Raw genomic sequence first — 144,179 nt, 5'->3', positions numbered from 1 at the left:
TATAGATTTTTTAAAAAAAAATATTGATTGTATTCTAGGTGCTCTCACATGAATTATCTCCTGGGACCCTCAGGTTAACCTCTTGGTTATTTTAATCCTTGTTTTTCAAGGATTAAAAAATAAGGAAATAGAGACTCAGAGAGTTAAAGCCAAACTCTACAATCAACCAGATTTTAGCATTAGGGAAAAAGTTCTAGGTCTCTGTGCCTTATTTACAAGTCTCTTCCTTTCTACCAGTTTCAAAAGCCAGAATGCTATGAGCATGTACGCTTAGCTCAGAACACCAAATATTTCTGTACCGTTTATCATGCCAAGAAAGTACATTGCAAGTTCCTCTAATTAGCCCAGCAGATAAAGCAAGGAGCTGTGTTGACTCCAAATAAACACTAACAAACAAAAAACACCTCTAACACAGGAGAAATCTCTGGATGGTGTACAAATTAAGCAACACAGGTTCTAAGAAGCAGACTCAGAACAGGTCGAATCAAAACACAGGAAGTAAGTTGTAAACGGCACAAGGCAATGGATAAAAAAACTATGTTGGAGGGTGAAAGAGAATCTGCTCTCTGGTGTTTACAGGTCCACATCCCTTTTCAAAGTGAGGAGAGAGGGGTTGGATCAAAGTGTAAATCATATCACAGTTAAGCTGTTTCAAAAAAAAAAAAAAAAGAACCAAAGAAAAAAAAGGCCAGTTTAAGTGCTGTTTTATTTTGCCAGCATTCAGCCAGTACAGATTTGGGGTGGTGTGTGTGTGTGTGTTTGAAAAATGTGGTCTGTGAGTCCAGAACATACCAGGATGTGGGAGATGCAAAGGTTACCGTTTAATATTGCATAGAAAACACGTGTGCAGAGCCCAGGAGGCGAAAACAGTTCTTTAATAAAAAGACCACGGGACAGGGGTCTCAGGAGAAGTAAAAATAGATGAAAAAGGAGGTGGACCTTTTGCTCTGTGGTGTTGCCACATCTTCCTACTAGGGTGAAGCGGTAGAGTGGAGGGCTCACCTCCCTCTTGTAACTTGCCTGTTAATTTCATTCACTTATAAGAGCAGCCTTGCTCCATCTGGAGGGATTCAGAGATTTATGGAGGCAGAGAGCAAGGGGAATTATTTCCAAAAGAAATAATCACAGGAACAGTGAGAAGGAGGGAGGAAGGGAGGGAGGGAGAGAGAGAGAGAGGGAAAATTAATTTTCAGGACAGAATTAAGTTTCTCTGTATTTTCATCAAAACATTAAAATGAACACTGCAAAAGCCGTAAACTGATGCTTCCTTAAGAAGAGCCATCTGCTGGGGTTGGACCAGTAAAAGGAACCTCAAAAGGGAAGGGGATGGGCAGGGAGGCGGCCTGCTCAGGAGCAGGTTTGCAGTTACAGCTGCGGCTGTGGTTTGCTAGCCCTGTGACCCTGAGGCAGAGTAGGTGGGGCGTGGGGTGACCCGCTGGCCAGGTGAGACGCCACTCGAGCTGCACACCAGCACCTCCCCATGGGAGGAAGGAGAATAAAAACAAAGAAGCAAACTCTAGAATTACAAACAAGGAAACAAAACAAAAACCCTTACTCGATCTAAGAGGAAAAAAGCAAGCGAGGTGTGTTTCTGCGAACGACACACACAGATGCTCCACATTTACCTCTGATCCCAGGGTTCAGGACACCGATGGAAGTTATCCCTTGCTGAAGGCCAGCGCAGCAGTTGCCCTTGGGGGGGTGCGCGATAGAAGGGGTGCAGAGGAGCTTTCCGGGGTGTCGCTCAGGAGAAATCCATCAAGCTGCATACTCCCAATTTGCACGCTATTCTGTATATACGTAATATTTGCCTATATTTTTCAAAAGTGCCGATATGTATCTCCCTGTTCCTGCTTCCTCATAAATTTCAAACTTAACATGACCCAAAGAGAACTTGGATCCTCTGTCCCCCAGGGCTGCCTGCCACGCTGCCCTCCTTAGTCCAGCAACTTCAGCGGCGTCCTCCATTCTTCTTTCTCGAAGCCCCTCACCTGTTTCCCACGGCCTGTTGTCTCTCCTTGCATCATGGGTCCCACATCTCTCTGGTTTCTCCCATCTTCCTCCACCCTTGTCAACCCTTCCCAGCCCACGTCATGCTCTGGCTGGGCCACCATCCTAGGCTCCTGGCTCATTTTCCTGCGTCCACACTCCTCTCCTGCTCAAGGTAATCTGTTCCCCAAAGTTACCTTTTGTCAAAGTAGAAATCAGGTGAGGACAATTCTCCCTCCTTAAAACCTTCAGCTGGCCTCCTACCACGGTTAAAGAAACACCTGGGGCCTGGCGTGGTGGCTCACGTACTATGAAATATAAAATATCCCGTATCAAGAATGTAAGATACCCTGTTCAGCTGAAACTGAGAGACATGTTGTCTCTAAAGGTTAACAGTTTCAGTACACCTGTATGTAAAGAAAAATATTTCCGGCCTGGTGGCGGTGGCTCACGCCTGTAATCCTAGCACTCTGGGAGGCCGAGGTGGGAGGATTGCTCAAGGTCAGGAGTTCGCAGCCAGCCTGAGCAAGAGTGAGACCCCCGTCTCTACTAAAAAATAGAAAGAAATTAATTGGCCAACTAAACATATATAGAAAAAATTAGCTGGGCATGGTGGTACATGTCTGTAGTCCCAGCTACTCGGGAGGGTGAAGCAGGAGGATCACTTGAGCCCAGGAGTTTGAGGTTGCTGTGAGCTAGGCTGACGCCACGGCACTCTAGCCTGGGCAACAGAGTGAGACCCTGTCTCAAAACAAACAAACAAACAAAAAAACACCTGGGCCATGGAGAGGGCTTCTGGTGTTGTATGGGGAGAGCTATGCCCACCTGCCTTCACCCCTGCCCTCTCCCTCTGGGTCACTCTGTCCAGCCACACTGGCCTCTTTCTGTCCCTTGAACTGGCTCAGCTCATTCCTTCCTTGGGGACTTGACTTTGCTGTCCTCTGACCTGGGTCTCCTAACGTCACCTTCTCACAAAGGTTCCCCTGGCCACCGGCGTGGTTGCCACTACTCACCATCTCACCCCCGCCAGAGCACCCCTCACTACTTGACCCGTGATCGAATCTCTCTTTTTGTTGTTGTTTACTGGATGTCTCCCTCACGAGGATACAGGTCCCCAGAGGGGCGAGGACCGGGGCCTTTCTTGTCAAGATCTCCATCGGGGTGCATAAGAACAACTTCACATGTCACGTTCTGAAGCCTACATGGCACCTCTATTCATTTAGCAGCTTGGACCCAAGATGCCGCGTCATGCGGGCACTGCTTTCCCCGCACATTCCACGCTCGCCCCATCACGCGTGGGCCGGAGACTCACCCCACGTCCTGCTCCTGCCCTGGTCCGGTTCCCTGGAGCTTCTTGTAGGAGCCTCCCAGCTGTCCTTACGTCCCAGGGCCCTCTCCCCATCTAGTCTCCAGACCAGGGGTCCTCAGACTTTTTAACCAGGGGGCCATTCCCTGTCCCTCAGACCGTGGGAGGGCCGTTGGAGAGTGCGGGGCACGTTCCACGCATGCGCACTGTGGGCCTGGGACGAGTCGGCTGCTAAGCAGGACAGGCAGCGGCGGCAAAAACACCAGGCTGGCCGGATAAATGTCCTCGGCGGGCCGCATGTGGCCCGTGGGCCGTAGTTTGAGGATGCCTGCTCCAGAGTGAGGTTGTTGGAAAATCATTTCAAAAGCCACATCCCTTTCCAGAGCTTGCCAATGACTTACTCTCCCATCTCAGAGGGCCGACCTCAGAAGGGCCACCCGAGGGCCCTGGAGTGACATCCGCCCAGCCACCCCTCTCTGACCGCCTCGCCCACCTACCGACTGCTCTCTTCCTACCCCCCTGCACTTTGGCCATGCCCTCCAAGGGCACGCCCCCTCAGGCCCTTGGAACCTGCTGCCCTCTCTTTCTGGAATGATCTCTCCCAGGTGCCCCAGGCTGCACTCCCTCACTTGCAGAGGTCTCTGCTGGGGGTGGGTGGGGGCAGGGACTTCCCCAGCATCTCCCTGTTAAACTGCCCCCCCAACACACGGCCCTTCCCATCTCTCTCCTTTACTTTTCTCCAAAGCCCTTGTGACTCCTCGACATGTGTCATTGCTGTGCTTTGTCGACGCTCTCCTTCCATGGCAGTGTCGGTGCCACGAGGGCGGGGATTCCTGTCCACTTGTGTCACTGCTGTGTCCCCATCGCTGGGGTCAGCGCCTGCCAGGTACTAAGCACTCATAGACAATTTACTGATCGAGTGAACTGATGATGGCGTTCGCTGTCTAACAGCACACGCTACAGATTTAAGTTCTCGTCGAGTGAGTGAATGGATGATAAAAGAAATCTGCCAAACTCGCTCAGTCAACAGAGACAGATAGCATTTCTGTTGTGGGTCTGGAATGGATCTACAGTAGTGAGTTAAACAGATGAGATCTCTGGCCACCTGGAACTTGTGGTCTACTTGGGGACAATCCAGTGATCAATCACAGAAACGTATCATCACCAACTTGGCACTGTTGGGAAGGGAGAGAACACTGTGGGGGTGTAGCTCCACTGGAGAACTGGGAAGGCTTCTCGGAGGAGGTGACATCTGAGCTGAGCTGAGAAGGTTGCCATGGTAAGGCAAGGGCGCGTAGTGGGGAGGACATTTCAGGCAGAAGAAACTTCCCATACGAAGGCCCCAAGCCCCCGGGTTGGGATTAATCATTTACGTTTTACTGTTTCCAAGATCCTAGTGACGCTTGATATCTGGTTTCTGATGTTTCCTGCTATTTAACTCCATTTTCCAGCTACTAAGGGAATACTGGGGAGGGTTTTGATTCTTCCTCTAATGGGGATGGGAAATACCTCCAAACTCAGGATTCTAGTTAAATCTTGGAGACCACAGAGTTTATGCAGTGTGTGGTTGGGTTTTTACATCATCCTTGTTTGTTTTCTTCTCTTTCCAGGCCTTCGACACTGGCTGGTCATTAAAATTTAGAGCTGGCCCTGGGTTAAGTGGACGATTTCCTGGAAAACAGCTGGTCAGGCTCCCCCCGTGTGTCCCTGAAATAAACATCCCCTTCGGAGAAAGGCTTCCTTTGGTCCCTTCCTGCTCAGCATCTCTTTTGCAATTTACAGTCTTGTTTTGCATGACTTCTCAGAAAAATTCTAGAAGAATAGTTAAGTAAAATAACAGCCAAGGTTTATTAAGCACTTCATTGCACTCACACGACTGTCCCGGGAGTCAGGCACTCTTATTATCCTCTATGCGCAGATGAGGCCCCGAGGAGGTTGCTGTGTCCCACATCAACCAATACCTAACAGAAAGCAGAGGCAGATTTTATATCCAGAACTGTCTGACTCAAGAACTTGTGCTCTTAACCATCGAGCCACAAGGTCTCCCTGGCCCTGAATGTGAAGTTCTCCCCTGAATCTCAGTTTCCCCAGCTGTCATTACACGAAGGCATGGCGCCCAACATCTTGATACCTACAGTCAATGTCCAGAAGTGGCGGGGTCGGTATTTTCTCTTGCAAAGGGAACCAACTCTATCTTGTGCTGCAATCAAGTTTAATGGGTGGATATTGAGTAGAGGGAGAGAGAGAAGAGGAGGAAAGAGAGGGAAAGAGAGAGACAGGCAGACTGACACAAACGAGAGCAATCCTGCGTATCTAGGGAGCAAGAAGACGTCTCGAGAATTTTCTGAGGGAATAGATGAGCTGTAATTGTGTTTTCCACTCCAGTCACTCTGGTGAAGTTTCTCTATCCCAGCGTCTAGAGTTTGAGGATTTGCCTTGGCCATGGACTCATCTGTTGGCGGGGGGAGAGCAGGGCGCCTTGGCTGACCCTCCACTGAGAGGGCTCACGGTAGTGGGGGGCGGGAGTGGGTAATGCCCCAAGGGTGCTGTAACCCAGAGACCCCAAAGTGGACGCTGGCTCCTCAAACCCAGCAGCACCCACTATTCCTTCCTGTGCTCACCTCCATTCATTCTCAATTTTGCCTTTTTCTCGCACTTTTGAGGTTTTATCCTTATTTAGAAGGTGCCTACTGCAGTGCCAGGCACATAGTAGATGCTTAGCAAGTCAATGAGGGATAAATGACCCATTGGAAAAGGAAAATCACATCCCCAGTGCTTAACAATTGCTCCCTGCTGTGTAACCAGACATCAAATCTCTCTAAAACATGCCTTCCCTGTATTGGTCTTTTTGAGGAGGTTCAATAAACAGTGCCCTCTTCCCTGCCTGAGTTCTTAACCAATAGAGAAATAAGATAGAAGAATAAGCCAAAATGTCACCTTTATTGTTGATAAGTCTAAATACGTGCGGGCCAGTCGGCTTCCCGACACTGACCCAGAACCAGGCAATCTCTCCCGGAAACTCGAACCCAGAACCGAGAACACAACTCCAAGGGCAACTCCCTCCCACCCAAGGAGACAGGAGTGGATGACGGTTCCATTTATTCTTCCCAAATCTACCAACCAGACAAATCACTCCTCCTCTCTCAGAGTGGAGCGGGGAAGGGACAGAAGGAGGCCAGGAGTTTTGGGAGCCGGGCTCCCTCCATGCGGAGGCAAACACAGGGACGGGGAGGACACCCCCCCTCCCAGTGTCCGGCTCGGGCCCCCGAGGGCCGGGGGAGAGCAGAGGGCGTGCTGGCCCCACTGCTGAGAGCGGCTCTGCCGTCCTGCTCATTCTGGTCGTGGTTATCTACAGATTGCTTTTTCACAGGCCGTGACTAGAAAAATTTCCACCACCTAAGCCACGACATCAAATCGCCTGGTTTTGAAAAGGGGGAAATTTTGTCAAAGGACTGTTTGTGAAAGTTCTCTTAAAACAGAAAAGTTAAAAGCCCCCAGAAAAGCCAGCTATCATAACTTTTAAAAGCAAGGTATAATAATGATTGTTATTAATATTACCCTCAGCTCAGCGACAGCTAATGGACAGGAATGGCACAGACTGATGGGGCCAGGAGAACGTGACCGAGCTTTGGAGTCTGGAATTCCTGAATTTGAGCTTCTGCTCTGCACCTTGTTAGCTGTGGACCTCTTTTCTACGACTATAAAATAAGGATGATAGCTGCATCTCTTCCATAGGATTGTGGTAAAGATTCGTTGAAGACTTATGCATTTCAAACACAGACCAGTGCCTGACACATAGGAGGCTGTTATTTTATTATTATTTTTTGAGACAAAGTCTCACTCTCTTGCCTGGGTTAGAGTGCTGTGGTGTCAGTCTAGCTCACAGCAACCTCAAACTCCTGGGCTCAAGCGATCCTCCTGCCTTAGCCTCCCAAGTAGCTGGAACTACAGGCACGGCGTCACTGTGCCTGGCCAATTTTTTCTATTTTTAGTTGTTTTGTTAATTTCTTTCTATTTATAGTAGAGACGGGGTCTCGCTTTTGCCCAGGCTGGTCTCAAACTCCTGAGCTCAAGCAATCCTCCTGCCTTGGCCTCTCAAAATGCTAGGATTATAGGCATGAGCCACCGAGCCTGGCCCAGGAGGCTCTTAATAGATGTTGTTAATACTATTGTTTTTCATCATGATTTTTGTCATTGGTGGTGATGGTTGAGGTCCTTGTGTCACCATGAAATATACCTTTGTTCACCTGCATTCCCCTCCTGGTGTCTCTGTGCTAAGGTCCAGTAGAAAGAGCACTGGGAGAGGAGTCTGGGGTCCAAGCCCACATGTGAGCTCTGGTGTGTCCCAGCCATGTGGTGATTGGCAATAATAATTAAAATAATTGAAATTTCTTTGAGCTCCAGTTTCCTCATCAGTTACGAATGACAAGGAATAACAGGAAAGCTCAATTTGACCTTGGATTTCCGTGCAGAAAAACATGGGTTATTTTCTGCACGGAACATTGTTTCCTCACCCTTTCCCTTCATCTAGTGAATCCGGGTTCAGCTGCTGCCTCTAGGGGAGCCCTCCCTGGCCGCCCAGACCGAGGGGACGTCCCCCACCCTTCTGTGTTGTGGGTGTGATCCACCTGCTCCAGACCTAGAATCAATCTCTCTCTCTCCCTAAACTAGGCAGCTTGTCAACTTGCTTGTTGGCTTCTAGCTGATAATACATTGAATTTCCCCAGTGAAGTTCCCCCAGCCTCAGGCCTCCTCTTCATCCCAGAGCGAGATTATTCGGTGGCGTTAACAAGGCTCTTCCTCCGAGGGCCCTTCTGCCCATTGTGGTGTCAGAGGAGCCCCAAGCCTGTGACTCAGTCTAGCAAGAGGCAGGGATCACAGAACCCCTGCCCTAGGCGGACATGTGCAGGAAAGAAACAAAACCAACCGGAAGTGGATAGGTCACTTCCCCTCTCCACTTCCTGTCCAGAATGCCCTTGGCAAGCTTTTCGGGGAAAGGAGGCGGCCAGAGGGCTGAGCTGTTAACACCCGAGTGTCCTCACACTGCCACTTAGCACCAGTGTGGCCTTGGGCAAGGAGCAGCTCTCTTTAGGCCTCAGTTGCCTCATCTGTAAAATGGGCTGATGGTGTTTACGACATAAGATCATCGCGAGTGGTAATGGGGATGGCATGAGAAGTGTTTATTATCATGCTTGGGGCACCATTGCTCAATACATATTAGCTACTGTGGCCATTAGAATGCATGCTATTGTTCTTGCACAAGAACAAGATCAAAGTGGTTTGATAAAAATGCATTACTAATAAAATATGTGGAATATATGATCCTTCTCTCTTCTCCTCCTACTGCCCCCACCCACATGGCTGACTCCTGTCAATTTTGAGCTCATGGTAGAAATGTTATCTCCTGAGAGAAGCCTGTCTTTTGAAACAGTTATTCTCAACCTTGGCTGCACACTGAAAGCACCTGGGAGCTTTTCCAAATATTGATGCTGCCGGGCGCAGTGGCTCACACCTGTGATCCCAGCACTTTGGGAGGCCGAGTTGGGAGGATTGCTTGAGGTCAGGAGTTTGAGACCTTCCTTCATTCATCCAGACTACTTGGGTTTGAATCCCAGTTCTGCAACTTACTAGCTGTGTGACTTTGGATAAGCTTTCAAAACGCTTGTTGCCTCAGTTTCCTTGTCTATAAAATGGGTATAATGATAAGAACAGATTTACTTCTGTCACTTCATAGTATTGTGAAGACTAAAGGAATTAATACACAAGACAGACTTAGAACAGTGCATGACAGACATATAGTAGGAACTTTAGTTTTAATTCCTTTTTAATTTTAATTTTGGATATATTTCTTATTATGGTAATGTCTACATACCATAAAACTTACCATTTTAACCATTATCAAGTGTACAATTCAGTGGCATTCAGTACATTCCAATGTCGTATAACCAGTGCCACTTCCCAAAACTTTTTCATCATCCCAACAGAGACTTTGTAACAACTCCCCATTCTCCCTCCCAGCCCCTGGCAATCTTTGTTACACTTTCTGTCTCTATAAACTTTTCTATTCTAGGTACCCCATGTAAGTAGAATCATAGACTATCCTTTTGTGTTTGGTTTATGTTTCTTAGCATATGTTTTCAGGTTTCTTCTATGTTGTAGCATGTATCAGAATTTCGTTCCTTTTTTATGGCTGAATAAATATTCCCTTGCATGTATAAACCTGTTTATACCTTCATCTGCTGATGGATGTTTGTGTCTTTGTGTCGTTTCCACCTTTTGGCTATTGTAAATAAATGCTGCTGCGAGCATTGGTGCAAATGTATCCGTTTGATACTTTCATTTCTTCGAGTATGGCTCTAGAAGTGGAATCACTGGATCATACGGTATTCTGCGTCTAATACTTTTTACTATTTTCCAAGTGGCTGCACCATTTTGCATTTTCACCAGCAATGGACAAAGGTTCCAATTTCTCCACATCCTCACCAGCACTCCCTCCCTCCCTCCCTTCCTTCTTTCCTTCCCTCTTTCCTTCCTTCTTTCCTTCTTCTTTCTCCTCCACCTTTCTTTATAATAGCCATCCTAATGGGTAAGAAGTGGTGTCTGCTTGTGGTTTAGTTATAATTCCTTTTGATCTCATCCAAAGTAGATTATCCGCTGCCTGTTACTCTCTTGCCCACAGAACACAGCTCTTTACTTTCATGCTGCTACATCACAGCTTGACCTTATGTTTGTTGAATGTTTGCCTTGCTGAGTAGCCCAGGAGTTGGCAAACGATGGCCTGAGGCTGCAGGTCGGATCCGGCTGCTGCTTGTTTCTGTGTAGTCCACAAGCTGAAAATGGTTTTCACATTTTTATCTGGTTAAAAGAAATCAAAAGAAGAAGAAGAAGTATATTTTGTGAAATGTAAAAATTACAAACAATTCAAATGGCATTGTTCATAAATGCTCGTGCTGGAACCCAGCCGTGCCCTTGTATTTAGGAATGTCCTTTCGCAGGAGGAAGGCAGAGTTGAGTAGGGGCAATGGGACTGTGTGACCCGTGAACCCGAAAATGGTCACCATGTGGCCCTTTACAGGAAAGGTTGGCTGAACCCTGCACTGGACCCTGAACCCAGGGACAGTGATCCTGCTGTCTCTATAGTACCTGGCCATTGGAAGGTAATTAACCAATAGTCATTGTATTTCTTGGTCCATTCTTTTATAGTAACTCCAGACATAAAAACAAATTTGAGATGAATCAGAGAACTAAATGTAAAAGCTAGAACTAGAATTTTCTAGATGAAAACACAGAAGAATATTGTTGCAAGTTTGGGTTGGGCAGACACAAGAAGCACTAACTATAAAATAAATAAGTTGATCAATATTAAAATTTTAAATTACTGATCACCCAAAGATACCAGAGTCATGCCTTAGTATACAGGGGGGACTGGTTCTAGAATCCCACACCTATACCAAAATCCACACATACTCAACTATGCCTACAGAACTAGAGTATAGGAAAAGTCAACTTTCCCTATATGTGGATATACTATATTTTTGATCTGCATTTGGTTGAAAAAAAATTGAGTATAATTGGGCCTGCATAGTTCAAATCCGTGTTGTTCAAGGGTCCAATGTATTTAGAAAGCACGTAGACAAAGCCACAGATGAGGAGAAAACATTTGCTATAGATACATGATAACTTGTATTCAAAATATACAAAGAACTACAAATCATAATAAAAATATAAACACAAATTTTAAAAATGGGCCAAAGGCTCAAAAGTGCAATTTTAAACCACCATGAGATATGATTTCATGCACATTCGAATAGCAAACAAACAAACAAACAAAAAGACAACAAATGTCAGTGGGAGTGAAGAGTAACCGCAAGGCTTGTTCATGGCTGAAGGGGTTATGACTATTTGGCAGTTTCTGGTAAATTCTACCCGGAGGTATCACCCAAGAGAAATGTAAACCTATGAGCACACAAAGACTTACACATGAATGGACACGGCAGCTTTCTTCATAATAGCCACAAACTGAAAACAACACACACATGGCTTTACTAGCAAAACAGGTTTTTTAAAATGAGGTACATCCATGCCATTGGAATACCATTCAGTAATAAAATGGAATGGACTTTCTGTGCGTCCACGTGAATGAAACTCGACACTGTGCAGAGTGAGATAAGACAGACACGAAGCAGCCCAGGCTGCGGGTTCGGTTCATGCGGAACTGTAGAAAAGTCACATCAAATGTGGAGCGACAGAAGCAGATCAGTAAATGCTGGAGGGGGGGGGAGGGGGCAGGTAGTGGTGGTCGGCATTGCCTAGAAAGGGGCCCGGGGAACTTTCTGGGCTAACGAACACATTCCACTACATGTCCGTTTTGAGTGGACGTTAATTACAAGGGAATATATAATTGTCAAAACTCAGAACCAAAAACACTTGAGATCTGTGCATTTTATTGTATGTAAATTATATTTCCTTTCAAATAATGATAAAGGAACAGCTGGGCTTGAAAGGTGAGAAAATGTCCCTTCCTAGATGGACAGTCTCCAAGTGTCGGCCCCTCATTCTGCTCCTTCTGAGCCCAGTCAGATTTGCAAAGGAAAAGGAGAAAGCCGGGTGCCCCATGTCTGTCAGCTGTGAATGGCGTTTCCTGTTTGAGCCAGAGCTCTCCTGTGAAGGAAACAACAGCAATCACTCCATGAGCCCTGCAGCTTCAAGCCTAGAAGGCCATTTCCTGGCCTTGCAAAAAAACCGGCAATGGCACCCTCTGCTCAGCTGGAAAGTCTTCTACTGTGTTTCCCTGAAAATAAGACCCACCCGTAAAATAAGCCCTAGCAGGATTGCTAAGCATTTGCACAATAGAAGCCCCACCCCGAAAATAGGACCTAGTGACAGGCGTGGCTACGCAGCGCGTCTGCACAACCCGTGCGTTTCCTCTTGGAGCGGGAAAGAACACGAGCAGCCCTTCTCATCTGCCCCGTGAGCGCTCCATGGCTCGACATGAGAGACTGGGGCCAGTGGTTCTAAAGGAAATACAGTCGCAAGACATTCAGGATGGAATTCGGGGTTTGGAGAGTGATGATGATGTTCCAGAAGAAGACGACTTAACTCTATTTGAATAAATGTAGATTATTGTACCGTACTTAAAAAAAATAACACATCCCCTGAAAATAAGCCCTAGGGTGTCTTCTTGAGGAAAAATAAATGTAAGACCCTGTCTTATTTTCGGGGAAACACGGTACCTGCTGCTTCCTGGACCTGCCGGTGGCTGGGGCCCGCGTCCCGTCTCAGCGCCATCACTCATGTGTCCCTGACGCGTGGGGAGCCCGCTCCCCGGGCAGCCCCGGGTGGACCTCCCGAGAGGGCTTGCAGGTTCCCGACACCGCAGGGCAGCTGGAGAAGCAGCAGCAGTGACGGTCCCTAGTCCCGTTTCTAGAAGGGCAGTGGAACAGAGCTGCCTCTGCGGGGCAGGTAGTCAAGACTCCTGACGTCCTCACGCGTGTGACGCCAGCCCCTCCATCTTCTCTCGCTGGCTGCTGTAACAAATCATCTCAAGGCCTAGTGGCTTCAAACAACACACATTTATTATCTCACAGTTCCAGAGGTCAGAAGCCTAACACGGGTCTCATGGGGCTAAAATCGAGGTGTCGGCAGGGCTGTGTCCCTTCTGAAGGTTCTAGAAGCCTTCTCCAGCCTCAGAGGCTGCCGCATTCCTTGGCGTGTGGCCCCTCTTCCGTTTCAAAGCCAGCAACGTGGGGCTCTCTGTGCCCTTCTTTGATAGTCACGGTTCCCCTGACGTCTCCACTACCTGCCTCTACGTTTAAGAGCCCCAAGATTCACTTGGCCCACCTGGACAATCCCGGCTGATCGAATTCTCAGGTGAGTTGATGAGCAACCTTAGTTCTGTCTACACCCTGATGCCCTCTGCCATGTAGGGTGGCATAGTCACAGGACCTGGACATCTCTGGAGAGCCATAGTTCTGCCCACTGCACTCTCGATCTTCAAGTGTCGCTCATTTTGCAACCGTGCCACTCTCTTAAAATGACCCTGGGCTGATAGTTTGGTTCTGAGGCTGTTGGGTAATGGTGGCAGCAACAGCAGCAAAGATAACAGCCACACAATGAGAGCATGATAAGAGGCAGACACAGGGGACACATGACCTCATTTGATCCCTGTAGGACCCCATCGGAGGAGGTATCATCCTTCCTGTTACAGATGGGGAAACTGAGGTGCACGCAGCATAAATAACGAGACCAAGTTTCCTCGGCATTTTTTTTTTTTTTTTTTTTTTTTGAGACAGAGTCTCGCTCTGCCTAAAGCACCGTGGCATCATCACAGCTCACAGCAACCTCACACTCCTGGGCTCAAGCAATCCTCCTGCCTCAGCCTCCCGAGTAGCTGGGACTAGAGGTGTGCGCCACTGTATCTTGCTGATTTTTCTAGTTTTAGTAGAGATGGGGTCTTGCCCTTGCTCAGGCTGGTCCTGAACTCCTGGCCTACAAGCAATCCTCCCGCCTCGGCCTCCCAGAGTGTTAGGATTATAGGCGTGAGCCACCATGTCTGGCCCTTAGCTCAGATTTTAAATGGAAGATTCACCAGCCTGAGCAACAAAAAATGAAAACATTATCTGGGCATGGTAGCATGCACCTATAGTCCCAGCTACTCGGGAGGCTGAGGCAGAAGGATCGCTTGAGCCCAGGAGTCTGAGGTTGCTGTGAGCTAGGCTGACGCCCGCTGTGCTCCAGTCCGGGTGAGACAGCGAGACCCTGTCTCCAAAAAAAAAAAAAAAAAAGCAGCCCCAAGATTGGAAATCCAGTTTGACTGACCTTAGAGACTTTGGTCTTAACAGCAAATGACTTAATAGCAAACCTCTCTATCACATCTCCAAGTCAAGCTTCCTCTGAGCAGAGATTTTAGATGAGGACCAACAATGATTTCTGTTCAATGTTTATCACGTAGAAGAACTCAAGACATGGAGCTTTTATTAGGTAACTCAAATATAGCCCCTACTGGGCTATCGTTGCCTTTAATGCCTGTTTCCTTCCTTCCTTCCTTCTTTCTTTATTTGGCATCTTTTAAAGCGGGTGCCGTGGGGTGCGATAGTTCCCATCTTGGCTCTCAGGTCAGGCTGCCTGGGCTGAACTTGTAGTATCACCAGGTTAGCTGCTTCCACTTGGGCCTGTAACACCTCTGCAAGCCACAAGTTCCTCCTCGTTTGTAAAAACTGACATGTAATTATACCAACCTTACGGGGCTGCTAGGTTGACTAGAAATAATCACGCCTGCCCAGCACACGGTCAACCATCATTAGTAAGCCAGCCCTGGGTGTCTGCTACAGAAGCCAATAGCATGAGGAAGAGGAGATTGCATGGCCTTTGTTCACAAGGATAGCTCTCTCTGTCTGTCTGTCTCTCTCTCTCTGTCTCTGTCTCTCTCTCTCACACACACCAGTTAATGACATGAAGTGAGAAACCAGGAAGGACTGGAAATTAGAGAGCAAGGCAGTTCACAAGATGGTTCTAATTTGCGGTTAGGACATCCATGCAGGAATAGGTCAGCGTGTACTCAGCGAAAGGAAGGCTTCACTTACAAGGAACGTAGGGGTGAGTCACCCAGACTGTCGTTGCCTGCAGCCCTTGAAGAGGCCCCGTGACCGTCCTGCTGGGCTGAGCGAGTCACCAGATGTGGTCTACCACAGTGTCTCTCACACGCAGCCCTTCACATGTGAACCTCATGGTTTTCGCCTTGGTGCTTCCTTGTTTAGTATTTCCTCAAAACTTTTCTTTGAATCAATCCATTACTTAGACTTGACTACGGTTATACAAAAAGGAAACTTTATGTCACTAGAGTACATGGGAGGCTGATTTGCTCACCAGGGATGTACAGCAACTATGAAAACAAATGCACGACTATTAAAAGCAATGCAAGTTTGCCCACACGCCTCTTGAAGTCCCACTGTCCCCCGCCGTGGTCGGCGTAGCATGCGCCAGGATGCACCGTTCTTGCAGAAAGAACTGAGGTTCTGCATTCTGTGGGTTCTTGAGGCTGAACTTTTTTGCTTCCCTTTCTCCCATCATTAGGACAGGGATGTTAACAAAAATAGCCACCCTCATTGAGAAATGACTGACCTGAGCGCGCTGCACCCATCAGCTCACTCAATGTTCGTGAAAGTTCTATAATGATGTGTTATTATTATTGAGGTTGTATCGACCACCGAGAGGGGAGGTGGTTCTGCACAATACATGACAGGTAGGGCTGGGATGTGACCCGGAGTCCGTCTGAACACAAAGCCTTGATATCCTGCAATACTGCCCCTCCGTGCCAGCCACTTCATGGGGGCTGAGAGCAACTGAATTAGCCACATGATTAGGAAGATGTACTCTGGTTAGTGCGGGGAGGCTCTTTCACGGGTACTTAGCAGGGGCCAGAGGCTCTCGGAAGCACTTTTTCTGTATCCACTCATCGCAGGTGTGGGGTGCAGGTCTTAGTATTGTTCCCATTCTGCGAATGAGAATGTTGAGGCGCACAACCCTTAATTAACTCGCAACCGGTAAATGCTGCACCTGGATTGAAACCCAAGGGGTCTGGCTCCCGAGCCTGTGCCCTCATGCCTGATAAAGGCATCATGCAGATGGCATTAACTGTTGATGTCACCGCCGGTGACAGTTTTGACTCTGCAACTGCGAGATTATCAGTCTGCTTCAGGCTCTTCTTCAGTCCCTGCCCAGCCCCACCTTGTCCTATTTCCTTTTTTTTTTTTTTAGCCATCTAATCTTTTTTTTTTTTTTTTTTTCAGCATATGATGGGGATACAGATTTTAAGGTTTCAATAAATGCCCTCCCCCCCCCCATTTCCTTTTTAAGATGGACATCAGATGACCCGGGCCTTCTAAGAAATTAATCTTATGCCAGGAAGGTGCTCATCCATCCATTCACCTAACCAGCGTTACGGGTGTCTACACCAGGTGTTCTGATGTTCGTCATGGAAACAGGAAAGCAGTGGTGTGCGGCTGATAGGAGAGGCGACGTCACCATCACAGCTTGAGATCCACGCAGATCACTGGCGTTCACAGGCTGTGGGACTTTCAGTTTGAACCTCTCTGAGCACCTGTTCCCTCATCCTCATTCCTGTAAAATAAGACTATTACACTTGTCCATAACGTATTCTTTCCCCCTATAATTTGCCTTTTGGAGAGAATTTTCTGGGTCAATGTTTACTTAACATACACCTCCTTAGTTTATCATCTTCTGTTGAGTAGGGGAGTATCGCTATGATTTTTACACTTTTTTTTTTTTCCAGATTGCAAAAGTAATACAGGCCCACAATCCTATATGCAAAAGCCTAAAAGCTAAGGGCATTTTGTAAGCCAGATTTTTTGAGATTTTAGATGAATTTTGTTTACACTGTCTGTCCAATAAAGTGCTAATACTTCTTCAGAGAAATGTGTGGATATTCACACCACCTGAGATCATTAAAGACCACATGTAAACTCAGAAGAGTCCATATTTCGCTGTCGAATGAGCTTTGGAGATTTTGGAATTATAGATAAGTGATTATCAATGAAATTTGCACATAGTTGTGATAGAAAAATTTAGAAAAAGATGGTGAAGTATTAAAAAGAAAATAATGACATTAACAAGAGATAACTACTGGAATTTCCATGTATCTTTTCTAATTCATTAAATTATTTATTCAACAGTATAATTGAACACCTGTTATATGTTCTAGGCCAGTGGTTCTCAACTGGGGGAGATTTTTGTCCCCCAGGGGAGATTTGGCCATATGTGGAGACATTTTGGTTGTCTTAACCTGAGCCAGGTGCTAAGGCTTGGAGTTTATTCTAGAGGTAGGGATACTAGGTCAAAGGGTGCAAGCTTTAAAATATCCTCAGTGTATACGATGAAACTGCTTTGCAGAAAGGTTGTCCCAAGTTTTGTTTAGCACAGGATTTACATTTAAAAATCAGAGATTTATGGTACCAAATAACATACATAGCTAGTTCAAGCTACGGATAACACATCTAGACAATTCTAGTGACCAGAAGAGGCTTTCAGAAAGACAACAGTACGTTGGGTTCAACTCAACTGGTCATTTGATCCTGGATCAACTGGGTCTATTTCCTCTCAATCGGTCTCACGGTACTCATTGTCTTGTAATCATCCCGGTATGCAAACAGGTTGGATACAGTTCAAAGACTGGGTGACAAAACATAATTAAGAAGAGATTAACTTATGGGGGAAAAAAAAGAAAAGCACTCAAAGTCTGAAAGCTGTGTAGCAGAAACCCCTGGGAGGAGGTGATCACCCTTTCCAAGCACTGAAATTCAATAAATAAAAGGCTAGAAGAAGACCTTCTGGGGCAATGGTTCAAAAGGTAATGGAATATATTTGAACAATGAGGATTCCAGACTGAAATCTCAAGAGGACGCTTCCTGCTTCCTTGTTGTGCTCCATGAGAATAATCCATTGAGGAAATGATAGAATTCCTTTCAAAGTGTCAGTAGGTGAAACAGCAAGGGGAATGCCGGCCAATCAGATAAGGGGAATTTGGCTTCCAGCTGCCCGAGAACTTGATAGAATAATGTTCTCGCTTCCTTAGAGGGTGTGTGGGCAGTCAGCCTCTACTATCGACTGGACCGTAGTTGAGTGGACACTGGACACCCTCCATGTAGAGGGAAGAAAATTCACATTTTCTCTTTTTCTGAAGCTGAAGGAGAACAGAAAGCTCAGCACATAGAGGAGGGGCTGGCTGCTGCTATAGCCATACGGGGACAGATGGTAAATATTTTTAGCTTTGCCAGCCTCCAGGCTCAGTGTCAACTCCGCAGCTCTGTCTTTGTGGACTGAAAGCCGCCATATTTATAGATAAATAATGGGCGTGGCCGTGTTTCAATAAAACTTTATTTACACAAATAGGCAGTACCCCGGGAGCATTGTTTGCTGAGCCGGGAGCTCAAGAAATGGGAAAGAGGTTGTGTGAGATTGAGGAGGGTCCAGGAGAAATGGGTTTAAATCCTATCTGTACACTTAATGGCTGTGTTAATGCCAGGCAAGTTAATTCACCTTTTGAACACCAGTTCTTTTAACTGTAAAAGAGGGTTGGTTCATGGAGCGTCTCTCTCATAGTTTTGTTCTCAGCATCAAATGGAACAATGCCCGAATAACGTTTATCATAGGCCTGGGGGCATAGAAGTACTAAAATGAGAGACATGTAAAGAGAATACATGCTTTATTATAGTTCTTGCCCCAGTGTCTTTGGGTTTGTGGAACTATTTTGTCCACTAGCATGAACCCCTGAGGTTCAAGGACCACGTGGGTCTTACTTAAAGTGTGTCTCCAGTACCTATCACCTTGGCACATGGTGGGTGGTATCTTGTAGGGTCCAAAGCAGGACTAGGGATGGAGATTTGGGTGCACTGCTTCAGCAAGGGAGGGTTCCCAGGGGAAGGGGACGAGAGAAGCAGGACAAGGTAGGAGAAGGAGCTAAGCAGGTGTTTTCTCCACTGGAGCCTAGCTTCGGCCGATGCCACATGCCACGGGGATATATGTTGCATATATCTGGAGCACATATTGTATCACAGCATTAGTCTCGCCTGAGGCAAAGGGGCTGGCCCTTCACACCCTGGGGCAGAAAGTTACTGGCTGTGGGCTTGCCCCATTCAGGGTGAGGAGGTAAAATAATCCCCAGGGGAACAGGCTCCAGTTCTGCTGAATGAGAGATGCCGTTAGCCATCAGCAGCCAGGAAGGTGCTCTGCCCGCAGGGAGATCCCAGGGCTGCGACAGCTTCCCTGCAGTGCCAAATTATCGCTTGTTACATAACAGCCTGTGTGTTATGAGGTTATACTCTAAATCATCCATGAAACACAGCTGGTTTATAGGAAAAGGGAGAAGGGCAGAGCCAGGGTGACTAAGTCATCACCTGTCACTCCAAAGATAAATTGTTTAGCTTAGGGGCTGAACTCAGGGATGGTGAGGACCTTAACTCAAAGATGCTGAGGTTCTCATTCTTGCAGGGACAGGAAGTGGCTTCTTTTCCTGTTGGCCTGTGGGTGTTTCCTTTGCCAGGAGGAGTGAGTGGCATCATCCAGACTGAGTGTTGCTGGGATCCCACACTGTGCTTGGCACAAGTGGCAATAATGTCACAGTAGCATCTGCCTGGGTTCTGGCATCTAGCAGGACTGAGGTTAAATTCTAGCTCTGCCACTTTAGCCATGTGACCTTGAGGCAATTACTTAGCGTTACTAAGCCTCAGTTTCTACATCTGTAAATTGGGAATAACAATGTTTTCTAATTTAGAGGATTTTTGTGAAGGTTAGGGTTAATGCTTATAAAATATTTAGTACAGTGCCTGGCACCTAATTAAGGCTCAATTTCAATACATGGTAACTTTATTTTATTTACTTTATTGTGATAGTGTGTTTTGTCCCCCTTTTTTGAGAAATGGCATTGTCTAGGCAATGATTCTTGTTTGCGTATTACTTTGGATTTTTGCCATGTCTGTTTCTACCTTTACTATTATTTATTTAACATGCACTAATTGACTTTTTAAAATAAAACTTAAATGCAATAATCTTGCAAATAAGACCAGTACAATAATGGGTTTGGGTGAGCTAGTGCTTGGGCTATGGTAAGTTTGCTACAAATGAGAGCTACCATCACTATCAATATTGACATTGAATGACAGTTTTGCATTCTACCTGGGAATTTGCATTGACTCATTTCATTTTTTTTCCTTTTAGAATCAAGTCTCTTGCATTCTTTCTTATTTACTTATTTACTTTTCTTTCTTTCTCTCTCTCATTCATTCAGTCTTTCTTTTTTTTTTTTTTTTGCTATTATCTGTTCTTTAGCAATCTTGTATTCCCTTCCCTGAATGAAGTCACATCTTTGCTCCAGCATGAGCTAATTGATGTCTTCTTCAAGTGATTTGCTTGGCTAAGAATTTCATGCATAATATCAGGGGATTTTTTCCCCCTCTGTTAAATAACTTGGGCTCCGACAGATTACAAGGAAGTTGTTACTCAGAGCTGAGCACTCAAAACTGCTTACAGGGAGCAGTGGAAATTCCCTTTCCTTGCCTAAAATAACTGGAACTGAGGCACAACAATATAAGCTTTGTCCAGGCTTGAAACAATATCCTTTCCAAGTGAATTTTTTACGGAAATGCTTACCAATATATGGTGGTAGTTCTCACTGACAGGCTAGAAAAAGGTTAGTCATTCTGTGTGCTGTAGCTAAAAGGGCCATTGTTGACAACAATGGCCCTGGAGGAGGGAAGTTTAAGCATGTGCATGTAGTAATATCGGACTTACCTGACTCCTCCCTGCCCCTTAGCCCATTTGATTTCTTTGCTATCAAAAGAATCTAATTCTGGAAACAGACATGCTCTCCATGTATTTGATTACTTTTATTGCAGGTATGTTCGTGACAACCTTCCTCCAAACACTCCCTAGCCGGCTCCGAGGAAATGAGAGAAGGAAATGCTCCAATCCTTACAGTGGTGCAGAGCGCAGAGTAGCTGACTCAGACGAACGTCTGTGAGTTCAAATTCCACAGCAGTTTTTAATCCCATCCCCTGAGCTAGGTCACAAGGTTCAAAATTAGAGCAAGGGCAGGTGTCTAGACTGTGCCGACTCAGGGTATAATGATGTGGGGATTGGTTTGGATGAATATTTTGACCCTGAAATGTTATTCTGACTATTGTAGATGATTGCCCAAATAGATTGGGCAAGATCTTGTGAAGTGCTTCACTCTCTGTTTATTTTTTTTTTTAATTTATTATTGAAAAAAAAATTAAAGATAAGAGAAGGGGGCAGGCATAAAAGTGGAAATTCATAAGTAAACTTTTTTTTTAAGCTCCAAGAAATTCTGTTAATGCTGGTCATATTAGCTGGTGTTAAAATGTTTTCAAGGCCTGAAATCTATACATGAGATTTATTAAGATCCAGCACACATACAGGGGAAATTTCCTTCTAAAGGAAGAAGGGGGTGGAGTGTCGAGGTCATTTTGATTTACGGGAGGTCTCTGTCCCATAGGAAGCTTGAGCTAGGAGGGTGAACCTGCCCTTCCCTCAGGAAAGGAGAACTCTCTTGCTCCTCATTGTATAAGTGAAGTTTACAAATTCATATTTTTTCTTATAGTACACTATGGCACCTACGACTATGGCAAGCCAACTATTGCATCTGCTATTCAAAGTAGTCAGCTCTGGGCTCCACCGTAACTCTTACATGAATGCCCAAGGAGACCTGAGAATAATCCACCTGGCAGCACGGTTGGTCATGGTAAACAACTAGAGACGCACAAAAGGGCCAACAAGGGGAGAATGGGTTCTGGGTTGGGTGTGCGCTCTGTGTATACCCAGTGAGATTCTTACCTGGGACTTTTGTGTGTGTGTGTGTGTGTTGTATGTGTGTGTTTCTTTTGGACTCACCAGCTGTGCAGATCACCTAGGCCTGAAGCTACAGATGACTGCTTTGGCATTTTCTGGGAAAGAGCCTACCTGAAAATAATGCCAACCCAGAGGAAAGGAGAGCCAAGAAATAGAAAATGACATACCCCTGGTAACCCTACTCGTCACCTGGATCAAGCTGTGCCTGAAGCAAACTCGGCAGTAAACTTGGCTGCTTCAGTGACATAAGGCGATACATTCCTTTTTATTCGTAAATCAGATTGAGTTATGTTGTTGTCACTTGCAAGTAAAGTAGTCTGGGCTGTTACACCCTCCTCCTTTTTACCCGAACTCTAATTGTATAGGTAAATATTTATTTTGGTTAATTACCAGACTGTGCAAGACAGAAAATCCACAACTCCAAGAATCCAGTGCTTAGGCTCATGTGTGCTCAAGGTTGGACTTTCATTTTAAGGAACTGGCCTGCTTCAATTCCAGATAATTCGTCTAAGCTATTCAAAATACGACCGAATAGTCATTTATGGCATTGTTTGGGATTGGCCAACCGTTTCAAATGTCAATATCTGTGATGAGTGCAAAAGATTTCTTAAACAATCAGCTTTCATAACAGAAATGCAAACTCACCCCGAATCACCCATTGGCTAATAGTTCTTCCCCCCCTTTGTGATGGCTATTCACCCATATTTTGAGTTTATGGTAAACACACACTCCCAAGTATCTCTTCTTAATGAGCCTCTATGCAATGCTCTGGCACGTGGGATGTTGTCCGTAATCCTGTGGCCCAGGTATATCCAGGTACCCATGTCCTGTAGCTGCCCACTGAGTGAGTGGTGATTTCGCCATCAGAAGCATAAGCTTTTGACTTGTTTTTCTTGTAGAGATAATACTTTATGCCAAGCCACCATGGAACAGCATGCAACCAGGAACAGGGATGAGCTGTCAGAGATGCAAAAGGAAAATTTTGTAAGCCGGTTGCATAACCATCACTCCCTCTTTGCGACTGTGCCTAAGAAGACTGTCTTCTTTTTCCACCTTTCCAGAGGCTGTGTGCCCTCAGGGAGCAAGTGCGCTGGGCATCTAATCTCCTCCAAGAATATGGACACTAAACAGGAACAGGACCCAGGACCACACAGAAGCTGGGAGAGGTTGAGGCCAGGCCGTGCCCACTCAATGAGGCTTCTTGCATTTCAAGAAAATAAAAATGAAGAAATGCCAAAACAGGGTTTACCAAAAATTATGGAATTTTTTCCATGTTTACATTAAACAAAAGAAGATCTTGAACATACCCCACACACACACACACACACACACACACAGATTACTGTTCATCGTGATGACATTGTGCTGTTTACAGACTATAGGATTTACAAAACATATCTTAGAATGAGCCTGGGGCAGCACGATCTGTGGGTGGTACATAAGTGTGAAGTTGTCCTCCTACGAATGCAGCTCTGTGAATTCATTCAATCATTTTGGAGATGACATCAGACGGTGTGAGGCCTGGGCCAAATAACCCCTGGGCCCCCCACGGCCAGCCCCACTATGTGACATTAAATTAATAAAAAATTAAGATTTAAAAACATGATTAGGGCCGGGCGCGGTGGCTCACACCTGTAATCCTAGCACTCTGAGATGCCGAGGCAGGCGGATCGCTCAAGGTCAGGAGTTCGAAACCAGCCTGACCAAGAGCGAGACCCTGTGTCTACTAAAAAATAGAAAGAAATTAATTGGCCAACTAAAAACATATAGAAAAAAATCAGCCGGGCATGGTGGCGCATGCCTGTGGTCCCAGCTACTTGGGAGGCTGAGGCAGGAGGATTGCTTGAGCCCAGGAGTTTGAGGTTGCTGTGAGCTAGGCTGACGCCAGGGCACTCACTCTAGCCTGGGCAACACAGTGAGACTATGCCTCAAAATAAATAAATAAATGAATAAATAAAAATAAAAACCATGATTAGGTTGTGTTTTCTGCTGTCTTGTGCTCTGCGATGTAATGGGAGCATCCCTTACTGGAGGACAACTCAAGGGGATTCCGTGACTGTTGCGTGGCTTTGCCACAAGCAGCTGTTGGGCTTGGGGAAGTCACCCTGCCGGGACTGCCCCACCTATAAAATACGCCGGTGTCGCACATGGCCTCGCACGTCCCTTCTAAAACTTTGTGATTACACCTGTTCTGTGTGTTCCTGGTATCAAGTACCAGGAACAGGATGGTGGGGAAAAAAACCTTACCCCACACAAGTCCGGTCCCTGCCCTCAGGGTGCGGGGTGGGGGTTGCGGAGGACAAATCGGGTGGAGACTATGTGTGGACGTTGATAATCAGCAAAAATACCAAGTATACAATGCAAGGGGAGGTAAGTGCTCCGAGGAACAAGGGAGCTAGACGGTGGTCGGGGAAGGCCTCTCTGGCCATGAATAGCCAGAAAGACGCTAAACACGGAAGTGCCATAGAGGGGGCGGAGGACCCAGCGGGCAGAGGGGCCGCTGGAGGGTCTGATGCACACAGGAAATGGCTTCCCCGTGGGTCAAGACTCACAGAGGGGAGAAAAGGGAACGGAGACAGGACTCTGGCAGCGCTTGTGAGATGCCGTGAGGCAGGTCTGGATTTGGATTCTGACTAATCAGCCTCTTCAGCTGTCGACGGGGAGTGAGAGGAGGCCCCTCCTCGCGAGCAGGACATGGAGCAACGCCTCTAAAGAGCTCGGCGCGGACTGGCGCGCGAGCCGGTGCCCGGCCTGTGATCAGCACAGCGCCTGCTGATGGTTATGGACCACGTTGAGTGTGATCATACTTCCTGTGTGTGACTTCCTCTCCCCTCCCTCGGAGGAGCCGCACAGGCAGGCATTACTATGACCCCATTTCACGGATGAGGTGAGTGACGGGGTCAAGGCACGGGTGTTAGTCATCATGATCATTCGGTCTGCTGGCAACGCCAGGAGAGGTTATAATGACCCAACTGCTTAACAGGAATGTCAAGACCGGCAACAACCGCCTGGGCTTTTCTGGAGGTGGAAAGTGAAGAAACAGCATGTTTGACAGAAATGCATTCTGTCATCCAGCATGCGTGTGTTTTATTGAGGCATGATTTACACATACACAACACAACGCACCCGTGCTAAGTCTTGTTTTAAATTTTGACGGGATACATGCAGTCATCTAACCATGACCACAGCCGTGGCAAGCTCTGATTTTATTTCTGTCGTTACAATTTTGCCTTTTCTAGAATTTCGTGTAAATGGAATCATATACTTTTTCTTTCACTGAATATAATGCTTTTTGAGAGTCACCCGCGTTCTTCGGTGTATTACCAAATTCCTTCCTTTTTACTGCAGAGCGATGTTCCGTCATAGGGATGGACCACAATTTATTTATTCACCAGTGGATGGACATTTGGGCTGTTTCTAGTTTGGGGCTATGAATAAGACTGCTATAAATGTTTGAGTACAAGCTTTTGTGTAGACATATGTTTTTATTTCTCCTAGGTAACGCCTCAGGAGTGGGACTGCTGGGTCATATGCTGAATGTATGTTTTACTTTGTAAGAGACACCAAACCGTTTGACAAAGTGGATGCAGGGTTTGCACCCCAGCAGCATTGCAGGAAAGTTCCAATTGTTCCACGTCCTTGCCAACAGCTGGTATGATCAATCTTTTAAATTTTAGCTATTCTAGTGGGTGTATGGTAATATCTCCTCGTGGGTTTTAATTTGCATTTCCCTAATGACTAATGATATTGAGCACCTGTACACACGCTTATTTGATGTTCTAATATCTTGTTTGGGTAAAAGTGTCTGTTCAAGTATCTTGCCCATTAAAAAAAATTATTTTCTTATTGAGTTGTAAGGAGTTCTTTATATATATTTTATATTAAGTCACATATATATGCTTTGCAAATATTTCCCCACAGTTTGTGGCTTGCCTTTCCATTTTCCTAAATAGTATGTTTTGAAGATTTAAAAGTTTTAATTTTTTTTCATTTATTCTTTCTTTTTCTTTAACAGACAGGGTCTTGCTCTGTCACCCAGGTTGGAGTGCAGTGGTGCAGTCATGGCTCACTGTGGCTTCAAACTCCTGGGCTTCAAGCAATCCTCCTGCTTCAGTCTCCTGAGTAGCTGGGACTACAGGTGAACAACACTATGTCCAGATAATTTTTTATAAAGAGTTTGTAGAGATGGAGTCTTGCTATGTTGCTCAGGGGGGGTCTTGAAATCCTGGCTTCAAGTGATCCTCCCGCTTCAGCCTCCCAAAGTGCTAGGATTACAGGTGTGAGTGAGCCACCAAGCCCAGTCAAAAAGTTTTAATTTTTAAGAAGACCAATTTATCCATTTTTTAATGATTGATGATTTTGTGCATTAAGAAATATTTGCCTAATCCAAGGTGACAAAGATTTTTCTTCTATGGTTTCTTCTAAGAGTTTTATGAATTATCTTTTATGTTTAAGTCTGCTAGGTCTGATCTATTTCAAATTACTATTTGATGTATGCTGTGTGGTGAAGGTCAAGTTCATTATTTTTGTATATGGATATCCAATTGTTCCAACATCATTTTTTGAAAAGACTACCATTTTTTTCCCTATGAAATTAACTCAGACCCTTATAATAAAAATCACTTGATCATATTTGTGTGGGTACATTTCTGTATGTTCCTTTCATCTATATATCTAACGTTGTAACAATAACACACTGTCTTTTTTCTTGGTTACTGTAGCTTATATTAATAGTAAGTTTTAAATTCAGTTAGTTGAAGTCTTCCAATTTTGTTCTTTTCGACATTCATTTAAGGAATGCCAACTATGTATACAGCTCGTCTCATTTGTTCAGTGATTCAGTCAAGAAATATAGAGCATCATTTATGTGCCAGGCTTGGATTTAGGTGCTGGGATACAGTGGTGATAAAAACATATAAATTCCCTGCCCTCCTAAAGTTTGTAATCTTTTAGGGCCAGGGTGTGTGTGGGGAGTGGGAACGATAATCAGAAATATGTATATGTTATGTTTGTGAGATAAAGACGGTGTGTGTGTGTTTGCAGTCAGACAGTAGTAAATGCCATGGAGAAAAATAAAGCAAGGGAAGGAGAAGGCACGTGGTCCAGGAAGGACTCTTGGAGCACGTCAGAGCTGAGCATAGTCACATGAAGTGAGGAGCTGAGCCGTGTAACATACACAGGGAATGGTGTTCTGGACAGAGGGGAAGAAAAGTGCCCAGAGCCCACGCTAAGTGGGAGATGTTCAGATGGGCTTTCTGCCCTTAGGGAACTTAAATTTGCGTGGAGGAAACAATCCAATGTTTACAAAGTTTCACTTTGTGGTCATTTCTATGAACAAAATAAATAAAGCTGGATGATAGTTGAGTTGAGACTTAAATGAGGAGACAAAGGTAAGTTACATGGAGCATTGGGTAAGAGCCTTTCAGGAGAGGGGATGGCATGTGCAAAGGCCCTGAGGTCAGAAAGGGCTTGGAGTGTTCAAAGACGAGAAGGACAGGAGATGAAGTGCGACAGGTGAACGGAGACCGGATGCCTTTAGGACTTTGTGAGCCAAGGCAAGGATCTGGATTCTGTCCTAAGTGGCAATGGACATAATTGTGTGCTTGTTACACAATCAATTCTATTCTATGACTGCTTTGATGTAAGCAGTGAGTGGCTGGCCTGTATTTTAGAAACTTCTGGAGTCCAGAGAAACCATGAGGGTGTGGCTGTGCCATCTGGCAACTTCCTGTGAGCCCTTAATCTGGGGGGATTTATGAAGATGCTCAGGGGGAAACGCACTTCACATTTTGACTGTTGAACTGTCTTCCATGCAAATAGGAGCTCTATTAGAATGACGAATGAGTTTTGGGGTATGTGTGTATGTGTTTGGAATTCTTAATCTTGATGAGTCATGAAGTGTATTTCCACATTTCAACTAAATGAACATTCTGTGTCTTGTTTATAGTCTTTCTCTGTCCCCAGCTTTTAAAACACTTTTTATTTGAAAATAAGTTCAAGCTAACCAAAAAATACAAATATAGAAGTAATAGAAAGCCTACTTGTATTGCCTTTAATCTATTAATATTTTAATATCCATTTGCTTGATCCTATAACGTGGAACATTCCCACAGCTTTTCTTTGTCTTTTATGACATTAGCATTTTTGAAGAATACAGCCAGCCCTCCTCCTGTTGTAATAGAATGTTCCTCCTTTTGTGTTTGTCTGATGTTTCTTTGGGATTAGGTAGGTATAGGTAATGCATTCTTTGCTGGAATTGGTAGGGCATAGAGCATATTGTATCCTTTTTGGGGTATCACATTTGGAGGTACACAAGATCTATCTGTCCATCACTGGTGGTGTTAAATGCCTCCAGCCCTTAGTCCAATGTTTGTGGATGAAATGAAGTAGGGGAGGGAAGGAAAAAAGTTGAAAAACAAGAAGGCATGATTCAGCATTAAATTCTTGAGTCATTTGTGCTGCTGAATTAACCACGCAAAGCGAGACATGCACACGCATGCACACACACACACACATATAACATGCACATACAAGCTCAGTTCTACTTTACATTTTTTAGTTATCACCAAAGTCCTGTTTTAGCATAGAGGACATTGGAAGAAATAATTTGGGGATAATTTTCAAATTCTGCATTAGGGCTTCACATATAATTATTAATATTACTTCCTAATTATTCTTTGTGTCTTACAGAATTTGGTGCTATAGTTAGGAAGGTCTGTGGGCTCCAGCCAAGCATATGCATTAACCTAAAGTAGTGAGTTTTGGCCCTAGCAGTCCATTAAATTCTCCTGGATGTGTTTAATACCCAGTGCTATGCAGAACCCACGCAAGATCCACTGAATCAGAAGCTGAGGGTGGGACTCAGGGATGGAAGAATTTTGAAAGCTCTGCAGGTACTTCTAATGTCCTGCCAAGGTAAAGAACCACCAACTTACAGCTACGATTTTGGAGCTACAATGATCCCCAAAGGTTCTTTACCCTCTGATCAAGTGTTCCCTTTAATAGCTAACATACATTGAGCAGTTACTGTGTACCAGGTTACGCCTTATGGACGTCCATCAGTTTTGTTTTTGCAGCATCCATTTTTCCCTTCCTTGGGTAAAAGCCTCCCGATTTTCCTTTGGTTAACCCTCACCCCCTCTTCCAGCTCCTGTGAACTTTTGTGGTGCTGACCAGGCAGCCCAACTTCAGGGACGGACATTGATTCTCAACTTGGCAAACTGATTGGTTCACGAGTGGTCTAAGTTGGTCAAATGAGATTTGAGCTCAGGACTTTCACTGAAACTATTAGCAAAGGGATGTTTAATCTCTTCTGGGGTTTAAAACCAAGAGGCTGTAACTGTGGAGTCACCAGGGGCTACTACAAAGAAGGGACCAAACCAAGAGTGAATCCAACATAGAAGAAAGCAGAAAAGGAGGTGAACTGAGTGCATACAGTTTGAGCCCCTGGATCTAGCCATGACTGAAGCTATCAGCTCCCTAGATCTGCAGGCCAGCTGGCTGAGGGACATCACAGTCATTAATATCCGTAGGCTCCAGCTCTTTCCTAGGTGGGGAGAAGGTGTGGGGATAATAGTGCTGACGTCACAGTGTGGCCCCAGGATTCAACTGCACATCCTGGTATGTCCCTTTGCAGCAGGTGGTGGCCGATGTCATTTTTAAGGAGCCTGTATAACATTTACGAAGGCAGTTAGGAAGTTGATAGAGGAGGAGCGGTGGATGTTTATAAAATGAAAAGTGTGTCTCCTTTGGCCCTTGCAGCATCATCTCTGCTTGGGGCACATCTGAGCAGGACATGAGTGGGAGGTTTGGGGCTCTTACGTGCAAGGCCACTTTCCGAGTTCTCCTGTCCTCATCTTAGGCAGGAGCTATCACGCCATCCTTTTTTGCCTCTGTCAAATGTTGTCCATTCTCTGTCCCAGCCCTCAAATGAAGTTCAAAAGAGAAATATATTCCACTCTAAGACATAATTATATTTTTGAAAATAACACAAACGTTATGTATTATGGTTGAATTATTTTCTCTGGAGGTATTCTCTTCCTTTCTTGGGGAGGAGAACCCCTTCTTGGCTCTGCCTTGACTGTGACTCGTTGCCTGTTGAGAACTCCTGTGCTGAGTGTTCAAGTACCTGCCCTTCCTTCAGCTCAACACCCTGGAGGCAGGTCCTGCTCATTGGTCCCTGTTTTCCAGATGAGGAAGCAGAGACCCGGAGACATGAGACGTTTGTCTGTGGTCACTTGGCTGCATGTGTAGCTCTGACGGCAAGATTTGATCCCAGGTGGTCTCTTAATCTCCAGGCTGTCTGTCTATCTATAGCTATCTATCTATCTATGTATCCTCTATCTACCTATCATCTATCTCTAGTTACTCATCCACACGTATGTATACATTATGTATCAGTCATCTATCTTACTACCATCTGTCTACCCCTACCTACCCATCTATCTGTCTACGTGTCTATCTGTCATCTCTCTGTTTATCTGGTCTCCTGTGCCCACCCCCTCACACTCTTTGTCTTTCACCCTGACTCTGAACTTCTTGGAGCCTGGTGCTATGTTTTCTGCAGGGCAACCTGATAACTTATCAGCCCATTGAGGACATTTAGGGGAGTGAAAGGAGGCACCGTTAATACTTAGGCGTAAGCTGGCGCTGCCCTGAGCACCCTGGCATACGTGGTGGCTGTGATGGTTAAGTGTGTGTTTCTCTCTCATTCCTTAGTGCCTCATGAGGGCCCCATGAAGGTGTGTTGAATGTGTTTTATCAACAGTCTCAGAAGGGAGGGTAAAAAAAAAATGCTGGTTTGTTTTATACAGAGAGAAACCACATTGCGAAGTGATGGCTTACAAAATCACAGAGCGGAAGTTAATGGTGAAACACATCCAAACGACTCCTGCAGAATTCCCAAGTTCAGACAGTACAAAGATCTCTCCGTCGAGCACTTGTGCGCAGAAGCTAAGCTCTGGGCCGCATGGAGGGAGCCTGAAGCCGAGAAATAATAAAATAGTAATAGCTGCCATTCGTTGAAGCTGCGCCCTGTGCCTCCGCTAAGCCCCTTTCCTGCACTTTCCCATTTATTCCTTAAGGAAGGTGCGATTGTTATAGAAAAGGAAAATGCGGGTACAGCTGTCCAGACAAACTGCCCACTGCTGCGCGGCCACTAGAGCCCAACAGATGGGGCGCGATGCTCTTTTTCATACTGAGAGGTGCCACAAGTCACCGTGCGTATTTTCCACTTAGAAGCCCCTTCAGTAAGTTTTCTGGAAATCTAAAAAGCGTAGTTAACATCCACTCAGCAGGGAGCTTTTTAATCTCATAAATACGTTCAATGCGCCAAAACAAGCAAATGAAATAAACCAGACTCACAGCTTGCCCCAGCACCTTACCACTTAGATACAGAGAAACAAATAAAGAACTAAGCTTAATAATGAATTAGCAATGTCCAGGCCGAGTCAAATCAGCTGGGACCACAGCCCCCTTCAGTAGGAGGAGCGGGAGATCACTGCAGAGAATAGAGCAAGAAGGGGGGGAGGAGGGAGAGAGAGAGGTACAGAAAGAGAGGGATGGGGGGGAAAGAGAGAGGGATAAGAATGGAGGGGGAGAGAGGGAGGGGGAGAGAGAGGCACAGAAAGAGAGGGATGGAGGGGGAGAGAGGGGGGAGGAAAGGGGGAGAGAGAGGGAGGGGAGGGGGAGGGGAGAGAGGAAGGCAGAGGGAGAGAGGGAGGGGTAGGAGGAGAGAGGGCGGAGAGGGGGAGAGAGGGAGGGAAGGAGGAGGAGGGGAGGGAGGGAGGGGAGAGGGAGGGGGAGGGGAGAGGGAGGGGGAGGGGAGGGAGGGAGGGGGAGGGGAGGGAGGGAGGGGCAGGGGAGAGAGGGAGGGGAGGGGAGAGAGGGAGGGGGAGGGGAGAGAGGGAGGGGGAGGGGAGAGAGGGAGGGAAGGGGGAAGGGAGGGGGAGGAGGGGAGAGAGAGGGAGGGGGAGGGGGACTGAAGGAGGTTCAGGTCCGCCACTGTGGAGGGTGAAGGGGACACCTGAGCAGATACAAGTCCACCCCTGGCACCTGGCACCACCCCCTCCCCGCAGCCACCACCATTCTGTGCCCGCCGGCCGGAGGAGCGTGGGGCGCAGGGCTGACGGCGAGCCCCCCAAGAGCCAGGCCATCGCGGGCCCGCTTCCCGCGCCCGCAGCCCCTGCCCGGCCGCCCCGCCCCGCGACGCGGGCGAAACGGAGCCGCCCCCGTCCCGCAGCGGGCGCGGCCTCGCGCTCTGCCCGCGTGGCCCTCGGGGACCGGTGTTATCCGGCACTCGACTGCCGCTCGCAAAAAAACTGTCACTGGAAGAAAGAAAAACAAAAGTGCCAGCGGTTGTTGCATATTGTTTCCCGAGAGGCCGGGCTGCGGTGCCCTCTGCCGGGCGCGGGCGGGGAGGGCCGCGCTGGAACAGACGCTGCGCGCGCGGAGGCCTTCCCGTCGGGTCTGCGGCCTCGGTCTGGGCAGAGGGCCCCTCTGAGCTGTTCCAGGCAAGGGAAGACACAAAGCAAAACTGAAATCACCGACAAGTGAATCATTCACTGGCAGAGAACAGATATCTTCTTCACCTGGATTTTTCTTTCTGTTCCTGAAATTGTTGTGTTTGATGCGTGGGGGAGAGTCCGGGAGGGGAAAAGGGCAGGGGGGAGATTGCTCTATCTTGCCAGGTCACCCAGAGAGAGAGGGTTCTGGGTCTCAGGGAAGACCTGGCAAAGATTGTGGCTTGTGGGGAAGACGCAGTAGCTGAATTGCCAGGACATTTTGAGAGTGAAAGACGGTGCTACCAACGATCACGCCAGGACAAGGCAGGTAAAATCCAGGAGTGCCCCGGGCCTATGAGACCTCGAGTCCAGCGCTGTTCAAAGAGAACTTTCCAGGATGATAAGGGTGTTCTGTGTCTGTCCCATCCTATACAGTAACCCCACCCACATGTGGCTATTGAACACTTGAAATGCAGCTAATGCAACTGTGAGGAGATGAATTTTTAGCTTTATTTAATTTGGGTTAATCTAAATTTACATTTAAATAGCCACATGTGCCTAGTGGCTAATGTATTTGGACAGTGTAGCTCTGATCTTATTATTCGTAGGGACGGAACAGAACCACTGTTGACAGCAGCTAAAGCCCCAGGAACCGGCTTGCTGGGAGAGGCCCTCAATAGCAATTTGCTGAATAAATAAAAATTCAATAATCAAAAGTCACTGTGCTCCTTCTCCAGAGAGGAATTCAGACCACTCCTTGGAGACTTGTAGGAACTTCGAGAAACACGACTTCTTTGCCTGGGGCTAGCCCAGAGCTCAGTGACATTTCCTAGGCAATGTCCAAGGCCAATCCCAGGGCTGATGTTGGCTGTTGCGAGTGGCAGTGTCCTGAGCAGCTAGCTGGAAAGGTTCCCCGCGACTTGCTTTCAGTGCTTTCCTGGTAACATACTGAAAGCTGGCAGAGCCTCTGCCTGGCCAGAGAGCCATTGTTCATCTGGGGTTTCACCAGCAACTTCTGAAAATTTCTTTCTCTCTCGGTGTTACAGATTTTGAAAGAGGCATTTTGTTTCCAATTATAAATTCCTGGGTGATGTCATTAAGTCCCCAAACACCCAGTGGGGCTGCACTGAATAGGGAAAGACAATATGCTAACAAGTTATCTGGAGGTGTCAGAAAGGAATGATGAAAAACAGTCCAGTTGGGGGAAATGTTTTCCAGCCCGCTTTCTGGTTTTAGCAACTGCACGGGAAGAGATAAGACACACATGGCTTTTATAAGGAGACATCAGGATCTCTAGGGGACATGAGGCAGGAGAAAAGAATTGGGCTGAAAACATCCAATCATCACATATTCGCTGAGAAGGAGATTACAGTATAGCAGAGGAAGCTCTTCAAGGGGCTCCTACAGGGGACCTTTGGGGCAAAGATTCAGTGGGCTCGGGGACAACTTGACTTCAGCTGGATGGCATTTGAATAATCTGCTAGAGAGAAAACAGATATAGCACACATTGTCACATTTAGCTTCGAAACTCTCGGTTTGACTATGAGTAATGTTCAGCCATGCCTGGAGGTCAGGCCTACACTCACTCAGAAACAAGTAGGGAATTGAAGCAATTATTCAGATAATCCATAGACACAGCTACTGGCCAATGTTGCATCCCCGATTCAGCCCGGAAACAGTAACGCTATTATCAACTGTTGGTGATTTGTGGAGCTATCTTGAATTTATTAAGGAAAGGAGATTACAGAAAAACCCAGAATGCCAATGGAGACACATTCAGGTGGAGGCACACAGAGTAAAGGGAGACACTGAGGGCCTCCCACCCTGGGAAGGAACATCTTGTTTTCAGCCACGACGAAAATAAAACTTTGGGTTTAAATTTTGCAGATGGTTCAGGTCTCCATATCACTGTTTTTATGTGTGTAGTTGATACATTTTATGTTGGATTGTATTGGGGCCGAAAGGCAGAAAATGGCATAATAATAGCACATTAAGAATTTCAAGATAAACCCCGTCTCTACCAAAAATAGAAAAGAATTAGCCGAGCGTGGTGGTGCCGCCTGTAATCCCAGCTACTTGGGAGGCTGAGGCAGGAGGATCATCGGAGCTCAGGAGTTGGAGGTTGCCGTGAACTGTAAAGATGCCACTGCACTCCAGCCTGGGTGACAGAGTAAGACCCTGTCTCAGAAAACAAACAAACAAAAAAGGCCAAACAAATAAATGAAAATTTTTATCTAATGTTGCAAAAATAATCCTAACTCAATAGTTTATACAATCAAATTTTATTCGTGATGAATTACTATGGAGTAAAACAATGACTATGTATAATAATTAAATATGTGTATCAAGGAATACAGTTTGTTAAGGGAACATGTGTGTGTGTGTGAGTTTTCTAAGAATGTGAGCAGCATTCTTACTGGATGATCTTACTACATGTCTCCCAGGGATTTTTAAATGACTTAGGTGTGCCTTTGTGCATCAGCAACTGAGTCTCCCTCTATTAGAATCTGCGCTGAGTAGTGTACTCCTGAGGTCTAAATAAAGAGCTTCAGTAGTAGTTTCTTAAACCTGAAATGCACTGTCTAGAGCAAGTTCAACTTCATTAGCCATTTGAAGAGAGATTTATTGAGCCAAAGGGAAGACCTCTCTGAATGGAGTGTGTCTTCCTTGATTTAAGTAACTGAAACAGCCATGACATTTGAGTGGTGGTTAGGTTCAGGTCTGAAACAATTTCTTCGGGAGTCAGCTATTGTTAGTGGTGAAAGATAGCACAGGGACTTAGGGGCTGGTTGCTCGGGGTGCAGTGTGCACAGTAACAGGTTGAATTTTAGCCTGTGGTTCACGGGTTGCAAACAGCTTTAGGGCCGGGCAGTAACATCAGTGCCTGAGGCTGGGTAAGGACATAGAGAGACAAGCTATAAGGAAACTGCAGGACTGCAAAGCACCTGACCCCCCGTAAGGCGATGGTCCCTCCTCAGCTCCAGAGGATGGGTTCCATGGGAGACTAAAGATTCAGTGCTGCCAGCGAGTTGGGTATTTTCGGGAAAAGCCCAATATTTGAATGTTTATATGAAATCTGACTTGGTAATGTTGAGTCAAATTTTATAATGCTGGGTCTAGTGCTGAGAAAAGGTGGCCTCTGTTGGCAACTGCTTTAAGGGCAACATGGCGCTAGGAAGGTGCTCTGAGCAGGGAGGACATAAATGCTCCCGCTTCCTGCTCTTCCTTCTCTCCGCGTCTCCTCTGACATGAGGCTGTCCGCAGCAGCCATGGCGAGAATGCTCTAGAATGGAGAGAACAGTAGCACAAGGTTGGGTGGGGGAGGCGTCACCCGATGGCAGCAAAGCCAGCTAGAATGTTCTGGCCACAGTCAGGATACAATTTGCCAAGAGTTAGGATTAAGGCAATGACAGTGAGGACAGAAGGGTGGGTTGAATTCCGGGACCACTTCTCAGGTGGAATCACAGGATTGGCGTCTGATTGGATGAGGAACAGGCACCTGTTAGAGAAAGGAGGATTTGAGGAAGGGAGTGATTTTCTTAGAGGTGGAAGTTACAGCATCTTGGCAGCTGACTCCACCCCACAGGTGTGTTTTGTTGACCACAGGGGGTTACAATTTCTTTCAATTTAATTTTCAACTCTTAAAAAATGGGAGCATTTGCATTCAAATCTAGATTTCCAGCTCCTTTTGGAGAGAAAAAAAAAAGTCTGAGGGTGTTAGGCATGGATTCCAATTAGGCAGCAGCAGCTGCAGCTGGGGATGGCGTTGCAGTTGGGAGTGAGGGAGAGGTATATGGACTCCCCAGTGTTCCCTTACCTGCCTGGCTTGTAAGATATTTGAGTCTGGGACCCCAGAGGGAACTGGTTGTGCAAGTTGTAGGAATATACGAGATCATTTGTGCAGGGCAGGAAGTTAAGAATCCCAGGCAACAGCCACATTTTAGGACAGAATGAAGGAAGATTGCAAGGGGGATTTAGAAAGGATGGGCTGGGAGGAAGGGAAAGCAACAGGAAAGAGTGGAATAAGAAACAGGAGTGTGGGGCCTGCTCGACAAGCTAGGAAGAGCCCAGCAGCACAAGGGTGGAAATGGGCTGCTCATGTAAATCTGTGCTGCCACGCTGTGGGGGGCGGTTTCGTCAGTGCCTATTAATGGTAAAAGGACAGAGTGTGCACGCGGTGGCCTGCAGGTGCAGTTTTCTGTATCTGCCGTAGAGAAATGAAATCCTCACACGAGTGCACAGAGAGACAGAGTACGATAAAAGGGTGCCTTCTGTTGCACTATTGTTTTTTTACAATGAAGAACGACAAACAACGTAAATGGCCATGAGCACAGTTGTAGGTAAATAAACCATGGCATATCTGTGCTGTGGAGACCCAAAGAACAGCTCAAAAGATAAGATGTACTGGGAAACTTCCAAACAAAACAAGCAATACGTTGTATATATTTTCTCTCTCCCTCTCTTTCTCTCCACCCCCTCTCCCAACCCAGTAGAAACAAGATCTGAAGAATACTCAAGAATACCTGTCACACACACAACACTAGCTGTTCCTTGTTGGAGGGGAACACTTCCAACATTGAGAATATATGGTTCAAAGGGGGGGGGAAAGGCATTTATTTAACTTTAACTTGCCAATTATTATTTTAACTAAGAAAATGTAGTTCCGTATCACTTAAGCAATTAAAAAAAAGTTTAAAGCATGGAACCATAGATTTGGCATTTTGCAAGGGCTGTTTTGGCACAGTGGTGGGAGTAGAAAACAGATTACAGCGTACGGAGAAGAGTAAATGGGAAGAAAGAGGAGCATAAGGCTACAGAATGGCCAGGGTGTGGGGGAAGAGAGTCGATGGAAACTTCTTCATTCATTTGCTCTTAACTAAAGTGACCCCAAAGCTCACTAAAAGGGCATTTTGGCTTCTTCTTAGAGGGTGTTTGTTGCTTCTATAGTAGAGCAATGAAATTTGCTTCTGAGCTGGGATCACTCCTATAATTTGCATTTCAACTCTTCTGATACAGAGAAGTCTAAAAGGAAGTAGGAGGGAAATCAACATTGTGTGATTGGTGGGTTCAAATCATAATTGCTGTGTGAAGGCTAAACATTCACATGGGGCAAATGGTGCCTGAAATAAGATACAAAGGAATGTCCACCAATAGAGACATTATTAAATATTACAATTGTCTGTGTGGTAGACCATTAGGTAGTTATTAAAAGTCATGTTTTCCCAGTTTGTAAAAAAATTTTGAAACATGAGAAAATGTTGGAAATACGAGGTTTAACTTTTAAAAATACACACTACAAAACTTTTTATGCGGTGTGGGGTGCTTACAAAATAGTATTTATGCATAAGGAAGAAAAAAAAAACAAGGAAAGCACTCAAAATATTAACAATGGTTCTCTCCCAGGGATGGGGAAATTGGTGATTTTATTTTTCATGCATTTCTGTTGACGCAACAATTTTCTATCAAATACATTATTGCTTTTATAATTCCCCAAAGGAACTGTTTTTAAAACTGTAGTTTGAAAATCATTTATGAGGGAAGACAGCCAGGAAAAGATTCCTGTTTGGCAAGGAGTCGAGCAGGCAGCCTGGGCTTGGACTTTTGGAGCCCTCCTCCCCCTTTCCCTCCGCCTTTGGCCCAAATATCAAGTAACAGACTTGCACACAGTTGAAAGGACCTAGAACAGCCGACTTCTCCAACCCTGGGTGACACAAGTCGACTCTTCCCCACTCCGAACTCAAGGGGCTATTTTCTGTTCTTAAGTTTAACAAGAGAAAACACAGATCTCTGGTGAGCTGCGGCCACCGCTGGCCACAAAGATGTGGCCCCGTCTCCCCGGCTGACCTGAAGGAGTGACGTGACACCCCGAGAGGGACTCTGCTGCCTTGTCGTGCTCCGCACCCGCCTTTCCCCAGCGTGGCAGGAGCCAGCGCAGCCTGATGGTGAAGCCCGTCAGCTTTGGAACTAAACACACCCCTTTGGCATCCTTGCTCTTTTGCTTGACGGCTCTGTGGCACCTGGCAAATGCTGTCACCTCTTTGTACCCCCGTTTTCTCACGTGTAGAAAGGGGACGAAGATTCTGGCCTCGCTGGGTTCTTCTGAATGTTACGTGGAGTAAAGTCCTATAGTAGAATATGTATTAATAACAATCGCGGAATCAGTGATTTCATTCTCAGGTTATTCCCCTTTGCTTTCTTCTCACCCTACCTCATGGCCATAATTCAGGGGATAAAACGAACAAGGACAGTTTGGGGGAGAAAGACACGCTTTTGAATCTGCAGACTTTCCTTTGAAAAGCAAAGCGCCCAGATTCCAGGTTGGTTATCTATTTGGAGTCCATGAGTGAATTTGTTGAACATTACTTATTACCTTCCACGTAGTGTGCGTGAGCTTTCTTTCAGGTATACGATCAGATTCCACGTGGATGGATTATATGACTGTCATGTTTTATTCACATGGATCCTAAAAGCAGCCACTGCCCACCACCTCTGCAGCGCCCACACTCATCCAAGCTGGTATCGTCTCTTCTAAGTGACAGTCTCCCGACTCTCATCTTTTCATTTCCAGTGAACTTTGCGATCAACCAAAGTAGGAGAAGAACCAGTCTGGAGAGTGTAGTGTCATGTTAACACATGGAAACCCCAAACTGCAACAGGTGATGCAAACTTAGTCCGCAGGCCCAGCCAACACTTAAACTGAGAAGGCAGTGATAAACACAGGAAATTACTTCACCCTGGGAATATTCTGGAAACCGAGTTTGAATAATTGCTTCGTGTTCAGTTGGACACAGGTTCACTCCCAGGTTGACTCACATATGCAAATACTCCTGACTACGTCTGACTGCACAGCACACACAGCCCAACCTTTCCAAAAGGCTAACGACACAGCGTGAATCAGTCACTCTCGGCTTCAGAGCCCTGAGTCCTTCTTCATCGTGGACCTCAGCGCCTTTCTTCCTCTCCCACTCACATCCAGTCCCACAGCAACTCCCGCCCGCCCCGTCTTCCAAACAGACCCAGAATCTGGTCACCCTGGGGCAGCACCTCAGCCACATTCCAGCCATCTCTGAGCTGGCTGATAGCTGTAGCCTCCCAACTCCTCTGCCAGGGGCCCCCGCTGGAAGGTTTGGAGCAGGGTCGTCCTATGATCTGATTCCTATTTTAAGAACCATTCTGGCTGCCGAATGGGGGACACCCGGGAAGTGCTCCCCTGTCTCTAGACCCTTTTCTGGCAGCTTTTTCTTTCACAATCTCTAAAGTAGATGCTCTCCAAGTAGGTGGTCCAACATTTTGCAAAGTCTATGAAGAGGATCACTAATTCATGGAGTCACTGGTTGTGTCGTGGCAAGGTGTATAGCTAGTGTTACAGCTCTTGTTACAGCGCTTGACCCGGGAAAGAACCGAGCAGCACATGAAGATTCGGAGAACCGTCTTGGGGGGAGGGGAGCATGGGCAATATACCTAATCTTAACACTTGTGCCCCCATAATACACTAACATAAAAAAAAGCTCAGAGAACCGGCTTCATTCCTCCAGCAGGCCCAGCACAGCAAATATTACAGGTCTCTCCTCCACTTCCAATCTCCTGCCCCTCCTTCCTTGGTCTCCTCTTGCTTTTATACCCTTGGTAGGGCTCAAAAAGCATCCAATCAACTACAAGCTTTAATATCCAATCAACCTCAAGCTTTAACATCCAATCAACAACAGTGGGATTCAAAAATTACCCAATCAGGATCACGCAAGCAGCGAGGCTGGAAGCAGGCTGCCGCCCGCCCGGATACCATGCCCTCCAAGGGGTGAGGCCCGCACTCGGGGGATGCTGAGCACTGGGGAGGCGGCAAGCGGCTGCGTCCCAGCGCCAGGTGTTTTCTGCGTCAGTTGCAGTAAGTTTAGGGACACTGGGCTCAACAACTTGCAACTGGTTATTTACTGCAGGCCTTCTCAGAGCCTTTAATAGGCCACTGCATTCTGTGAATCCTCAAGAGGAAGACAACACAGAGGGTTTTCCAAACTATTCTCTCAGACACCCTCGGGGCTCGCTCCCTCCTTTCATCCAGGTTCATGCTCAGATGTCGCCTCCTCGAGAAGCTGTTGCTGACTGTCCGTCACTTCTTATCTCCTTTCGTTGACCTTTTTTTTTTGTGGTACTTGTCAATATCAATAAAAGTATATCTTTTTTTTTTTTCCTATTTATGTCTGACTCTCCTCTGCTAAATTGTAAGCTCCAGGAGAGCAAGAGCTTTGTTTGTGCTGCCCTGTGCTGTATCTTCAGTTTCTAGAACATCACCTACCATGCAGTGGGTGCACTTGCTACACATTTGTTGAATGGACATGTGCATTAGTTTTCTGCCGTTTTGTGGCAAATCGCCACAGCATTAGCAGCTTAAAACAATACCTGTTTATGATCTCACAGTTTTGGGGAGTTTGGTTGTAAGTTATCTGGGTGCTTTGAGTCTCATTAGGCCAAAATCAACGTGTTGGTCAGAGCTGCGATCTCATTTGAGATTTGGGCCGTCTTTTCCCAGGTTCACTAGTGTTTGGCAGAATTCAGTTCTTTGAAGTTGTAGGACCGAGGTACTGAGTCCCTAGGGGCCACCTGCGGATGCCCGCCACGTGGCCCTCTGCGCAGCATGGCAGTGCACTTCCTCGAGGTCCCCAGGACAGCACCCGGTGCTGCTTCCCCAGTTCCCTTCAATGGCTCACCTGCTTAGGCCAGGCCCACCCAGGGCCATCTGTCTCTTGATTAACTCAAAATCAACTGACTGGGGACCTCAGTTACACAATTCTTTTGCCTTTGCCATATAACGTAACCTAATCATGAGAAAGGTATCCCATCAACTCAAAGGTCCAGCCAATATTCCAGAGAAGAGGATTGTACAAGGAATGCACGCCGGGGTGAGCCATCTTGGGGACCACTTTAGAATTCTGCCCACCACAATACGAGAAACTTTATATCCCTTAGAGTATCTTGTAGGATTGGTGTCCTCTGGGAAGCACTTTGAGAGATGTGCTTTTCCTTCCCAAACCCATCAACCTCGTGTCGCAAACAAGAGCATGAATCTGCAGATGCCTTTAGGCGCTGTGCAGGCAAGAGAGTTCTGTGGGAGTTGTGTAGGAATGAGACTGAGTCCCAGCAAAGGGGGACGGCGGTGGTCACTTGGTTTCCTGCGTTTTGCCCCTGGTCCCCAAACTTCCAATATTTCAAGAGAACATGGGAATCTGGATTTGCACATGAAGCCTTCCGGCGTTTAAATCTGGAAACGCGTTCAGAATGCTTTCCCCCTTTCCCGAAGAGACATGTTTGTAGGCTGCACTGGGGCTGTTGCATTTGAAAATTGTTGCTGGAATGATCACTGTCTTTCGAAAGCTACCACGACTGTACCTTCGACTTAAGAACTCTCGTCTGGGATGTCGTTCACATGTCTGCCTGCCTGCGGAGCAGCCCGACTTGCTCATCTGAATGTTTCTGGAGCTCAGAACAGAATGCCCAGGATCAGATATATCATATTTTCACTTCCTCCTCACAGTCACTCCTCCTTCCTGGTGTGGCCGAAGGTGTCCACATCCACCTGGTTAACCAGCCTCACACTTCAGGGATGTGTTTGAGCCTCTTTCTTTCTCTCTGTCACTTTCCCAACACCCAGTTGTCTGGGGTGAAAAAAATTGCTCTTTGAAAAGCTGCCTGGAGCCGTCTCCTGGGGAGAGGGCAGGAGGACTCATCTATGGGCAAAGTTTGCTCTTTCTTTGGAAAAATCATGCTAATGGAACTTTAATTATGGAATTAAAAGGCTGCCAGGGAGGAAAGTGACAAATTAACCTACTTGGAGGAGAAGTGGAGAGACTCATCTTGTGAATGATCAGACCCTGTTGCTACCCTGCTGAAAATACCCTAGCACTCTCCGATCTAACTCAGGCTAAAATGCAGGTCTCACCATGGCGACAAGGCTTTCTGGTCCCTCACGGCCTCTCCAGCGTCACCCAAGAGCACACACGCTCTTCCCGGTGTATCAAATATGCACTCACCGTGGGGCTTGTACATTCTCGCTCTTCCTTTTGTCTAAAATGCTTTTCTCCCCAACATTTGCATGATTTACTCCTCACTTTATGAAATTCTCTGGCCGAATGTCACCTTCCAAGAGGTTTTCCCTGATCACCCCAACTACATTTGCATGCCCTGCAGTTCTGATTGACCCTTCTGCTTTAGTTTTTATAGCACGCACATTCTACTTCCTGTCTATCACTAGTTGTTTATTGCCCGTTTCCTGCAGTAAAATACAAGCTCCTTGAAGGCAACTTTGTTTTGTTCGCTTCCCTATTCTAAGAAATTAGAACAGTGTTTGATCCGAAGCATAAATTCTCAGGAAATATTTATTGAATGAACGAATGAATGCAAGAATGGATGAACAAGGGAATGGTGATGCTGGTAGTCTAGCAACGAAAGGTGTTGTATCTCTGCAGAGAGACATTTTGTTGTGCATTTGTTTTCTTTTTCATAAGTTTCTTCTCTTTGCTTTACTATTTCCTTGTTTCTACTTTTTTAGATTTGCTTTGCTTTTATTTTTCTAATTTCCTAAAGATGTTTAGATCATTGTCATCCTCTCTTCTGATCCAATACATGTATTTAAAGATAAAAATTTCCTTCTAGGGCCTGGCATGGTAGCTCATGCCTGTAATCCTAGCACTCTGGGAGGCCAAGGCAGGGGGATCACTTGAGGTCAGGAGTTTAGGACCAGCCTGAGCAAGAGTGAGATCCTGTCTCTACTAAAAATAGAAAAAATTAGCCGGGCATGGTGGTGCACGCCTGTAGTCCCAGCTACTCAGGAAACTGAGGCAGGAAGATAGCTTGAGCCCAGGACTTTGAGGTTGCTGTGAGTTAGGCTAATGCCACGGCACTCTAGCCCAGGTGACAGAGCGAGACTCTGTCTCAAAAAAAAAAAAAAAAAAAAAAAATTTCCTTCTAAGCATGGCTTTAGCTGAATCCTACGTTTTGATGTCAAATAATCATCTAGTCAAAATATTTTCTAATTTCCACTGTGATTTCTTTTAAGCCATGAGTTATTTAAGATCACATTGCTTAATTTCTAACTACTCAGACATTGTCTTTAGTTTTTGATTTTTAGTTAACTCTACTATGGTCAGAGAACATATTGTGTGTGCTTTTAATCTTTGAAGTTTGTTGAGACCTACTTCACAGCCCAGCATGTGACAACTTTTGGCAAGAGTTACCTGTGCTCTTCAAAAATAACATGTATTGTGCAGTTATTGGTTATTTTGTTCTATAAATGTCAATTAGGTCAAGTGTGTAAATAGTGTTGGTCAAAATTTCTCCACTCTTACTGATTTATTATCTATTTGTTTAGGGGTTACCGATAGAAAGATGTTAAAGCCTACCATTATGATCATGGATTTATTTTTCTTTTTAGATCTGATAGTGTCTGGTTTGTCTATATTGAGGCTATGTTAGCAGGTACTTGTACATTTAGAGTCATTTTATTTTTCTTGTTTTCTTTTTCTATTTCTTTCTCTCTCTCTTTTTCTTTCTTTCTTGGATTTTGTCATCTGGCATTGATCAGTTCTGAAAAGTCAACTGTCAGTCTCATTGTTGCTTTCAATTGAAGTGGAGCATTGTGTCTTTGTTCTAGGTTGCCTTCAAGTTTTTTTGTTTTTCTTTTGTCTAGCTTTTAGAGCTGTGCATAGGTACAATGGCCCGCAACTAGCCACTTAGCCATTTTTTCTGGAAAGAAGTTTTACATATTACATGGCTTTGGTTTTCTCCAGGTGGTGTTGGAGACAGCAACAGGAGGTTGAGGAAATGAGGAAAGATCAGAGGAAGAGAGGTTAAGGTAGAAGGAGTAGCTTTACTTAAGAGGAGTAGATCCCAGCAGATTAGCCAACGAAAAGATGTAGGGGACAGGATGGCACTTTCTGAAAATAACTGGCCCTAGAAATTCAGAGACTGTGATATCCAATATTGAATTTGATAGTTTTCTTTATTGTGTGGTACTTCCCTGCAGTAACTGGGATCCAGAGAAGTTAATCAACCTGTCCGACCTCACACAGCTAGTTAGTGGCAGGCTGAAGTTCAAACCCATGCCGGGAGACTCCCATGCCGGGAACCACCCTTGTAGCCACTAAACTATACTAAAGACCAGGAACTTTGAAACTTCTCTTGTTACAAACCACAATAGGAAATATATCTTGAATCTATACACACATGCTTACAATCAAAACAAAACTCACATTGATCAACCTTACCCACATTACCTGTGATGCACCATGAACTATCCTATTCTATTCCATTCCATATGCTGAATCAACATTAATAGGTTGGTCTCCAGTTTCAAATGAAAACCACTGCTAAAGACAAAGACTTAACTTTAAAAATTGATAAAGCACATCGCTCTGAGTTGCTAGGGGAAAACTCAGTGAGAAGGAAGGGCAAAAGAGGCCAGTTCTTTTTGTCTTTCAGGGATTTTAATAATAAAATAGCTTTGGATCACCCACTCCAGATTCTTGTAGTAGGCAGCCTCCTTAACTTAAGGTTTCTTAACTTCCAACTGGCATTGACCAAGTGGGGGGATCCCACGTTGGCCCTCTGGACACAGTGGGGGCAGGCACTCGGTAAATGTTTGCGGCATGAATCCAATAAGGGGTCAGACTAGGGCATCTCAGGACCTTCTCCGTGCTCATACTCTCCATCAAACCAACAAACGAAGAAAGGCCACAACATTTTCCTCCTGGGTCAGTATCAACAGAAAAAGAACATTCTAGAACGGTCCTTTTTTGGACAACAAACCATTTTCCAGAGTTGCTATCTTAGGCTGCTCTGCCACTGAAGGATGAAAGGAAAACGCTCTCCCCCCCCACCCCCCAATCCAGAATTTCCTGCCCTGTTTTGTGGTTGCCTTAAAACATTTTCAACTCCCGCCTCCCCCTTTCTCACCATCTCTTCTTCGTGGTTACAGAGGTTATAAATTTGCAAAGGAAATGATTAAGCAAATCCAGAGATCTTGGCCATGGGACCTGATTTTTCAAGGGCCTGGTCTTTGAGAGCTGAAGCAATCCCTCCCCTGAAGGATTTGCACTTGAGTTTTTTAGTCTTAGTCAGGGCTGGGGCATAATTTCCTGTTTTTGTGTTCTCAAAACTGTTAAGCTACTTGTGAACAACTGGCCAGCAGAGATAGGGAGGGGGCGGGGGTGGCGAGAGAGGGCTGTGAGCCCGGAGGGGAGGAAAAGGCTGCTCCCCTTGTTCTGGCAGGACCCGGTGACAGTGGAAAGTTTTTTTTTTTTTTTTAAGGCAATGAAGCAGAAAAGTAGAGAGGCAGATTCTAGACATTGAAGTTGGGGGGGTTGAGTGGTAAAGAGGAGAAGAAACAAGTTCTAGCAGGAATCTGGGCTGCTGGACTTGACGCTCAAGAACAGCTGCTCAATCTCCACCCGTTTTCCATAAACATGAATATTTATTAGACAGTATTGCAAGTGCCAGGCACAGCGCTAACTGCTTTGCATGGGACAGGTCATTAAATACCCACAGGGAGGCTCCATTTTATGGATGTGAAAGTGAGGCCCCAAGAAATGCAGTAGCTTGCTCCAGGCCACGTGGCCAGGTGGCCAGCAGGTAGCAGAACCAAGGCTGTTTGCACCTGGAGCCTGGGTTCTTCCCCACCACTCTGGCCGAAGATAAAGAAGCTGGCACGGCTGTCACCAGGACCGTAGCGTACTGTTCATTCGTCTAGATTGAGACCCTCGCCCACCATGATCCTCATCCTTTCTTTCCTGGAACAGCAGGGCCTCCCACGGTGCCGGTGCCGGGCATTCGGCGGTTTGCTCTCGGCTCCTCTGTCCAAGCCTCTCTTCCAACTGGGCTTCCCGGGTTCTGTTCCCAACTGGCTTCTGCTGACTCTGAGATATTTTTCCTGCCCCTTCCCGGGAGTCACCTGTGATGCCAGCCACCCTGGGGCAGCCTCCCCTGTCCCCACGGGGCGCCAGTCCCCCCCCCCAGCCCCCAGCACTCCAGTGACATCGCCCCTTCCGTTTGGCTGTCTGTCTCTAGCGGCAGTTGCGTTTCTAATACAATTATTTCTACTTCTAATCTCTTTCTTCACTTCCAATCTATTTCAACTTCTAATGTCTTGGTGGCCTCCCTGCCCCATGCTCACCTTTTCAACTCTTCCAGCACCTTCAAAACTAGCGTCCACGTTCACTTTCCTCTACTGAATTACTTCACACAGGCTAGCTTTTCCCGAGAGGAGCCTAGGTGACACACAGACCTTTGTACCTAAGACACAGACCTTGAGACGAAGACTCGGGTGGGAGTTATTCATCTGGGGAAGGAGCCCGGGAAGCAGGATGAGGGAGGGAGTGTTCGTGAGCGTGTCGCTGCTGTGGGTGACGGTGGTGCAGTCTGGCTGAGGACCCTCCTGGCAACAGGTAGAAGACACCTCAAAGTTGTCCCACCGAGACATGTGTCACTGAGGTGGAGAAGCAGAGATATTCATCTGCCGCCCGTCCTCGGTTGGGGGGTGTCCCTGGGGCCGTATAAATTCAGCCCTGTCCAGAATGCCCCGCAGGGGGACGGATCAGCTCCCACAGCCCCCAGAGAAAGCCACCAAGAAGGAAAGCAAAGAACGGGGCCCTTTGCGGCGAGCAGCTGTCAGTGCTGCAGGTAAACTCAGGTGGGCTGAAGAGTGATGGGGAGGGCGCCCATCTGCTGCCATGGCAACCTGGCCACCAGGGTAAGTAGATACCGCCAAGGACAGCCAGGGCCAGACCCAAGTCCCTTCCCCAGAAATTCGGTTTTCCTTTACAATGGGATAAACACAAGGGAAAATTAACATTTTTTTCATTGTTTTCTCTCCTCGCCCCTTTCTCTTTTAACCACTTCGGTACCAGCGTCGACTATAGTCGACAGCCACAGATGAACGCGCACAGCGACTTTAGCCGACGGCTGTGACATGACTTTTCTAATTTTTCATTTATCAAAATAAAATTGTGAACATTTAAAAATAACGTAATGAAAACATATATGTATATGTTACCTATTCTGATTCACATGACAAGTGAAGCTGCCTCTAAAGCAAAACAAGCTTTCAGCGCTTTCAGGCTTTCCTCATCACACAAGAGCAAAACGGACGCGTCGTCAATGCACAGCACAGACTGTCGTGGGGACAGTGAGCGCCGCTGTGGGCGAGGTGTCGAGGCCGGTGAGCGCCTCACCGAAGTGGTTAAGGACTAGGCAGTCAGCCAACTGCTTATGCGAATGAGAAGAGGCTGGGACAAAGTTTAGGGTGTCCCCAAGACTGGGTGGCTTTTCTGCCCATGAAAGAGAAGATGTCTGCTCTCCCTGAGACCAAGGGCATCTGCATGCTCATCAATAACCTCACCGAGCACCTGGCACCTGCGGGACGCTTTCTTCACACGCTCTAAGTGCACGGCCTCATTTATTCTTTTTGGCGACTCTCTGAAATGAATGCCACTCGCATCCCCATTCTACAGAGGAATAAACTAAGGCTCCGAGAGGCGCAGGAATCTGTTCAAGATCTCACAGCCGCCGTGATCATCATCTGGGTGACGGTGGGACCCAATTCCAAATCCGTATTTATGACATTTGGAAATAAACATTTAAGTGTCCTTTTAAGGCCCAAAGCCATTTAGAAGTTTTAGCTAAGTATTTCTCATGATCTTTAAAGAAGCTTAAAAAGAAAATGATGACCTTTTATAACAAATACCTTGCAGATAGTGCAGGTCACCCAGTGACTCTTAGATGAATTGAGTTTGTATTCATCCTACCTGTGGCCAAAATACAAGTCTGACTGTGTCACCTGCCAGCTCACATCTCTTCCAGCTGTGCCGAGCTACCTGCCATTGTCTCTGTGACCCGAGGCCTGTGCACTTGCCCTGCTGCTGGTTCCCCCTCTGAGCGACCCTTATTCATTCTTTGTGCACTAGCTAAACTGTCACCCCCTCCAAGGCCAACTTCTACCCCATGTGGTCTCACAGCAGTGCCTTCCTCTTGAGTCCCACAACATCCTGCATTTGCTTCTCTTACGTTGTATTATTACTGTCCTTTTGCCTGCCTGTGTCTCCCACAGACACAAAAGCACGCCTGCAAGGGCTCAGGTTGGGTTTCAACCTTGGCTCTGCCCTGTGTGTCCTTGGGCAAAGTCGATTTTTCTCTCTGAGCCTTAGTTTCCTCATCTGTAAAATGGTCAGTAAACAAGGTGAGTCATGTGACACACAATGCCTGGCCTATGGTAAGATTCAATGTTGGCTTTCTTTTTAGACAGAGTCTTACTCTGTACCCAGGGCTAGAGTGCCATGACATCAGCCTGGCTCACAGCAACCTCAGACTCCTGGGCTCAAGCGATCCTCCTGCCTCAGCCTCCCGAGTAGCTGGGACTACAGGCATGCGCCACCATGCCCGGCTAATTTTTTCTATATATTTTTAGTTGGCCAATTAATTTCTTTCTATTTTTAGCAGAGACAGGATCTCACTCTTGCTCAGGCTGGTTTCGAACTCCTGACCTTGAGCGATCTGCCTGCCTCGGCCTCCCGAGTGCTAGGATTACAGGCGTGAGCCACCGCGCCCGGCCTCAATGTTGGCTTTTATTATCCATTGTATGCATCTTCAGGGCCAGTCTCTGGACCAAAAACTTAGTCGGTGTTTAGTCGGGATTGGGGGAGCTCTGCCTAGATCAGTGGTTTTCAAGCTTTCTCCTGGATCAGGAGCACCGGGGGGCTTCTTAGAACACAGATTACTGGGTTCCACCCCAAGAGTTTGGATCCCGAGGGTCTTCAGTGGGGCTTGGGAACTTGCACTCCCAAAACATTCTCAGGTGATGCTGCTGCCGCTGGTGCTGGGAACACACTTTGACAACCACTGGGCTGGTCACCTGGGGAGGGTGGATGTCTGATTAGGGTGATCAAACACTTGGTGCTAAACTAAGCTCACGCTAGGGGATAAGGTGACCCACTTCCAGTGGATGTGGCCACAGAATATCTCTCCATCAATTTATCTGCGCAACCACCATGCACTGATTTCTGCTGTGTCCAGGCACTCTGCTAGACACGGACGATGGAACAACGCGGGAGACAGACGGGAAGGCCCCAGATCTTGATAAGCCCAGTCTAGCGCCTGCTGTGGAAGGCAGCTGCCATCACTGCTCAAGTCCCATCACTCTGAACTGAAGGGACGCGTTTGATTTGGGGAATGGCTAACCTTAAAGACACTAATATTAACAATTGCTTTAGTGTTCTTCGCATCCTTGTATTGCCTTCTCACTACCGATTTCACCAGAATGATCCATCCAAACTGATGACAATAATCCCATAACCCCCCTGCCTGGAACTGCACCCACCACTTAGCTCCAGGTTGGGGGCTGAAGTCAACCCACGCAACACGGAACACGGCAGAACAGAGTGTCGGAGAATCACAGTCAGGTTGTGACTTAACACCTGTCCTAGGAAGCGACACATTTCCTTATAGTTACTGTCAGCCAGAACAGAGTTTCAGAGAACGAAAGCCAAAGCGGTTACCTAACACCTATTCCACAAAATGATAAATATCCTTATTGTTACTATTACCAGCCAAGCAGAGCAGGGGTTTTCTGTTACTTGGTACTAAAAGTTCCCTGTGGCAGAACAGCTCTCGCCTCCTAAGTGCCAGCTGCCACTGCAATAAGTGGTTGGTAGGAGCCACTTCACTGCAGGCTCCCAGCACCTCCCCGGGTGGCTGTCATTAATCCCATTGTTGAGGGGGAACACCGAGGCTAAGTCACCTGCTCTCCAGTCCGGAGTGGAGCACAGGGGCCAGTAAGAAACGTTTAAATGCTTTGCAATGACACCAACTCAGTATTTTGCAATCACATAGTCTCCCTCGAGCTTCTTCCAAGATGGAGCACTTAAGAATGGAAAAAAAAAACCCAACCAGCCAACCTCATGCTTGTTTGGCATGCAGGGAATCATCGAAGGCAATTGACCCGCACAGGTTGGCCTTGTTCTACCTCTCCTCATTAAACCTGATTGCTTTCTAGAAGGTAATCCACAAACACTGTTCCGCCGCTTTGGCCCATTCCCCTCCCCCCACCCCCATGCAGTCAGGGAAAAAGGCCTGACTGCAGCGTGTAGAACCCCAGGTCCTGGAGCACCCCCGTGTGGCTGCATTTAGCCGGAAACGTGCATCCTTGATTGTAAATCACACACAGAGGAGCCCCTTCCAGAGCAATCCTTTCCAGAAATGCAGGTGGGGGCTATTTTACCAAGAAGTGCACATTTGAAAGAAATAGAAAATGACAACAAAAAATCCATACAGGTACATACCCGTTCCTCTCTGCCACCTGCCCACACCCCCGATGGAATGTAACAAAGGAAGCAATGACATTCAGTTAGGGACATACAGCTTTAAATTTACACACTGTGTGCAGAAAGCATTTTATAAACTGAAACGTACGCTTAACCTTAGGCGTTATTATTGTTTTTCTTACTTCTGTGAAATTAGGGATGGCCACTTCTGCCCTGGCAAGTTAAAGGGCCAGCAGGGGAGAGGTGGCACAAGTGGTTTTCCAGAAAAGGGCAACAGAGCCTAAAGAGTTAAACTCCCAGAAAACCAATTTATGCAAAGGGCTGGATCCTGACCAGCACTCAGGCCTGCGCTAAAGATCTGAATTACAAATTTACAGAATTTGCTGCTCAGTAAGTAATTTCTTTTCTTCCTAATGGAGCCTGTAATTTCCAGTGGGGCAGTGCCACTTTATTTTCACCGATAGAGTGAACAAAATCTTGACCACGGAGAAGACTCATTCTACTCACCGTGCAAAATCGCCTTTTTGAAAGGCTTAAAGAGGGGCATTCAGGGGATGGTTAAAACCAATCCCTGTTGCAAAGCTCATTGCCTACTTTCCCTCTGTTTGCACCTTGGGTAAGTGAATAATTGGAATCATTTCCCTTTCCTTCCTTTTAAGGTAGGTAGTGTAGCTGATTTTATTTTTTGAAGGCATAAGATCTGCTTGGGACTATTGGACATAAGAAATGACATTGTCAGATCCAGGTGGTAGAAATCTGCTCCCTTCTAGGCACTTTGAGAAGGAGCCAGCGGGACACACATCCTCATGTCTTGGAGCCTAATGTAATGGGACTCCAGGGCTTCTGGGCTGTTTGCAAACACACAGGGCAATCCAGCCAGTATGTATGTATGTACGTGTGTGTGTGTGTGTGTGAGAGAGAGAGAGAGAGAGAGAGAGAGAGGAGAGAGAGAGAGAGAGAGAGAGGAGAGAGAATGTGTTTAAATCCCCAATAATTTGTTCAAAGAGCAAGTGGCAAGGAGGTATAACGAAAACACAAGAATTTTACTTTCTTTCCTTTTCCCTTTCCTTTCTGGCATCTGTTTTGGTACGTGCCTCCCTCCGGCTGCTGGGAACAACTGCTATTTTGAATGGATTCATTTATGGATCTCAGTCAAAAAGTCACCGTCAGCTGGACTGGAAAGCAGTGTTGTGTGTGTGCGTGTGTGTGTGCGTGTGTGCATGTGTGCGTGTGTGTCTGTGCACGGTGGCGGCCATTTCAGCTCAAAACCTCCATTCTTGGAAAGGCCACTTCTTCTTGACATGGGAGAAGACACACTTCCCTGGGCACCTAAAAATAAATAAGTAAATGAGTAAGTAAATAAATTAATAATAACAATAAAAAGGCACCTTGCCTCTTCCCCCCAGGTCTTAATTTCTCTGTGGGGGCATTTTGTAATGTTTCTCTGTGTGCAAGTTTTGCTTTGCCTTTTCCCCCATTGTTTGCTGCTCTGTCTGAGTGGCATTTCTGGGAATCCATGTCCTTAGGGTTTTCGTGGGCTCTCTCCCTGAGTTTCTGCTCTTTTCCTCACTAGTTCAGCATCAGGCATGGAAATTAGTTATTTACTGTTAAATGCATCAGGAATGGGATCTCAAAACAACAACAGACACACACAAAACACAAAAGTGGGGTTTTAACCTACTTTTCTTAAGCTACCAAATGGATTTAGAGTTCCCCTAATAAGTCAATTTTTTAGTTTGCTCTGGCTTTTCTTGCCTTAAAAAAAAAAAAAAACTAAGCAATTTCATTAAAAGATTGTTCTCTTTCTTTGGCCCAGGGGCATAGGAAATCAGTTGTGAAAACTGTTGGCATGCTTTGCAAAGAGATTCTCCGCAAAGAACCTTTTTGTTTTGTTGGGGGTGGGGGCTTCGGGAGGCTGCATCTGCAGCAGTGACTTTGGCCCGAGCTGCTCGGTCCCTTGGCCTGTTTCTCCCCCTCCTGCCTGGGGCCACTTCTCTTCTGGGCAAAAAGCCCTGTGCCCAGTGAGGTGAAACTTGCAAATGATACTGTCACCTTCCTCAATGGACTGCAGCCCTGGAGTTCACCAAAGGTCGCAGCAGGCAACCCCCCATGGTGTTGGGGACAAAGAAGTAGGAGCTGCCTGGTTTCTTGGAATCCTCCCAGTGGAGGCAAAGTCACCCGCCAGGAAGGCCTTCCCCAAAGGGATTTTTCCTGCAGAATGTTCCAGGTTAGACATTCTGATGCGGAAAGGGCAGGAGATAGTTCCCAACTGGTGAGGCACAGACTCTAGGCATCTCCAGGCGTGGTCAGGAGGTCTGAAGGAGGTAACCCACTGCTGTGAGGAAAAGACCTTTGGTCTTTTTATGTGAAAACGTGGAATTCAGCCAGTCCAAGCAGGGAGCCAGCAGGCCCCAGCACCAAAGGACCCTCTCTCCACTTCAGTCTGGATTTTTAGAGACACCACTTGTTTCTGAACACACTTTCCAATGCCTATTTGCCAAAGCCCATGGTGTAATTTGCATAAGAGGCAAACTTGTCCCTATACTCTAGGTCCATGTCAGGACCTAGAGTTTATTTTCAATCAATGTGTGATGGATTGCGCATGTGATAGATCTGTGTGAGCCTATACGTGGATCTGCAGTAGTTATATGTATGTGTTTATTTGTATGGGCGTGAATATGAGTGTGTGCATGCTTTTATCTATTCCTGTATGTGACGTATAGTATGCATGTGTGCATGTGTATGTGAATGTGGGTATCAGTACGTGTCTGAACACATATGTGTTTCTCTGTAGTGGATACTGCCAATGCACACACCCCCCAGCTGCTTAGGGATCTCGGCTTCTCAGCTCAATGGAAGCAGTTTGCCCATCCCACCAGCTCCCATGACTCACCTAGAGGGGTTCAAAGGCCGGCCCCCTTGCCTCAAGAATGACCAATTGAGTGGTGCAATTCCTGCTCCAGCTGAGACCAATCCTTGCCCAACTCCTTCCTTTCCCTCTTCTTTTCTCTTACTGCCTCTCCCCGGGAGCCCACTCTCAGTACAGCCTGTGCATCTGAGTCCCTGCCCCGGGCTCTGCTCCAGGCAACCTGGCCTAAGACAGCATTTTTATATATTTGCATGCGTGTGTATGCAGATATACATGTCACACATTTGTGTGTGTGCGTGTGCCCACATACAAGGATATCAAGGAGGATTTGGGAGAAAATTATCCTTCAAAGAAGGAAACAGGAGAAGAGTATGGATTTTATATTCTGAAACATAAACTTGTCTAGACATACAGTAGGAGAGAGCTGCTTTAAAAATTGAAAATTAAAAGATACTTTAGATGTAAATGTATTTTTTTTTATTGAATCAGAAAAAAGAAAGATACAGTATACATGACTATCAGCCAATCATATGCTACTTTGAATTACATTTTAATAGACTCAGGGTCCTATGTATTCCTCTGTACAAGTATTAAAAAAAACTCAGGTATTTGCATAATCTTCTGTAAATTTTTATTAACTGAGGTTATGGGGAGGGTTTTATCAGAGCACATCCTGAGAACATTAGGAAATTACAGACACATTTGAAGCAAGTGTCAGACGGAACAGATGAAGCAAGCCCCTCAGCCATCTGAGAAACATTAATAATGTAAGATTGCAGAGACCAAATCTTTGTTAGGGATACAGGATGTGGGATAAAAATGGGGGCCATAGCGCCCCCTTGTGTTGTAAAATAAACTTGCAACTTCATTTATTTGCATTATTATTATTATTATTTTTTGGAGTTGCACTTGTCACTGAGCCTCAAAAGCCATTGTTTTTCCAAATCATTTTAAGCCCTCTTCAGTCAATCTTTTCCCTCTCATTAATACATTTCAAGGACTTTATTTGAAAAACAACTCCTATTCATTCCTTTTTTCATACCCCACACATTCCATTCCAGGAAATTGGCAACCACCCAACGCAGCCGCCCGGGTTCTCCCTACTTGAAATGAGAACTTAAACAAACAGATTTCCCTCTCCCTCTTCCAAGCTTACAGGATGAGCACTTAACTTACTGCAAAGCTTAATTCCTTCTAGCAGGCATTTTCCTTCGGCAACTGACCTGTCACTGACATTTCTCCTAACGTGACCCGAACGCAACCCTCCACACTTTCCCCTCCCTGCTTGGCAGTCGTCCACTCTTCTGACCTAACTAGTTAACCTGCTTAACCGCCTTTACAATTAGTTACCCCAAAAAGACTGGACCAGAGACATAAATAATACACCTCAGTATATAACAGCTCGGGCTTAATTTGCACGCAGAATCTCACGTCATGGCTATGGAAGGGTATATACATGGAGTGTGTTTGGGGGACAAGCTGGGGTAAGGAGAAAGCATCCTGGTGGCAGGAGAACCTGGGTGGGAACTGTGGTGATTGTTTACTTGGATTTGCCCACTGGTCCGATGGCCACTGGGTCTGTTTGCACTTGAGCGTCCAACATCCGCTTTGGTCCCTGGAGAAAAACAGAGAGAAGTCGTAGCCCGTTGAAGGTCTGCAGTATCAACAGCAGCAGTGGCCGATTACGTGGCATTTACTCTGTGCTAGGTGTTGCAGTAAATATGCATACAGATGTCTTAGCTATGAGTGGTGGATAAGAGGATGGTCTCCAATCGGACGCCCAGTTATATTACTTTCTAGCCTTGTGAAATCTTGGATAAATCAGTTAATGCTCTGTGGTTTTTTTTGTTTTTTTTTGCAATCACACAAGAGGAGGTTTATTTTCTGGCTAGCCAGGGTCCAATCCCCAGAGCATCAATGCAGTGGCCACTCTCGCAGGCAAGGACCCCGACCGGAACAACGGCATGCCTTTTATCCCCACGGTGCACAAGCTGCGCACAAGCTGACTACGCATGGATCATGCGTTGACCTTTAAAATGATTGGTTGCCCACTATTGCCTTTTTTTTTTTTTTTTTTTTGAGACAGAGTCTCGCTTTGTTGCCCAGGCTAGAGTGAGTGCCGTGGCGTCAGCCTAGCTCACAGCAACCTCAAACTCCTGGGCTCAAGCAATCCTCCTGCCTCAGCCTCCCGAGTAGCTGGGACTACAGGCATGTGCCACCATGCCCGGCTAACGCTCTGTGTTTTGATTTCTTCATCTTTAAAATGGGAATGATAAGACCTATCTCAGAGGGTTGCTCCCGAGATGAAGTGAGTTCATACTTGTCGTGCACTTGGGGTGCAGCAGAACCTGGGGGGTAGAAGCCCCCCACCATTCTACCTCCCTTTAGCTCCCCTCCGCAGCCACCCTCTAGCTACGTCACCCTGCTTCATAGTCTCACAAAACATATCTCTCTCTGGAAGGACTGTGGCACCTGTTTTACTTGTCTAGCATCTGTCTCCTCCGCCAGAACGTGAGCCCCGTGAGTCCTGTCCCGGTGCCTGGCGTATAGCGGGCACCCCTTCATATTGGCTGAATGCGGGGAAGGAATGCGGTGACATAGGTGTTATGATTATTGTTCCACTTTTTCTCCCAAATGATACTTATAAAGTAAAATTAACCCTATCTGCATATAGTTCTATGAGGTTAAACCGACACATGTAACCACCACCAAAACCGATATATCAAATGCTTCTATCACCTCCCAACCCCTCCTCGTGCCCCTCTGTCGTCAAACCCTCCCCACCCGGGACCCTGGCAACTGCTGATCTGGCCTCCATCCCTAGAGTGTTGCCTTTTCCAGGATGTCCTATCAGTGTCATGTGGAATCATAGAGCACGTAGCCTTTCAGCCTAGCTTCTTTCACGTGGCAGAGTCGGGTGGAGATTCGTCCACGTTGCTGTGTGGGTCAGAGGTCCTATTAGTTTGGGTCCTTTTTACAGTAGAAGGTAGTAATATAAGATTGCATCTAGTGCACTAAAGTATATACATATAGATAGTATAGAGTAGTATAACAGAGTGTATATAGTATAGTATATGACAGTATATGATTATACATATTTTATAGTATACATGGTATATATATAATATAGTCAAGTATAGTAAATATGTCATAGTATAGTTTAGTACAGCACAGAACATAGTATCTTAAATATATTATCATATAGTATAGCACAATATGTACTATAGTATAGTGTGGTATATATAGTATAGTACAGGGTAGGATACTACAATATACTATTGAAAAGTATATATAGTATAGTGTATGTACATAGAGTTGTGTAGTATAATGTGCTACAGTATACATTATAATATATAATACAATATTTATAGTGTATTATAGTCTAATAAATATAGTATAGTGTAGCATAGTATAAATAATGTATACAGGGTGTATATGTAGTGTACGTATATGGTACATATGTAGTGTAGTGCCCTATGGTATACACAGACTAGCACAATGTAGGGTAGCATGGCACATAGCATATATTATAGAGTGTCATGTAATAGGGTGTAATTTACCATGGAATCAGATCGCTGGGCTTTGCACCCCAGATCTACCCCTTCGGTCAAGTTGCTTAGCCCTCTGCGCCTTAATGTTACCATGGGTAAAACGGGAGTTCACAGGGCAGTTGTGAAGATGAAATGTTAATATGTATAAAGTGCTTTGAATAGTATTTGTCACATAGTAAGTGCTATAAAAGAGTTACAGTTGCTATTTTTAGTGGCAGAGGTCACCAATAGCTGCAGGTATCTACGGAATGGAACAGTCATGAGTGATCAAAGGGTTTAGGCCAGCTTGCTCCTCTTAACTACCCCTCCCCCCCACTGCAGCACGAAGGCTAAGCCCAAGTCACTGGCCCACTGCTGGTGTCAGTGTTACTCCTTGTCTTGATCCCTGGCTCAACCCATATTCCCTTGGGTCCTGGGTATGACTTTGCTTATTTCTCTTCTGAGTTTATGCTTGACCACCTTGCTTATAATTTGAGTAATGACCTTCAGACCCTCTGTGTTTTCCAGGATTTAAATTATCCTAAATATATTTAACATTTACTAGTGTTATATTTCACTCCGTCTACCTACCCATCCATCCATCGAATCGTCCATCCAACAAATACTTAATTGAGCACCTACTACATTCCACTCACTATCCTGGGGAGGGCAGCATTGTCAGTCCATGCACGGACAAGGTCACTGTTCTCCCAAAGCTAGCAGTCTAGGGAAGGAAAAAAACTCTGCCTCCAGCCCTCCCCTTGCTTCCCTGCAGGCTACGTCGAGGTGCCACCTTGGATGTGATCGCCTCCGAGAAGCCCTCCCTGACACTCTCCCCTCAAACCCAAAGCCAGGCCAGGTCCTCACCTTCAGCCTCCCTCTGTGTGCCTTCTCCTCCCCTCCCGACTCGCCCCACACTCAGCCACAGCCGTGGGCCACAGAGTGGCCAGGGATGTCCACCTTGCTCCTCTTTGTGCCCAGTGTAGTGCCTGGCACACAGCAGGGCTTCAATAAATATCTGTCTGCTGAATGTTCAGCCAGCCCCTGTCCAATCTGTCCCCTTTGGAGGTGGGAACCACACCTCTTACCGGAGAGCCCAGAAGGAAGAGCCAAAAAAAAAAAAATCTACCTACCAGGCCCTTAAAAAAGCCCCCGAGGGACTGCTGCCGCTTCTCGGGTCTCTTCTGGGACTTGTCGCCATTCTGCAGTGAGTTGGCATCCCCCGTGGCCTGCCCCGGGCACGGCGCTGGGTCTTTGGCTTCCTGCTTGCTGCTCTTGTGCTTGCTTCCCTCGGCTGCCGGCTTCTTGTCCTTGGAGGAGCCCTCTTTGCCCTTCTGGGCCGCTCCTGCGGGCTCTGGCTCCGGCGGCGTGGTAGCCTTCTCTGCAGAGTCCGCCGTCTACAAACATCGCAGACAAAGCGCATTTTTAGTGGCTGCAAGACAGGTCTCAGTAGCAGGGGAATAAATATGTTACTGCAAAATAGAGATGTTCTAATGTTGGGTGGTATCTACATTTTCATGAATCCCTGGTGAAATGAAAAATAGAAAAAGTGCAAACACTTATCATGGTACGAGGTCATGGTAGGAGACATTTATTTATTTATCTAATAATCTACTAATTAATTTTATGCTTTTCCAGCAAGCATTTTGTTCCCCCTTCTTCTGGTCCCAGAACTTGGATTTTCCTTGGGGAACCACCTTTCTCCCCTTTTCCCCCACTGGTCTAGGCAAACTAACTCTACCCCGGACACGGCACGTGACTCGGGCCTGGCCGATCAGAGCATTGCGTGTGATTGGGCTGCTGTGATGGGTCAGCATGGGCAAACATGGATAAAGCCCGAACTAATTGCAGAGCTTTGCTAAAATAATCACGAGAGGCCTGCCCCCTTTCTATTGGATTTGAAGCCGAGAAGAGGTAAGATTGGAGCTTCCAGAGCTGCCACTATTTCTGGGGAGAATCTGCCTGAAAAGGAAGCCAACAAAGAGAAGAGCAGAGCTGAGAGATGAGGTGAGAGAGAGAGAAAAAAAGAAAGACCAGGCACAGATCATATTGCATGTGCTCCTGGATCTAGCCGTTCCTGAAGCTCTTTTATGTGTAAGCCAGCTTTAAGAGCATCACTCCCACGTGCAACCACATGTGACTTTTTTCTTGGGGATACGCATTCTTTCCCTCATGATTATGTCCACCTTAATTTTTGGTGTGAAACTGTCCTTTTGCTTCATGAAATGGTGGTAAGAGAAGATGATAGTTTTGAATGTACATCTTTCTATGCCAAAATGAAAGATATTATACAATCCTGCATGGTTTCTACAATCTGGAAGAATGAAGCTGTAAAATCTGAAATTCTAGAAAATTCTGGGTAAATTACAGATAACAACAACAACAAAAAATCCATTATGAAGCAGAAACCCTTTTCTCATCATTGACTTGACCTGAAATGTCTATGGGGTCCAGACAGCTCATGTAAAAATAAAAAAGAAGCTAGGGGAAAGAATAAAATCCCAGGGAGATCTTATTTCCCCTGCTGTAAAAGCAACATGGGTCCAAAGAAATATTTCTCCAGTGTAACAATAGCACCAGTTCAAGCAATGCAGGCTCTGGTGTTGGGGGGACAATTTGGAGCAGTGAGGCTTGTGGCGAGTTGACTATCAATGCCTCGAGTGAAGGGGGCACAGCTGCTCGGACCCAGCTGGGAGACAGCTGGCAGCCCCAGTGCAGTCAGATCGTCTGTTTTTATCAAAAGAACCTTGGAACTGAATGTTCTAAATGCAAAATATGTCAACTAGTAAATACCGACTTCAAAAATTTTAAACCAGTGATCGTGGCAAACAACCGGACCACAAGTCTCCCTGCGGGCCACGTGTGACCCACCGGATAGGTGTTGAGAAGCCTGATTCGTAAAGTTCTGTACTGTCCTCAGATAGAAGGTTCTATGAGAGGGTTCATGCAATCAAAGGAGAAATGCCATTTCTCGCCAGTGAGTTAAGCACACCCCTTAGAAACAAGTGCAGGAACAAGCAGGTGAGACTCCCCAGCCCCGAAGGCTCGCCAGGTGCTGTCCAGAGGGCAGAAGCCCCTGGAGAAAAAGGCATCCGACACCCGGTGTGCCCCGCCCGAGAAGCAGTTGTGCCACCGCACGTCCTGGACACCCCTGTCCCAGCCCAGCTGCCACGGCTGCCGCAGATGCTGGGCTGCAGGTGTCCAGGTGCAGCGGGCGGCCCAGAGCAGGTGCCCCTTACACTGAGACAGAAACTCGCACCACAGTGCTCTGCAGAAAGCCCAGAACCCGAGACCCTGGTTGGAACTGCTGTTCGTTGTTTTTGCCCTGCGGATTTTAAAATACGGTAAGTGGCTAAGAGCTCAGTGTCTGGAGTCAGAGGGACCTGGTTGGACTCTACCTCCCTCACGCCCTTGCTGTGTGGCCTGAAATACACTGACCTCTCGGTTTCCTCGTCTGTATGGGAAGTCACAAAAGAACCGGCGGCGTCTCGTGGTGGTGTGAGGATCTGATTAGCTAAGAGTGGAGAGCTGCCTGGGCGCAGCGCCTGGCCCGTGTGAAAGCTAGCTGTAGAGGGACCGGTCTTCCTGGTTTGCCTGCAAGCGGGGGGCTTCCAGGACCATGGAACTTCACAGTTTTCAAACCAGGAAAGTTCCAGGCAGACTGGGATGTGTCGGTCACCCTGGCCTAACACTGCCACTGTCCTTATTCTTTTTAAGGCCAACTGTGTGGGTCTGGCCCAGCAGCTGCACCTAGGAAATAATGCTGAATGTGACATGTAGGGTCCCCTTGTGCCTCTCCAGCCCTGCCTCCTGTCCCTCTCCCCTCTATCTCATTCTGCTCCAGCCACACGCCTCCTTTCGTTCCTTGAAGAAGCTTATTCTCGAAGCAGGACTTCACCCTGCTGCCGCCCCACTGCTGCACCACCAGGGCTTCGTACGACTGCTGCTGCTTGTCCAGCAAGTCTCAGTCTGTCCCCACCCCCAAATCAGCTCCCAAATCAGACTAAGCATTTGCTGTCGCCCAGTGAGGACACGCCAGTGCTCTCGAGTCTGGATCCCCGGCCCCGGACAACAGGAGTCTCAAAGCACTCCGTGCTGAGTATAAACAGAACAAGGTTTCCAGCTCATTCAAATTTTCACGGATGTTATTCCAATTTTAGAACCACCAAAAATGTTGGCATAACTGTTTCGCTGTGACGTTCCAGACAAAATGTACAATCATATGTAAGTTTTTCCTTTTCAGTAGTGTGACTATGGTGTTCCCAAGGTAATAACCTTTGGGAAATTTGAGTTCCAAAGTGGTCTAGAGAATGAGTTTGGGGGCCAGGCATAGTAACAAGTAAAAAAAGAAAAAGAAATTGAATGTGGTAAAAAGCCTGTTTAAAGATGTAGGATAAACCGATCATTATGGAAATATAAATACTATTAATATACGCCATGGCAGTCATTGCAGTCCATTTGGGTGAGTGTGGTGTGAGCAACATTGCAGGATAATTCCCTGTGAGCAGCCTAAGAGTAACAGTAATGAATAGAAACTGCTGTGGACTGAACTGTGTCCCCCAACCCCAAATTCGTGTGTTGAAGCTCTAACCCACAATGTGATTATATTTGCAGTAGAAAGTGATTAAGGTTAAGTGAAGGCATAAGGGTGAGGCCCTGATCCAATAGGATTAGTGTCCTTATAAGAAGTGACTCTCTCTCTGCAGGTGAGGACACTCAGCAGGGTGGTGGCTGTCTAAAAGCCAGGAGGAGAGCCCTCCTCAAGAACTAAACCCTGCTGGCACCTTGAATTGTCTTTTCCAGCCGCCAGAACTGTGAGAACACAAATTTCTGTTGCTTAAGCCACTGTCTGCAGCATTTTGTTTCGGCTGACTAATACACCAGCTAACGTTTACCAGCCCACACTACAGAAATGTCCTACGTGTTTAACATGTATGAATTCATCTGACAACCCTTTAAGGCAGTACTTTTCTTTCTCCATTCTATAGGTGAGGAAGCTGAGGCACTGAGACACTGGTAATTTCCCTCAGTCACACAGCTAAACATTGGCTGAGCCAGGATTTGAACCCAGACAGTTTGAGTCTACAACTTTTTTTTTTTTTTTGAGACACAGTCTCGCTTTGTTGCCCAGGCTAGAGTGAGTGCCGTGGCGTCAGCCTAGCTCACAGCAACCTCAAACTCCTGGGCTCAAGCGATCCTTCTGCCTCAGCCTCCTGAGTAGCTGGGACTACAGGCATGTGCCACCATGCCCGGCTAATTTTTTCTATATATATTATTTGGCCAATTAATTTCTTTCTATTTTATAGTAGAGACGGGGTCTCCCTCTTGCTCAGGGTGGTTTCGAACTCCTGACCTCAAGCAATCCACCCGCCTCGGCCTCCCAGAGTGCTAGGATTACAGGCGTGAGCCACCGCGCCCGGCCTACAACTTTTGTTCTTAGCCACTTCTCTCTATTTACAAAACTAGGAGAAGAACATTTAATGTCATTTTTGTGGAGGTATATTTTTAAGGTTAAAAAAATGAGTGTAAGCTGGGCATGGTGGTGTGTGCCCGTAGTCCCAGCTACTTGGGAAGCTGAGGTAGGAGAATTGCTTGAGCCCAGGAGTTTAAGTCCAGCCTGGGCAACATAGCAAGACTCTGTCTCTAAAATAAAATAAAATATAAAAATTTTAAAAATGAAAAAAATTTTAAAAATAAAAATAAATTTAAATTACTGTACAGGCCTCTAGTAGCGCAGTAGCATGAGAAAGAAAAAAGTATTAAAAATTACAAAAATTCAAAAAGAAAAATATGTAATATATATTAAAAAAATTTAAAAAGTATAGGTTAGAAAACAGGGTGTTGCGTATAATTCCATTTTTTAAAAATAACCCATATCGTTATAAACATGTCATAGCCATGTTTCTTTAGAAGAGAGAGAATAATGTAAGTGAACTATGTGACCCCATGTTTTTAACTAATCTATTCAAGAAACAGCTCCCACTACATGCCAGGCACCATGCAATGTGATGTAAAAATAGCAAAGACTCTTTGCTACACAGATGTTCCAGGCAGAGGTGGCAAGGTGTAGGGGAGACAAATGAATTATTACAATTTGCAACAAGCGCCATGAAATAAAACAAGATGGTCTTTTTGAGGAGGTGACATTTATGCCAAGAAGTGCAGGGGAGAAGGAATTTTCCACGTGGAAAAGAGGAAAGAGCGTATGTGAAAACCTTTTATAGGAAGTATTAACAGCTGAGGAAGTCTAGCTTGTTTGTGCTCGTGTCTGCAGGGCCCAACATGGTGCTTGGTATACAGTAGGTGCTTAATTTAGAGATGTTAAATGAGTCGGCTGTGGCTGAGAATGGCATAGAAAACAAGGCTGGAAAGAAGAAAGAATACCACCACCACATTGAGTTCAAGGTCACTTACTTGGTAGCTGGAGTCTTTCCCATTTATTTCTTCTGAGTGGGTGATCCCTCCATCCCCTTTCACTGACTAAAATAACAAACAGACAACGGCCTTTCAGCGACCACAAGCGCACAGACAGGGCAAACACGAGGAGCAAGACAAAGGGCAGACCAGCTAAAAACATATTGCTCATGAGAGGTATGGGTGCGATTTTTAACCAGAGCTGGATTACGTTCAAGTGTTGCACTCCCCAAATAACAACAAGAAAAGTTCTAAAACCCTGGGATTATGTCATTCTGGGGTAAATACATGATAATGAAAATACTAACACTGGAACCAGGAGGTGGTTGAACATACTAAACGAACACGTAACTGAACGAACAACTGACCCATCAGTAGCCTCCACTGGTAACATTCAGGTGGCTGGTGTGGGTTTTGCTGTATGTCCCCAGTAGAGATGTGGATTCTCCAGCAGAGGTGAGCACCCTAGTTCCCATCCCCCTATAGCCAGCAGCATCAGCGACGGGGCTGGGCGGGGTTGTCTTTGCCTCTGTACGCCCCCCCATGCTCTGAGCTAATGTTTCTAGGAGTACGATCCCAGGACGAGCAGCTTCAACATCCACTGGGAACCTGTTAGAAATGCAAATCCTGGAGGCCCGCTTCAGATGTACTGAATCAAAAGCTTTGGGGAGGGGGCCGAGGCTCACCAACCTGCTTTAACAAACCCTCCAGGTGGCTCTGGGGCAAGTTTGAGCATCATTGCTCTGAGCTAACCAGCCCTAGACTCGTTCAGACCAATCTGGGGTCTGTGTTTTTAACTGTGCATTTAGTATTGCCCTACGCTTGATAAAATACCTATGAAATCTGGTGATGAATTGCTCAGTTCTCAGCCTCAGTACTGACTCGGGTCTAATCCCTGCATTTTGGTTATTGCGTACTGTCTCCTCTTTCCAACTACACCCCACTGGAGGGTGGGCAGTGGGGGCTAAGCAACGTGCATCAAAGAGGAATACTCCGGAGTCCACTGTTATCAACTTGGCTCTCCCCTTAGCAGACAGCAAGAATCCAGAACACATGGACTAAAAAGAGCAAAAACGCTGAAGGCGCTCAAATACTTTCTGACTGACAGATGTCATGTGTGTTTGTTATCTGAGATACGGTGCTCATAGTAGTAGGGGTAATAAAAATGATTGTTTATGAAGGCTAACTTTTAGGGGGGTGCTTACAAAATGCCAGGCATTGTGCTAAATGAGATAACAACTTGTGTTATTTCGTTTATTCATTACATCAGAACCTCACGATAGAGGAATAATTATTTTCTTTATTTCACAGTTAAGAAAACAGAAGCTCAGAGACACCAGCATGTGTCAGGAAACTAGCAGGTCTGAGGGCCAGGACTTGACGGCAGGCAGTGACTCCTTTTCCATCCTCTAAACCACCCCCATGCACCCCTAGAAGGCGGGAGGTACCACTCAACCTGCAAATGTTTACTGAACACTCACCATGAAGTTACTCGATGTTAGATTAGGCAAAATGAGAAGAGCCTGCACAAGATAGAGGCTGCTGAACCACAAATACGGAGGTTTGTGGGACATGCCCGTCATCAGGGGGCCCACTGGGCTCATCTTTAGATATTGCTTGGTGCTGCTCTCAGTTCAGAAGACTGACTTGGACCTCCAGTGGCTTAACACAGTGTGTGGATTGCTATGTCTTTTTTTACCCCAAAGCAACATTTACAGAGCTTGGCAGGGGGCAGAACCTTGATACATGCTTCTCGATTGGGTAGGAAGAAAAGAAGTGGTGCCTGAAAGACACGTACTTTTTCCACGTACTTTTCTTAGGGACATCATTGTGGATTTCGCTAAGGTTTTCAACCCAAAGGCAAAGAAAGATCAGGCTGTACTCTGCATAAAGTTTAGATCCTTTTACGCGGAAAGCGGGCTTTCCTTCCTCTGTTAATTGTTCTATAAATACAAAGGCCAGTCTTGCTTGAGAAGGTTTAGAGAAAGCATTTCACAGTCTTGGTTACTGCTCCCCTCCCCACGACCAGCTCTGTCGGCCTGCCCATCACACCCAAAGGTGTGAACACCTGGGGATTTCATTTAGCTTCCAGAATTCAGGCTGTATGGTTAAGAGCCCTTCCTACTCAAACACATTCCCAAGCAGCCCTTAGAATGTGGCTTCCTGCTCAAGTTAGTTGGCCTTTGGGGAATGTAGGGCAGTGAAAACCAAATGAACAATAATGGCTTTTTCAGCAAAAACTGAATGGACGTTAGGAGTCATGCACGGCCCTTCCACCACCTTCCAAAGAATAAAGTTCTCTTTTTCTGCCCCATAAGAGAGAGGGACTTTTAACTTCCCTTTAGTAGCCTCAACTTGGCATCTGTTTGGTACTCTGCCAGTGTAAGGTTTCGGTTTGATTTCTTCCCCTGCCTTTTCTCTGATCGTCCTCAGAGGAGAATGCGGTGGAATCAGAATGCCATGCCACAGCATCGGATCTCAGCCTCGTGAGGACAGGCCTCAGGCTGTCAGGGAGGCTGTTGCAAAGAGGTTCGACCTCTTAAAAAATAAAAAGGAGAGAGAGAGAGAGAGAGGATGCCAAGCTTCTCAGTGATTTTCCTCTGTTGGTTTATTCTGAAGCATATAAAGCTGTGTGTATGTCAAGGTTTAGACTAAGGACCTTATTAAGCCTACCTGAGTTCACTTCTATAAACGTAGTTATTATTAATAATCATTCCCTCCCTCTCTCCCTCCCTTCTTCCTTGCTTCCTTCCCTCCCTCCCTCCCTCTCTTTTGCTCTCTTTTTCTGTTTCTATTTCTTTTCTCTTCGCACTGCCCTCTTTCAACAAGTCAGAGTAATCCATTCTGGGCTTTGTATTCCAAGGACCAAAACCAGAAGCCTATTTTTTTCCTGCTGTCAAAAATAGCAAAGTTACTGTTTAAATTAGAGACTAAAATTCTTCCAGAAACGACTTAATGCTTTGAAGAACAGTTTAAAGACTATGAAATAATTTCAGAGATTTTTCCAGTTTGATAGTGAGCAACTTTCTTCATGGAGTTTATTTTTATTCATGTGAGTCAAAGGCGAAGTGTCTCAGGGCATTCCGCCTGCAGTTTTGAGATGGAATCTAGTGGTGGCATCCAAGCCCGGCATATTAATGAAGTCATTTTTTATTTCTTTCATTGTGTCATGCATTCCTATAGCTTGATACTCCGAGGAACGTTTGAACCATCTCCAGTACATATCACTTAGATATTCAAAATTCTAACAGAAATGTTTGGTGGTCAGTTCGCATTTCTTTGAAAGGAATATAAATGTATTTTCATGGCAATATAACTCAACCGAAGTTGAGATTTAAAAGAAAAATAACTGGGATGAAAATTTAATATGGGGTGAGTATATCAGCAATATTGTTTACTAGATCAGCCTCATTCCAACAAATTCAAGGAATGGGTTCTACCAGAAATTTCCAGGATCAATAAAGGTTGAGTCTGAACTTTGTGTTTTACCACGATGCTCACTTGAAATGGAATTGGACCAGTCAGACAAAATTACTCAGAGGAGTAATTCAATTTTATTTTAATGACAAATATACTCAGAAAACTCCTGTCCATGCTCTAAGTGAGCCATGCATTCGTTTTCTTCTCTTTTGCCTTGCTGGCATTTTAGGTAAATATAACAGCTCCATACATAAAAACAATGTTTCCAAAGAAAACATTACTAAGGGAATTATATAAATGGAGCTTATGGTTGTTCTACCTTCCTGTGTTCCTTCAAAGAAAACCAGCTGCAGAAGCACAAAACCCAGCAAGAGCACATGGGTGAGCTTTAGAATCAACAAAAATGACAATTAAACAAACACCTGAGCTTGAGTTCTGGCTCCACCGTTTACCAGCCCTGGGACTGTGGGAAAATCACTGAGACAATCTTGAGGTGTCCTGGTCCTCACAGGGAGGCAGGGAGAGCATCTGTCCCACAGGCTTCCATGTGAACAAATGAGATAGTGCCTGCGACGTCATAAGCACATGATAAATAATTGGAAGCCGCTATTGTTATTACTATTAATACTAATAGCTGAAAAGTGCCAAATGACCACAGAGCCCCTTTAAGGGCAGGAAGGAAAGCAAGTCACTGGTGGAGGAACTGCCCAGATAAATGGTTCTGAAAAGCAAGAGCAAATCAGTATTAATAATATTTCAATACTCGGGAGAATTTGAGATCAAGAACTTTGGCTAGGAGACTCTTGTTTTCTCCTGCTTTTTGTTTTATAATAATCATCATAAACCACCCTCTTTTCTGTCCCAGAGAGCAAATTTCAACAGGTTTTATTAGACTTATTCCATCTAATGTAATCAACAAAAATAACTCTGATTTCATGACTGTCACCTTATCTGGGCCGTTAATTTACCCAGTATTAAAGCTCACGGTATTTCTCTAAGCCTCAGGACATTATTCCAACAAAGATTTTCTTATAAAACTAATGGTCCAAGGAAAGAGATGTGAGGAGGATTGAAGGATATAATATATGTGCAAATAGTTTGGAGGAGCAAAACACTTTTCAAGTGCAGGGTGTTATTGATATTGACGAATTATAAATCCGTGCCTATATATTTCTTTCTACCACCTTTATGGTTTCATCTGCCTACCTGGTGTGTAGATTCATGAATGCTGTACTCTACCCACTCACTTGATAAAAATACACTAGCACTTCAAACATTCAGTTTCTTGACATACAGCTGAATTAATATGTATAAGAATCTTTTCCTATTTAGGGCATGACAGATGTCTTAGATATTCCTTGCAATTATTTTGAAATCCTGTAGGAGCCCATAGGATTTTTGTGAAGTGATACATCTACATGTGTTGAATGCAACGTTAGGACTTACATGACTATCGTGGGTTTTTTTGCCCTGAAATACAGTTATTTGAAAAATGATATTCTTTCTAGTCTTATTTTTATAAGAGGTTAATTTCTGAAAAGAAAAATCTCTTTTAGAAATTAATTAGGCACACACTTATTTTGAAAGAAATACTTAACAGAGAGCTACTTTACCTTGGGATACTAAAATAAGTTACCTGAGAGAAACTTAGGGAGGCAAAGGCTAGAAAGTAGAAAATTAATAATCTGATGAATCGAGAAACTGAATACAAAAGAGGGGTTTTGCAATTGAGTTTTCTCTTCTATTAAATCAAGTGTTTAAACAAACCCATATTTTTCTAACAATATCTGAAATTCATTTGAAATATTTATTTATTTGGCTCAACTCCTGCCCCCAAACCCTTGGAGATGGGCCAGATGCTTCTCTTATTTCCTAGAACTTAGAAGAGGTGTCTTTTTTTTCCTGCATAAATCCAAAGACTCAAAATCAGTTTGGAAGCCACAAATGTATTATCAAAAAATGTTTCCTAAAAATAATTGCTAGAGCCAACTTCCAGGAACCTACCCAGTGGGGATGTTAACACATGCATAAAAGCAGGTGTACAAGGATCTTTATGCAGGTTAGTGAAGCAACTGAAATAATCTGTGTGAGACATTCGGTGTATGCTCACTAAATATGGGGATAGAGTTAAAAATAAATGTTTTCTTCACTAGCTTTTATTCTCCATGAAGAAAGAGAGGGCATCTGTTTATGCTTATGGTTGCATCCCATGTGCCTGGAATGTAGTGGGCAACTCAATAATTATTTGTTGAATAAATAAATGAATGAATGAAATGCAAAAAGTTGGAAGCAAGCCAAATATCCATCAAGAGGGCAGTGGGTAAGCTGAGTATGATAAATCCAGACAACGTAATTCAAAGACGGTGTTCTAAAGAATGAGATAGTCCCCTATTAGGGGTTGCAAATTCAAATACACGGAGGGAAAGGGCTAGTAACACAAATAAGTGGCTGGGCTGGGTGGGACAATAGGGAGTGGTGGGGAAGTTTGGCAAGCTGGAAAATCCACCTTTTTTATGTGTCTCGATTAATCATAATGTAAATATAATGTTCTAATGAAAACAAAACAGAAAAAAAGAAAGACAATAATTAGGGTATCTGTAATTTTAGGGGAAATCCAGAAACCCTGGAAGTAGTGTTTAAACTTTAAAAGGAAAGACTAATGTCCCCACTCCAGGCATAACTCTTTTCGTGTGCTGTAGGTAGGTAATAAGAACAATGGACAGGGAAGTCCTGACACTCCAGAGTGTCTGCTGGGGATGGCATGGAAAAAATGTGTCCTTGCCTACCTCTAGCCCCATCCTATAAAGAATGAATTCCAATGAATTTATTTCCAATTCATTCCCCTAGCCATTTAGACTTACCTAGTTCTACTACCAAAAAATTCCCCCAAATAACATCTAACAGATAGCTCTGGAGGTAAGTTTAACATGGGACTTCATTCAAATTTAAGAATTTCTTTTGGATGGATGCAGTGAGTGGTTTAGAGGTTTTTTTCATGCTTTATTTGGACTTTTTTTTTTTTTTTTGTATTTTTCCCTCTTTTAGATGAAGAAGCTTTGTGTCGGTTATTTGGAAAAGACTGTCATTCTATTTGCTATTTTTTTTTTTTTTCTGTATCTCTCAATTCCATCCAGAAATGAGAAAGCTGATCACCATCAATATTGTGATGATCTATTTGGGGATCCCATTTGTAAGTTAGATGAGTTGCCAGAAACAGGCCAAATGTTCTTTTCTTCCCTGGTAGCCTATAAACATTGGTTTTTAAAAAAATCTCAAATCTTAATCTCCATTTTCAGCACCAAATTGCACATCAAATGGCCAGCAGTATAGATGGGGTTTTGGCCATATGGCAGGCCTACTACTTATTCTAAACTTTTTCCTTCATGAGAGTCTAACAAGAAAAGAAAACGATTCCAGCCAACAATTTCTAGCATAATTATTTCTAATATGCCTCAACTCCCACTGGCAAGGGTTTGTTTTGTTTTGTGGACTAGAAAGAATTCCTTAACAGGTTGAGCCTGTGAAATTAGAGAGTTGCCTTCTCAAAGGATTAAACTCTTAAATACTCCTGAAAATAAAGGCGCACTATAATGAAATTCTTGTTTTTCATCAAAAGAGAATTAAACCAATGACCCTTTGCATGGACTTTTGGTTTTTGTCCTCCAACTGATTTAGGTTTTGTTGTAGTATATTACTTAAGTTCCTGGCTGTTTGGATATTTAACGTACATGACTATAGACACCAAAAGATGTCTGTCCACATGCTTTCTATTCTATACAAATTAAAAACCTGGCAAATTCACTAAGTTATATGTATTTACCAGTAGAATATTATGCTGTCATTTCCTCATTTGAATTATCTATAGATCAGCTTTGTCCAAATTTGTGTTATTCTCATGTTACCTTCAGAATTTTTGCCACTTCAATATTTAACTTGGACTATTTCTTTTGTTTTTTTTTATTTTATTTTATTAGAGACAAGATCTCACTCTGTCATCCAGACTGGAGTGCAGTGGTGCGATCATTGCAACGTTGAAATCCTGGATACAAGTGATTTCGGCCTCCCGAGTAGCTGGAACTACAGGCTCACACCACTGCACCCAGCTAATTTTTTTTTTTCTATTTTTTTGTAGAGATGAAATCTTGCCATGTGCCCAGGCTAGTCTCAAATTCTTGGCCTCAAGCAATCCTCCCACCTTGGCCTCCCAAAGAACTGGGATTAGAGGTGTGAGCCGCCACACCTAGCCAAAAATGCCTTATGTTCTTTATGTAAATAAATATATTTTCAAAGGAAATTTCATACCATTACCATAATGAGAAAAGTGGTATCATTGGGTATCATTGGCCACCCACAGAAGGAAACTTTGAAAATAAAAAAAAAAAATTAGAAGCAAACAATAATATTAACTTCTAGGTGGACACTGTTGTCTGCCAAAGCTCGAGACCCAAGGCCAACACTTTCTATGTTACAAAGGGAGTTAGCAGGCTGGGCGCGGTGGCTCACGCCTGTAATCCTAGCACTCTGCGAGGCCGAGGCAAGCAGATTGCTCAATGTCAGGAGTTCAAAGGTCAGGAGTTCTGAGCAAGAGCAAGACCCCATCTCTACTATAAATAGAAAGAAATTAATTGGCCAACTAATATATATACAAAAAATTAGCCAGGCATGATAGCGCATGCCTGTAGTACCAGCCACTCGGGAGGCTGAGGCAGGAGGATCGCTGGAGCCCAGGAGTTTGAGGTTGCTGTGAGCTAGGCTGCCGCCACAGCACTCACTCTAGCCTGGGCAACAGAGTAAGACTCTGTCTCAAAAAAAAATAAAAGGGAGTTAGCAGTGGTTAAAAAAGGGTTAAAGACTATCAGCAATAACATGAGGCTTTCTGTATGATTGAATCAGAAGGAGAAAAGGGAATTTTCTTACTGCACAATGCGTTTTCCACTCACACTCCATACACGCCACCTACAGTCACGTGTCGTACCAGCTATGGCATGGGGCCTGCATTCCCGGAAGCTCATCCAGGTGTTTCAGTACAGGGAGTAAGCGGCTTACCATTTGTCTGAGGAACGCCATCAGGGAGGTTCTTGGTGGTTTGCTCTCTTCTCTTTTGAGTTTGACTTCTGCGGGTTCAGGTGGAGCATCTCTTTCTTCGTTGAGATCCACTGTTTGTAAGGCTGAGTCTACTTCCGTGGACTTTATAATCTCTACTGGTGATTCACACACCACCTGGATTATTTTGCCAGGTAATAAGAAAATGAAAAAAAAAAAAAATTCCCCCAAACATGCTTTATAGAATGGGTTCCTGGTTGCCCCCCTGTCCGCATAGCAGCTGCGGATTTGACCCCGCGACCATTTCTACACAAGCACGTCTTCAAGCTAATGCTCGCGTCATACGATGTGCTCTTAAACAGTCAGTTTCTGAACAACTGCCAATTTAGATGTGGAAGTGGCAACATGCCTTCCCCCATGAAGGTACGAGGCACACATATGCGGTCCCTTTTGCCCTTCGGAGCATGCCCAGGACCCCTCCCCTCCTAGGAAGCCCACCTCTTTGGTCTGCCCCAAAGGTGAATTCCACCTGGCCTGTGTAGAAATCAGGAATAATCATTTTCGTAAGAGTCACGCCTTAGAGATGGTAACCATGACACCTTCCAGCCCGCATCTTAGTCCTCCCTGCAGAAGGGACAGTGTAAACGCCACTCGCTTTGCTCAACTGGCCTTCCTCATTAACTTGTTTCCCACCTGCCCCCAGACCAGTCATTTGTCCTTGGTTATTAATGGAAGGTCATGATTTCAGACGAGAAATGAACTTGGCAAGAAAAACGACGGCCAAGTTGTTTGCGGCCCCCCCCCCCGCTGGGCACCCAGTGAGCTCAGGGTCCCATGAACGCCGCAGGGAGCAGGGTGGGCGAGCGGGGGCCGCAGGTGCAAGGCCCTGTTCACCTGCGCCTGAGCCCAGCTCTTGTCATTTTGCATCCACAAATCGACACGCAGAACACCCTGGAGTTTGGCAACTAAGTCATGGTAGTATATCCCCACCTGACATATCTTAAGATTTCTAGCATTTCCTTTTTTGTAAACAAAGACCTATTTTGGGGAGTTATAAACTCAAAAGCCTCCAGGAGGCGAGGTGGGTAATAGCAGCATGAAGGGACCAGTTACAGGACAAAAGAGAATGGTGGGACGATGGCAGACTCAAGTTAAGTTGTCCCGGCCAGGCATGGTGGCTCACACCTGTAATCATGGCACTCTGGGAGGCCGAGGTGGGTGGATCATTTGAGCTCATGTGTTCGAGACAGCCTGAGCAAGAGCAAGACCCTGTCTCTACTAAAAAAAATAGAAAGAAATTAGCTGGACAACTAAAAAAAAAAAAAATATATATATATATATATATATATTTAAAAAAAAAAAGGTAAGTTGTCCTGTCTAAAGACATTAAAAGAATAAAAATGCTGGCTTGGCCAAACAAAACACGTCTGTGAGCATCTGCTGCTGGGCTGCTGGGTTTTGGCCTTGCTCTGTTTTTATGAAGCCAGGCTGAAACCAGAGCCACACACAGACCGGGGTTGGCAGTCAGCTGTGGACGTGGGTCTCTACATATAGAGCTGATTTAATTCAACTGCATTTCTGACAAATAAGCTTCGGCCACAACAGCCCTGGGGTGAGCCTGAAATGCAGGCGTGGAGCACGGGCTCTAAAGCAACCTGCCAGGGTCCAGATCTGTCGTGCTCCTTTTGGGTGTGCTCAGCTAAGGTCGGGGCGCCCCATCTCCGAGCTCCTGTTTTCTCTGCTCTCGATGGGGGTGGATACACGGGAGAAAGCTGTTGTGAGAGTTAAATCAGGCAACACGGGTAAAGGTCTTAGAACTGTGTCTGACACAATGCGTGCTTAATTAATGCTAGTGGTTGTTATTTGTGTTAATGAATATTAGCGCTCTTTACTCCATGAACATGAATTATCTGGAATCACCCACCATGCACAAGTCTATTATTTAAAGACGATTGTATTAGTATAATAACTACCTCTTTCTACTATGCCTGGCATTGTGCAAGGTATTTATATATATATGTATGTGTATATATATGTATATATGTATGTGTGTGTGTATATATATGTGTGTGTGTGTGTGTGTGTGTGTATAACCTCAAGAAATGGTTACAAAGACAGCTCAGGAAAGATAGCATTATCACCATTCTACACATGAAGAGTCTGAATGGTTGAATGACTTGGCCAAAGTGACACTATAGGTAAGTAGCCATTGCAACGAGGATGGCATTTTCTGCCAGTAACTGAATAGCTACTAGTGGCTTAATCAACCAAAATAGGGAATGAAAGTTTAACAGCAGGAAGTTCTGGGGTTGGTTCTGTTGGCTTTACACAATGTTTCTAAGGACTTTGATTCTTTCTATTCTTTGGCTCTGCCATTCTTGGCATGCTGGATTTTTCATCCTTTTAGGTATTACCTCCTGGTAGTAAAGTAGCCGCCACAGTTCCAGGTATCACATCCTCAACCCAATGTCCTGAGAAGGCAGGAAGGTCACAGCAAAAGATTTGCTCCAAATGAACTTCCGTATTTTGATCCTCTCTTTCAGGGTACATAAATTTCATTAGTCAGAACTGGGTCACATCCTTACCCCTTAGCTAATTATTGGTGAAGAAAATGAGATTACTGGTTTAGATCAATCATGATTAAATACTTTGGGGGTATAGTAGTTGCCCATCTTGCCTGAGATCAAGGGTAGAGGAGTTGATAAATGGAAAATGGCTCTTACATAGGTAATGAACAAAGTTGGACCTTGGGAACCCTGGGTTCAGAACTATCCTGTCTTTGAAATAGTAAGTTCTTTTATCATGTGCTCAAGGACCAGGAGGGAAAATTACTCAGATAATCCATTGTCAGATTGGATGACAATAATTTTATAAATCAACTTTATATAAATGCTAATGGTTCCTTTGCTGTGACTTTTTAAATGTTGAGAGGTGTCAACTTATAAATTCTAGGCCACAAGTTCATTCTCCAAAATACAACTATTTCAGTATCAGTAGGTAAAAAAAAAGAGAGAGAGACTTTTAGAGACTTCCGTTAGTTTTGGAGTCAGGCCAAAAAGTTGGCCAAGGAAAATCCACTGATATCCAGTAGGGAAACCCAGAACAATTTGGGCTAAGTAAGGATACGATTTGTACATACAGACATAAGAATTCAATTTTTATTTGGATAGTTTTCCAACTTCCTTCCAGGCCAAGGCATTGGAAAAAGTTGTTCTCTATTTAGAATGTATGACTGCATCTGCACATTTTAATTTGGGGCATGATGGACATAATTAAAATCAGATATGTACTATATTTTAGAATTAAATAACCCTTGCTTCATTTCATTAGTGATATGGTACACATCACATGAAGATGGCTGATATGTTTAATACAGACAATAGACATCTCAGTAGAGGGCTTCTCTTTTTGCCTCAAATTTTATACCATACCTACTGTTGAATTTTGGTGTATACAGTTTTTACTAAAGCTGTGAGTTTTAGAAACTAATTTATACCAAAATAGATTTCCTCCACTTAAACTTTACTCACAACCTCATAATATTGATATTAAAGATTTTTATTTTAGAATCTTTAAAAATTATTTTACTGGATTAATAATTTGATTACAAAGAATTTTCAGAGATTTTTTTTCTACTCAGTAACTATCTCCCTTATATCTGCTTACATACCCCAGTTTTGCTTTCGGGGAACAATCTTGCCTAAGTTCAAGACTATGTGATTTGGAGGAAGACAATTGAAAAGGTCTAAACAAGTCAACATGGTCTAGCTCCTTGCCTATGTTGGTTCAGGGATGGCAGTAAGTGGCAGACTGCTTTATTTTCCCAATTATTTATTCCATCTTCCTGTAAAAGAATTACACAACTGTGTCCTTTGCTGTCTGACTTGCTTTAGTGAATGGAATGTGAGTTGATGTGATGTAAATCACGATTGAGAGGAAGCTGCATGGGCCATTGCATGGTTCAGCGTGGCACTATTTTCTCTCGGCAGCTAGAACTGCATGTCCTTGTTGAAGGGGCTGCTGCTTCTCTCTAGATATTAGCAGGAAGATGCCACATGGGTAAGCTACAGCCAATTTACAGCTGACTTGTAGCATGAGTGAGAAAAAAAGAAGAGCCACTGAAATTAGGGGCTTGGTTGTTACTGCAACATAACCTGGCAAACGCTGACTACCAGAGCACGTGAATGCATTCGAGCCAATGGAAGAGAACAAATTCCAAGGCACGCAGGGTTGCTAGTGGAACATCTCTCTACTCTGGACTAGGTGATGTGGTGTTGCACTGCTGACAATGTGGCCAGGCCAAGAAGGCTAAGCCAAGGGAGAGCCTTGAAACAAACTTCATTTGAAACCAGTTTGACTTTCTAGTGATTGATGAAAGCCCATATATATTTCATTTTCTTTTTAATCCAGGTTGAGTTGGGTTTCTTTCACTTGCAGTGGGGAGGTTGGTTAATTACTGAGAGAGAGAAACAACAGAAATATCTATTTCCTTGGTCTCATAGGTCACTGGAAGGAAAGATTTCTTTTTCATTGAACATTAACTCAATTAACCAGTGGCCAAACCATTTTCAGATTACGACTGAAGGATTCTATAATTTCTATAGTCCATATAAATTTATTTTTGATATGACTAGAAGCACATTCTGGGAAAATTTCCATGGGCTTCAAAAACCTTATTTTTCTTTTTATGAAAAACTTTTGAGAAATGTTAAAATCATTTGTTTTGTAAAACACAGGTGTGGTCCTTGCATTGGTTGGTAGATTGGCTTTGGAAAGTTGTAGGTAGAGAAATTTAAAAAACAATAAACTCACTCAGCCATATTTTAGCCAGAAGAAGTCACTAGTTAAAGCACTCTTGTAATATGGTTAATCACATCTAATTGTCCTGTTTTGAAGATTTAGAATATGATACATTGTTTTGACTAATGTCATCTCTTTCTTATTTTGGAGGAAGAAATTAAACTAAGTCTGTTTTACATATTCTGTCAATCCATGTGGCCACTGGGTCATCTGTGAGCTGTACAGTTTCACTAAGAAGTGTAAGTACTGATTACTGGGATGTAACTTACTATGTTGTCTCCCACTCACTAACAATTACTACAGGGGCTGCAAACTTTTCCTGCAAAGGGCTCTGCTAGTCATACGGTTTCTGTTGCAACTGCTCAACTCTACTGCCTGGTGACAAAGCAGCCATAGGTGATACGTAAAGGCACGAGCGTGGCCGTGTGCTAATAAAACTTTATTTACAGACACTGAAATTTGAATTTTATATAATTGTTATGTGTCTGTCACGAAATATTCTCTTTTCAATTTTTTCCCAACCATTCAAGAATGTTAAAATCATTCTTAGCTTGTGGGCCATATACAAATAGGTGATGGGCTAGATTTGGCCCATGGGCTGTAGTTTGTTGACCTCCACATTACTGAGTTCTTTTTATGTTTTAGGCACAAACGTAAGCACCTTAGATGCATCATCTCATTTAATTTTCCAAGAGCCATAAAACCTAGATAATATTATCACTATTTAATAGACGGGTAAACTGAAGCTCAAAAGGTGGCATGTTCTGGAGAAAATGGGGTCAAAATCACAACTGTGTAGCCTCAGTCCCTCCAAGTGAGAGGCTGTTAGAAAATGAAATTTTGAAACTTAAGAAGAGAAATACTGTTTCTAAAGCTAAACAATTTAAAGCAATTAAAAGAAATTACTTAAAATAATTTTTTTTTCCTATGGGGTCTTGCTAGGTTGCCCAGGCTGGTCTCGAACCCCTGGACTCAAGCAATCCTGCTGTCTCAGCCTCCCAAGTAGCTGGGACTACAGGGGTGTGCCACGGTGCCTGGGTTAAAGCAAGTTTTATAATGCTTCTTTATTTTCTTTAAAAAACATTTTGCCTTTTATTTATGTCCCTATCAGCTTTCATGTTATCATTTGGTATCAATAATTTAACTCTTCATTCATGTTTATATTTCTGAAATTTCACACTAGAAAATGAAGTATCTTCTGTTTGCCTGTTAGAGATCAACTCTGCATTTTAGCATCTTAGCCGCAGGCAGCAAAGGGTTCCTCAGACAAGAACTATACACAACATCCAAAAAGAGGTTTTCTTCAGAAAGCTCAGAACCTCAACGCTAACTGATTGTCCAGATTTTACCTGCAGCATTAAAATTCAAAGTTGATGGGAAGAAGACTCAGGGACTTCTTCCTTATAGGTTGCTGAAATAGAGACTTTGGCTCTCTAGAAAACAGCCAGTAATTCATGAGAATTTTCTGGAATTATGAGAGACCTGAGCTTTGGTGAGCTGCTAAGTTTGGCTCAAGAAAGGAATGAAGGAAGGGAAGAAGGGAAGAAAAGAAAAACAACAAAAATGACAGATAGAGTTCAAAAATTCTTTCTCCTAACAAGAATTATAACACAGCCACGCTAATTTTCATTCCACATCATGGACAACATTTCTCGAACATGTTTTAATTTTCAATGTCTGCTCAGTTTCAGTCCCTAAATACAAATGAAAACACTGCCTTATCCATGACAGGTAAACAAGAGATACCCAGAAGACGCCATACCTATTTTGCTTTGGAAAAATGGTAATGTTCAGTTTCTATCTTAACCGATTATGAATTCACTTGTCCCCACTTATAAAATTTTTCAAAGACTGTACTTTTTTCAGGGCAGGGAGCTGCTGTTTTGGGTCTGAAACTCATGAGGCCAATTTATTAGTCTCCCTGAAAAATGTCTTGGAAAGATGTATTTTTGTGATGTTTTATCTAGTACCATCCCTTCAGCCATGAATATACTGTCTTAAAAATTTTGGCAATATTGCTTAACCTATCTGTCTCACGATAGGCTCAACCTATCTGTCTCAAGTGTAGACCCATAGAGTCAGCTCTCCAGCCCGAGAGTGACAGTCTCAGCATCTATTGCTACAAGATGTTCTCATGCCCGATGCAACTACCTGTGTGGGTACCACCCAAAGTTAGTAAGAAGCTGGATCACCATAGAAATAAAAGTGAATGATCAGTCATGGCAGAGTGAAGCAGAATATGCAGCATCATTATCCCTTCGGGAAGTGCAAAGCTGTTCCTATGTTTAGTAGACTCTTTCAGCCCCTAACTGACAACATAAAAATACGTGCTCTGATTTTGCACTTATTTTGCATTGGTTTAATGGGAATTTACAAAAATTTATGCAATGTTATTCCCCATTAATCCCTAATCACATGGCAGAGTGAAAGAGTCTACAGCAGATGAATAACATTTGGAACATGCAAGAACACAGGATCCCAGAGCTGAAAATGCCCAGTGATTGGACACGCAGAAGATGAGAGTGGAATGATTCTGTGGTTTAATGCATAACTTACATTCTCCTCTGCACCTGTGGGGACTGAGTCCTCTTTAACTGACTAAAGGAAGATAAAAACAAAAGTGAGAGTTAAGATGTTACCAAAAAAACTGTTACATAAAAGCAAAGGGTTAAATGGGCTAACAGCCCTATGGTGCAATTCTTAGACAATAGGTTGAGTGTGCAGACCTTGTTCCAAAAAGAACTTGAAGGAGGCCTACAAAAATGCAGGAAATATATAAAAATCATGTATTTCAAAATGCAACAAAGTGCAGATTAACACACAGAGGCAGCCAAGATACAAATGGAGAGGGGAGGGGTCTTGCTACAGAAAACACAAACCACAAAGTCTTAGCTGTGGGTGCGCAACACACTTGCCATTACATTTTCTAGTGGCCCATGAAAAGACGGACATACACACAGTCATTGTTAGGTAAAAACAAAATTCTGGCAATAAGCCTAGAGAAGAGACTCATTGGCTAGATCTGGACCCTCCTCCCCTCCAAAATGAACATAAACAAAATACTTTGCAAATAATATCAGGCTTCACAGACATTCTGCCTCTCTTCTCTTGGACTCCAGGTTAAGAATGTTTCCTTGTATCCATCTTGTTACTAAGGCCTATCATTTACCCCCCTTTTAAAACAGCCAGTGGGAGAGGAAGAAGGGAAGTGATATTTACAAATATGTCTTCTGCACTGAGTGTTTTGCATGCACTTAAAATCCCCCCCCCCCAAATGGTAAGTATCAAGATCCTCATTTGCACAGTAAGAAATAGGGCTACAGAGAGGTAAAGTCCCTTGCTCTGGTTGAACAGCTAGAAAGCAGTGGAAATGGTTCTAAGGGTCAAATTTATTCCCAGCTATGATAAATTCAGGATCAGATACACATTTTTTGGTGACTATGTGAATTTCTTTCTTCACTTCCAGACTTGCTATCTCTCTAGGTGAGATCTTCAGCTTGGATCATTTATTCCTATAGATCTTCTTCCCATAGTGAAGTTTCCCTGGGCACGAAAATGGCCCTGAAGAGAATCGTGGCATTTCTGGAGGCTTCTACTAATCAGGAAATTACAGTGCATTAAAAAAAACCTCAGCAACTAGTGCTACTTCCTTGGAACTATGCCCCTTTCCTCCAAGACCAGCTGGACGCTATTTAATACTACGAACAGGTAAAGAATCAAATGATTTTTTTTTTAAAAGCCAGACCTCCTCAAGCCTGGCCCACAAAAATTTCAGGAATTGATACACTGTCTGCTTTAGACTGAGAAAATCCTAGCAGTATTTAAGAATAAAACTTCAAGGTTTTCAAGCCCTCATTCCTGTCCCAGTTGGTTGTAACGAGACTAGTTTTTATCTTTGATTTCCTGTGTCTGGAAAGTTCCTGGCCATTGATTGTTCACTGTATTCCAGAGGAAACTGGCAACATGGTGAGGAGCAGAAGGAACTAATTCTGATGTTTCCTTGACCTTCATTATGATTTCAGATTTCCAGATCTTTCTGAGGTCTAAAAAACTAGCTTTATAAATATTGCCTGTTCCCCAAAAGATAGCTATTTTTTATTTTTAAAGTCATACTACCCAGAAAAACATCCCTTATTTTGGGAATGCATCCATCTGAGCATCTCTTGTGTGTGCTTCAGTGATTTTCAAACCATCTTCTAATTCTCGATCTGTCCATGTACCACTTGTATTTACTTGATATTTTTCTTTAAATTGACTTTTTACTCAAATATATATATATATTTTTAAAAGTCTCATTACAGTAAATGTAATAGCAACATTCTTGCTGTAAAGAGAATGTATTAAAACAAATGCAATATTAAGAAGAGAGATCAGCAAGTGTTAGCACAGTGGTAAATGCCTATCAATATCAAGAAGACACTTTCTTCTTAATGTTGCCAAAAGAATTGGAATGGAATGGAAAAAGGAGATAGCTTTTTACTATGTAACTGATTAAATTTCTTTTAGGACTTTATCCAAGGACCATCCAAAATCATTTTGAACTTTTTTGTATACTTGCACACTGGCCCACAGGTGTAGCCTTCATGTCCGCAGTTGAAATCTCTAGTTAATAAAAGGACCCAAAAGTGGATAATGAGAAGCCAGGTTCTGGTCCCCTTTTAGTGTTCGGCACATGTCAGAGAAAAATTCTTTCCTGATGCTCAGAACCCACGTCTAGAGCATCATGGACTGTAGAGTCAGGTTCAATTTCAGTGGATAACCTGGGGCAAATTAATCACATCTCTCTGAGCCTCAGTTCATTTACCCAAAGATTGACTATTAGACTATCTAACATAGGGTTGTTTTAAGGAAAAAATAAAATACACCATGTGTAGGGAAAACCATGGCTAGACCTGGCTGGAACAGAGCAGGTGTAGTCTGGCAGTTGTGGTCAAGTCCACACAGCTCCTCTTGGTACTTACACGAAAACTGTCATTTACGTGGGAATTGGAGCCCCTGGAAGGTGTGTGTATATGGGGGCGAGGTGGGGGCAGGAACAACTTGAACCATGTCTATAATTAGAATTCAGTTGTCTATAGCCTTTTCTATAAGTCAAGGTGTATGAAATGGAGCAGAAATAAAGATTTCAAAAAATGGACCCCAGGCCGGGCGCTGTGGCTCACGCCTGTAATCCTAGCTCTTGGGAGGCCGAGGCGGGCAGATTGCTCAAGGTCAGGAGTTCAAAACCAGCCTGAGCAAGAGCGAGACCCCGTCTCTACTATAAACAGAAAGAAATTAATTGGCCAACTGATATATATATATAAAAAATTAGCCGGGCATAGTGGCACATGCCTGTAGTCCCAGCTACTCGGGAGGCTGAGGCAGAAGGATCACTGGAGCCCAGGAGTTTGAGGTTGCTGTGAGCTAGGCTGACGCCACGGCACTCACTCTAGCCTGGACAACAAAGTGAGACTCTGTCTCAAAAAAAAAAAAAAAAAAAAAAAAAATGGACCCCAGAAAGAGAATTCACTGGTGGAAATTTCAGGTGAATCTGTCACCACCAGGGCTAGTGGGAAATAGTAGCTCTGGTTAGGGTGCTGGTGGCTGGGAGAGCAACTCAGTCCGCCTCAGCTGTCCTTGAATTAGGTGTGTACTGGGGAGAAAGAGGGCTGTGAGGATGCCGAGGGTGAGTCCTGTCAAATGGGGTCACTCTGGGGCCCAAGTGGGTGACCATGGCAGGCTTGTGAAGCCCAACAGCAGTGATGGGTAGGGTGAACTGGCACGGACCTTCCCCTTGGTGGATCTGCTGGTGGCAGTGTTGTGGCTTGGGGACGATCACCTAGTAGGTTCATATGGCAGCCCAGACTGACTCATGATCACCTGTCCTGGGTTCCTAGAACTATTTGGGCAGGATGAGTGGGGGCATGGGTTTATGTCCATCAGTCTATGAAAATTGCTGATATTGACTTAGCATAAGTAAAGCCCCTAGCACAGTGCCTGCACATGGCATGTAGCAACTTTCATGAATGCTGGGAAGAAGTGACACTGGCTGAGTCTAGTAGATCTATTTAAGATTTCTCTTGACTAACTCTATGCTGCTTTTGAAACGCCTTTAAGTCTGCCTGGGCCAGATGTGTGTTTGCTCCTGAACCCCTTATGAACAGACATTTTAAACATTGCTTTTAGGTTATTTTAGGCTCCAAAGTTGGAATGGGGTAGGGATGACTTGGGCCTCAGTTAAGATCTTGATGGTATAATATACAATAAAGGCACATCGACCTTTGTAAAACAAAAATTCTGGGTCATACAAACTTCAGCCCATTGTGTCAGTATTTTGAGATCTTTATCTTTTACATTTTGGATTGCATTAATGAGCCCACTCATTTTATAAACTTGATAAGTGTGCTTTTTTAGGTCATAGTCCAAGTCACTGATAAAAAATTTGAATACACAGGGCCAAGGCCAGATTCCAGTGGCAATTCCAAAGACAGCTTCTTGCAGTGTGTTTTGTTCCTTAGCAAATACTCTTTATTGGCTTGTATCCCTCCATCATAGTGTGTATTAGGTGAACTGTACAGAGCTGAAAAAAAATTGGTAACACTCACAAAAATAATAATGATTAATAACTCAAATTATCGGGCTACTATTGGGCTATTACTGTCAGACAGTGGGTTAAGTTGCTTTCCATTAGCATTCCAAGTTAGTATTCAACACGGGAGCAGATTTCTCTTCATTTCTAGGTCTCTATTCCAACATGTATTAAACTTTCACACCTACCCTACCGTTACACTTCCCTTTGGGGTTTGAGGTGTGTCTCTGCTCTTGCTGAAAGCTCACGGTGCATTAAAGCATCCTCATTGAACCAGTTCCTTGGGCCAAGCCTGGACCTCGCATTTCATCTCTGTTTGTACTCAGCCTGGTTTCCACCCTCAATACACAATGAGAAATGAAGGCTTCGGGCAACTTTTTCCTTTTCTCTGTGTGTTCTCCACCTAGCAGAAAGACTATGAGCCGAGGAACCGGAAGTTCTAGATTCTAATTCATTACTCTCTGCCGCCAATGAGGATGTTGTAGGGAATAAACTCTGATGAGGAGGAAAACCGACTTCATTCTTCCACATCGGGAACAAATTCAGGAAGGCGGTTGCAGAGACAAGAAGAAAAACTGGATGCAATAAAGCAGCTCACTTTGGTGTAAATGAGCTCACTTTGGTGCAATAAAGCAGCTCACTTTGGTGTAAATGGGAGAACAGAATGATCTGAAAGTGAAGTCTCAATTCTGCAGACTGAGAGGCATTTCCTAGGTCCGCGAACTCCCAGCACAATCAAGAAACTTACAGAGCGTGAGACCCTCCTTCAAATCTCAAAACCAGAAACCCTCCCAGCCTTCTTCCATGCGCTGGACATCTGGCTATTATCTGGCGAATCTAAAAATAGTTCAGCCTCATGAACAACAACAATAAAAATCTAGTTTAACATCCACAGGATCCTGTTTGGACATTTATGTTGCCAAGGATAAGGCGCTAAACAGCACGTAACTTGTCAGTATTCGCTTGAATAATAAGTGTTTCTCTCCTTTAAAGAGCACATCCAATTCCTAAAAGAAACTTGCTTTTAATGCATAAAAGAAAATTCTTTAACTTGCTTTCACCTGGTATCATTGAAGCCAACATTTGTCCTGTTCCTAGCAGGTCTTCTGTAAGCACACTCTGATCATGCAACAGCTCTTCAGTTCACTGATTTCAGTAGCCCTGAGACCTTTTCTGTCCAGCTCAGATTTTTCAGCCTGTCTCTCAAGTGCTTCCATAATTGTCCGGCCACACGCCCAGACTTTCTTAACCAGAATCCTCATGGGGAGGCGTAAAAATTTGCATTTGAAACAAATGATCCAGATGAATTTTTAAGTTCTCTATTTTCATTTATACTGATTATTCTCTTTTTCATTTATTTTTTATTTTATTATTATTATTATTTTTTGACTATTCTCTTTTTTAAACACCCCTAGCATTTGTCATCTGTACCCCACAGTCAACACAAAATTGCAAACTTTGTTGTTTTGGAAGAGCGTTATACCCCACTGAGTAACAGTCACTTGGAGTACTTTTTTTTTTTTTTTCTAACTCAATCCTCCCAATAAACATGGAAGGTCGATAGCATTGGCCGGTTTTATAGCTGAAGAAACTGAAGCTTGAGGGTTTAAGTGATCGAGTGAAATTCAAACAGCCAGGAACTGTCAGAACTGAGATTTGATAACGTGTCTCTGTGGTTTCAGAGCTCACAGTATTTTCCCACTGTACCATCTGTCTCTCCCAAAGGAAAGTAGGAAAAGGGTTATTTTGAAGATATTCCAAATATATCATTTACTAATTACATATGCACACGTGCACACACACACACAAGCATGCGTGTGTGTGTGTGTATGTGTGTGTGTATCATGTTCCTCCAAAAGGATTTCAAGTCTTTTGATAGCAAATGAGTCTTACACTTTTTTATACTTAAGGTGATGCTGGTACCAGAAGCCACACATGAGCATTTAGTCGTGACCACTGACTGTTCACACTTGAAGAAATGATGACAACATCATGCACTGAGCGCTTACTATGTCTCAGGTGCTCTCTGTGTACAATTATTGGTGTTTTACAACAACACTGTGAGATAAACACAGTCCTTAATTTACAGATAAGAAAATAGGGTCTCTGAGTGGTCGAGCAACTTGGCCAGGGTTACACAGCCCAATCTTTTTGATTCTGTTATGCAAGATTTTACCATATACAAGAATTATCAAGATTACGTACACATCCCACCCCTCTCATTCAGTAGATGAGGAAAAAGAAACAGAAACAGGGCAAATAACTTACGTAAGGTCACAGGGCAAGTGGCAACCCAGTTAGCCCAGAATACTAAAGGGCATATTTACCCCAGGTAACTGGTTTTTACACTTCTTACACATGGAAGAAGTAAAATATAATTTGAAATTAATATCCTCAAAGGCTATTTTTGTTTTTATTTTATAATAAGAAGTATTTCAGCAGTCAAGACTATGAATCAAAATAACTTATACTTTCCTATCCATAGCCTGTGATGGGAAAAATTAATTTCCAAAGTTTGCATCTATAGACTTACAGACTTTGAAATCAATTTGTTTAAGAGCTTCTCAATTAAGAGAAGGAAAAAGAGAGGTTAGGGTTAGTTATCAGAGAAAACAAAAGAATTTCCTAGCTTTTTCCCATTGCATTTTTCAAAATTTTGACAAGGATGATTTTATAACGACAGCCTTTCTAATTGAAAGACAAGAAAACAAAGGTCTTCATTTCACTTTCTACTAGAAAAATAAGCTTCTCCACAAGAATATAAGCTGGAAAAGGGAAGGCATTTGCTCACGACTATTTTTTCAATGCTTAGTACTTAGCACAAAAAGGTTAGCACAAAGAAAGTGATCAAAATATTGTTGAATAAGTGAGACTTCCATATTTTACTTCCATATAGAGCTTTTCTTTCTGACTGGGTGCAAGAAGGAGAGACAGGTGATTTGCTTTTTAGTTTCTCTTAACTTCATAATTTTAATAATCTACTAAAGAAATAAAGCCGAATGATGGTGCAAAAGACAGTGGGACTGAAATAAATGAAATTCTACCATTAGGGAAATGAATGTCAAGTTGTCCTGACTTTTATTGTCAATGGAAATAGCTTGAACTTCAAAGAGGAACCACCGTGTGCCTTACAGATTCCAAACATCAAATAAGCCCTTGAGGCAATAGTTTAGCAGCTTTCCCCTGAACTGGACAGCACCCAAGACAAAGCGGTTGACATGGTGAGTTCTCCAACCCTCCTGAGCCCAGAGGAAACAAACGACAGAGGACACAGCGACAGTTCATCGGGCACTTTTGTGACACACACATGCTGTTGTTTCACCGGCATTATTTCATTTAATTCTTACTTCATTTCTATGATGTAGGGAGTATTATTATTTGCATTTTTACAAATGAGGAAACTGAGGCTTATAGTGTTGAACTGAGACCCAAAGTCAAGTCTGTCTGGCTCCGGACTTGTAACGCTTACATCGGTATTCCTCAAACTGCAGTCACTGGCCACTGTCCCTGCGGCTTTTGCTGTGTGTTACGTGTCATCCCTGGCAGCCATGGAGCGTGCGGCTCAGACTTCCTGACCAGGACGGGCCCCCACCTGCCAGGCCTTCGGCTGCCACCGCAGTGTTCTTGCTGAGGCCCTGCTCTCCCTGGTGGCTCCTGCCAGTGACCGAGCATGGCAGAGGTGCCGCGCCCTTCACTGCTGTCCAGCGTGAAACTCCTGGAATGGACAATCCGTACTCTAAGAGCCCGCGTTGGCCTAGCCAAGGCTTTCTCGTGCTACTCTGAGTCTGAGTGAGGCTCTTTTGAGCCTCTTCCTTCCTTCTTTCTCTCCCTTCCCAGATGTCAGACCCGCCCTGTGGTCTGAAGGTCTTTTCTACCCACTCCTCCCCTCCCTCACCCCACCCCCTCCCCACTCCCCCCCTCCCCCCACCCCTCCCCTTTCCCTTTAACCTTCACAGGAACCTTCTCCCACAGATCCCTTGCTTGTCAATTCCATTAGATCTGCTTCTTGGAGGACCCACACTTACCTAAAATCAGTGCCATTATTCATTTAATACTTTCCTTTTAATTAGATTCCTTTTTAAACTAAATACATTGAGTCTCACCTTGAGCAATATCAATTTTTTTTTTTTTTAGACAGAGTCTCACTCTGTTGCCCAGGCTAGAGTGAGTGCCGTGGCATCAGCCTAGCTCACAGCAACCTCAAACTCCTGGACTCAAGCGATCCTCCTGCCTCAGCCTCCCAAGTAGCTGGGACTACAGGCATGTGCCACCGTGCCCGGCTAATTTTTTCTATATATTTTTACTTGGCCAATTAATTTCTTTCTATTTTTTTAGTAGAAATAGGGTCTTGCTCAGGCTGGTTTCAAACTCCTGACCTTGAGCGATCCACTCACCTCGGCCTCCCAGAGTGCTAGGATTACAGGCGTGAGCCACCGCACCCAGCCAAGCAATATAAATCTTAAATCTCAAGTTTAATGTGCTAGCTCTATTTTTCTAATACACTTTGAATAAATAAAGTGTTCAGATAGGAGCCTCTTAAGTCATCTTCCTTGCCACTCATATGCACATATGTACTTGGAAATTGTTCCCTCCATTATATCGCTGGTAATGATAGGAGACATGTTAAGATAAGGCATAGTGAGTGGGTGGGGGAAGAAGGAGGATTGGAACAGAAATGTCAACTGACATCATCCAAAGTTTTCATGAAACGTTGGTGTTTGTGTTCTGGGAATGAGCGAGAAGGGGGATTTCGGTACAACAGGAGCAAACGGGGAAGAGGCTCAGAAATCCAGCTGGACCCCGGTCAAGGGAGTGAAGCCGACACCACAGCGGCAACTGAATGTCTCATCTGCTTTGCGTGGAGTGCCAAGTGGCAAGGATGTTTTGATGAAATTACTGAGTTGGATTTTTCCAGCTCTGTGAATTACACCCACCCCCTCATCCCTGCCTTCTTGCTCAACGCTCGGCCAAATTCAAAACAGGCGAGAGCTGCGAACATGTGCTGCAGCTGGCGCTTGCTCGGCAGTGACAATTAAGGAAAAGCTCGCAGAAGTCCTCAGCCCCACCCACCATTTCCTTGCACGCCACAACCCCCAGGTACTTTAATTCCAGATTGGGGGGGGGGGAGGTGGTGGTGGAATATGAGACAGTGATTTGAATCTTCTGTCCCAGAACACAGCGCGTGCTTGCCCTGGGTGGTGAACAGGTGCACACCCTGGTTTTCTAAGAGAAGACTGAGGACCCAGGGGCTCACCATGACTGGTTCTATCCGGCTGGGGAGAAGCAAAGACAGAGAGCCCCGAGGAGGGTCATCGTGCCAGGGCGCGAGTGCTCACAGACAACTGGGAGGCGGCCAAAATCATAACCCATTTCAGAAGGAAAATGAAGTCATGAAATACCACAACCCTGCCTCATGCATCGGAGTCATTCAAAGAATGAAAAATTCTACTTGTTCATTTCCTTTTCTTCCCCACGAACACATGTTTATAACATGATAGGCATTTTGTTTCCCAGGAGTACATGCAAAGAAAGCTTTAATTCACTGGTAAGTTGAGTCATTTTGAAGAAGAAGAAGAAGAAGAAAGGGGCATAAAAAACCCTCCATATGTTGTCAGGTACAATGATCGGCCCGATAGAGACGACTTCTCAAGTCATCCTGGCCCCAAGGACTCTCCAGATCTTGGAAAATCAGACTTACCTTTTTCCAAAACAGTTTGCCCAGCGGCAGAGAGGTGGGTCCCGATTTCTCCTTGGCACCTTCCTTCACTGTCTCCGTGGACGTCCCAGACTGCACGTGACCCGACGGGTTGCTGCACTTGGGGTTCCTGGCTGCCCCTTGGGTCTCCTGGGGTGTGAAGTTGGCTTTGTCCGACTTACAGTCGGCCGAAGTGGTGGGTGACTTTTCAGCACCCTAGAGAGTTAAAAACATTCAAAATGGTCTCAAGATTTCACAAGTGAACGATCTTTTTTTTTTTTTTTTTTTTTTTAAATAAATATGGGCTGGGGTTATGCAGGATGTTAATTTTCTTCTTTATAATTTTCTGTATTTTCCACATGTCTACTGTGAATGTGGATTTATGTTAAGATCCTGGAAAAAGCCAAGATATTTTCCTTTTGGAAAAAATAAATATAGAAGCTTTATTAATGATGCTCATGTGAGTAGCTCATTGGGAATCAAAGCGATGGTAGGAGGACTTTGCTGTTAGAAGGCAGAGTGCTCACCTATCCCATCGCTCTCCAAATGGTTTGATCAAGTCCCTATCAGTGAAAACATTTTGAGCATGCACCCCCAACCCATGCATTTATTTATTTCTATATTATAAACATGTATGGCTTTATTAATCCAAATTAGAAGTTAAGGAAATGTTAAAATATAATGATAATAGAAATTATGGAATTTTTCTCCCACACTCCACTTCGGAGGAATCACCGATCTAGGCTATAAAGTAAGTACGAGGCAGGTCGCATGGAACTTGGGGAAGGGGTTTTGAACTGGAAGAGTACCCACAATCCCCCTTGCTTCACTGCTAGATGCAGCCCTCCCCTCCACAGTGACAGCTTCATCAAATGCTATTCATTCGTTCCGTTTCCTCTTGCCCTCTCTCTCTCGCCTCGTCCCTCTTCCTCCTCCTTTCCTTCCCTCTCTCCCTCTTTCCTTTCCTTTCTCTCTCTCTCTCTGATGGTTACACTGAAGTCCAATGTCAAAACATCAGATTTCTCCAGTGAGGGGTGCTAATTTCTACACTCTGCACCCCCCCCTCCCCCGAATCATGGGATAAAGAAAGAGTTGGGAGAATTATAGGGACAGAGTATCTCGACTTGAGTGAATACTGGCATTACAAATGTTACCACCAGGTTCCTCTGACCTAAACTCTTCATCCTCAGCATCTTTGTTTTACGATGTTTGCTCCAGGGGCTGGTGACTCAGTCCCTTTAAATTCCCTGGGATGTCATTTGTTTGACTACACTTTCTGACTAAAAGAGAAAAAGAGCCTGCAGTAAAAATCAGATGTGGACAAATGCGGGAACTTCCACAGTATTTCTGATGACAGAAAGAGTCTTAGAGACCGGGTCGTCCCATGCTCAAATGTTCATGGATGGGGAAACCGAGGCTCCTAATCTGCCGCACACTAAGCAAAGGGCACAGCCTGGCTCAGATCTGGACCGTGGCCCCTGCCTGTCGCTCGTTGCTGCAGCACGTCGCCTCTCCAACGGGCATCTGCAGACAGCGAGGATTGCACTGTCTGCTGCAAGACACAGCGTCATCTCTGCTGAGCGCTTTTGGTACTCAGAGGTTGTCACATATTGAGCAGATTCTAAGTTCAAATCAAGATAAAGAACTAAAGAATAGAAATGGCCTTTGCAATGGTTGTTCCTGGAATAATCCCAGTTCCATTTAAAAACGTACGAAACTACTGATCGGTAGAATTCAAAATAAAGGCTGCATTTTATAGATAGTGAAGTCAAAATGGCCAAGCTCATAAGGCTCTGGGTTATGAGTGTTCCAAATGGTGTTGGGCACCTGGTGCTATTTTAGCTCCAAATGGTAATTAAATTAAAGGGGAATAGTTGAAGGGGAAGTACCGCCTCCCGCCCCCAACACACACATACACACTAAAGTAGCTTGCTTTTTTTTTCAGAAAATGTTAAGTATTAGGCCAGGTGGGGTGGTTCACGCCTAAAATCCTAGCACTCTGGGAGACCAAGTCGGGAGGATGGTTTGAGGTCAGGGGTTCAAGACCAGTCTGAACGAGAGTGAGACCCCCTTTCTACTAAAAATAGAAAAATTAGCTGGGCATGGTGGCACATGCCTGTAGTCCCAGCTACTCCGAAGGCTGAGGCAGGAGGATTGCTTGAGCCCAGGAGTTTGAGGTTGCTGTGAGCCAGGCTGACGCCACGGCACTCTAGCCTCGGCAACTGAGCGAGGCTCTGTCTCAAAAGAAAAAAAAAAAAAAAAAGATATATATATATATATATATATATATATATATATATGTGTGTGTGTGTGTGTTATTTATTCATTTAGTCATTAAAAAACCACACTGAGTGCCTTCTATGAGCTGTGGTGTGTACTAAGTGCTGGGGTTACACCTCCTGATGGAGAGAAATGACACTAAACAAATACAATTGGAATTATTTCAGCTGTAATAAGCACTACTGGGGCCAGGCGCGGTGGCTCACGCCTGTAAACCTAGCACTCTGGGAGGCCGAGGCGGGCAGATTGCTCGAGGTCAGGAGTTCGAAACCAGCCTGAGCAAGAGCGAGACCCCATCTCTACTATAAATAGAAAGAAATTAATTGGCCAACTAATATATATAGAAAAAATTAGCCGGGCATGGTGGCACATGCCTGTAGTCCCAGCTACTCGTGAGGCTGAGGCAGGAGGATCGCTTGAGCCCAGGAGTTTGAGGTTACTGTGAGCTAGGCTGACGCCACGGCATTCACTCTAGCCTGGGCAACAAAGCAAGACTCTGTCTCCAAAAAAATAAAATAAAATAAAATAAAGCACTACTGAAGGGTGTGAGGGGATCTGGTGCTACCCCACTCCCATCACAAGAAAATCCAAAGCAGGGAATTGGATCCACTCATGACAACCAGGGAAGGCCTCACTGAGAAGGGGATGGCCGTGCTTGGGGCTGAAGGGCGACTGGAAGTTAACAGGGGGGAGGCGGCGTGCTCCGGGCACAGGCCACAGCTGCTCTGGGGGCCTCTGGCAAGGGGACTTGGGCAAGGGTCTGAGCAAGGGGTGGTCTAGAAGCGCTGGCCCCCAACATCTGCCTGGCCTCCTGCTTCCCTGGGAGGATCCCCATTTGCTCAGGGGCTCATTTTAGGTCAAGAACCCCGGGCCTCGGGCTGCCCTCATCTCCTCCTGTAAGGCCGGGCTCTGGCCGTTAAGCTGAGGGTTCGTCCTGCCCACGGCGCCGCAGGAAGGGCTCGCTTGCTTAGCCCTCCCACGTTGCTTGGTTTTTCTATACTCTCTAGATCAGGGGTCCTCAAACTTTTTAAACAGGGGGCCAGTTCACTGTCCCTCAGACCGTTGGGGGCCCGGACTATAGTTTTAAAAAAAACTATGAACAAATTCCTATGCACACTGCACACATCTTATTTTGAAGTAAAACAACAAATGGGCAAAAACACCCACATGTGGCCCAAGGGCCGTAGATTGAGGACGCCTAGACGTAGTTGAGGACGCTCTAGATGCTGCACTATTTTCCTGCTCAAGGCCGCCTTTGGATAAGACCTCAGTCCACTAGCCCAGAGTCTCATGGGGGTGACAAAAAAGCCCCCCAGGCTCTGGAGTTCTAGAATTTCTCTGGGACAGCACCAGTTTACCTGATGCATTACATACTTGGCTGATTTCCCCACATGGCCTCCTCTTTACCTCCCTTCCTTTCTCTCCTTCTCTCTCTCAGCCTAGTCTCTCTGGACCATCGTTGCCGCTTTGAGACGTAATTTTCATCTTTAAACTTTGATTTATTAATAACAGTAACAGGTTACAGTGCCAGGTGTTGTTCTAAGCACTGAGTGTTTTAACAATAGTCCTGCAAGGAAGGAACTGATTATTATGTCCATTTTACAGACAGGGAAATGGAGGTGCCTGGTGGTTAAGTAACTTGCCTGCGGTCACACCCATGAGGGGGCAGAGCTGACGGTTGAATCCAGGCACTGATAGCGACTCTAGACTACACTGTTTCCAACGAATCAAGGTCTCCCCAGTCCCCAGGCTATTCTACGCAACTAGGGATGGAAATGTCTATATCACCCTTTTCAACAGGAAATACCACCTCCAAGGGGGGAAGAGCGGAGGTGATACTGCCCCCCTTGTTCTGGGGAGGGTGGTTATAAAACATTAGAAATTAATGTGGTCTGTAGCGTTCCAAAGGACTGCAGTCCATAAACAGATACACAATGTATTTGTCATATTAAAATTTCATGTAGGAAGGGGGCTAGGGGGATGGCTAAAAATGCATCATGGCAGGGCTGATAATGAGAAAAAGGTTGAAAAACACATCCACACTGATCAGTTTTACAACGAAATGGCCACGCTTCTTCTAGTTGCACTGGGAAGATACTCAGAGGCCCTTGAAAAGCACTGTGCGTGACTCTATTTATAGTAACATATGACTCTAATTTGTGTAATTGTTTTGTCAAATACATGTCTCTCCTGCTAGATTTCAAGCTCCTTGAGGGTAAGAGGGTCTTGGTCTCCTTTACATCCCTAATTGCCATCAGGCGCTAGGTCTGGCACAAAACAGACAACCAATTGATCAGCCAATCAATAATTACAGATTATGAAATGGACCAGAGAGGTACCCACCCAGGACCCTGACATGTCTCCAGCCACCCACCCCTTCCTCCCTGGGCACAAGTCCCCACCACAGCACCATCACGCTTTTCATTCCCTGCCCACCCCACTCCTCAGTTCCCAGAGGAGTCCCCCAAATGGAGTTCTGCCAGCACTGAGCAGCCTGATACTCTCTTTGCATTGCAGTGGAGTCCACCAGAAATTCTAACCATATTGTCAGAGGTAATCTCAGGAACAGGGCTGCCAGATTTAGCAAATAAAAGTGAGAAATACAGGATGCCCCATTAAATGTGACTTTCAGATCAGCAAAGTATAATTTTATAGCATAAATATGTCCCAAATATTGTGTGGAACATACTTACATGTATACTCAAAAAAATATTTCTTATTTATCTAAATTTTGAATTTAACTGAGTACTCTGTATTTTACCTGGTGACCCTACCCATGAAATTCAAAGGTATTTTCCATTTGGAGATTTCATGTCAAATAACTTTACCTTCTTAGTAAGCTTTCCTCTTGTTTTCACATTTGGGTGTGGGAGAGAGGGGATGTTAGTAAGATGTAAGCACTACACCAAGAACCCAAAACAACGGATGTGTGGCAGAGCTTAGGGATCACGTGAGCCGTCGATGATGCTCCACCGGCCTGGCAGACAGGGTGGGCACTGGGGAAGCCTGAGCAGAGAGGGAAGCGTTTCAGGGCGCGGCAGAAACATGCTGAGACGATGCCTTGTCTTGTGTGCATGTTGTCACCAACATTGGAGGCCACGTGAGAAGGTCTGATTCTGAGGCATCACATTATGATTAAGCCAAGAAAAAAAGATGCAGACTCAGCAAAGGAAGGCTGACGCTCTTATAATTTATAACAATAAACATATTTCATTTATTAATTCCATACTTCCTCACTTTTTAAAACAAAAAAAAAAAAATTCTTTTTCTAGGAAGGAAAATGGAGATGTAGAGAAATAAACCCAGAGTTAACCAGAATTGGTAACCATTGTATTTTTGTTTATAACAAAACTAAAAGATAGTGTTTTGTCTTTGAATTTGCTTGAATTTCCCCTTTCTCTTCTGAGTTACAACCCCAGGGTGAAACTGAGGGCATCACACCTCCTAAAATCAAGGGTCATTGATAGAATCTGGCTGGTTATTTTAAAGGCCATATTTTGCTAACTCTGTAGACAACAGAATAATCAAAAAAGGAAAAGAAACAAACTATCCTAGGTTGAGGTAAAAGCCAATGAGCTCTACTGAACTGCTGCATAAATGAGAAATCACACTTGGGAATCATCCCTTATATTTTAATTTACATTTCCATTAAAAAATACATTGAATGTAACTCAAGGCAAAACCCTAAATTATTTTGTCTGTATTACAGAATGCCAAAAAGGATGCTTTCTCTACATCTTCCCAGCATCCCAGAATCTATCCTTCCCTCAGGTACCCCAGTGGCAGGATGTGAGGCCATAGATTTGGGGACGTCCTGGGAATAATAACATCGAGCTTGGGTGGTCCATTTATGGGTGGCAAGGGAAACTGCAGTCATGAATGTTTGTAGTGCATGAAAAAATGAATGTCATAATGAAATACAGATCTGGGGGGAAAGTCAGACACTTCTTAAACGTGCAAGGCGTCTACTCACAAAGGCTCCAAGTGGCAGTTAAACTAGATTCCTTCATATGAGATTTATGACATGTTTCACTAGCAGTTACGAAGTTGTCTTCCATATCCCATTGGACCACATTTTAATTTTACCTCGCCCCCTTGCAAAAGGTATCACTCTTTCTTTACAAAACAAAATAAGCCTAGTGGCTTATTTTGCAGGGTGGCTTTATAATATAGTTTTTTTTTTTATTTCCTAAAGCAAAGCAGCAAGTAATATAATATAGTTTTTAAATGCAAATACAGATTCAGCTATGAGAACTTTCTATGGAGCTCTTATTTGCATGTACAATCCTGATACTATAACATCCAGCTGGGATGTTATTAATATGTTCGTTCAACTTGGTTGAAAGTGGTTGTTATTTTAAACAAAATTTTAAGCACACTGACCCAATTCAGGGATCTTTTAAATTGGTGGTTTCAGACAAACACTGGCACCTTCTTAGACATTAGAAGGGTAATATCTCCAAAATTGACTTTGATGTTGTCTTAGCTTCCTAAGGACATGGAGCTATAACAGGCTCTGCCTTCATTCATTGTTTTTTGCTGCCTGGGATTTCATTTGGGCTCGGTATAAATTTAGTTAATATTGGGAATGGATGAAACAGACCACAGAAAGATACAATTGTTATCTTGAGGTTAGAAGAGTATTTCCCCAAGTGCAGGAAGCATACCATTGGCGGATCAAGATGATTTTAAATTGTATAGAGATATATTAAGTAACAGTACGTGAAAATACTTTTCCAACTTTCATTTAATCCTTCTAATAACATTCTGGGGAGAGTCTCAGTCTGGTGCTGGTATGTCTTTAATATTTTTCTACCACTGGTCAATTAATTGCCTTTTCATAAAGCTAGAAAGAGCATCAGATTCAGAGCTTAACACAAACGAATTAGGTAGAATGTAATAGTTTTTTTTTTATTGCCATACTAATGGTTACCTTTGTCTTATGAAAAATAATTCTGATTTTCTATGCATGATACCAAGTTTCTTTTCATGATACATTTAAATAGGAAATGGGTCAATTTAAGTTTACAAATATTATAAATAATTGTATATCTAGCAAACATGGTATGCAAACAGCCAACATTTGGGAAATACTGGGTTAGATGAATACTTTCAGAACCCTGGTCCACACTAGGAAGAAACCAATCTGAGATGTTTATAACTGTGGGGACATAAGGAAAAAGTCATTAAGTGTAATTCACATCATTTTTTATTCTCCTTTAGTGATCCCAGCCACCCAAGGCTCTGTTTTCACAGGACAGGAGCTGGCTGGGCTCAGGTGGCACGTGTATTGTGGGGTGAAGACCAGGGTTCTTCTTTTTCCTCCTAGTTTACCCAGATACAGACCTTATGCCTAAAGAACTTTCTAAAGGCGAGTCCTAGCCTGGGGCTATCCAGGTGCTTTTTCTTGGCGCCTTTAGCCTGGCTCTCGGATGTCTTCTGACCTGCTTGTCCGTCACAGACACTTTCTGCTTTGGATGCCTTTGGGGCAACAGCAGTCACTGCCTTAGAACTTGGTTTTTAAACAAAATCCATTTTTTTTTCCTGCTGTTTTAAAGTACATTAATACACTGTGACAATGAACTGCTGGTATCTCACCCGAATCCCCTAACCACAAAACACCATGTGAATGTTTACCTTTTTTAAACTCTCAAAAGACAATTTGCTAAACAGCATATTCACAGTCAACTCCAGGTACACACTGATTTTCAACAGGGTGACCTAGTTAAATGACCCAGATTAACACACCTTAAAAAAAATAAAAACCCAAACCCAAACCAAACCAGACAAAAATCCCCCATATCTCAACATCAGGACACTTCAACTCTGTCTCTGTGACTTAAAATAATCAAATGAAAAATGGAAAAAAAAAAAAAAGATAACGCAGTCTCCACTTGATAGTGTTAAATTGCTATTGTCACACGGGAAAGAAAAGAATACCTGCACACAATGATTTATTTTTGCACCCTGGAGTCAAGGCAAATACTGCCCACTGAATGGCTTTTATTCTCAAACCTCCCTCCTTGAATTCAGTATGAGAAAGTCCATGGAAGCGGATATCACCCGCAAAAATCTCGATTCACTTCTGGATGGGCAGATTTCCCAGGCAAAGGACGTGTTTAGAGTGAATCAGTCCGCTGAGCCAAACTGGTGTGTGTGGGAGATTGGAATGGAAATAGCCCAGCTACAACCACACGAGATTGCCGACTTAAGTTATAAAGGGTAGGGTATTTTGTGTGGAGCAGGTAGTGTGCTAAAAAATGGTACAGATCTTTCAAAAGCATGAATCCAAGAACATAGGTAGAAAAGATGTCAAAATGGCAAGGCCTGAGAACCAGGTCTGTGGGAAAGAGGTCTGTTTGTGGGAGCCATGGACAACCTACATTCACAGAACCCTCTTTTGAGACCCCAGCTCCACCAGCAGTGACTGCGCAGGTCTCTGGGCAGGGGAGTGAGATTTTTATCAGCTAAGTATGTTCAGCTGGGACCACATTCTGGGTCAGGAAAGAGTCTTGGTGCACGACCAGGTAAAGAGAGGGAGTGTACTGGTCAGCTGGGAACCACACCACACCCACCACACTCCCACACTCCCACTGCCTGTAGCCTATTATTACACCACGTGGCCTCAAACAAGGCGAAACACAGAACCCAAAGAGAAACATTCTGACCCAACCATTCACTGGAATTGACCCTGGTGGCCTTCTAGCAAATGGACAGTTTTATAGGAAAATGTGTGTAGATGCTTCAGCTATACATTTTTTTTTCCCAGTGGAAGAAGAAAATCCTAGAGGAACCAAGCACTACAGTGCAAATGTCATCACGTCGTTCAACCAGTCTCGCACGTGATTATGAACATAGGGACCACCTACATTCGCACGGAGCGCTACCGTTTACAAGGCACTGCCACACCTCCTTTCAATCCTGGGCTTTAGGAGAGAACATTTTTATTGTCCTAATTTCACGGATGTGGAGAATGGGGTGCAGACAGGTTCAGATCACAGGACTACCAAGGAGCAAAACTGGAGCTCAAATACAGATCTTCCGGGACAAAATCTAGGATGCTTTTTTTTCACAACCAAGTCCTTCGAATATGGGTAGTAGATGTACGGAGCTGGCCAAGCCGTACGTTTGATCCCAGTGGTTTTCAAAGCACTTCGCGTTATCTAAAGAAGGACCCACGACACTTATCCGTCACCAAGTTAAACTTCCCCCATGGCTCCTGTGAAATTTAAACCATGTATTCCACGAGGGGTAACGGGCCTTATCAAATTTAAAGGGAGAACATCTCGGAAGAAGTTATTTTAAACCGAAGTTATTTTGAGGGGACTCGGCTGAATTTCTAGGATGACAGTGAAAAAGCCCGGCTCTTTAGAGTGACCTGACTCCCCTGCGTGGCCCTCCACTTGGCAAGGGTCCTACAGCAGCTATTTTGTTTCACCAAACAATTGCCTTTGCAGTGGAGATTTATTTTTTTCAAATTACATGAAAAACAAAGAACATATTTTTTTAGAAAACCAAAATACAGCAGCTTTCTTCTACTTTGAGTCTGGTCTCTCCACACAACTAAAAACACTAAGATGATGACATAATTATTAGTATTCTGCACTTACTCTATATAAATTGGTTATTGTGACATTTAGCCAGAATCAGTTTATCTTTCAAGCTTCCCACTAACATTTCCATTAATCCACCATTAACATAAATGAAATATTTTAAAGACAGTCTAACAGCACTATTAAATTGCTAACTACGTATATATACGTATTTATATATAATATGTATATTCAAAAACAAACAAGCAGATGCAAATCCAAATCCAATTCTATGCACAAACTCAGACATATATATACACACTTCAAAACACCTACCGTGTCTTCTGGATCTTTTTTTGTTTCAGCTTTGTTAGGCGAAACCTTAAAAGTTTGAGAAAACCAAACATTAAAAATCATGGCTCTTTAGGGTGATTTTTATTTGATTAGATACATAATTCTTTGGGGTGTTCCAGTTCACTATACAGGTAAAGAATAAAATGAGAAGTACTTTCAGTTCAGTAGAAACCCAAGGGCCTCTGGGTGATAACAAAGTTAACATACTAATATTTTATAGTGAGATGCCTCAGATCTTACACATTCACCAAGAGTTTGAGCACATTCAAAGTTCTCTCCTGGAAGGCCACCAACTTCCCATCAATTCTATCATTACACCAAACACATGCATAACCCTTTGGTGTTTGTGGCACATTCTGTTGACTTCTATTGTTTTACCTTCTGAAGTTTAGTCTTGATATTTGGAAACAGCCCAGGCATATTTTAGGCTGTCTATTTAATTATGCATCCATTCCTCACGAGGTTCTTTTTCCTGTCTGAGTGGCTGACATGTGCGAGGCCATGGGCTCTGCCCCGGGGTGGGGGCGGTCGGGGATAAACAAGCAACGCAAAGACACCGTCTTTGCCCTCATCCAATTGGAAAGGCAGACTTGGACGCAACAAGACAGAAAGTGATTTCGACGGTGTTTTGTTTGCCATTTGAGTGGCAAAACTGCTCTGATAGGTCAACAAAACAATTGGAGGTACTGCCAATTATTTTTATGATCAGTGACCGTAAGGCATCCAATTGCAACGAATTCCATTGCAATGTGGGGCTCACGTTACCCGGTCTAGGCGCCTCCTGTTCATACCACAGTTCCCAGCTTTAAGGGCTCCCTCGTAGCCTGATGCAGCCCAGCTCCCTCAGGAAGCGAGTCTTGTCCCTGTTCTCCCACGTTCCAGCAGCGTCATGATGGTAATCCACTCAGTACCGTGACATTCACACATGCACGATTCTTAGAATTAATAAGACTTTTGAGCAATAGAATTGAGGGTAAAAAGGGAGAAAGCAGCTTACCAGAGTTTTAAAGAAACTCATGATGGGATTATTATTGTCCTCTATCTCTGCTGTCTGGGAGTCCTCCTTTGCAATCTCCGGTCCTTCCGGGTCCCCGGGGACAGACCCACTCACAGTGCCTATTTCTCGTCCTTCTTTTTCCTCGCCGTCAGCTATGCCCTAGGAGGGACACAGAGTTTTCACAGTCGCAACTTGTTGAATGTGAGCCCTCAAAGTACTATTTTCGCTTCACGCCCCTTTCTCCCTTACCCCTAATTCCAGCCATACTTCTCCTGCCCACGAGCGTGCGGAACAATCCAGACCTTATGAGAGTCGCCCTCCCTCGCCTCCCCCCTCTTTCTGACATATTCAGCACTTGCAGTCGGTTGGAGGGACATTGTGTGGAGCCGAAGGGTAATAAACACAGCGGTGCACGTCGCATTCTAAACAAAACCCCTTTTCTCCCGATTCTGCAAAGAGGTTGGGTAGGACGCCGATATTTCCCATCTTTGTGGTCGCCTTGTCTAATAATTTGTACATTATCCCCAGAGATGGCTCTATTTTGTCTCCCACAATCCCCACAGGGTTGAATCATATAAACTAAAAAAAAAAAAAAATTTTACTGGCATTAAAATTCTTCCTTTGGGATCTGAGAATTTATCAGTGCAAGGCACGTGATATGGGGACAGATTTTCTCCCCAACTCACCCAGAAGGGCAGGTTGCCTTCTGAATCCTTGCCCCCCGTCCACCCTCACAACTCTGGGACAAGACACTGCCATCTCCCCACCTTATGACTGCAACGGCCCCCTGCCCTGTCGTCTTGGGCTCTTAACTCCTTCCATCCGTTCTTTACTCAAGAGACCCCATCCTCCCACTCCTCCCACCCTCCAGTAGCTTCTGAAGGTCCTGGAGCCGAGCCCCAACTCTGACACAGGGTCTCCCATGGCTCACCTGGCCTGGCCCCTGCCTAAGTCTCCCCCTTCTCTGTACCATTCTCTCCTTCGCTCTGTGTTTTGGCCGATTTTCTTTGAGTTTCTCAAACACACCATAAGCTATTTCCAACCTCCTGGCTGTGTCTGGAACCTTCTGCCCTGTGTCTGCCTGCAGGTAATTTCCATTCACCTTTCATGTCTCCACTGTCACCTGTTCAGGGAGTTCGTCCCTAACGCCCCACCTGATGTGCTCCCTCTTGTCATTACCTCCAACTGCGGCACCTTGCACATTTTTACAAAAATCTTTGCTGCTACAGCGTTTTAGTTTACTTGCTCAGTACTTGTGCCTTCGCTCATGCTCCTGTCAGTAAACTCAACAAACACGGGCATTATACCTACCTGGCTCCGTGTTTTTCCCAAGTACACAGGGACAGCGAGGTGCGAGGAAGGCACTCAGTAAATGTGTCATTTGACTACTTAATGGATCATGGGTGTAAATAAATGAAAATTGTACATAAGTGGGTGGTGCTATCTGTATCAACTTGCTTTTCTCATGCAACAAAATAGCACTGACCTCTTCCCACTGCAATACAGCTAGACCCGCATGGTCACCACTCAGGTGGCGTTTATTCCATCGCTTGACTGTAACCTTATTTAGTGTCTATTATCTTTATTGGCGGGCATTTATGGTGCTTATAGTTTTACATCTAGGGTGTTATAAGCAGTATTAAAATGGACCTTCCACACTTATTTTTCATCACTCAAGTGTGTCTCTATTTTTCACAAGAGTGAAATTTCTGGGTCAAGAGGTAGGCAAATTTAAAACTTGATAAATATTCTTGCAAAAATATTAGAAGATGTCACTAGAATGGTCCCACAGACACAACTTTGGGTTTGAGAAGTTGCTTGGTGCGCTGGTGGTAGTGGCCGGTGAGAACCTAAAATGGGTCCAGCCCAGCAGGTTGGCACGTGGGGCTGTGGCCCGACAGTGGGGAGCTTGGCAGGGAGGCGGGCACAGGCGGGACGCTGACTCAACTTCCCCCCTCCTGGTCTGGCCATCCTCTTCCCTCTCCCTCCCCCACAGAGTCCTTCTCTTCCTCCCAAGGACTTGGGGTTCTGCCTTCCCCACCTCCCCGCCCTGCCCCCAGGCCTCCACTTCCTGACCTAGAGCAGAAGAGAAGGAAATTCTCTTGTCTCTTCCCAGGGATTTCTGACAATTCCTGCATGTGAGTTGGGAGGAGCCATCTGAACACGTGGCATTTCTGTTTACCTTGACTACTTCCCCCAACAGTGGAGTGGGGCTGGCAGCATTGCACCCGGACTCCCAGATTTTATGCTTCCTCCTCTGGCTTTGGTAGCATCTGGAAACCCGGTATAAACTGATATGGGTTGACTGCCCCACTGCTGAGGTACGATTTAACTCACTTAAATGTCTATTTATTAAGCACTACAAATGTTAAACTTCGAACCCCCAATGTGATGGCATTAGCAGGTGGGGCCTTTGGGAGGTCATGGGGTGGAGCCCTCATGAATAGGATTAGCAGCCTTGTAAAAGAGACCCCAGAGAGCTCACCAGCCCTCTGCATTATACAATGAGGACGTGGCAATCTGCAACCCAGAAGCAGGTCCTCAGCAGAAGCTGGCCGTGTTGGCACCTGATCTCAGACTTCCAGCTGCCAAAACTGTGAGAAGCCAACTTTTGTTGTTTACAAGCCATCCGGTCTATGGCACTTTGATAGCAGCCTGAACTAGGACAATGTGCATTAGAAAAATATTTCTAGCATCAAACATCTGACATTAAAAATATTTTTGCTTAGATGAGTATAAAGTAAAATTTTAAACAACAAAAAATATTACACAAATAATTCAACAGGTGTTTTGAAGATGAGCCATTATGAAAGTGGTACAAGAAATAAATCTAGACTGAGAAATCCCACCCCCCACCCCCACCGCTGCCTAACTAAGGTGTTACCCAGTGGCAAGTTATTTATTTCTAGCCATTCATTTACTCATCTTCATTCAATAACCACATGGGGGTATCTTGTCTACACACTTGAGCCCTTCCTTTGAAATATTTTTTTTCCTTCTTAGATCAGCATTATAAAAGAACATAAGATTTCCGCTTCCGGGAAGATAGAATATACACACTTTCTCCTATTCTTCTCACTAAGGACAATGAAAACGCTGGAAGTTGTTTATAAATATAGATATAAAAGGACTCTAAAAGGTGGAGAGCAGAAAGCAGACCAGCGAGGGATCTTAGGAACAACATGATGGTGAACTCCTTGGATTTTCTTTTTGCCCCATATACCTTAGACTTGGATTTGAAGAAACCAGCAACTTGGAACACCAATGAGCTCCGACAAAAAACCCACATATATATATATGTATATGTGTGTGTGTGTGTGTGTGTGTGTGTATATATATACACATATACATATATATATATATATATCTCCTCCCCAAATGCCTTGTGTCTTTGACCAAAGGACCAAGAAAGGGCAATGTAGCAAGATATCAAACTTTTAGACAATAACCATACTACTCCTGCCAAATGCCCCAGAAAAACCTGAGGCCCCACCGTCACCCATCCCACGTCAGAGAAGGCCAGGCGGAGAGCCTAGACTTCCACCTTCTCAAGCTGTAAACGGTTGTCCCGACACCCAGCAGAGGTGGTGTCTGTGAGGCTAGGTAGGGAGCCGGGACGCTCATCCTTGCGAGTTGGGAGCAAGCCCTCCCCTGACGGCACCCACGGAGCCCGCGTGGCATGCCTGGGTTCCAGCCCACTGGGCAGTAAGGAGGTGCTCCTCCCGCTACCCACGGGGCTGGTGTCAGAGGAGACGTAGGGGAGTCAGCATCGCCCAGTGCGGCATCAGTGGGGACCACATGGACAGACAGGACTCCCACCACCACCCAGCAGGAACCAGGAATACCGTGCTCCATCTTCCGCCAAAGGCCAGGTGAGGAAGCTGGACGTCGGCCTCCACGGGACAGTAATAGGGTGGCAGCCCCACCACTCCTGCTGGATGGAGTGCTGTCGGGAAAAGCCAGCTGAAACAGCAGGTTCAAATAAGATCCAGAGTCCCATAATACACAAATATCCAGATGTCAATGGAAAACCACTTGTCGTACCAAAAACTAAGAAAGCCTCAAAGTTAATGAAAAAAAAGGCAATCATAGATGCCAACATGGAGATGCTAGAATTATTTGGCAACAATTTTAAAGTAGCCATTAATGACAATGCTTTAATCAACAATTGTGAATGTGCCTAAAACAAATAAAACAAAACAAAACAAAACAAGAGAAGGCCTCAGCAAAGAAATAGAAGCCATAAAGATGAACTAAAATGGGAATTTCAGAACTGAAAGATACAAGAACCAAAATAAAAAGCCCTGTGAATGAAACCAACAGCATCATGGGAGAGACAAAGAATCAGTGAAAACCTCTCTTAGAAACAAAGAACAGTAATAAAAGAAGCAAGAGCGAGAGAATGAAGATACAAATCACCAATATCAGGCTGAAACTGGAACACGACCTCGGACCCTGCCGACAGCAGAAGGGTGAGAGAATGCTACAGTCAATGCTACACGTGTAAGTTGGACAACCAGTTAAAAAGACCCCATTTCATTCTTATAATGGTCCCATGGAGTATATACTATTTGTAATTCCAGTTTTACTAATGAATAAATTGATGCATGAGAAGAATAACTTGCCAAACATCATGAGCAGAGCTGGGATTGGACCCAGGCCAGAATGATTTCAGAGACCTAAAGCCTTTAAGAACCATGCTGCATCGACTCTCTCAAGTCCCTTTGTTCAGGTGTTTACTCAAATATCATCTTCTCACCAAGGCCTTTCCTAGTTTAAGTTCCCTCCTCTCTCTCTCTCTCTCTCTTCCCTGCTTTATATTTTTCCACTTTGTGACCATCAGCCATGCAATATATTTTACCCAAAGGTAAAATTGGGTAAAAATGGGAATCTAGTATATGACAAAGATGACAGCTAAAATCTATAGACGTAAAGAAGGACTTTTAAATTAAAGATGCAAAGGTAACAGAGCAGCCACCAGGGAAAAAAGAAAACAACTAACTTGTCGTGATTCAGCCCTATAGTAAGATAAAATCCAAATGGATCAAAATACTAGAAGAAAACATGGAAAAAAGTCTTTTAACTTTGGATTGAGAAGGCCGTTATATCTATGGCTTGAAATCCAGAAGTCATGAAAAGAAATATGGCAAAGTCAGAAAATCCCAATGTTTACAGACACGTCCATTCGACAGGCTGGGGTGAACAAGGCATTCATGCCCGGATGACAGGAATGTCAATTAATTCTAGCCTAGTGGAGCGCAATTTGGCATTATCTACCAAAATCGTAAGAAAGAATGTATTCTTTTACCCAGAAATGCCATTTCTAAGGTTTGATTCTCAACTTAAATTCACACATGTGTGAAATAACAACTGTACAATGTTACTCACTTGAGTGAGGTTCATAGTGAAAGTTTGGAAACCAGCCCAAGGTCATTAATAGGATCCCGGTTCAACAAATCATGGTACGACCATTCGATGGAAGACTCTGCAGGCGTCACGAAGGAGGAAGCTCTGTCAGCACAGGCCAAGTGTTGTTAACAGAAAACAAGCATGGACTAGAACAGAGTGTAGATTATATTACCATGTGTGCAAAAAAGAAGGAGTAAGAATTTATGTTTCATTTGCTTGCCTATATCCAAGGAAACCCTACATTAAAAAACACAAAGAGTAAGTATCTACTGGGTGGAATTGGTAAGCAAGCATATCATTTTATAATTTTTACTTTTAAGCAAGGTGAATATATTGCCTATTAAAATTAAAACAAAATGGGCATGACTAATTAAAAATTTTAAAAAGCATTAAAAGGACAAAACTAAACACAGTTGGGAGGAAAATCTGGCTTCTGTCTACCAGTTTGCGGCCTGTGCTTTCAATGTGTTATCCGTGGAATGATCTTTGTCCTTAACTACAAATATTCCGGTGCTATTCACATTACGCCTCTCTCTGAGTCATTCTCAGCAAACGGAAATTTTAAACAGAAGCAGAAACATTCTCCAGGAGATACCTGGAAACTTCTTTCAAGCCAAGAAGTGCCCATTAAGGGTTCTTATTTTTCATCTCCGTGTAAGAAGCATGTATATATTTTTCCTTTGTTTTTTGGCTTCAAAGAGCAAACAGAGAGGAACACTAGTTATGTGATTATACCTTGTCATGTTGAAAACTAAGGCCGCCTCATCATAATTTGATTGTCTATAATAAAGCCCACGTGGAACTTCTGGCACCTTCCTTGGACTATACATTGTCAACTGGATTTCAGCTTCCTTTAAGGAAGGTTTACATTGTCAAAGTGGAAATGTAAGGTAAGGCAGGTTGATTGAGGCCAGAAAAGGCCTTGTCTGGAATGATTCGTGATGACTCTGTCTCATCTAGATTCCTTTATGGGGTGTCCCTGATTTTAGTTTGAATCTTTCTACCAAGAATCCTTTCTACCAAGAATGAGTGCCTAAAGTACAGCCGAACACAGGACAATCTGTCTGAAAAACACTGAACGGCACCGAAGCTCATTACTTCACTCCTTTCCATCTCACTTTAGAAATGAGAGCCACACGCTGCCTGGGTTCGAAGGGAAGGTCCTGCTTCCTCTGCCCCTGGGAGGTCACACTAGCTCCAAGGGTTCCATGTGCCAGGCAACAACAGTCACCAGACAGTCATGAAGTCTTCACTCTTCTTCTTCTGAGATCATTGTCACCTGCACATAACCATTGTCAGGTTCAGGAAGAAAAATGGGGTTTGGTTAATTCTTAAAGATATAATTTATCTTCCAATTTGCCTAGAAAGGAAAGTCAATTAACAAACAAGCAAGAAGGAACACTGAGACCAAATACTAAAAATACTTTGTGGACTCTCAAAATTTCCTAACCAGACTGTGATTTTTTTTTTTTTTAACTTTGTTTTACTCCAAAGCTCAAAGCCATGAAGGAGGATCAATAAATGTATATTAACATAGGTAACTGGGCACTTTTATTTTTCTTACTATTCTTACCCAACTCACATCAACTGATAAAAATGCATGCACGTCTTTTAAGCTCATGAAAAAACAGGGAAAGAACACAACTCACGCAACATAGGAAATGCCAGTAAGGAAAGAGCCTCAAAAACTGCCCACCTACAACGAAATTTCTCCTTCTGGTCTCCTGCTTACTCCACAGTAGCTCTATGAGTGTATTTAAAAAGTCGACATTATTTCTGAACAAGGAATTGCCACACAAGCTCTGGACTGCATAGTTTGGAAATTACCATGAGAGGAAAAATAACCTCATGTCGAAGCCACTGGTACTTTGTGGATGCCTCAGCCTCGTAACGCAGTCTAGTGGAGAAATTAGGAAATTGCCTAGACTGTGACATTCTCTTAGTGACTTAGATTGATAGCTCACTACACTGCTACTTCTATTAAAAAAAAAAAAATCCCAACAAAGAATAAAAAGCAATGCGCCCATTATTCCATTATGAAAGACAACTGCTATTCACAATTGGTGGAAGGATGAATAGGTGGGCAGGCAGGCAGAGATCACTGGAATTATTCTGTATACTATTTTGAAACCTGCTTGTCTCATTTAACATTATATTATGACTGTCTTCACATGTCAAATTCTGTTTCTATGTTATCAGTGTTTATGGTGTCCAGCATAAGGGGGTACCATGATCAACATAAGAGCCTTCCTGTTGGATTGTCTCAGCTTTTTTCTTACAGACAATGCTGGTATTCTTTTTTAAAGCCCTGTGGATAAAATATTGCTTATTTTCTCAATAAATTATTTTTAAAATTTTCAACATTTTCAGATGGAAGCATAATAGAGGTAAATAATTTTGGGGGTATAGGTGCTAATTTAATACATTCATATAATTTGTAAAGATCAAATTAGTGTACTTGGGATATCCATCACCTTAAATATTTGTCTTTATGCTAGAAACATTCAAATGATTCTCTTCTAGCTAGTTTGAAATGTGCAATAGATTATTGTAAACTATAGTCACCCTACTGATTTATTGATCAACACATTTTTAAATATAGAATTGCTCATTCAGAGAGCATGTGTTTTAAGACTTTAAAATTGCATACTGCCAAAGTGCCACGGTGGAAACAAATTTCCTAGGGGTCCAGATGGTTGATTGAGAAATTACAGACTTACGATCTAAGACTTCAGAGGGATATAAAATATCATAAAAATATTAAACCATGAAATCCAGATTTTCATTGTCCTTTGGCATCTTTTCTAAAAGGGAGATTTAAGCTGAATAACACAGATCTAAAAATGTTCCACTCATTCATTTTTCTTCCTCTCTTTGGGAAGAGGGAGGCAATATTGTTAATTTTATCTGCTTATCTTAATTGAAACAAGCTAGACTGGACCAATTATCAGTGTGATGCTCTTTTCTGTATATCATACCATTGCCACCTTTTTTTTACTACTCTCTAGGTGTAACTTCAGGATATTAAAGACTCATCTCAGGTGTTGGAAGCAGAAGTCTAACTTGGGACCTTCACATGGTCGATCCTCATGCAAGTGAATTTCTCAACTGGATTTCCAATAGCAAGTGAAATGTGGGGAGAGAATGAAGGAAGGAAAATGTTCTTCTGTTGCTTCTTTTTTTCTGGCAGCAGTCTTTGCGTTGGGGATATTCCTAAGGACACACGAGTTGGCACACTCTTAAGGAATGTCTACTTATGTATGACTTAAAATGGAAAAAATGCATTTTCTGTGGGCAAAGACTGAGTGGAAAGGGATTCCCAGGGTAAGCCATGTTGGGCGGAAGGGATTGGGGGAGGATTCTTCTGTGCCATGAATAGTTCCTGCACGTACAACCTTTGGACTGATGATGACAGGTCACATTTATTAGAGGAAAAATACCCAACATTAAAAAAAAAAAAAACAAACGCCTCAAAATACAAAAGCTAATAACCCACAGCCTAGAACACATTTGTCGTCTGTTTAACAAACACTTCCCAAGAGCGAGAAAACAGTTTGAATGCTGCCAACAGCAGGCTGCAGACTTTCTAAGAATTGCTTGGCCTGTGCAGAGGAAGGAAAAAAAGTCGCATGCCTCTTCCTGAATTTTTAGATGAGACCAAACTCTTTCCTGTCTCTGCCCCCAACCCATTTTGAATATCACTGTGCTCTTCATTTTCTATCTCAGACGTCTGTGTATTTCATTCAGAGCTCTTTTTAAACTCTGGGACTAACTGCTTGCTTGTTTATTTATTTTTTATTGTTGGTCTCTCTGTTAGAATGAAAGCTCCCATGAAGTACACTGTTCTATCCACTGTGGAACTGTTAGTTCCCATAAAGTACACTGCTATCCACTCATTCCTGACATGAAGAAAGCAATCCCATGTTTGTTGCATGAAAAAATGAAAATCACCACTCCACCTATTTATTGGCTAACACCTGCTGCCCGGTTGACTCTCAGGCTGGAATTATAGTCTAGGAACCAGGTGGTCGCCTAAGGAGATTCAAATTGTGGTGAGCACTGTGCAGGAGGTAGTCTGTGATGGGTATGTTTGCTTGACTCTCGGCTCCAGCACAAGAAAAAGAACAATGCAAGTGTTGTGACTAGGGACACCTCACATGGCTGCACTGCCGGGAACCAGTGGGGGAGGGGTGGGGACTTGGGTGAACTGCAGGTGGATGCCCCATCTTGAGGGACAGCCCCAGCTCACATCCCACCTGGGAATATAACACAAAACTTTCCATTTTTCCAAAATGTCCAAAATATGGAATTATATTAATAACATCATTATAAAATATAGTCAATTTTATTGATTTAAAGTATAATCAATTAATTAAAATATTATTTAAAATAGTGTATAAAATAAAACATACCTGAGTCTAGGTGCATTCTACAGGTGGCCAGTTTTCAACTTCTGGTCTAAATGCCTAGCTCATCATTTCCTGGAAGGACCGTTCCTTGGAAGGTACGCCATACTTATTTAGACGGCTAATAGCTATATGGATGATTAAGTCTGAGAAACGCTTGGTAAACAAAGGGAAGCAGGCATGCATGCTGCAGACATCTCAGGGCCTTTATTAAGCTGATGTCCATTGTGAATCTTCAGTATAGAGTATAAAGCAAATAGTATTTTCTAAAATAATTTCATGGTAGAGCCCTATTTCTGATGTTCCACAGACCAATTTGGGAAGTACTAGTTTCGGAAATTTTAAAAGATGTAATATGTTTCAAAAGTTTTAACGTGTTTCCTCTCTTTGAACTTACACACAAAGTGGTGAAGTGTGTGGGCATTGGCCACAAGTTCCAGCTCTGCCACTTTCTAGTTATATGATTTTGCACAAGTTACTTTACCTTTCTGTGACTTCGTAAACACTTGATAAGATAAATTATAGATGTTATTGTAACTTTTGAAGGCGTGAATTAGATGGGATAAAATACTAGAGAGTAAGACAACTCAAAATTTACTTTGGACATTTATTGGAAAACACAATTCACTAGATATTTCAATCATGGGGGTGTCAAAGTCAAGTTAGAAAGTTAATGTAATGTGTATGCGCAAATGAATTAGCATGGTGGGGGTACGGTAGCAGCCTCTACTTGTTCCATCTACCTGATCATTTCCAAATAGGAAGTTGCGTAGAAAAGATATATCTGGTTTCTATCTGTGGCATACCGTCTTTGCTGGCAGAGCTTGCTTTCTACTGAAGAAACTGAAAATGTTAGATATTTGCCTTCCAGGTCTCCCTTACACCTGGACACAGATCTGTGACTCGATTTCACCAACGGGATCTAAGGGTAAATCTTAGGAAATTCCTCTTTTATTTGCTAGGGCATTATGACTACGTCACACCTCGGATATATTACAGGTTTGGTTCCAGACACTGACATAAAGCAAATATAGCAATAAGCGAGTTGCACAAGTTTTTCCCAGTGCATATAAAGTTATGTTAATACTATACTGTAATCTATTAAGTGTGCAATAGCATTATGTCTAAAAATGTACACACTTTAATTAAAAAATACTTTATTGTTAAAAATGCTGGGCCGGGCGCGGTGGCTCACGCCTGTAATCCTAGCTCTCTGGGAGGCCGAGGCGGGCGGATTGCTCGAGGTCAGGAGTTCGAAACCAGCCTGAGCAAGAGCGAGACCCCGTCTCTACCATAAATAGAAAGAAATTAATTGGCCAACTAATATATATACAAAAAATTAGCCGGGCATGGTGGCGAATGCCTGTAGTCCCAGCTACTCGGGAGGCTGAGGCAGGAGGATTGCTTGAGCCCAGGAGTTTGAGGTTGCTGTGAGCTAGGCTGACGCCATGGCACTCACTCTAGCCTGGGCAACAAAGCGAGACTCTGTCTCAAAAAAAAAATAAAAAAAAATGCTGATGCAGAGACACATGCTGTTGGAAAATGGTGCCAACAGACTTGCTGCCACAGACCTTCGATTTGTAAAACAATGCAATATCTGCAAAGTGCAATTAAGCAAAGTGCAATACAATGAGGTATGCCTGTAAATGCAGTACTTGGAACCATGGCAGTCTTGGGCCAAACCTAGAACCAAGCCAACACATCGAGGATGCTGGTGAATAAAGATCAACATATCAGAGGCTTCGAAGAGTTGGAATTCCAAGCTCCCCTGCTTCTAGAGTTCTTATGTGCAAGAAATAGTACATTCTCCTCATTAACTGAACCACTATAATTGGGTGGGGTTTTTTTAGTGTGTGTTTTTCTTACAGCTAAAGTAAAAATGATATACTAGTAATCCCTAAATGATACTCAAACTCCAACACACTGCAAGACCATTTGCTCTATTTCATAATTCTTCATGTCTAAGTTTCTAACAATTTAGAAAATACACTGTTTTATTTAATGTTACTACTACTGATGGCTTGTATCATCTTATAGCCTTTCAAGAACCCTAAGACAGGTAGAATTTTCCTTTTGAAAATGAAAACACAAGCTTATTTTTGTTTTTATTGTTTTTGAGACAGAATCTTGCTCTGTCACCCTGGGTAGAGTGCAGTGGCATCATCATAGCTCACTGCACCTCAAACTCCTGGGCTCAAGTGATCCTCCTGCCTCAGCCTCCTGAGTAGCTGAGACTATAAGTGCATGCCACGACGCCCAGCTAATTTTTCTATTTTTAGTAGAGACGGGGTCTCGCTCTTTCTCAGACTGGCCTCCAACTCCTGAGTTCAAGTGATCCTCCTACCTCAGGCTCCCAGAGTGTTAGGATTACAGGCATGAGCCACCACACCAGCCAAAACACAAGGTTTTGAAATGACTGAGTAAAACAGGATTTGGTGACAGATTCCAATTCTGCCACCAAGTAGCTGGGTGGCCTTGGATAGGTAACTTAACTTCTCTGAGCCCAAGTTCCCTCGTCTTTTAAATGGCAATAAAATATCTACCTGGTTGTATTGTTCTAAGAATCAAAGCAGATAATGTAAGAAAAATGCTTACTACACAGCCTAGAAATAATGAATTATTAAAAAGTGAGGCAATTATTATTTGACTTGATCACAGGTAGTAGAGTCTGGACTCATACCCAGGTCACTCAGTCTTCTAACATTTCCACACCACCTCTGCTGCTGCAAACATATCAAGTGTTTCTTATTGCTAAATGCATCGAAATTATAGTGTTATAGCTGAAGACCTTGCTTACTACAAAGCTTGCATAATTTAAGATTGATTTTTTTTTGCACTGACAAGTCTTTTGGGTGGATAGATCTCTTTACCAGTTGAAGTGGCATGTTCTTGTGGCCATGAGGTAAAAACAGAACAATATTTAAAAAAACATGGTTTATAATTCAGTTGGCCTTCTAACATTGAAATTAGGTGATTCTTTTTTTTTTCATTTTTAATTTGGGACTAACTTGGTATTTCCAATTGTGCATATACTTACATTTTGAATTGCACGCCCTCAAATTAATATTTATTCAATTTTTTTGTAAATTGCAAACTTATCACACAAGTTTCAAATGATTGGTAAAAATAGTAACGTTGTGCATCGAAGAGTATGAGCTGTGGAGATGGACCAGTCTGGCTTTGCTACTTTTTAGCTGTGCGACAAGAGTAGATGACAAGGTTTCTCTAAACCTTTGATCTCTTCATCTCTAAAATGGTGAAAATATAGGAATTCCCTTGTAAGTTTTGATGGTTTAATGAGATGATTCCTTCAAAGTGATTTGGGCAGAGACTGTGATTAACATACAGCATACAACAGAACACTAGAAGGATTCTGTTGTCAGAAGCCACCCAGGAGTGGAGGTGTCTGGTCAGCTTCAAGGTGAAGTCGAGTTATGACAGACAGAGAGTGAGACACATACAGGCAGAGAAAACACTGGGAAAACAGATGGCATCTGTGCAGGTCATATGTTGGGCATACTGACTGGAGAAATTACACGGAGTAATGGAAAATGTAGTGGAAAATAGGCAGAGAAAAGACTGTGGAGACCCTTAAATGTCAGACAAAGAAACAGAGGCTTGTGGGCGTGGTCATTTAAATTTCTATTTTTCCTGAAATAATTTTACAATCTTTGCACCGTTTTCACCCAAGTGAGGACTTGTGCCTTTGATTAAAGAGCTCTTGAATAAGATTCAACTGTGCCATCTCTGTGAGTTTTGGTTGAGGTCTGTGGAAGGGAAAAGTAAAAGAATCTAAAACATGGAGTAGTAGACAGGGAGAAAGCCCACAATACTAGGCTAGCTGTTTTCTTTTTTTCAAAATGCAATTTCTCTGTGCTAAATACTTCACATGGCTTATCTCATTTACTTTTCACAAGTGTGACAGATGCGAACATGTGCTGGATACTATCATCTTCGTTTTTCAGATGAGGAAACTGAGGCTCAGAGAGACTGAGAAGCTGGCCCCGGGTTACACAGTGGCAAAGGCAGAGTGGAAACCGAGCACACTTGACTGCAAGGCTGTTTTCATCCACTACTTAATCCCATGTAGAAAAAAAGGACTCAGAGACCCTGGTTTTTTCATTCCAATTCTACCACCAACTGCAGCGGCAGGACGGAGTTGTCATGAACTGACATGGGAGCCCTGTGAATTAACCTGGTGGGCATTTTGCTCTTGTTATTGTTAGGGGGTGAAGGAATAGTTCAGTTTTGGGCATACTGAGGTTGAGCTGCTCAGCGAACATTTGGATAGAGATGCAGAAATTCAAGCAGACATGCGGAAGAGGAGGCAGCTGGATACTCAGGTCTGGACTTCAGAGGCAGATCTAGGCTAGAGCTACAAACCTGGGACTTGTCAGCGCATAGCTCTGTTTAAACCTATGGTGCTGGGTGCGATCTTCAGGGAAGTAGGGATAGTCAGAGAGGATGTCCAAGAACTGAACCCTGGGGAAGTCCTACATTTGAAGGATAAGGTCCAGCAAAGGAGATTAAGGAGGAGTGGCCAGGGAAGTGGGGGATGTCATTTCAAGAAGGAAGGCGTGGCCCACTGCATCAGATTCGACCAGGACGTCAGATCTAGTAGGACAAGGACTGAGACTTATTGGATTTGGCAGCTGGGGCGGGGGGAGGTGCAACATCACGCAGACTTTGACAGAAACCTGGATGGCTAGTGTTCAAGAGAGAAAAGAAGAGGAGAAGCAACAACACTGAATATTGTTACCATCTGTAGTCTGAGCCAATCTGAGGACCAACACACTTATCACAACATCCCCTAAAAAATTATGTCTCTTACTAGATTACATGCTCCTTGAAGGACTAGGAACATGATTTATCTTTCAAAGGCCTTGCAGAAGGTTGGTGCTTAAATGACAACTGCAGCATTTAATCAAATTTTTAAAAGAAAAGGAACATTCTAAGTCAGTCTTATGAATCTGTACACAGCAACACTTTACACAACACAAAGACACTTCTGGAAACAGTGCATTGATAACAGAAATTTCGTGGGTTTTTTTTTTTTTTTCAACCAAGAAAGGTCAGATTTTCATTATGTGATCATTTTTTTGTGTGTGTGATGAGTTTTCTCAATGCATATCTTATAGCTATGGTTCAGTTGTTGGGGGAAAAGAAAAAAAAAAAAATCTCATCCCTGCCAACACATTGGTTTGTGTGAATCACAGCTCAGTGAAACCTTTCAGGCATATAATTTATCTTTTCTTTGGCCTATGTAGTAAATGCTTCATTTGTTCATGAATTCTTGCCTTGTTTTAATTATGCTATGCTCTGAATGTAGTTTTATAAGGCACAAAAATAAGATTGTCGTTCTGAAAACACAGAAGATTTGTGTGTTTCCCCCAGAATGAAATGGTGGCATCTTTCTCCCAATTCACAGCTCTGTGGGTTTGTGGTTGGAATTCCAAACGAGCCAGGAGCATGCAGTGCAACTGGGGGGAGGGGCGGGTGTGTGTTGAGGGGCAGCTGACACCGTCAAGCCCAAGGCATGATTTACCCTGAGAATTCTGAATCGATACACTGACGGCCATCAGTACATAATGCTGTGCTCCCACCAAGAAAGCCACTGATTGCCAAGTTTTATTCATGTTACTTTCTGAGGGCTGGATTTTCTTAATACACTTATGGAACAATTGGGTTTTTCCTCCAAATAATGTGAATCCAGGGATCGGATGAGAAACTTGATAATCAGAAGGCTGTTTTATTTTTTTTTTTCGTTGTTGTTGTTAAAAATCCTTGCAGATATTTGAATATCCACAAGTTCACAGGCTGAAGGAGAAAAGGCTATTTCACAACTTTTCCATGTTTTATAAGTATATAGTATACAGTGGGCATTCCATATTTCAAATTTTTTTTTTTTTTTTGAGACAGAGTCTCGCTTTGTTGCCCAGGCTAGAGTGAGTGCCGTGGCGTCAGCCTAGCTCACAGCAACCTCAAACTCCTGGGCTCAAGTGATCCTTCTGCCTCAGCCTCCCGGGTAGCTGGGACTACAGGCATGCGCCACCATGCCCGGCTAATTTTTTCTATATATATCAGTTGGCCAATTAATTTCTTTCTATTTATAGTAGAGATGGGGTCTCACTCTTGCTCAGGCTGGTTTCGAACTCCTGACCTTGAGCAGTCCGCCCGCCTCGGCCTCCCAAGAGCTAGGATTACAGGCGTGAGCCACAGCGCCCGGCCCATATTTCAAATTTTGATGATACCTCCAATGAAAACTGGAAATTTGTAGTCTAACAATATCAGATGCAGATTTCATTGGTGAATCTGAGGGGGCTAACTCACTCATTCAGGAAGGAAGACAGGTTACCATTTTTTTTGGAGTCTTTGAGAGATTATTATAACCTCAAAATATTACCCATGGGCTTGGCTCTGTTAGGTACCTGCCTGTTCCCAACACAATCCCTGCCCCTTATGACACAAATCTCATTTTGGAACTCATTCCCCTCAAATGGAAGTACTGTCCCTAAGAGTTCTTTTTCAATAAAGGAAGCTGAGTTAATAAAGTACAACTCTAAAACTTTTCCTAGACTAGAAATAGATTGAGTGTGTTGGGGTTTTATGGCTAAATACATCTGAGGGTTGGTTATCAGATGCTGAACCGGTTTACTTAATGAAGATGGGGATTTGGATGGGTCACTAGACACCTGTCCAAAGACGGGTAAGGCACAGTCCTTCACTGCTTCCCCATAAATAACTCCATCTTCTCCTAACTCAGGCAGTGGATTGGCTTTAGAAGCTCAGGCAAAAGAAACACATGGCTGTTAAAAAATCACAACCTCAGAATGGCTTTAGGAGCCCACGACCAATTATGAGAACTCAGCAAGAGTTTGTCCACGCAAGCACAAGTAGCAAACAGTTTCTCAAATAGTCATGAATATTAATGACCAGTTATAACACCGTTGTCTGGCTTATAAACCCCCAGACAAGTAACTCTCAGGCTCTTAGTTTTTATGTTTGATGGAATGTTCCCTGGGCAAGCCAGGCTAATTCTCCTCGAGCCTGGGCATCCTCCCAACACTCTGCTTCCCCAGCAGAGCTCTTGGCTCCCTGCATTGCAATTGCAGGTTTATTTATTCGTCTTCCCTCGCTGGACAGCAAACTCCACGCTGGCAGAGACCCTGTCTTGTCCAGTGCTGTGGTCCCTGTGCCTCACCTGTGCCTGGAACAGTGTCACACGGTGAAGAACAGATGCCCAGATGCATTGCCAGACTTACTTTTTTTTTCAAATCAATCTTTTTTTTTGAGAGAGAGTCTACTCTATTGCCAGGGCTAGAGTGCTGTGGTGTCAGCCTAGCTCACAGCAACCTCAAACTCCTGGGCTCAAGCAATCCTCCTGCCTCAGCATCCAGAGTAGCTGGGACTACAGGCATGCACCACCATGCCCGGCTAATTTTTTTTCTATATATTTTTAGTTGTCCAGCTAATTTCTTTCTATTTTTAGTAGAAACAAGGTCTCGCTTTTGTCCAGGCTGGTCTCGAACTCCTAACCTCAAGCGATCCTCCTGCCTCGGCCTCCCAGAGTGCTAGGATTACAGGCGTGAGCCACTGCGCCCGGCCCAGACTTACTTTTGAACTATACAGAAAGCTATTCAACCGGCTTCTTGAATCGGCACATTTTGCAAAGTGGGCATTTGAAGGAAAATTTTTTAAACTTCTAAAAGAAATTCTGAAAATAAGCTCTTTGAGTCAAAATGTACGGAAACAGTAAGAATGCTGATAGTAATAGCCTAAACACATCAGTTTCATGATCTTTTCCCAATTTTAACTGACCAGAGTTTTCAGCTGGTGTACAATATTCACAATATAATTCTTGATGCCACCCTGGATACATTAAAACTGCAGATTAATGTGATGCTCATTTTCATTAAGGACAATAATTCATGTGCGTAAAACAGAGCCTGGCATAGTGTAAGTGCTGAATAAATGACAGCCCGTGTTATCATTAGCATCTTGGCAGTGCATAGCATGTTGGCATCAAGACAAATACATTGACAGCAGTGATACACAACGATGTCATAAAAAAGCTGAGCCTATCTAATTATTTTCCTAGTTCTAAATTCAACTAGAGGCACTTAACTGTATTCCCAAGTTCTGAAGAAATGATATTATTTAAAAGTCCGTTAACCAAGAAAACGGGTCCCTTAAAAATATAATGTATCAAGTTTTATTTCTTTCTTGATTTAAGGAGTTCTTTTCCTGCCCTGAATATAAACAAGCTCTCTCAAGGTTAAAAGCAAATGTTTTCTTTAATGTCAAAAAAGAGCTTGCCTCTCTTGGCTCAGAAAAGAAAGCAACTGATTCAGGATATTCTTCCTTAAAAAAAAAATTAAGTTTTCACAAAGGTATTACTCCGTGCGTGTTGTTGGAAAATAATTAGTGCACAAAAGACTCTGCCCAGAGCCGTAAAAGCTCTTTATGCAAACCCACACCTCAGTGCAAAAGATAGTTAAAGACCAATCCAGGCTCTTAAGAGTAAGGAATGAAAGGTGTCCCACCTACAGCCTGTACCATGTGGCATGTCAACAAACTACGAGACACCAGGCAGGTCTCTTAGGAACAATTTTTGTCCCACTAATGTCTTTCCCGCCAGACTCCACGATGGAAAATGCAACCTGTCTGCTTCTGCCTTTGAAGAAATGGAAGGACGCATCCGTCTGTATGCAACTCACTTCCTCTTTTATTTTACCTAAAACAGATGCTGCAGCTGTCACTGTTCTCCAAACCCAAGTTTCTGTGGGGGGCTGGATGCCGCAGTGTGCTTTTCTGTTCTAGAAGGGTCAACGGCTTGCCATGGAGCCTGGTGCTCCCAGCGACCGGGTATGCGTGCAGTGGCCTCCCCCCATGGGCGCCCCCGAGCGCGCACTCGGCCCCTGGCACACTCACCTGCCCTGCAGGGACATCCTCGGCCTGCCCTGACACTGCGGGGGCCGCGCCCAGCTCGTCTCGGTGCTCTGCCCGCTCGGCTCCCTGCAGGCTGTCCACCGGCACCTGTTCCCGTCCCTTGTCCAGTTTGAAGAGTCTGTCGAAGAAGCCGGGGTCCCTGGGCCTGGAGGGGGCTGCTCCCTGCGGCGTTGGCGCGGGGTCCGGGGCCGTGTCCCGGGCCGGGCCGGGCTCCTGGCTTTTATCCGCGCCCGGGCCCGCCGCAGCTGCGGCCGGAAGCGCGGGGCGCTCACTCGGGCCTTTGTCCGCCCGGGCTCCGCCGGGGCTGACATCAAGCCCCACTGGTGCAGTGCATGAATCCGTGGCTCGGTCTCCGGCACGTCCTGGTACAGGCCGAGAGAGCGTCAAGAAGAAACGAGATTGAGCAGCTGGTGCCCTGGGGCTGGCCGCCTTCCCAAGATTCTTCCCGCTGGCATCCGCCCCGGCACTCGTCTCCGTCGTCCCGGGGGAAGAAGTGGCCGCATTATCCGTCCTCACGCTTATCCCCAAGTCGACTGTGAACGCAAACATAAACAGCGGTTGTTCAGCCAAGCTGGGAAATGCAAGGGCTAATAATGGACTCCAGACGTTCTGTGTGCAAGGGCCGCAATGCAAACGGGGCCTGTGCTGTTCTCCGGTCAGCGGAGCAGAAGTGCGCCCTGCAGACGGCTTCTCACCCCGCTCTCCTCGGGAGAGGAGCTTGGCGAGGCGGGAAAGCCCGTGATTGGGAAGTTACTGGCTGCAGGTGCTGCAGGAGAGACGCTCAGTGTTAACTATCTATTATTTTATCTCCACGGGAACCCTGCGCGAAGCACAACGTCAGGGTTTCGAGTTTGAGGCAGGGCGGGGGTGAGGAGCTCTGGAGCTAGAACGAGGTTTCTCGGCCTCAGCACTATTGACGTTTGGGGCCAGATCATTCTTTGTTACGGGGTCCGCCCTGTGCACCTCGGGGTGTCTAGCAGCATCCCTGGCCTCTACCAGCCAGATGCCAGTAGCATCTTCCAGTCGTGACAACCAGACATGGCTAAAGTCCCCTGCAGGACAAAATCACTCACCTTGGAGAAGCCACTGAGCTACAACAGCTACTTGAATCCGAATTGTCTGACTTTCTGTACCTCAAATTTCTGCTAAAATGAAGCAAATAATAGAACCTACTTCGTAATTTTGTTATGAAGGTTACATGAGTTAATATTCTTAAAGTACATAGGACAGTGCCTGACATACACTAAGTGCTCCATAAATGTCACCAGTGTTAGCTATTGTCATTATTCAGAGTGAGAAAACTGACAGTCAGAGAGGTCAATTCACCTTCCCAGGGCTGCCCAGCAAGCTGGTAAGTAGCAGAGTCTGGCTTAAGGCAGAAATTCTGACTCTGAAATTCATGCTCTCTCTGTCTACTATGATGTTTGTATCAGCATAGACTGTTAAAAATACTGGAAGATTTAAGAAAGTAAAACAGTACTCAGAAAGTTTCTCTTTTGAAGGCTGAAAGAGCAGATGTCCACCCAAGAAGGCAGATTGGCCCTCGGGTGGGCGTGGAATGAAAGGCACAGGGTTAGCCCCCCCAGATGGAGTCTGTGGATGTCATGTCGCTTCCTCCAGGGAGGGGCACTGTTTTCAACGTCCATTTCTGCTTTGACCTCTGCCTTGACCTAATTGAACTGCCGTCTGTTCTAGGTCCCTTTTACAAAATAGTGCAATACTCAGGAAAAAAAAAATACCAAGAATTTTAGAATCACAGTTAACGATCAAGATTCTCTATGGATGAGCTGTATGATCTTGGATAATCACTAAAAATCATTGAATCTCCTAGTTCGTAAAATGGGAATATTAGTGTTTCTCTTGCAGATTGTTGTAATGCTTAACGGAGAAAATGCATGCAAAGGTTGTGGCACAATGCCTTTCCCATAGTAGATGCTTAACAATTGACAGATAGTGTGATTATTTTTAAGGTTTCTCCCATGCCTTTGACAACATTGCATTTTGCTTGATACATTTGTAGTCAGACACTTCTTAATGTCTGTTTGCAGAAAGACAGCGAGAAAAAAGAAAGAATTGAGATTTCTTTGATCTGCACATATTGCTTATTAATATGTAGTGAAGAATACACACACACACATATGCATTAGTTAGCAATCAATTTTTTGCTAAACTCTAGTATCACATAACATCTAGAGTCAGGAACAAGCAAGCAAGGAGAGAGGGAGAGCTAGGTTCTTGTGCAGAATGGCCGGCTCCCCGGTAAGCACTGAGGAGCAGAGAAGAAATGGTCCAGAACAACCCATAAACCTGGACCTCAAGGAAATCACCCTGCCAGCACAATGGCGGTACCTTCTACCTCTTCTTAACCTTTTTCTTGGGGTCCAGGAATTCATAACAGTAGTAGGTAGTACACTAAAGAATGGAGGGGGAGAATAAGGAGGTGAGCGGTGGGAGTGTCAGAGTGAATACAAATGAATCTTGGGGCTGGTCCATTCCAGGAGAAGAGAAAATTGTTGACAAAAAGGGAGAGGCTAAGATTTGAAACAAGGAAAGGCTTTTCAAAATGCCAAGAGCATCAACTGATTTCTTTCAGTCTTTTTCCTCTCTTCCTTGCCCCCTGGCTGGGAACCGAAGGAGCTAGTGGTAAGTAAGAGTGTTACAGCCAGAGAAGTCTTTGAAAAACAGCAACAACAACGAAAACCCTTCCCATGGACAGACTTTTAAGAACGTGCCAATATACTGCTTTGAAAAAAGGATAAATTCCTTATATCCAGGTATCTGGACTAGACTTCAACACATTTATAGATTATAGCAGATCCAAACAGTAGCTCACGATATCAGAGAATGGGTAAAGTGTTTGATATTTTGTAAGAACTTTGAGTTTCTAGATGGTATTTTCATGATAACTGAAGCTCTGGTCCCCAAACTTGGGTGGGTACACCCAAGTCTATCACTTGGGGCTTCTATTTCCCTTGCTAAGACGCTCACCTCCCAGGTGGGCGCATGACCTAAGAAGGACTAATAAAAATAAATCCTGTGACTTTTTTTTTTTTTTTTTGAGACAGAGTCTCGCTTTGTTGCCGAGGCTAGAGTGAGTGCCATGGGGTCAGCCTAGCTCACAGCAACCTCAAACTCCTGGGCTCAAGCGATCCTTCTGCCTCAGCCTCCCTAGTAGCTGGGACTACAGGCATGCGCCACCATGCCCGGCTAATTTTTTCTCTATATATATTAGTTGGCCAATCAATTTCTTTCTTTTTATAGTAGAGACGGGGGTCTTGCTCTTGCTCAGGCTGGTTTTGAACTCCTGACCTCGAGCAATCCGCCCACCTCGGCCTCCCAGAGTGCTAGGATTACAGGCGTGAGCCACCGCGCCCGGCCAATCCTGTGACTTTTGATAAACTCCTTAGAGCAGAATTGTACTGGTTGTGCTTGGGTTGGCAAACTAACAGGGCGTACACTTGAGGACCAGCACAGATGAAAGCAGAGCCAGGAAATCCAGGGAGCAGATGCCCAATTATATCACACGTCTGGATCCAGCTGTGCCTGAAGCTGAACTTTAGCATTACATGAGCCAATAAATCACCTTCCTCTAACTTAGGCCAGTTTAAACTGAGCATATACTCAGTGACTTGGAGCGAATTCCGGGGATTCCGTCAATACCTGTTTCACGTGTCAATTAGTAGCAATCAATCCTCCCATAGGGAAGCTGTCTCCAAGCTCTTCAAGTCTGTCTAGCAGGCATTTAGGATGGGAGGGAAGACGGCAAAGAGAATAAAATGTGAGTTCTAAGGAGCTGGGCAGAAATGAAAAACACCCACAAACACTTTGTCTTCTCAAAAAAAGTGAAGGCAAAAATCCACTTGGAAAAAAGAGATGACAGTCATTTGAGACCTTAGATAAACATTAACAAACAAATAAAACATGTTCTAATACAAGCATACACACACACAACCAATCTTTGTGAGTGATTAGGAAGAACAGCCGTTGGAGCTATAGGCTGTACACTCTTGCAAAGATGGGGATTGCTTGCATTATTGCAAACAATGAATAATGCAAACATTATTGCATTATATCTTCATATTATTATGGAAAGAATAAAAAGTTCCTTCTAGAAGACCAAAATTAAGCTTTCAGTTCCTGTGAAAAATCTTGGGAGAAGCCCATCTGAAATATGGTTTCAATAAAAACTTTTCTCATAAAGCATACAAAAAAAAGATGACATACCAAAGGGAGTTTACTTTTCATGAAAAGAAAAAAAAGAAGAGTTTAAGGAAGATAAAAAGAAATCAAGTAAGAATGAAACTGGCAGTTCCCAAATATTTAGAAGATAGAGTTGAAAAATTTGATCTCTTCAGTGCAGAAAAAATATTTTGTACTGTAGTCGTTTTTTTAAAGAATGTCATTTTACCTAGATACACATCAAGAGCTTATTCCCAGCGGCATCTTTGTGTAACTGTTAAGAACTTGGATTGTGGAGCAGAGAGACCCGGCTTTGACTCTTAACCCCCCACTTATTTAACAGGTGACCCAGGCAAGGTATTTCACATTGCTGTGCCTCAGTTTTCTCATAAAATGGAGATAAAAATAACACTGCCTTCTTCCAAGGGGAAGTGTAGGGATTAAAGGAAATATTTTAGCGAAGAAATAATTACTGGAAATTAAAAAAAATGAAAAAAAAAAAAAAAAGGAAATATTTCCCATGAAGTGCTTAACACAGGCTGGTATATGGTAGGTGTTCAGTAAACAGTAGTTGTTTTCGTTATATTTATGTATTATCACTATGAATATAATTTTATATTTTTAAATACAAGCCATAAAGAAAGAAATTATTCCAATAGTTTAACCTACAAACTTGAGTGCTCTGGGAAGACTTTTAAAAACGGCAATGATATGAATCAATTATCCTCAGAAATACAAGAATCTGGGCCACAGAAGTTTCGGGAATGTTGATCATTCTTAAAGTGCCAAGTATTCTCATCAAAACAAGCTGCTTTGTCAGAGTTCTAACTATATATTTAAACATATATGCACACTCACATACCATGTTTGTATTACAAGATTCAAAACTTCTGGGGAAGGATTATCTTTTTGTTTTGCTTTTCTGTTTCATGTGCCAAAGCTAAAATTGTCACTTGCTACAACTGTGAAAACAATAGCTAACGTGCATTGAAGGCTTCCCACATGCCAGCAATAGGGTAAATGTTATATGTAACAACAGGCATTTCATTTTAGCAATACAGGAAAATCTACAAGTGTCATTCCCATTTCACAGGTTGGGAAACTGAGGCTCTGAGAAGTCAAGTCACTCTTCTAACATTGTCCAGCTCTTAAGTGGTGGATTTAGGATTTGAACCCAGGTTTGCCCGATTTCAAAGCTCAAACTGTTAACAACATGTGGTAACAGAAGCAAGAAAAGGAGACAAAGAAAGAAAAGGGAGGAAAGATGAACATAGCAGACAAAGTTTGGTTAATGGAATTAGATTTCCAATAAAAAAAAACAATAACTATGTACAAGGGGGGGAAAAGCTGTATTTTTTCACATCTGGGAAACATTGGTGTATCATTTTTTGTTTGTTGTAAACAAAAATTAGACCATGTCATTCATTTGCATGAAACCATCCAAAGAAGACTTCACTGCAATTAAAATCAAATCTTAACTCTTTGCCGTGGACCAGACCCTCTAGAAACTCAGCTCACACTGTGTTCTTCCTTATGCCTCTCAACACACCAACCTGCTTCCACCTGAAGCCCTTGTGCTAGTTATTCTTTCCACCTGGGAATGCTCTCCCTAAGATCTTGCCATGGCTACCTCCTGCCTCAGGTCAAGTCAGGCCTTTCCTGACCACCCTGTCTGAAGTAACCATCTCTGCTCACCCCTACTCAGCCTCTGGAATCTGCAGAGCATTCATCACTCTCCAAAATAATCTCATTAATTTCTCGTTTACTTGTTTCTTTCCTACTATATATTAATATAAGCCCCAAGTAGTCAGAGGCTTGGTCTGTTCTGATCACAGCTGCATCCCCAGTGCCTCTGGCGGTAGCTGGCAATAGGTGTGTCAGGCAGCGAGCACAGAGCACGGGGCATAGCCTAGCAAGCACTTAGTAGGCACACGATCGGAGCAGCAGTGGGACCAGCAGTCCTTATAATAACGATGGTGCTGGCGATGGGAGTGCTACCTTCTGAGAATGCCTCATCCAAATCCTCCTAGTCCTTAAGGTTAAAGAGAGAAGCAGAAACTATCTTCATAGTTTTACTCACAAAGGAAGTACCCTCTTATGAAAATGATTCCCCACTCAAAACCCCTTCCTACGTAACACTGTCCCTGTGTCAATATCCTGATCTGTCAGGATAAAGGCTGAATAAAGTGGACGTGTGAGGCACACTCATTGCGAAGGGAAATTGCAAATCTTGCATAAGATGCAGGAGTTTGCAGAGGCGTAAAGTAGTGCTGGTGAGCTGCTCAGATCTCACACGCCACCGTGGCTCACCAAAGAAGAGGGGAAAGTAGATGGTGACACAACACAGTAAGTTCTTCAAAAGAGAATTATATTTGAATATCAAAGGAAAACTGATGAAGACCTCAAAAAGTTATGCAAAAATGACCCTTTTATGGTCATGCCTGCCGCAAGAGTCAAATGACACTTCAAACAACTGTGGCTTTCTGTTGTGCAAATGCATTTGTTGTTTTAAAGGTCTTAGAATCAGGGTACATGTGGCAGATACTTATGGCTTGGAGGAAGATGTCAGATTTGAAAATTTCACTGAATGATGGCATTTCATGCTCTTTATCTCAGCATTAAAAAGCCAGAATGTCTTCACCAAGAAGTTCTAGCATAAATAAAAGAAAGGAACAAGTTGCAGCAGCATTGTGAAAGTATTCTCCGCTATCACCTTAATATGCAAGATGTCTGGACGTTTAGTGATGAAAATGCTGTATTCACATGGGATGTAGCGAACAGTAACAGCTAAACTTTGGAGAAAGCATCCTCCGAAGGTGGCAGCCACGCTCAGTCACTATGGGGCAAAACTGACGGTGACACACGATTTCCACTCTCCTCATTACTCATATCTTTCCTGTCATTCACATGCCTACAAAAATCTGGAACATACAAAGTTAATTCAAAAGCTAAACCAGCCTTTGCTCTAACATGAGCAAATATTGTCACTCAAAGACACAGCAGATGTTGGATTTGGTCTTTTTTTCTTAAATTAGAAAATAATGCACATTTAACATGTGTTTACTACCTAGACCATTAATCTCTCTTGATCCTTTTTGTTTCCTGTCCTTACCATCCGCCCTCATTGCAAGATAACGAACATCTGCACCCTGACATGGCTTGTCAAACTTCTGTATGTGTACACAAACACACGCCAGCATTCCGGTCACACCTATACAATGGTTTTATTCGTTGTTGGTTTCGAACATATTGGATCATATTGGAAATATTTTTTGATTGCTTTTATAGATTATAGTTGTTCCTTACAGTCAATCTATCCGTATCTGTCTTATCTTTTTAAATAGCTGCATACTATTCCGTAGTATGGATATACCAAAAGATATTTAAACCATTATTCAATTGATGAACATCAGGGTAGTTTCCAGATTGTGTTTCCCATTTCTACTAGAAACAGCACTGGAATAAACTTTCACGTTCAAAAATCCTAAACCGGTGCTATATTTTAACAGAATGGAGGCACAGAGGTAGAACTGCTACACCCAAATTAACATGCACTTAGTTTTTAAAAAATAGACACTGTAAGATTATTTTCCAAAAAAGGCTCTAGAGATTCACATTTCCAGTAACAATATGATAGAGTCTCTCCACGAGCCCCAAGGGTAGCAGGGCCATGAACAAGAACAAGAACACTGATCCATATGTAATAGAACACTTGTCCGACAAGAACACTGATTGATATATAATTTTAAATGGTAAGCAGCTTCCCGGGGCAGGTAGCATTTTATGCTATTAGTGCCTTCAGCTGCAGAACACCAAAAGCCAGCACTGGAGCGGGGAACAGGTGGAGTTCATTACACAGAAGACTGGCAAAGGGTGAGTATTGTTAGTTTGGGGCTCTGGGAAAATGAGCCAGGAACCAGTAAGAAACGAGGTGCTCAGCGGAGAAGGGCACAGAAAAGAGCTGAATTAAGATATTACTTTCTTCAGAGTCAACATAAAAACGGCCAACGAACACTGAAAAAGATGCTGAACTTCCTTAGTCACTAGGGACGTGCAGACAAAACCACAACAGGACACCTCTTCACACTCAGCTCTGGCCATAATCAGACAGAGAATAACCAGTGTGGGTGAGGATGTGGAAAAATTGGAACCTTCATACACTGCTGGTGGGAATGTGAAATGGTGAAGTTGCTTTGGAAGACAGGTTAGCAGTTCCTCAAAAAGCTAAACATAGTTACCGTGTGACCCAGCAATTCCACCCATAGGTACATACCCAAGAAAATAAAAGAGTATGTTCATGCAAAAGCTTGTACCCAAATGTCCATAACAGCATTTTCACAATAGCTGAAAAGTGTAAACAACCCAAATATCCATCAATGGATGAATGGATAAATGATAAATGTAGCATATCCGCACAATGAAGTATTATTTAGCCATTAAAAGGATCGAAGTACTCATACAAGCTACAACATGGATGAACCTTGGAAACATCATGCTAAGTGAAAGAAGCCAGACATGAAAGATAACACATTGTAGGATTCCATTTACATGAAATAGCCAGAATAGGCAAATTTATAGAGACAGAAAATAGATTAGTGGTTGCCAGGGCCTGGGGCCAGGGGACTCCTTTTTGGAGGGATGAGAATGTTCTGGAATTAGATGTGGGGATGGTTGTACTCTCTTGTGAATAGACACTGAATTGTACACTTTAAAAGGTGGATTTTATGGTATATGAATTATATGTTAAATTTAAAAAGAAGATGTTATATAAATGAATATCAGCGTAGCACAGGAAGGTAGAAGCAGGAGGCAGGGAACGAACCACAAACATGAGTGAAGAGTTCACAGAAGAAGAAAGACAGCCGGCGTTTAAGCAGATGAAAAGGTGTTCAACTTCATGAGTAGTAAAAGTCAAGCACAATAAAATGACAGTGACCTTAACTTTCCACCTATCAAACTGATCGCCCCAATGAGGAGAAGGTGCAAGAAGGGGCAGCAGCACATACCGTTGGTGGGAGTGTGATTTGCCAGTCTCCTTGGAGAATAATAATTTAGTGATATCTACTAATATTTAAAATGTCACAAACACTAAGCAGCTCTAACTTCCACTTCTAGAATGTTACCCTATAAATATAATTGCGTAGGAGTGCAGAGAGGCACACGCATTGAGCTGTTTGCAGGACTACCGTTACTATAGAACACTGGAAACGACCTGAACACTTATCAGTAGGGACCTGGTTAAATAAAATCATCCTATGTCCCTCCAATTAAATACTGCACAGGCATTAAAATTCTCCAAGACAGATAGTAAGTGAAAAAGCCGTGTCCAACAGTAATGTACAGTATGTTCCCATTTGGTCTTTAGACATAGTGTTGGGAGGTTCAGGAGAGGATTTATAAATATGCATCTCTGTAATACCTCTGGCCGCAAGAAACCGTGGGGTATTTGCCTGAAAGGAAGGAAATCTGGGATGGGGGTGGGGGGCCAGCAGAGTTAGGGTGGGGATTTTTTTTCCCCTGTCCTATCTTATTATGCATATTGTTCAGAACGTTCGTTATGCATAAGCATCTCCCCATCTCATGCCTTTAAAAAATGTACAAACAATGAAAAGAATAAAATGAAAGGAGGGCAGTAGAAACAAGAGGTGGGATTCAGTGCGGATGGAAGGAAGGAGCACGTGACCTATTCCCCGCTTCGCCTGGGGCTGGCCCAGGGCAGTGCGGCCTTCTGCTAATGAGCACGGGCTCTGGTTGCAGGGGGTGGTGGGCCAGGTGGGCCCTGCCTGCAGCAGTGAGTGGCGCGGCCTTGGGGACATCCCCATACTCCAGAGTCTGAGCCTCTGCTCGGCAAATTCAGAAACGTGAGCTTTTGAAGCCACCTCTCAGAAGTCACTTTTTAAAAAGACTAATGAATTAACCGCCCAGGCAGCTTATTGGCTGACGACAAGACAGAGAGCTGCAAAGGGGACCAGCCCCTGGCAACATCCCACCACGGTGCCCACTGTGGGAAACACACGTGATAACCTCATAAGGGTGATCTTCCTTTGAGAGACGCGAGGTTGGGAGAAAGACCGTGCAGCACCAGAGGTTGGCGGCTGTGAGATCTGTTGATGGTATGGCCAGCACCGTGTTTAGGAGTCTCTGAATTGGGAAATTTCATTTGAAAGTCCTGAAATCCGGGCTATCACTGAAGTATCTTATCACTGGGGAAGGGTTGGTTCCCCAGCCGTCCCTGGGGCTGCTTCGAGCCCTCCAGACAGGGAGAAGCCCTGGCTCCCTGCAACCTCCAAGTCTGCAGAGCCTCGAGCCAGTCTTTAAAGGGTCCTCACGCTTGAGCCAGCGAGAGAATCTCCTGGTGGGATTGGGAGGGCAGGTGGCTCAGTCCCACCCTCAGAGAGGGGGTGTTTGTGATTCAGGAGGTGCGGGCTGGGGCCCCCGAATCTGCATGTCCTACCCGCTCCCAGGTGACTTTGTGCCGTTGGCTCAGGGCCAACTCTGAGAGTCACTGTTAACAAATCGCTGCTTTCATCCCCCCAAATGGAGCTAGACTCTGCTTCTATTTTCCAGTTCTTTTTTTTTTTTTTTTTTTTTTTTGAGACAGAGTCTCACTCTGTTGCCTGGGCTAAGTGGCGTGGCGTCAGCCTAGCTCACAGCAACCTCAAACTCCTGGGCTCAAGCAATCCTCCTGCCTCAGCCTCCCGAGTAGCTGGGACTACAGGCATGCACCACCATGCCCGACTAATTTTTTTCTATATAGTTTTAGTTGGCCAATTAATTTCTTTCTATTTATAGTAGAGACGGGGGTCTCGCTCTTGCTCAGGCTGGTCTCAAACTCATGACCTCGAGCAATCCTCCTGCCTTGGCCTCCCAGAAAGCTAGGATTATAGATGTGAGCCACCGTGCCCAGCCTATTTTCCAGTTCTTGTTCCCAGAAATATTTGGTTTTTGAAGTATGCTTTGAACACGTCAGATCTCGCCCACTAACACAATAATATGTGCTTTTAGTGTTAAACTTCCTGAAGTATGCAGGGGACCTTGCCATTTCTTTGGTCTCACTGATTATTTTTATTTTTGTTAAATGAAAAATGTGGCCAAAGTTCTTCCCTGTGTGGTAAAAAGGTATGAAAAACAGGTAATTAAAAAAAAAAATGCCCTCTCTAGGATTAGAACTGTAAGTGTATATTTATCCCATTTCAAGATTTGGTTAAAATGCACCTTGGGGAAGAGAACTGAGATGACACGCAGCTGATGCATGACAATTCTTTCTCTTTTCACTGTTTTCCATGCTGTCTCTTGGTCTGCCCTCCAAGAGAGGGACAGGCGATCCTGAAACCACGTCAATGTTTTTGTCTTTACAGCTCAAGCGTGTTGTCTGGTTTTCTTCTCAGTCCAAAGAGGGGAAGGGCAGGTTGTATAATACACATTACTCAGCAGCAGCTACGTAATGAAATCAGACCGTATGAACCGTGGAACAAAAAGTTGTGCCCAGCCCATCAGCCATGGTAGGGACAAAAGAAAAAGTCCTTAGGGAATTTAAAACAGAAATGCCAATGTTTTTATTTTCAAAAAATGTGAATAAGGAATTTTCTGAGTGTATTCTAAACAGTTTTTAATATTGGCTGAACAGTGGAAACTTAAAAAATACTTATGCCCTGGTGAAAATTTTTGGACAAAAATAGGAAAAAAAAATAAATTTTCAATATCAGCATAATGGTCAGATGAATAACAGTACAGCCACACCTTCTTGAATACATTGTAGCTGGTAAAAAAAAAAAGCAATGAACTAAAGATATACCGGTAGGATTAGCGGAATTATCTCAGTTTGTTAAGTGATAAAAGCGAGATGTAGAAACTTGTTAAAAATATGATCTCATTTTAACAAAACAATAACAAAAATAACACTGTGAATGTATGTGTACTAAAATGTCTATATGGAAATTGTTAAAATAAATTAAAATAAAGACAAGATCTGAAGAATCCTAGAACAGACAAAACCAGTTAGGCCACATAAATGACCTAAACCTTGCTTGCTTTGCAAACATAAGGGAAACATAACCTGAGCTATTTCTTGTAAATGCCTACATTAAAGAAAAACAGAACTTAATCTCAGCCAATCAGAAACAGCCCACAAATTTAAAGTTATATAACCAGGGACTTTCCAAAAAGACAGACTAAATAAGGCAACTATGTGACTGTAACCAATTGAATAATTTTTATATTGTGCTTCTGCATTTTCCCCATGAATACTTACTTGCCTCTGATGTTTTGTCACTGAAACACTAAACCTCTTTCAGACTGGTGTTCCCCAATTCATGAATTGCTTCTGACTTAAATAAACTCTTTAAATTTTTGTTGTGCCTCAGATTTTTCTTTTATAGAGCATAGAGCAAAGAGAAAAATATGGAAGAAGAAATATTGAGTTGTTTGCTTGGGTGTCCTTGGGGTGGGGGCAGATGTAAGATGAGGGAGGAGCCCAGAAAAAAAGGGAAAGAAGGTCTTCACCAAAACAATAATAACAGAAAATATGATTGCACTTATTCATTATGAAAATTAGTCTTTATATAAGCATATATGCATGTAAAAATAAAATGGAAAGAATTAAAATGCACACTAATAGTTATTCTACTTATCTATGGCTGCGTAACAAGCATGCCCCAAATGAGCAACTTAAAACAACCACTGGGTTGGGTGCGGTGGCTCATGCCTGTAATCCTAGCACTCTGGGAGGCTGGGGCAGGAGGATTGCTTAAGGTCAGGAGTTTGAGACCTGTCTGAGTAGGAGTGAGATCCCATCTCTACCAAAAATAGTAAGAATTAACTGGGTGGAATGGCACACTCCTGTGGTCCCAGCTACTCGGGAGGCTAAGGGAGGAGGATTGCTTGAGCCCAGGAGATTGAGGTTGCTGTGAGCTAGGCTGACGCCACAGCACTCTAATCCAGGTAACAGAACAAGACTCCGTCCCCAGAAAAAAACCCAAAAAACCTCACCATTTTATTATGCTCAAGATTCTTAATGAATTCAGGCAGGGACAATGGGAATAGCTTATATCTGCTCCAGGATGTCTGGAGCCACAGTTGGGAAGCTTAGGAAGGATGAAGATGGTTAAGATGGCTCACTTAGGGACATATGCCTGGAGCCTTAGTTTTGGCTGTGGCTGGTTTCCCTGGTCCTTCTCTATACGGCATCTGTCTGGAATGTCCATGATGGCTTCCTTACTCACTGGCCTGAGTTTGAGAAGGATGAGACTTCCCTGGGGCTCTTGCTCATTCCCAAAGAAGACCAGAGGGGTGACGTGGTGTCTGGCCATCGGGGAGAGCCAGTTGTCAGAATTCTCTGTTGCTATTAATACTTTAGGCTGGGGGATGATCCGATGCTAGGTAGGGGTAGGAGGAAGGGGAGTGCCTGTGAGGATGGGGTGTCAAGCAGGGTTTCATGGAGAAGCATTGAGAATAAAGAGCTTATTCAATGAGATACATATGCAAGATAATGGGAGGAGAAAGAAAAGTGGTCTTTAGGAAATGAGCTAAATCCTTTTAATGTCTTTTGAAAGGCCTGTGTAATGATATGAGCTACTTTTTATTGCTCAATTGTAATAATTCTTTGAGATCACCTCTGGTAGACACTATTGGTTGCTGGCCCTATAGCCAATCCACTCTAGCCCCCCAAACTGTATTTTTTTTCCCTTTGCTCCTCAGAAGGATGCTTGATTTCCCAGCATCCCATGCAACTAGTGGTGATCATGTGACCTAGTTCTGGCCAGTGAGATGTAAGAGAATGCCCACTGGAGGGCAGGGGCTTCTGGGAAAGCTCTTCCTTTCTTTCCTAACAAAAGGAGAAAAAATGGTGACAAATCTTGGCCTTTCTCTTCCTGCTTTTGGATCCCATCATCACGGACATGACGTTTGGTTCTGTGACAGCCATCTTGTGAGCAGGGGTGACATAACTGGCTCACTTACTTGGGGTCTTGATGACGCTGTCAGGCTGCTGCCCCAAACCTGGGACTTCTTACTCTAATTAAAAGTGATATTTACCTCGTCAGCACTGTAGTCTTCACTGCTGAGCACACTGGGACCCAGGAACTTGCCCTTCAGCCTTGCTCCTCTGCTGCCACTGGCTTAATGTGCCATCAGTCGTTCGTCAACAATTTCCAAGCCCTAAGTGTATCTCGGCCCCTGTGCTGAGCTCTGGGATTATTGCAACCGCAAAGGACAGGCTCTCAGCTCTCAGGAACTTTTGCTTGAGTTATAGACACAGATTTTTTTTTTTTTTTTAAAACAGACCAACTGGGGGAAAATAGTGGACATTAAGAGAACAGATATATTTGCTCCCTTTCAGACCAGTGACGCTGCCCATATTTTTCACTATATCAGGAAGCTACGACTTTTGGCCTTGGGGCTCCCATTCCACTTTGCCCAAGCACCAACAATGGCAAGTGCTTCTGTTCTCACTTACGTTGTTATTGGCAGGAGCACTTTGCTCAAGTTAGAATTTTCAATCTAATAAAATGATTCCACTTATATATTTAAAAAAAAACCCAGCAAAATTAGGTAATTCTTCTTTTTTGGAACAACTGACTAGGAACAAAAAGGGAGATATTAATTTTAGAAACTTCTTATCCGGGTGAAACAGAGACACCCTTCTGTTTCTGAAAAGTGATGCATCCTGGCAGGTATAGCGTGCTTTTGTCTCTGCCATCCCTGAGCAGTAAGGACAGAGCAATTCTTTTTTTTTTTTTAAAGAGGAACTAATGTAATAAATTTGCTAGAAAGAAATTAAAGCAAGGGGAAGATGAGGCATTTCTCCCCAAATCTGTGATGCTTTAGGCATCAATATATGGCCCGATGATAGAGGGTGAGCGTGACAACAGCCTCTGCTTACGGTTTTGTCCCGACCCCGTTGATCCCATTTGCTCTGCACCAGCTGTTGTTTTCAAAACTCCCGATAAGCTTCATATTATTTTTCCAGTTTTACAGGTGAGGCTGAGAATACGAGTTCTCCGCCACGGTTACACAGCTAGTGAGTGGCAAAACCAGGACCTATGCCCAGGTCTGTTGGGCTCCAGTGCTTGAGTGTGCATGTATTAGTTTCCTATTGCTGCTGCAACAAATTGCCACAAATGCCCAAAACAACACAAATATATTATCTTATAGTTCTGAAGGTTGTAAGTCAAAAATGGGTCAGCTCCTGGAAGCTCTAGGGGAGAATCTGTTTTCTCGCCTGTTCCAATATCTGGAGGCACCTGCACTCCTCGGCTGGTGGCCTCCACCCATTCAAGGCCAGCAGGGCGGCATCTTTAAGTCTCTCTCTGTGACATCTGCTCCCATTGTCACACCTTCTTTTCCCACCCTGACCTTCCTGCCTCCCTCTTAGAAAGACCACCTGCTTCCACCTGGAAAATCCAGGATCATCTCCCCATCTCAAGATCCTTAGTGGCATCTGAAAAGTCCTTTTGTCATGTAAGGTCACAGAATGGTTAGTCACAGGTTCTGGAGACTAGGACGCGGGGACATGAGGGAAGGAGGGGCATTACTGTGTGTGCTGCCGGCTTTTAGCTATTGTGCTCTGTGGCCTTGTAAATAAATTAATGGCATAAATAAGTTGCATTTTCTAGTGCATGCACTCTCAGTGGTGATGATATTAACCCCAAGGGGGCAAAAATTAGTTCAGGGGGATTCTTTTTATGTATAAAGCACAGTTATAGTATATATACAGATATGCAGGCTGTCTGTGCTATTATAATGCAATTTTATAAATGGGATTCTCTTAGCTCTTAATGCACCACCTCATTTAGTCCTAGAAGCCACCTGTGAGGCCAACAGGTGGCCACCTGCCTTCTTTGCCCCACCGTCTCCAGGTGTCCTCAAACTATGGCCCGGGGGCCATATGTGGGCCACCTAGCACATTTATCCCGCCCTCCGGGTGTTTTTACTGCCACTGCCTGTCCTGCTTAGCAGCCAACTCATCCTGGACCCACAGTGCGTACTCTCCAACGGTCTGAGGGACAGTGAACTTGACCCCTGTTTAAAAAGTTTGAGGACCCCTGGCTGCCTCTCCTAGTGTCCCCGCTCCCCCATGCATCTCAGTTGAGCTCTTCTTGAGTGAGAAGGTGAGTCCAAGGTATCCCTGGACAGCAGATGTGCTTTTTAAACCATGTTTTTGTTATTGAAGAACAAGATGTTAATGAAATCCTAGCAGCATTATCTATGCTCTCGGAGAGCTTGGTTTTATGCTAATACCGACCTTATATCTCCTTAGGGGCGATGCACGTGGGCCTTTTTCAAAAAACAAACTAGAACACAGCTCTACTCCTGAGGTGGTTAAAATGCTTTCCAGATATTTACTTCCCAGAATCTCTAAGCTTAGCCTCCGTCTTCTCTTTTTAGCTTTTGGGTGGGAAACGTAAGCAGCGGCTGTCATTCCCCGCCTTGCAGGTTGGAAAGGGATGGCTGAATATTAGGGGGGGCTGTGGCTCCTCCGAGGCAAAGTCTTCCTGAATGGATGGAATAGCGTGTTCTTTCTCTAGGATGATTGATCTGGTCTGGCCTGGAGGTGGTGTGTGGGACTGAATGTTCTGTTCTTTCCAACTGCCTGGTCTCTGAGCCATCTGAGATTGAGTTTCCCCTCCACAACTCGCCGACGTTTGCCTGTGAACGGAACACACATGATCCCTGCGTCCGGCAGGAGGGGGACGTGCCCCTCTGTGAGGCGTCGTCCACCCTGAAGACTGTCTGATTCAACAGATGAAATAAATTCCCGTATCAACATGTCGCTGGGAGGTCACCGACTCCTGGGGTCTCCCTCTCCTGGGCAGGAGCCACGGAAGAGTTTGACAAAGCGGTTAAGATGTGTCATCTCCTCCCAACGCACCTCCCCATCACGTCACTTTTCTCCAGGCAGCCCCCTCCCCCAGCCCCCGGCGGGGCACTGACCTTCGTCGAAGTGCTGAACCGTGTGGGTGGACACCACCACCGGGACCCCATTAGGAGCACGCTCACTGTCCGGTGACACCTGGAACAGAGCAGGTGGCTTTGTCAGTCAAGCCTTTGGGGGACATTAGAAGAACTCAGGGAAGAAAGTCAAGGCTGCCAGGGTGACTCACAAAAATTAAACTTAATTTAAAGGCTACGTTTCTAGAAACTACACAGCTTAGGAAGTTTCTAGAAACATCCTTCTACGCCTCAGAGAAACAGAAGAACCCCCTCCAGGGACTGGATTCCTGGTGTCGCAGGAGCGCTCCACTGCGCCTCAGCTCAGAGAGCCCCACGCCCAGTGGCAGGTACGGAGTCAGGGGTGGGGCAAGAGTTTGACATGTGGATTCTGAAAGCTGTGAGGCTAACCTCACCCTGCTCTCTCACACACACAGACACCATCGCCAGCCAGGCCTTGAGTCAACAAACGTGTGGAATACAGGAAGTCCATTGTTGGTTTTTCTGCTCCACACCCAACCCTGCGTCTTCACTGCTACGACCTCTTTCTAATTTTAGCCCACTGCCCTGATATTTTCCCCCTTGTTACTTGTTGCAGACATTTAGAAAAGATTACATATACACACACTCCCATGGAAAGAAAAATAGTTTGCAAAAGAGAATATGTTCTATACTATCATGTTAGCAGTAAAATCATCTAAATTATACCAGTGATAATTAACATTAATTAAATCTCGATTATAGGCTAAGTACTTTGCATATAGTATCTTATTTTGCTAATACTATTAAACATAAGAATATATGTTAACAAGTGAAAAGAGAAAATTAAAACTATAGAACAAAATACCAACTCGTAAAGTGGGAACCTCGTGGGGAATACGGAAGACTTCTTTTCTTTGTATTTTTGTAATGGTTTGAATTGTTTAAAATAAATCTGTGTTCTTGACTTGATCATTAACTCTACCAAGAAATCATAAAATCCAAACATCAAAACATTTAGCCTAGATATTACAGCTTGGCATCCCCAGGTCCATACTTGGTGTGCACATTTGATTTATTTGGCCAACAGAGTGATTTAAGTATTTTAGAATCAGTTACCAATCATTGCAAATCAAGAGATTTCATGAACATTGCTTTCTAACTCCTAATGAAAAATCAGCATCTGGAAACGGTAGTCCTCCTTCTATTGGCTGGAGCGGCAGCCTTCAGCTGGGCGGTGGGACCCCAGCTCTCCATGGATCCCACCCTGCGGCTCCTAGAGGCATGAAATTCCCAGACTTAGCTGGACTTGGAATCATCTGGGGAGCTTGAGAAACTACTGATGCCTGGGCCCACTCCCAGTGATTGTCATTTTAATTGGTCTCAGGTGAGGCAAGACATCAGGTGTTTTAAAAGCCATCCACGCAATTCTAATGTGCATTCAGGTTTGAGGCCCACTTGGTAGGCATTTAACCATTTGCACTCGCTTGCTTTTTTCTCCTTATCCACTTGACATCCGAGTGCAAAGGGTTAAGTTTTCAGGCCGTTTCCTAAAATCCAGCCTATTCTGAGCTGGGATTCCCTCTGCAATGTAATCAATACTAGTTCATAGGTATTATTTTCCTCCTAGAGGGGTTCCATGTTTAGCAAGGCTCCAAGTCTTAAACTGAGTCGATGTAAGATGCACTGATGGTGGAAATTTAGGCTTTCTGCTCTCTGGTAAGAAGATCTACGGGGAACCATTCAGTCTCCTTGGTCTCAGCTCTTGAGAGCAACATTCTAAAAGACGGTTCTGAAACGAGTAGTTCTTCACACATCCCAACAGCTGAGGAGCTTTAAAAATACTGATGCCTGCCCTCACTCCCACACACCGTTTCTGATTTCATTAGTCTAGTATGCAACTTGGGTATCAAAAGTTTTAAAAGTTTCCCAAGTAATTCTAATGTGCAGCTAAGACTGCGAACCCCTGATCTGAGCCTGGGTTTCTGGTTCTCAGCACTATGGGCATTTGGGGCCAGATCGTTCTTTGGTATGGGGGGCTGTCCTGGGCTTTGTAGCGTGTCTAGCAGCATCCCTGGCCTCCAGGCACTGGATGCTAGCTATGAGCACCCCTCCTTGAGTTGTGACAATCAAAAATATCTCAAACGTTGCCAAGAGTCCCCCGTGGGGGTAGGGGTATGGGGGGGTGTGATAACTCACAGTTGAGAACTGTGGGTCTAAACCTACTTGGGGGCAGGTACCAAATGGCTTCATAGTAAAGTTTCTTAAAGCCAGTGGTTCTACAGGCTCCCACCTTTTCCAATTCTGGATCCAGCCAGTCTTAGCCCTGGGGCTCAGAACCTGCATTTTATCAGTCTCCTTGATGGATTCTAGAGGTTTGAGCCCATCATCAGTTATCTCTACACGGAGAGCACTGAGCAGGCAGCTTATTCTGTCTTCTGTAATGCCACCTATGAGTAGCCCAGGGGTCTCCAACCGTTTTGGGCACGAGGGACCAGTTTCATGGAAGATAATTTTTGCATGGACCGGAGGGTGGGCCGGGCGGAGGGAGACAGCAGAGCTCCGTGACCTGGTCCCTTAACAGATCATGGACCAGAACCGGACCGCAGCCCAGGGGATGGGGACCGCAGTAGTAGCCAATGTCCCTGTGACTGCTACTGTGCTACCTTGTAAGTCTCTGTTTCCGATTCAGTCTCTTGGTCTTCTACTCTCTGCGGAACACTCATTTGGTTACCCATTTTCCTGCAACAGAGAAAGAAAAGATTAAGGAAGAGAGAAACAAATGGAAACCAAAACCAAACCAAAGCCTTACGTGGCAAGCTAAGGTGCAGAGACCTGGCAAGTTACCTGTGGGTGTGTTATCACAAGCCAAAGCTAGAACAAATTGCTTATATTTGTTTTGGGCAATGGAGAGGAGATTTTGGATTCATATGTTCAACAGAATTAAAGTCAAATGCAGCCACAATTTTCAATTGCGTTTCATTGCTGGGGTAAAATATTTATCATCCTTAAAAGTACATTTGGTGTAGATAATATTTTTTCTCCTAGAGTCACAACTATCATATTAAGGAGACTTTAGAATGAGGGTCATTGAGATGATATTTACCATTTTTAGCTTTCCCTGATCCTCAAACTAAATTAATCCCCCTGTTAAAACCTCTCATGGCACTTAGCACTGCTCGTATTATATACTTATTGGGTATATTTTCATTCATTCATTGATTAAACAAATACGGTCATGTGTCACTTAGTGATGGGGATACGTTCTGAGAAATGTATTCTTGGGTGAATTTCGCCATTGTGCAAACATCGTAGTGCACTAACACAAACCTAGGTGGCGTAGCTTCCTGTACACCGAGGCTGAATGCTACAGCGTGTGACTACACTGAATACCATAGGCAGTTGTAACACCATGCTAAGTATTTGTGTATCTAAACATAGAAAAGGTACAGTAAAAATACAGTATTACAATCTTACAGGACGGCTGTTTGTATGCAGCCCGTTGTTGACCGTCCTTTTGCTACTCATAACTGTATATGTTAAGCACAACCCTGTACCTAGTGCTGTGCCAGGCACCAGGATCACAGCTGTGAATTAAACAGATGAGGTCCTCTGACCTCCTGGGCTTAAACCTGGTAAGCAGACAAACAAGAAACAAATGGACAATAAATCCATCGACTAGGCCATTTTCAATAGTTCAAGGCAGCATGGCACAGTGGTTATGGGCACAGCGTCTAGAGCAAGACTGCCTGGGCTTGCGTCCACTCTCTGCTCCTCACAGCTGTGTGTCCTTGGGGGAGTTAATTAGCCTCTCTGTTCCTCATAAGACCGGTACAAGGACTCAATGGGTTAATGGTAGAAAATGGTTAAAACAACATCTAGTTCACAATAGGCAAAATGTATGTGCTTATTAAACAAAAACACATAGGGTTCTATGCTCTGAATAAAAGCAAATTAATAGCACAACACGATGTGGGAGCAGTATGGGAGAAGGCAGGGGGTGGCCATGCTGGGTAGGATGGTTCTGGAATGACCATTAACATCATCATCATCCCAGAGTTGGAAAGCAGAGTTTGTCTTTCTTCCCCAATAAATTGTAAAGTACCATGAGGTCAAGGCAGTATCTGCTTTTACCCAACTTTGTAACTCCTGTTCTTAATAGTGTGTTTGCATTGATCAGGAGCTCGATTATTATTTATTAGTTGGATGGAGGGAATAACCATTGATAACTACTGCTCACTGGTTAGGCACTGACCTAGGCACATGATTACAACATCAACAAACCTCTCAAGAGTCTTGTTATAATGATAATGACTTAGCACGTGCTCAATTCCAAGCTCTGTTTTCCAAGTGCTTTACTGGTACCCTCTTACACAGGGGCAAAGGGTCCTGCAGCAGCCCTGTGAAACAGGTGTTATGATTTCATTCTCGATGTGAGGAAGCCGAAGCCCAAGGAGGTTAACTTACTTTCCAGAGATCACCAGTTAACAAGGGTAGAGGCAAGACTCAAACACAGTGTGCCTGCGCTCCTAACCACCACAATGGTCTGCATGTCATTAACTCCCCTAAAAAAGGAGGGAACTGAGCCTCCCAAACTCAGCCGGGGCCACACATCCAGAAAATGGAGACTTGATCCAAGCATGCCTGATTCCAGAAGGAGGATCACTTCAGCCACTCCAAAGACCTGCTGTCTTGCTATCTAAAGTTCCTTTTTTTTTTTTTCATAGACCTGGCCACTGGCTCATCTGCTCCAGTGGCTCCCAGAATGAAAATTAGACTTTTGATTTCTGGCTGAAAGGAGCCAATGTGTCACCAAGGTTTTTTGTGAGCTTCTTGCCCTTATATGAGTTTCTACTCCCTGGTAATAGATGCACTGAGGAATAGGAAATTAGGGAGGCCAAAAAAAAAAAAAAAAAAGGGTCATGGATCCTGTCACCTGCTCTCTTGCAGGAATTTGATACATAACCAAATTTGAGGCTTTTGCATGTTTTCGAACCACACTATGTAACAAAGCTGAGCAGTGCTAAAACAGACAGGACACTTGTTCTTTTGCACCATTTTCTATTTATGAAATCCACGACATGCACACTTACAACAGACCATCACTTCTTTCTGTAAATGGGACATTATGAATATAACATTGAATCCTCAAGACCAGGGTCAGCAAACAACAGCTGTGGCTAAATCCAGCTTGCTGCCTGTTTTAGTAGGCCAGTGAGCTAAGGATGAGTTTCACATTTGTAAACGGTTGAAAAAAGAACCAGAAGAATCATAGATTGTGACACATGAAAATTATATGAACGACAAATCTCGGCATCCGTAAATAAAGTTTTATTGGAAGACAGCCATGCCCTTTTATTTATATATTGTCTACGATTGCTTTCATGCTCTAAAAGGCAGAGTTGAGTGGTTGCAACAGAGACCATATGGCCTGCAAAGCCTGAAATATGTACTATCTGGCCCTTTACAGAAAGTTTACCAGGATTTGAACCTACCGTGTATAAAAATAATGACAACTCTAACCACCATAGTAATGATAAAGTGAGAACAGTGACAACATTTGGTGAGTGCTTACCATGTGTTGAGAAACTGTTCTAGGAGCTTTATTTGTAGTAAAACTAATTTACTCCTTGCAGCAAATCAACAAGGCACTGGTATTATTATTCCAATTTTGCTGATGCAGAAACTGAGGCACTCGGGTTAAACGTGTTGGCCAAGGTTACACGACATTCTTGCACATTTAAGAATATATGCATGGGCCGGGCGCAGTGGCTCACGCCTGTAATCCTAGCATTCTGGGAGGCAGAGGCGGGAGGATTGCTTGAGGTCAGGAGTTCGAAACCAGCCTGAGCAAGAGCGAGACCCCGTCTCTACTATAAATAGAAAGAAATTAATTGGCCAACTAATATATATAGAAAAAATTAGTCGGGCATGGTGGTGCATGTCTGTAGTCCCAGCTACTTGGGAGGCTGAGGCAGCAGGATTGCTTGAGCCCAGGAGTTTGAGGTTGCTGTGAGCTAGGCTAATGCCTCGGCACTCACTCTAGCCTGGGCAACAGAGTGAGACTTTGTCTCAAAAAAAAAAAAAAAAGACTATATGCATGCACACAATGTCTTCATCTAAATTCAGCTATTAACAAATTTAAAAACTATTATTTAACAATGAGTTTACAAAATTTTAAAGCTCTTATTGAATTGAATTTAAATTCAGTACTAATTGGGTGCTGCTTTCAGTGGATGTCTGAGGCTATGAAATAGGTGAAGCTGGAAGACGTGTGACATATGCAGGCAGAAGAGCTTTTTCATTCTGCAGAGTTGGGGGCTACATTATTCCGATCATTGCACACTTTAGGTAGCCTCTCAGCAACTTCAGGGTCAAGGAGAATGAAAGAAGAAAAATCAAGTGACATGTCTTTTGCAGCAATTACCTGGATTCAGATAATGTCACTTTCCACCAGCAGTTATAACATGTGTTGTGAAATTGCTCCTGCCTGTCGATCAAATTTTTTAGAGCAGGATTTATATGGGACAAAAGCAAAAGGTTACTGCCACCTATAGGCCGACATCGGTATCAGCAGAAATAAACTGATTCTGCCTGCAGGGCGACAGCGCTTGTGGAGATTAGCTATTGCAGTAAGGGCAAAGGGCCACACTTAGGCAATACCAATACCGAATATTTCCTACAGTGCCCGCACCGGGCCAGGCATTGCTCTAAATGCTTCCCCGTGTTAATGTGTCACATCCTCATCAGAATCCCACGAGGCAGGTATTTCTACTGTCCCCATTTTACAAATGCAGAACCTGAGCCCAAGGAGCTTAAGTTCCTTACCTAAAAGCCTGTTAGAACTGGAACGTGTCCACCTGAAGAGCTACATGTTGAAGCCGTACCCTTCTGTGTGACGTGTTTGCAGCTAGGGCTGCTAAGAAATCAGTGAAGGCTAAATGAAGTCATAGGGTGGGCCCTGATGCCATAGGATTCGTGTCCTTAGAAGAAGAGACACCAGAGAGCTCTCTCTCCCCACCATGTGAGGACACAGCCGGGGTTGGCTGCTGTTGGCCAGCCGGGAAGGGAAGAGGGCATCACCGGAAATGGATCGGCCAGAACCTTGATCTTGGACTTCCAGCCTATAGTACTGTGAGACAATAAATGTCTGTTGTTTAAGCCACGGCAGTCTACGGTATTTTTGTCACTGCAGCCTGAGCTGACAACTACAGCTCATCTGCCAGTGGGTGGGAGAATCACTTAACCCTTGCAAGCCTGGTTCCAGAGTTCAGGCTCTTCACTTTCCACTTTCTTACTTTCTACCATTTCTTCTGCCATATAAATTATGCCATAATTTTATGAAACATTTATATGTAATAACAATAGAACATAGAATATAAAATATTTATTGCAGATTCATGTTTGCAATAAGAAATTAAAATTGTAACTAAAAATAAGGTCTAAAGTGAGGACTGCACAATGGAATGGTCACTGACCATTGTAAGGATTTAGCACGAGGGGTATGCAAAAGTCAGGCAAGTAAATGTTAGCTATTACTAATATTATTTGTCTCTCTTGTTATATTCCCATTAGCTCTCTGATGCTGCCCATGAATGAATTGGCCACCTGGAAGCTGGCCTCGAATCCCTCCTCTTTTACACTAGTGATTGACGGCTGAGGCGCCTCATTGTGGTTGCAGATTAACAATAAACCCTCCCCCTGGGCACGGGCCAAACACCAAACTCGATACTGCCCACCGTGGAGAAAGAGCGCTTCTGAAACTTCATCGCCAGCAGGCGGCTAAATGGCTGTAGAATGGAAGGGGGAGGTCCTTGCAGGGTGGAATGGTGACAGAATTAGTCACCAAGCAAACAAGAAACACCTTCGATCAATGCAATGGAATGCAGGCAAACCATGGCCCCTCCTTAGCGCCCAGCCTAGGGCGACGCCAACACGGCCAGGCTGGCACACCCGGCAGAACCAGCCTGTGCCCCCAACCCCAGCGGCAGCATCGATGCTCAAATGGAGAAGGCGAACAGACTTGCTCCGCCTGGCCACCCAGTCCTGCTCGCCCCTGTGCCACGCACAGGGCTGGCAATGCGGCGGATTTTGTCAGGGCCACCATGTGCAGTGATGCAGGTGGCTCCCTGCACAAGAGGGGACAGGGGACTGAAATCCAGCCTCACTGTACCGCCCAAGCACTGAGCCCTGCTATGGGACTTTGTGGGTCCAGGGGAAGGGGAACCTTTATCAAAATCTCCCTGAGTGCCTTAGGAATGCTTTGTAGTTGATGTACTGCAATTGGAGCGAGCAATCGTGTTTGCATAAGTGCTTGGTGATCCTAGAAAGCTTGCAGCTCGCTATCGGAT

The 144,179-nt window shown here is 44.2% G+C and overlaps 1 protein-coding gene and 1 long non-coding RNA gene across 11 annotated transcripts; one reads left to right on the top strand and one right to left on the bottom strand.

Moving 5' to 3' along the window:
* The first annotated feature begins 24,216 nt into the window (after positions 1-24,216).
* On the top strand, positions 24,217-26,306 carry LOC105864366 (uncharacterized). Its single transcript, XR_012923668.1, has 3 exons — positions 24,217-24,563; positions 25,175-25,328; positions 25,692-26,306. It is a non-coding gene; the product is annotated as an uncharacterized LOC105864366 (long non-coding RNA).
* A 27,041-nt stretch (positions 26,307-53,347) lies between these two features.
* BCAS1 (brain enriched myelin associated protein 1) lies at positions 53,348-119,307 on the bottom strand. 10 transcript variants are annotated; one of them, XM_012752224.2, is made up of 10 exons: positions 118,726-119,307; positions 99,980-100,138; positions 98,965-99,009; positions 96,443-96,577; positions 88,820-89,032; positions 79,110-79,151; positions 71,757-71,930; positions 63,291-63,356; positions 58,010-58,273; positions 53,782-54,961 (listed from the first exon to the last, which is right to left on the bottom strand). In XM_012752224.2, the coding sequence occupies exons 1-10, from the start codon at positions 119,290-119,292 to the stop codon at positions 54,887-54,889; spliced, it is 1,740 nt and encodes a 579-aa protein (XP_012607678.2). In that variant the 5' UTR covers positions 119,293-119,307; the 3' UTR covers positions 53,782-54,886. The 10 variants fall into 10 exon arrangements, with proteins under 10 accessions (XP_075866970.1, XP_012607679.2, XP_075866973.1 ...); XM_012752225.2 differs by lacking the exon at positions 96,443-96,577 and having other exon boundaries at positions 53,349-54,961; XM_076010852.1 differs by lacking the exon at positions 63,291-63,356 and having other exon boundaries at positions 53,777-54,961.
* Between the last annotated feature and the right edge of the window lie 24,872 nt (positions 119,308-144,179).

Source organism: Microcebus murinus, chromosome 16 (assembly GCF_040939455.1).
Source record: "Microcebus murinus isolate Inina chromosome 16, M.murinus_Inina_mat1.0, whole genome shotgun sequence".
Lineage (NCBI taxonomy): Eukaryota > Metazoa > Chordata > Mammalia > Primates > Cheirogaleidae > Microcebus > Microcebus murinus.
Note: the sequence above shows the minus strand (reverse complement) of the source record. Positions and strands in the feature narration are given on the sequence as shown.

Excerpts from the sequence above, each read along its gene's own strand:
- BCAS1 (XM_012752224.2), bottom strand. The coding sequence starts at position 119,292 with ATGTTTGCGTTCACAGTCGACTTGGGGATAAGCGTGAGGACGGATAAT. Across the intron at positions 79,152-88,819 it reads GCAAACTGTTTTGGAAAAAG|TCAGTTAAAGAGGACTCAGT; the intron begins GTAAGTCTGATT and ends ATCTTCCTTTAG. Across the intron at positions 58,274-63,290 it reads GGAAAGACTCCAGCTACCAA|ACGGCGGACTCTGCAGAGAA; the intron begins GTAAGTGACCTT and ends CGATGTTTGTAG.